The 144,179-nt window shown below is 43.6% G+C and overlaps 3 protein-coding genes across 12 annotated transcripts; 1 reads left to right on the top strand and 2 right to left on the bottom strand.

Moving 5' to 3' along the window:
- Positions 1-1,284: 1,284 nt before the first annotated feature.
- Positions 1,285-37,966, bottom strand: ep400 (E1A binding protein p400). 6 transcript variants are annotated; one of them, XM_046347486.1, is made up of 53 exons: positions 37,788-37,966; positions 35,657-36,988; positions 35,438-35,545; positions 35,222-35,303; positions 34,853-34,966; positions 32,785-33,167; positions 32,398-32,688; positions 32,121-32,306; positions 31,269-31,409; positions 31,090-31,168; positions 30,945-30,994; positions 30,792-30,846; positions 30,582-30,671; positions 30,306-30,419; positions 29,957-30,147; positions 29,589-29,766; positions 29,336-29,472; positions 28,927-29,096; positions 28,554-28,728; positions 26,977-27,113; positions 24,530-24,716; positions 24,199-24,368; positions 23,850-24,025; positions 22,999-23,277; positions 21,657-21,830; positions 20,169-20,318; positions 18,950-19,020; positions 18,521-18,810; positions 18,185-18,381; positions 17,867-18,036; positions 12,073-12,269; positions 11,828-11,939; positions 11,477-11,731; positions 11,289-11,363; positions 11,024-11,158; positions 10,718-10,762; positions 10,444-10,597; positions 10,116-10,351; positions 9,744-9,917; positions 9,595-9,642; positions 9,363-9,499; positions 9,114-9,249; positions 8,798-8,977; positions 8,624-8,666; positions 8,038-8,150; positions 7,655-7,847; positions 7,360-7,493; positions 6,950-7,147; positions 6,560-6,734; positions 6,163-6,362; positions 5,651-5,800; positions 5,449-5,526; positions 1,285-2,750 (listed from the first exon to the last, which is right to left on the bottom strand). In XM_046347486.1, the coding sequence occupies exons 2-53, from the start codon at positions 36,953-36,955 to the stop codon at positions 2,451-2,453; spliced, it is 9,312 nt and encodes a 3,103-aa protein (XP_046203442.1). In that variant the 5' UTR covers positions 36,956-36,988; positions 37,788-37,966; the 3' UTR covers positions 1,285-2,450. The 6 variants fall into 6 exon arrangements, with proteins under 6 accessions (XP_046203442.1, XP_046203445.1, XP_046203443.1 ...); XM_046347489.1 differs by having other exon boundaries at positions 6,223-6,362; XM_046347487.1 differs by having other exon boundaries at positions 10,116-10,348.
- Positions 37,967-63,856: 25,890 nt separating this feature from the next.
- On the bottom strand, positions 63,857-134,746 carry adgrd1 (adhesion G protein-coupled receptor D1). 3 transcript variants are annotated; one of them, XM_046347484.1, is made up of 26 exons: positions 134,537-134,746; positions 133,041-133,083; positions 131,003-131,119; positions 130,139-130,237; positions 129,387-129,509; positions 128,980-129,156; positions 127,163-127,420; positions 125,961-126,028; positions 125,262-125,417; positions 124,914-124,970; positions 113,755-113,884; positions 113,077-113,184; positions 111,138-111,213; positions 109,717-109,858; positions 96,224-96,297; positions 91,390-91,513; positions 69,281-69,384; positions 68,986-69,097; positions 68,668-68,821; positions 67,387-67,453; positions 67,113-67,179; positions 66,888-66,979; positions 66,618-66,744; positions 66,467-66,508; positions 65,464-65,556; positions 63,857-65,357 (listed from the first exon to the last, which is right to left on the bottom strand). In XM_046347484.1, exons 1-26 carry the CDS (start codon positions 134,558-134,560, stop codon positions 65,262-65,264), a joined length of 2,730 nt encoding a protein of 909 aa, XP_046203440.1. In that variant the 5' UTR covers positions 134,561-134,746; the 3' UTR covers positions 63,857-65,261. The 3 variants fall into 3 exon arrangements, with proteins under 3 accessions (XP_046203440.1, XP_046203438.1, XP_046203441.1); XM_046347482.1 differs by lacking the exon at positions 134,537-134,746 and adding an exon at positions 133,176-133,645; XM_046347485.1 differs by lacking the exons at positions 130,139-130,237; positions 134,537-134,746 and adding an exon at positions 133,176-133,644.
- A 176-nt stretch (positions 134,747-134,922) lies between these two features.
- On the top strand, positions 134,923-143,145 carry stx2b (syntaxin 2b). 3 transcript variants are annotated; one of them, XM_046347480.1, is made up of 11 exons: positions 134,923-135,341; positions 135,579-135,653; positions 135,779-135,878; positions 136,827-136,901; positions 137,089-137,162; positions 137,443-137,551; positions 138,615-138,688; positions 139,894-140,031; positions 140,124-140,234; positions 140,566-140,685; positions 141,645-143,145. In XM_046347480.1, the coding sequence occupies exons 1-10, from the start codon at positions 135,312-135,314 to the stop codon at positions 140,659-140,661; spliced, it is 882 nt and encodes a 293-aa protein (XP_046203436.1). In that variant the 5' UTR covers positions 134,923-135,311; the 3' UTR covers positions 140,662-140,685; positions 141,645-143,145. The 3 variants fall into 3 exon arrangements, with proteins under 3 accessions (XP_046203436.1, XP_046203435.1, XP_046203437.1); XM_046347479.1 differs by having other exon boundaries at positions 140,566-143,145; XM_046347481.1 differs by lacking the exon at positions 140,566-140,685 and having other exon boundaries at positions 134,924-135,341.
- The last annotated feature ends 1,034 nt before the right edge of the window (positions 143,146-144,179 follow it).

The following is a 144,179-nucleotide window of genomic DNA, read 5'->3' as shown; positions in this document are numbered from 1 at the left end:
CATTGAAGGTCCCCAAGAACACAGTGGCCTCCATTCTTAAGGAACAAGTTTGGAACCACAAAGACTTCCTAGAGCTGGCTGCCCGGCCAAACTGAGCAATCGGGGGAGAAGGGCCTTGGTCAGGGAGGCGACCAATAACCCAATGGTCACTCTGACCGAGCTCCTGAGTTCCTCCGTGAAGATGGGAGAACCTTCCAGAAGGACAACCATCTCTGCAGCCCTCCACCAACCAGGCCTTTATGGTAGAGTGGCCAGACGGAAGAAACTCAGTAAAAGGTTCGACAGCCCGCTTGGAGTTTGCCAAAAGGCACCTAAAGACATGAGAAACAGACCATGAGAAACAATATTCTCTGATCTGATGATACCGGGATTTAACTCATTGCCTGAATGCCAAGCTTCACGCCTGGAGGAAACCTGGCACCATCCCTACGGTGAAGCATGGTTGTGGCAGCATCATGCAGTAGGAATTATTTTCAGCAGCGGTTACTGGGAGACTAGTCAGGATCCTGGGAAAGATGAACGGAGCAAAGTACAGAGATCCTTGATGAAAACCTGCTCCAGAGGTTCACCTTCCAAAAGGACAATGACCCGATGCACACAGCCAAGACAATGCAGGACTGGATTCGGGACAAGTCTCTAAATGTCCATCAATGGCCCAGTCAGAGCCCGGACCTGAACCCGATCGAACATCTCTAGAGACCTGAAAAAAAACTGTGCAGCGATGCTCCCCATCCAGTCTGACAGAACTTGAGAGGATCTGCAGAGAAAAATGGGAGAAACTCCCCAAATACAGGTGTACCAAGCTTGTAGCGTCATACCCAAGAAGACTCGAGTCTGTAGTCGCTGCCAAAGGTGCTTCAACAAAGTACTGAGTAAAGGGTCTGAATATTTGTAAATGTGATATCAGTATCTTATTTTTAGTACATTTTTTATTTATTTTTTATCTACAAACCTGTTTTTGCTTTCTTATGAGTTATCTGTAGATTGGGGGGGGGGGTGACAATTTAATACATTTTAGAATAAGGCTGTAACGTAACAATGTGGAAAAAGTCAAGGGGTCTGAATACTTTCTGAATGCACTGTATGTAATGAAAATATTAGCTGGTTGCCACTATAGATATCTAGGTTATCCAGTGCAGTGGTAATACTGCCTTTCCTGGGAGATAACGTAGGATGCGTGCTTATCCGGGTGCCAGAGACACAATCACAAGCTTTCTTCAGACTACATAGCTCAAACTTACTACGTAAAGATATGATTATCACTACTTAGGTCAGACCAGATATTGTGTATAAAAACAAAACACTTTATTACAATTAGGCTGAAAAAATCCAATGAAAACACAACTACTTTACAAGTACAAATGTTTTCCTTTTTCATTGTTATTTACAGTTTTTTTTCTTCAACATCAATAAAAAAAATGGCATATTTATGAGAAAACACAATATACTAAAGTACATGTTTACAGTGTATTTGTTACATAAACATAATAGACTGAAAGGAAAATGCATTATTATCAATTAAATATCTGAAGGTTACAAAAAAAACCTAAATGTTACATTCAGATTATTTCATGTATTTTCAGTGGTCGTTATAACTGTGATACAATGACGATTGGGGCAGTTTTGGACCTGGCAAGCTCCCTCTTATGCAAACAATTAAGGAGATAACTTTTAGGGACACTTCTGTCAATGTTAAATTGATACATTGAAAAGAGTTATGTGAATGTGTTTCCACAGGTAAAAATGCATTCACTAATGACTCAGGGCTTTGATGTCTGTGAATAACTTTCACAATGACAATTATCATGAGGACTGAAGTCCTCCCACCTATCGTTCTGGTAGGCAATGCAATGCATCTGTACTACTGAGATGTAGTCTCATTAATATGCATTACTTTATCAAGATACCTTTTTTTATCAAGAAGGGTGTTTTCTATATCTACCAACTATGAAATTACAGACATAAACGGTAAGCATGAGAATAATATCATCAAGGCGGACAGGGACAATGTATGAATACACAAAACATTATTCAAATGGACATTCCCCAAATGAGCTAAGCACCAGCCCATAGTCACAGGATATCTATGGAGTAACATTAATATATTCATTCATTTAAAAAAAAGCCATGAATATTGTTTTTCTGATCTTAAACCTCCCCCTGGATGTTGGTCCAGGGGAGACCTTCTGAAACAGTCGCTAAGGAAACAGCCAACAGTTACTGTGTTGAAGATAGATGATGACACTTAAAATACAGGTCATTCCTTTACATGGAGCAGTTCCTTAAACCAGGTTAGATTCAACACAGCCACCTCAGACTGGACTCCACCACTCCTTCATAACGCTGGATCTCTTCATAATGCTGCTCCTCAGTCACTGAATGCATTTACACTGATGAGATGTTCTGCTTAGCCTAGCTGAAAGGGGAGCTCTAACTAGTCCTGTGGGCACCTAGCTGCTGCCCCCGCTGGGCTTGGCCTGGGTCTTGCCCCTCAAGGCCCCTCTGTGAGCCTGGCCCTTGGCTGGCTGCTGCTGTACTGGGGACTCTGCTGCAGCGGAAACTGGGGCCTGTTGGGCCGGGCTGTGAGGAGGGGGGGTCTGTATCTGAGGCGAGGCAGCTGCAGTCACCACCTGCTGCTGGAGTAGCTTCTGCTGAACCACCTGGGCTGTGGCTGTGCCTGCTGGAATCATCTGGACCTGGGGCTGGGCTGAGGATGTAGTCTGGGTCAGGGCCACCGTCTGGGGCTGGATCTGTTACGAGACAGGAAGAGGGTCACATTAAATCAGACAGAAGACAACATGTTATAAAGTGTAAGTTGATCACTCGTGGTTGTAATCTGTTGGCACCGTCCCTGTCCGGGTGTCACTTCTGTAGCATTATTGTTAGAGTGTATGATTGTTTTTAAAATTTTAAACTTTAGGCAAATCAGTTAAGAACAAATTCTTATTTACAACGACGGCCATAGGAACAGTGGGTTAATTGCCTTGTTCAAGGGCAGAACAACAGATTTTTACCTTGACAGCTCAGGGATTTGATCTAGCAACCTTTCGGTTACTGGCCCTATGCTCTAACCACTAGGCTACCTGCCGCCCCACATGTATGTACGCATGTACGTACATGTGGGGCAGTGAAGCATGTATGTATGCACGTATGCATGTATGTATGCATGTCCTCTCACTGTCAACTGCAATTATTTTCAGCAAACTTAACGTGTAAATATTTATACGAACATAAGATTCAACAACTGAAACAAACTGAACAAGTTCCACAGACATGTGACTAACAGAAATTAAATAAAGTCTCTGAACAAAAAGGGGAAGGGGGGCAAAATTAAAAGTAACAGTCAGTATCTGGTGTGGCCACCAGCAGCATTAAGTACTGCGGTGCATCTCCTCCTCATAGACTGCACCAGACTCGTCAGTTATTCCTGTGAGAGGTTACCCCACTCTTCTACCAAGGCACCTGCAAGATCCCAGACATTTCTAGGGGGTAATGGCCCTGCCCTCACCATCCGATCCAACAGGTCCTAGACATGCTCAATGGGATTGAGATCCGGGCTCTTCACTGGCCATGGCAGAACACTGACATTCCTGTCTTGTAGGAAATCAGCCAAACTGCTCATTCTGTGCGTGGTGGCATTGTCATGCTGCAGGGTCATGTCAGGATGAGCCTGCAGGAAGGGTACCACATGAGGGAGGAGTTTGTCTTCCCTGTAACGCACAGCATTGAGATTGCCTGCAATGACAACAAGCTCAGTCCGATGATGCTGTGACACACCGCCCCAGCCCATGAAGGACCCTCCAACTCCAAATCGATCCCGCTCCAGAGTACAGGCCTCTGTAACGCTCATTCTTTTGACAATAAACGCAAATCCGACCATCACCCCTGGTGAGACAAAACCACGACTCATCAGTGAAGAACACTTTTTGCCAGTCCTGTCTGGTCCAGCGACGGTGGGTTTGTGCCCATAGGCGACATTGTTGCCGGTGATGTCTGGTGAGGACCTGCCTTACAACAGGCCTACAAGCCCCCAGTCCAGCCTCTCTCAGCCTATTATTCAGTCTATTCACTCTGAGCACTGATGGAGGGATTGTGCTTTCCTGGTGTAACTCGGGCAGTTGTTGTTGCCATCCTGTACCTGTCCCGCAGGTGTGATGTTCGCATGTACCGATCCTGTGCAGGTGTTGTTACACGTGGTCTGCCACTGCGAGGACGATCAGCTGTCAGTTCTGTCTCCCTGTAGAGCTGTCTTTGGCGCCTCACAGTACGGACATTGCAATTTATTGCCCTGACCACGTCTGCAGTCCTCAAGCCTCCTTGCAGCATGCCTAAGGCACATTCACGCAGATGAGCAGGGACCCTGGGCATCTTTCTTTTGGTGTTTTCACAGTTTTAGTGTTCGAAGTTTTCATAACTCTGACCTGAATTGCCTACCATCCTTAAGCTGTTAGTGTATTAACGACCGTTCCACAGGTACTGTTCATTAATTGTTTATGGTTCATTGAACAATCATGGGAAACAGTGCTTAGACCCTTTACAATGAAAATGTGAGAAGTTATTTGGATAATTACGAATTATCTTTGAAAGACAGGGTCCTGAAAAAGGGACGTTTCTTTTTTTGCTGTAAATATTATTTATTTTTTCCTCCCAATTTCGTGGTATCCAAATTGGTAGTTACAGTCTTGTCCCTTCGCTGCAACTCCCGTATGGACTTGAGAGAGGCAAAGATCGAGAGCCATGTGTCCTCCGAAACACGACTTTCCACGCCGCAGTACTTCTTGACACACTGCTCGCATAACCCGGAAGCCAGCCGCACCAATGTTTCCAAGGAAACACCGTACAGGAGTCACTAGAGTGCGATGGGACAAGGACATACTAGGCGGTGAAACCCTCCTCTAACCCAGACGACGCTGGGCCAATTGTGCGCTGCCTCATGGGTCTCCCGATCTCGGCACAGCCAGGAATCGAACCAGAATCTGTAGTGCGATGCAGTGCCTTAGACCACTGTGCCACTCGGGAGGCCCAGAGAGGGGTAAAGACAAAGATTTGGCAAAAAGGCACTCTCTTCGGCTGATGTGCGTGTCTGGTAGAGGTACTCAACCCTACTCTTTTCCTATCAGCAGGGTTAATACCAGCCTGGCGCCCCAACAAAGGCTTTATCTTTACCCCCCCTTAACAATACCGCTACAATGTTACCAGACTATGCTGCTACCTCGACACCTCTAATCACTGTCATAACATTTCACAACAATTTATGGGAAATTACCTAAATGTCACAACGCACAAATTATTTGTGTAATTTAACCAAGCTGACTTGCATTCAAGTCATGAAGTGAATAGTCATGGAAGGTTAATAGACACAGGAAGCAGAAACTGTCGTCTTTCATTCCATACGCCTCATAAAAATCCTGCATGATACTGCCCTTCTATGTGGGTTAGCGCTCTTACCTGCTGTGGAGATGATACGATCTGCTGGATGTTGGCCACAGTGGATTGCCCCTGCACTATCTGGGGGAGCTTAGCCACCTAATATACAGGGGAAAGCAGTTAGCATTCCTCACACCTCTGGATAATAGCTCTACACATTTAAGACCCAGTGCCTGAAGGCCAGAGGGTTGGACTATCTGAGTAGGAAGATGCGTGTGTCTACCTGGATTTGCTGGGCCCCAGTGGGTTTCCCAGCCTGGGCGATGGAAGTAGTGAAGAACTGGGTCTTGATGCTAGGCTGTAGCTGGGTGGTGGCAGCATAGGTGACCTTCTGCTGCTGGGTAGTCGGTACGGTCATCTGCTGGGTGCCCAGCTGATGGAGAAGACACAGACCACAACTAGACTGAAGATTGATTCTTCTGACAATAATTTAATTTACATTTTCATAATCAGATTTCCAACTATGGATAGACTTCGTTGTAGTTTCAAGAGCACCACTTTCAGTTAATATAATATAATATATGGCATTTCGCAGATGCTTTTATCCAAAGCGATTTACAGTCATGTGTGCATACATTCTACGTATGGGTGGTCCCGGGAATCGAACCCACTACCCTGGCGTTACAAGCGCCATGCTCTACCAACTGAGCTACAGAAGGACCACAGTTGAGATTTGAAATGCACTTCTGACCAGCCCATACCCTTATAGTAACAAAAAGAGAACAAGCTCTTTACTTGTAAATATGTGTGTGGTTGCGTAGACTGTGGTGGTTCTGTTTTCCCCCAGAGCCCCACCTTCTGCTGCACAGAGGCTTGTCCTGGCTGTACTGCTTTCTGCAGGGCTGCTGCAGCCTGCACGGCTACCTGCTGCTTCTTCATCTGGAGCAGCTGCTGAACCTGCATCTGGGGGAACGGGGGCGTCAACACTGGCCCACCTACAAGACAGGAAGCAAGATCAGGGACAGGACAATCTCAGGACATGTAACCGAACAGAGAGTGTGAAGGTATGTGTGTGTTATCATTGGTAAAGAATACATGTTTGTACTAAGAGGAGCAGATTATGAATGTTTCAGTCTAATTAGTTGCTGAGAATAGGAGGGTTTATAGAATATATAGAATAGGGTTTTCCCACCTGTTTTCTGGGCCTGTCCAATGGCTACACTGATGCCAGCCATAGTGACGGGCAGGGTGGTGACGCCAGCAGAGGAGACCACGGAGGGCACAGAGACCACGGGGGGCTTGGTGAGGGTCACCTGGGCCGTCTGCCCTGGCTGGGCCTGGATCTGACCCTGGGTGGGCAGCCGTGTCTGGACACAGGTAAAGACACACTGTCAAACACTTTCAATGGATCATTAATTATGCTCAAACCGGGTTACCTCTAGTAGATCAGTATTCAAAATGGACACAGCTCAGCAAAGGCCTTTACCAGTCTGAAAGTAGTAAAGATCAGCACAACACAGTGGTGCATAATTCCCTAGGCCAGGCTATATATTATAGAAAAAAACAAGAAGGTGATCCTTACCAGTCTGGCCACCTGCAGATTAGCTACGGTGGTGCCAGCCAGCACGGCTCCGGCTCTGGGACCGGCAGCTATAGCGGCAAGCTGGGGGTTGGCCTGGGCTGCCTGGGGGTTGGCTGGCTGCACCTGGACGGGCTGCTGGCCAGCTCCGGGCTGCTGCTGAGCCATCTGCAGCTTCTGCTTGTGTATCTTCAGAAGCTCCTACAGCCAAGGAGAGAGTTAAAGGGTCAGTTCACTGAATGTCTGTACTGATCATTGGAGGGCTGGCTGAAATGCATGGTTTCTTCATTTTTACTTTACAAGACAAAACAGCTAACTTAGTATTAGTCACAGAGTGTGAGTAGTGGGTGAGTATCAGAAGAAGCTAATTCTAGGAGGCCATACAGTGAATGAAAGGCTTCTCTGTACAGTACCTGGGGTTTTCCCACAGCCTTGATGCCTTGTGGCGAGGCAGCCTGCTGTTGTTGCTGCTGGAGCTGCTGCTGTCGGAGCATGTGGAGGTGGGCCTGGGTGATGGGCTTGCCCTGGGGTAGCTGCATGCCTGTGGCTGGGGACATAGAGCGAGAGAGGAGTTGTATCACAAAACCAGTGGACATGACACTTCATTAACTTCCTATAAAGCACTTAAATGATAAATGTTGCTGTCAAAAGCACTATATCAATACATTTGAATGATTGGGTGTTCAGTGTGAACAATGTGTGCAGTACCTGGTGTGACTAGGGAGCGGGTCTGGGATTGCACTGGGGTCAGAGTGGTGGTCACCACCGCAGAGGCAGTCACCGGGGTAACGGGCCTGACACCCTGACCTGTAGCTATGGCAACCACCTCCCCAGGGGCGGCAGTGGCAGGTACGGCTCTCTGCTGGGAGTGGACCACCTGGGCACCTGCTGCACTGGCAGGCTGAAGGAGGGACAAGAGCACAGGGGCCTCATGATACCTACACCAGACCAACACCTCCTAGGACCATTCACTCTGTCAGCAAGACTTCTGAATACTGTACCCTCAAACAATGGTCATTGTGTGTTATAATACAAAAACGGGGAAAGAGTAGAGTTACGCAATGGCAGAGGTAATAAATAGAGTGACTTACAGACAGGGTTCCTGGTATGACTTGACCTGGTGATACCAGCCGTTTGTTGGCCTGGAACGGACTTGGAGGAACTCCAGCCACTGTGTTCACAATCAGGTTCCCCCCTACGGAGGCTGAAAGGATTTAAGAAATTACTATTACTTACTGACTTTATTGTCCCCATGGGGAAATTTTGTTGCAGTGTCATGTACACATTTAAACTGACAATACAACTTTCGTAACAGTTACATAACATATATATATATATTTTTTTAAAGCCTGCTGATCTTGTTGAGTCAATAGGACCATTAGCCCGAGCTATTTAGGAGGGATATCACACTTGGCACAAATTATTGTCTATTTATGTTTTTCCTGCCGAGGGGTGCCCTTATACCTGCACCCAAGAGGGGATTAGATTAAAGTCCGGGTACAGGGGGTGGGCTGGGTCTAAAATTATTTTGTGAGCCTTGCGGAGGGCCCTGACCGTAAGGTGATAATCCTTCTCAGCATATTTCTCTGGCTGACAGTGGCATTGCCAAAGCAACCAACAAACAGTTACAGAATACATGTTTTTGTAATGATCTATGTGTGTGCCATGAAAACCCACCAGCTTGAATGGTTCCCACAGCAGCATTCTTTATGGCCCCAGCCTGAAAAACACAATATTCTTTAAAAATATACATTTCTAAATTATGCAATTTTACTCATTAGACAGGTCTTTTCTACCACAAAGAACAACTTGGTTTGACATTGAAAATTCCAACATTTTCCCCATTCTCACCAGGACAGCGGTGTTGGGTAAAGCCATAGCTCCTACCGCTGCAGGGGCCTGGAGGACCCCTGGGGCCTGGGCTTGGCCTGCAGCGGGAGCCCCAGCCTGGGGTTGGGCAGCACCGGCCACAGCCTGGGGGGCTCCAGCCTGCTGAGCTAGCTGCTGAGCCCTCTGCTGCTCGGCTAAGGCCTGACAGGACACACACAGACAGATAAGCATGTTGAAGATCAGAGTGCATACCACCATGACAACAGACCTGACTGTCAGACTGCAAACTTAGCCATTAATCAAAATCCAGAGAGAATATACAGTAAACAGTACACACCTTCTTCTCCTTGGCAATCCTCTCAGCACGTTGCGATGCCACCTGAATGGGAGGGAGGGGCTTGTCATAGCCGATCCCACTTTCTGCCAGGACGGAGGCATGTTTGGGGTTCTTCTGGAATGGGTTCATCCCCAGACTGAAGAAGCAAACATTGAATTAATAGTTTAAACACTGAGCATGTTTATCATAAGGCTGATGACAACATGCCTTATTTCAAGGTACAGAGGAAAGATCATGTTGAGTGCTTACAGGGGTTTGATGGGGGGACTCCTCTTGCTGGCGATGATCTTCATGAGCTCAAAGCGACTGTTGTAGAGCTGGATGTGTGTAGCGTTGTCATCCTGGGTGTAGATCTGACAGGTGCGCAGCGGCCGGCTGTTCTTGGACTGGTGGAGGAAAAAGGAGGGACGCTGGTCAATGAAGAGGGCTCTGAGCATCAAACATTACGACCATTGTAAACTGCATGAGTTTGGCAATGTACCTTGTATATGCTCTTGGTTTTCTTCTTAGGATTCGCCTCATACACCAACTACAATGAATAACAAAACCAGTATGGTTGAATTATCTGAATGCTCAAACAACATGAGATCTTGGAGCCACTGAGGACTTTACAAACACATGTCTGCTCACCTTGCCCTCCTCCCGGGGGATGATGACGTTCTCATAGCGGTTGCGACACTGCTTGGGTGAGCGGTAGATACGGCTGCAGGAGTTGACCACGTCGCTGACCAGGTCCCAGTTCGGGGTGTGGGCCGGAGACACGATGGTTAGATTCAGAGGGAGCTCCAGGAGCTGCTTCATAGCCTGCCACGCACAGAGAGAGAGGTCACACTTGCATCACTAACAGAATAAATGACTGGACTATGTTGATTACAAGTAGTTTAGCTTCTAAGTATTCTTCAGTTCACCTCATCTGATCTAAGAGTAACTAGCAAACATACAGTATAACAGACATTTCTTTAGACCAACCACAGTATTGGGTAAAACAAGCCAGCCGAGTACCTGTAGCAGGGCCCAGTCTTCACTGATGAGCCACTCTGGGTTGTCCTGTCCGGCCTCCATGGCAGGTTTGACCAGTGAGGGCAGAGGCTTAGCGAAGGGAGCCTGCTGCTTCAGGGAGAAGTTCTTCTTTTGGTCTTTGCCCTCTCGGCGCACCTTGAGCATGCTGGCCTTCTCGAAGAGGGAGCGAGGAGGAATCACTGTCTCCCCATGACCCTTCTTCTTCTTCCTGCCCGCTGCTGGGCAGAAAACACAGGACAGAACTCACGAGTGCATCACTACACACAATGTACCATACTTTAGTGTTTGTTACAAGAATAAAAAGACTTACCCGAGGGGTCCATCTTGAGTCTCTTGTGCTCCTTGCGGATGTAGACAGGAGGCAGTTTGGACTCAGGCATGGGAGCAGAGTCGTACATCAGACAGATCACAGAGTCGATATAGATGTCGTTGTCATCCTGCGGTGGGGTAGGTGGAGTCCACAGCTGCAACCAGAGCTATAGGTTAACATACAGCTGACAGGCTCATGGAAAATATGGGACTACATTAGGATTTACCTCAGGATAAGTAGATATGATCATGTAGATATTATGTGACTGACTTACCGGCATTATTTCCGATTGGCCATCTTCTCCATCAAACACATACTCCTGTTGAAACAGAGACAAGACCATTGCTCACATCACCACTGATTTACAATGGAAACCCTACTACAGGCTCTGTTCTCTTATTTGAATACTGTGCCCACCAAGGGGGCATTCCTTATGGAAACAGTTTACTGTTTAAGAACCAAACAGAGCAAAACAAGTTTGTATTGGACAAATTCAGTTAGTTTTCTTTGCTTCCATTTAAGAAATATTTTGAAACAGAATCAGCATAATGAATACAGCCCTGAGAGAGTGAAAGCCTACCATATTGTAAGCATCCTCTCTGGTGTAGGTGAACAGATCCTCCTCTTCCTCAATGATCATCCTCTCCTCGTCTTGAGCCTTCAGTTTCTGGAGGTGCTGCATCTCCCAGCCTCTCTTCGCACACAACAGTCGCTCCTGAAAATTACATTAGGTATTATTAAAGTTATAAAACTTTTGTAATTGTGGTCTTGTGCTACTTTGAGAACGCAACGTCTAACAAGCTAGTAGTACCTCCGGATATCTGAGAGGAGAGTTTGAGTCTTACCTTGGCAACAAGTTCGTCTTCACTGACATGAAGATACTCCAGGAATTGCAGGGCATATTTTTCTATTGGCGTTAACTAATGGGAGGAAATGATGAAGACAATCCAGTATTAGTTCAAACTGATGTGCTAGCTCCCTGGTATGTAGTCTACAACATACTGTAAGAAGGCACTTTATGAGTGTTTATCACCTGGTCCATTACAGCATTAAGCTCCTCCAGCTGAGAGGGCTCCTCTTTGACCTGCAACTCCTTCTCCAGGTCATCCTCCTCCTGCTGCTCTGGTGGCGGGGTGTCCAGGCTGATGCTGTGGAGGGCCTGGATGTAGGGCCTAGCCACGCGTGGAGAGATGGCCTCAGAGGGAGACGGCTCCTGGTGCAGAACCACAAACTCCTCAACCTTCTCCCCTGAGCCAGCCTCCACCTCAAAGAGGTCCTGGATGGTCCGCTGGACACAGACACAGCGTATGTAATAACCAAATATAATATGGTTTTCAGTCAGAGGAGTGCTGGGGTCTGGTTGGTTTGTGGGTAAAGATCTTACCTGTGTGAGGAATGCCAGGGTGTAGTCAGTCCCTTGGGCAGCCACCTCTCGGATCAGATCTTTTGTTCCGTTTTTTAGCAGCTTCTCTTCAATTGAGTTCCCGCTCTCCAGTCTGGGATATAAAGACACCAAGTTAACAACCGCACACTGACTTACATTTCAGCAGCAACAACAGTATGCGTTTCTTCATATCCTAATATGGCATGTAGAGATATGGCACAAGATGTATTTTTCTTGTGTTTTACCTGTAGATGTGGATGTCCTTGGATCGTCCGATCTTGTCGCACCACTCCTGGGTGCGGGCGTCCATGCTGGGGTTGAGGTCTGTGTCGTAGAATATGATGGTGTCTGCGTCGAACACAGTCCCCACGGCTGAGCAGCAGCGGTTGGTCAGGATGCTGCAGAACATCTGTCTGTTCCTGTTGAAGGTCTTCATATGTTCCTGAAGGGAGCGGGATATCGTGAGAAACATATTGTAGAGACAGATTAGTCCCAAGGAGAGGGCTTTAGAGTTATCTTATCCCAACCAATTGGTTAACATTTTTAAATGTATTTTTTCCACATAAAGTGCCTTCCAAAAGTAATCAGACCCCTTGACTTTCATTTTGTTAGGTTACAACCTTATTCTAAAATAGATTTTTAATTGCTTCAATCTGCACACAATATCCCGTAAGGACAAAACAAAAACAGAATTTTTATGACGCTACAAGTTTGCTCTGTTAGGTTGGAAGCGTTGCTGCACAGCTATTTTCAGGTCTCTCCAGAGATGTTCGATTGGTTTCAAGTCCAGGCTCTGGCTGGGCCATTCAAAAATGTTCAGAGACTTGTCCCAAAGCAGTGTGCTTAGAGTCGTTGTCCTATTGGAAGGATATCTGTATTTTGCTCCGTTCATCTTTGCCTTGATCCTGACTAGTCTCCCAGTCCCTGCCGCTGAAGAAAATCCCCACAGCATGATACTGCCACCATCGGGATGATGCCAGGTTTCTTCCAGATGTGACACTTGGCATTTTGCCCAAAAAGTTAAATCTTGGTTTCATCAGACCAGAGAATCTTGTTTCTCATGGTCAGAGTCCTTTAGGTGCCTTTTGGCAAACTCCAAGCGGGTTGTCATGTGCCTTTTACTCAGGATTTGCTTCCATCTGTCCACTCTCCTATAAAGGCCTGATTGGTGGAGTGCTATAAAGATGGTTGTCCTTCTGGAAGGTTCTCCCATATACACAGAGGAACGCTAGAGCTCGGTCAGAGTGACCATCTGGTTTCTTGGTCACCTCCTTGACCAAGGCCCTTCTTCACCGATTGCTCAGTTTGGCCAGCCAGCTCTAGAAAGAGTATTGGTGGTTCCAAACATCTTCCATTTAAGAATGATGGAGACCACTGTGTTCTTGGGGACCTTCAATGCTGCAGATGGTACTCTTCCCCAGATCTGTGCCTCGACACAATCCTTTCTCAGAGAGCTACGGACAATTCCTTCGACCTCATGGCTTGTTTTTTTTCTCTGACATGCACTGTCAACTGGGGGACCTTTTATAGACAGGTGTGCCTTTCCAAATCATGTCCAATCAATTGAATTTACCACAGGTGGACTCCAATCAAGTTGTAGAAACATCTCATGGATGATCAATGGAAACAGGATGCACCTGACCCCAATTTTGAGTCTCATAGCAAAGGGTCTGAATACATATGTAAATAAGGTATTAGTTTATTTTGTATGAATTAGCCAACATTTATATTAGGAGGACCCATGTGTAGAATGATGAGGATGATTTATTTATTTAATCCATTTTAAAATACGGCTGTAACATAAAATGTGGAAAAAGTCAAGGGGTCTGAATACTTTCCGAAGGCACTGTGACCAAATCAACCATATTCAATGAGCTTGTCTGGTGGTTTACGCATACTGTTTGATGACATTGCCTAATTAAGACACACAACTGACTAGAGGGAGTTCAACCACAATTGTTTTGATTGTACCGGTCAAGCTCAGATTTTGTGCGCTGTATAATTATCATTTTAAATGACAGCAAGCAACTGCACCCGTTGTCTCCATCTCCTCCCTGCTGCAGAGACCACCACAGTGTTTATCACACTGTCTGTGTTGAAGCTGCAACATAATTACAGCCACTTCTGACTGAAAAGATGCGTTACCAAAATCCCTCATTTGATTAGGAAAAACATTCCCTATTCCCTCAACCATTGCTCTCTTTGTGTCATATGTATGCATTGCATGCACGTCACCAAAAGGGCCTGACCTATAGAATATCATAATCACGTCAATAAATTGGTTATAACAAACTCCAAATACCATAACAGCAAAACGGATGCAGAGGACGTGACCAACTCAAAACGGGGGAATGTTTACTGGTTGCTCAGGAGGTAAAGGGGAAGTCCGATGACATTAATAAATGTCATTAGTTGTGGGAAATACTGGAGATCAAGAAAAAGGAAAGGAGCAGGCACTTTTTGCATATCATGTGTGCCAAAAAGGTGATGTTAGATTACAATAAGACACAGCCTTGTGTAACAATGTAAACACTCAAATTCTAAGCGCACCAGAGAATCTGTTGTAAAGTTTTTTGTTAAGCCTTTATTACAAAAAATACTAAACTGTCACATTCACTCATGATTGCAATTTCCGAAATGGAACGGTTGATTTATTGTTTACGATAATTGCCAGGGTAGTGGGTTCGATCCCCGGGACCACCCATACGTAGAATGTATGCACACATGACTGTAAGTCGCTTTGGATAAAAGCGTCTGCTAAATGGCATATATTATTATGATATATTATTATAATTATTCAAAAAGGTTATTTTAAAACTAAAATGCTTGATTGCATTTAAAATCATGAATGACTGGTATGCTGTGATGACCTGAATGAATGATAGATACAGCAGTCTACAGAAGTATTGAAATATAGATGTAAGTTATGGTATTAAGAATAAACAGGATGTGCTCTTAGGCCTACAGCTCGATGGTGATTATACAAGGCTGCTATTCTAAGCCTAATAAAGATAATGACATTACTTATTATGATAATGATCATAATAATAGTAATTATAACAATAAGGAGCTCAAGAAAAATGTGGGTTACTATATTCTGACAATTTGGAACAGTGTAAACACCAAATTAACTATAAATAATACCAGAGCCTGTTCTAATAAGAAACAAATGTATAAAGCCTTTACTACAGCATAGCAAAGATTAAAAACAGCCGAATATATTAAATTGTTTATCCAACATGTGGTTACGTGAGTCTTGGTGCCCACGGGAATCAGTAGGCTATTAAACAGTCAACAAGCAGGATCTGTCTTATTTCTGTAGATATACACTACATGACCAAAAGTATGTGGACACCTGCTCATCGAACAACTCATTCCAAAATCATGGCCAATAATAAGGAGTTGGTCCCCTCGTTACTGCTATAACAGTCTCCACTCTTCTGGGGAGGCTTTCCACTAGATGTTGGAACATGCTTCCATTTAGCCACAAGAGCATTATAGTGAAGTCGGACACTGAAGTTGAGCGATTAGGCCTGGCTCGCAGTCTGCGTTTCAATTCATCCCAAAGGTGGTCGATGGGGTTAAGGTCAGGGCTCTGTGCAGGCCAGTCAAGTTCTTTTACACCAATCTCGACAGACCATTTCTGTATGGACCTCGCTTAGTGCACAGGGGCATTGTCGAGCAGAAACAGGAAAGGGCCTTCCCCCAAACTGTTGCCACAAAGTTGGAAGCACAGAATCATCTAGAATGTCATTGTATGATGTAGCGTTAAGATTTCCCTTCACTGGAACTAAAGGGCCTTGCCCGAACCATGATAAACAGCCCCAGACCATTATTTCTCCTCTACCAAACTTTAGTTGGCACTATGCTTTCAAGCAGGTAGCAGTAGGTAGCCTAGCAGCCTAGAGGTTAGAGCGTTGGACTAGTAACCAGAAGTTTGCAAGATCGAATCCCTGAGCTGACAAGGTACAAATCTGTTGTTCTGCCCCTGAACAAGGCAGTTAACCCACTGTTCCTAGGCCGTCATTGAAAATAAGAATTTGTTCTTAACTTCTTGGATATAGGGGGCGCTCTTTTAATTTATGGATTTTAAAAAACGTTCCCATTTTAAACAAGATATTTTGTCACGAAAAGATGCTCGACTATGCATATAATTGACAGCTTTGGAAAGAAAACACTCTGACGTTTCCAAAACTGCAAAGATAGTCTGAGTGCCACAGAACTAATGCTACAGGCGAAACCAAGATGAAATTTCATACAGGAAGTGCCCCAGATTTTGAATGCGCTGTGTTCCAATGTCTCCTTATATGGCTGTGTATGGCCCACAAATGAGCTTAGACTTTCTGTCGTTTCCCCAAGGTGTCGACAGCATTGTGACATATTTGTAGGCAAATCATTGGAAGATTGACCTTAAGAGACTACATCTACCAGGTGGCCGCTTGGTGTCCTCCGTTGCAATTATTGCGTAATCTCCAGCTGCGTGTATTTTCCGTTTGCTTCGAGGAGAAACACAGCTACCACGAATGATTTATCATCGAATAGATATGTGAAAAACACCTTGAGGATTGATTCTAAACAATGTTTGCCATGTTTCTGTCGATATTATGGAGTTAATTTGGTAAAAAGTTCGGCGGTGTAGACTGCATTTTCAGATTTTTTTCTTAGCCAAATGTGATGAACAAAACGGAGCGATTTCTTCTACACAAATAATATTTTTGGAAAAAATGAACATTTGCTATCTAACAGAGTCTCCTCATTGAAAACATCCAAAGTTCTTCAAAGGTAAATTATTTTATTTGAATGCTTTTCTTGTTTTTGTGAAAATGTTGCCTGCTGAATGCTAGGCTTAATGCTATGCTAGCTATCAATACTCTTACACAAATGCTTGTGTAGCTATGGTTGAAAAGCATATTTTTAAAATCTGAGATGACAGTGTTGTTAACAAAAGGCTAAGTTTGTGAGTGAATATATATATTTCATTTCATTTGCGATTTTCATGAATAGTTAACGTTGCGTTATGGTAATGAGCTTGAGGCTATAATTACGCTCCAGGATACGGGATTGCTCGACGCTAGAGGTTAACTGACTTGCCTAGTTAAATTAAGGTAATATATATATATATATATATATATATTAAAGGTAGCTTTCTCCTGGCATTCGCCAAACCCAAATTCGTCCTTGGACTGGCAGATGGTGAATCGTGGTTCATCACTCCACAGAACGCATGTCCACTACTCCAGAGTCCAGTGCAATAAAATGCTAATTAATTACTTAAAAATCATACAATGTGATTTTCTGGATTGTTGTTTTAGATTCCATCTCTCACAGTTGAAGTGTACCTATGATAAAAATTACAGACCTCTACATGCTTTGTAAGTAGGAAAACCTGCAAAATCGGCAGTGTATCAAATACTTATATAATACTGCTGCTCGACTAAAGAAATTTTGGTCGACCAGTCAACTAAATGATTCAGAGGGGTTGAGTTAAATGCCCAAGACATTTCAGTTGAATGCAATCAGTTGTACGACTGACTAGATATCCCCCTTTCCCCTAAATGGGGTCAGCCCTAAACCAAACACTTCCGGTATAGTTCACTCAACTCACAGACAAGAGAGAGGGAAGGAGAATTAAAGAGGTCAGTTAGATAAGAGACAGACATGTCTGAATGGACAGACAGAAAATGAAATATCAAGTGTAGAAGAGTAAAAAGTACAGCACCAAAAAAGCCCCAAAGCCCCATAGGTTCTCTAGAGCTGCCACTGTGTGCTTCTTTAAGGCCCTTGGAGGAACAACATCCAGTGGGGAGGGAAGCGAGTGTAGGACTCTGTCCCCCGTAAAGTGCCAGAACACTGCACTGAATCAAGAGGTTCCGGTGTAAGATAGGGCGAAACAGAGAGGCAGGCCTGTCACCGAGTGAGTGAATCACAATTAACTCTAGTAATGAAACACTGACAGAAGTCAGTGTGTCAACTCTCTATAACACAGGTACCATAACATGTGCAGTTGATGACTATTTCCTTGGTACAACAGGGTTTTACCTGGCGTTCCTCTGTGATCAGGCTCTCGTCAACACGGATGTATGTGAGCTGCCGGTGGTCCAGGAAGGCCTCCAGTATGTCCAGCATCTTCACCATCTGTGTGAAGATGAGGACGCGGCGATTCTCCGACCTCAGCTTCTGGAGCAGAATGGCCAGGGCCTCAAGTTTACCTTCGGAGCAAATTGATTTTAATTTCTGTGTAGTTCGAAAGATGTGTGCAGCCCAAGCAGACAATGGACTACCTATGTTTAGCAAGGCTTATAGGAGAGCATAAAGCCCTGGCAGACAGCTAAATATATAATTGTCTGCTGAGCTCACCCGAGTCCATCTGCATGAGCTGCAGGTCAGGGAACTGGAGCCCAGAGGCCATGCTGTGGATCTCTGTGCTGTGGGGGGCGGCGGCCTCCTGGAGCCTGCGACTGATCGACTTCTGCTCCAGGCTGTAGGGAGCTGGGGGATTGGCTGCATACAGGTAAGGGGGACGAGCTACTGCGGCAGGGACAACACATGATAACCTGCAGAGAGAGGAGTGTTTTCAATTACTTGTATTTCTTACTTCTTAAAAGGCTATATGAACTTGTGATTATGTCCGTCATGATATTAAAACGTTTAATCTGACAGTGAGGTGATTGACCACCATGGGTAGTTGGGTACCTGCTGACTAGGCTGCTGCTGGCATCCTGGCGGTTTGTGGAAGAGCGCAGGGCAGACTGGAGGTATGTTGTGGTGGCCACAGGAGTCCTCTGGGCCCTGAGGCAGCTGTCCCTGCCCACCCATCTCCAGCCCCCGGGGCTCAGGGCAGAGCGAGGAGCTCCTGGGGTCACAGAGCAGACCTGGAGCAGGTCAGCCCCGTACAGAACACTGCGGTCACAACGCCTCTCGTTGGCACTGAACAGGCGGCTCAGACGCTCCTTCAGATGACGACCCCTCTCCTCTGACGACACCTGTACACCACACAGAGAACGGCATCATAATAACATTTCATCCCTTTCGGTGAGAATATATGGGTTAGGAGACTACAGAAATATAAGTATGTTTTCATTTCATGTTCTTCTGTGTTCTACCAGTGCCTGTTCTACCCACCTGAGGGACAATAGGAGCAGCAGGAGCAGGCTGGGCGCTCACCCCCAAGGCATTTGATGTCATCCCTGAAGCTTAAAAGTAAAAGGGAGAAAGACTTTAAGACCATTACAACACAATCACTTTATTAGAAAGGTGACTAGAGTAATATTTGACTGTGTTCACAGTGTAAGCCATGACAGCAAAGACTGAGTACATACATGGTCTGAGCACACAAATTGTAGCACGGGAGGGTCAAAGTATGAGTCCAAATCAAAGTATGCGAAATGAAGCACAGATCACTTCTTGAACGCGCTCTCAGTTTGTACATATTTTGAAACATGCATCGATGCAAGCTTCAACGGAAAATATGCAGAGATATGACGCAACTATGTAAAAACGTACGCAAAATTTCCACTTTAAACCTTAATTTCACTCTGTGATAAGAGTCACTGACACAAAGCCACAAGGTAGAACATATTTAAAACGTTGCTTGTTAGGGGGAGGTAGTTGCAGAAACATTGGAATGGTTTAGTCTGCTTCCTCAATAGTTAGACTTCCTTCCATTATTTGAGCTGAAGCGAGAGGAAATACACTGACTTCGGAATTAAATGTTGCTTATTCACATCTCATATGTTGCCTGAATGCAATATTGTATGTCGATACGTTAATAAATACATGCATGTTTACCTGCCTACGTACCGTAGATCGCAAGCCCATAATAAGTCAACAGGGCTAAGCGGCTAGCTACTACTGTTATCCAGCCAGATAGAAACAAAGAATTGTTAGCTAGCTACCCACAAAGAAATGAGACCTATCTTGCATAATACTAGTTTGAAGTCATTTTAGCCTGTTAAAATATCTGGTTAGTTACATTATTATGATTCACACATAGCTGGCTGATAGTTATGAAGGAAAACGTTTGCTTTGTGTATATTTTCGTTGTCCTGGCTGGGAGACAGCTCAGTGAATGGGTAAGTGGCTGGAAGAAGGTTCAGTGAACGGGGAGGTAGAGCATGAGGTAATACAACAGGGGGAGTGCGTGTGCTTCTCAAATGTAATGTTTTATGCGTTCTCCACACTCTCATCCTCACAAGAACGTACTCTAGAGAATGTCATCGGAGAATGCACCCGGAGCATAAGAGTGTAGAGCACGGTAGTATGCAAATTGAAAAAACCCCATAGTGATGTTATTTCTTGAGGCACTATCTGTGCTATTCACAGTTGAAGGTGGCAGGCTTACCTTGTTGGGCGGGGCCGGCTGGGGGTGGGGTGCCAGATCTGGTGGAGGAGTTGGAGACAGGTGCAGCCTGAGGTACCGTCTGCATGACCATGGAGCCCTGGGGCCGGAGGATCTGCTGACCAGGGGCCGACACTATCTGCAGGATGTTGCCTTTACCATCACACAGCCAGGTACACAGACAACACAGAAACCATTAAACAGATATAACCATTTAGTTTTAATCACTCTCGTACTGTGGTCCATGACTTAAACATAAGCCTATGCTAAATTAACCTATTAAAACAGTTCTGTAGCAAAGACATTTGTAGTAGACTATTGGCACAATACAGTATTACTGCATATTGGCTATGCTTGAATTGCCCCGCCAATGTTGTTCTTCTCAGACCATTTTGAAATTATACTTCAAAACTTGAGGTATATGATCACACTGGTAATGTTGTACTACTTGTGAGGCATAGCTGAGTGAGCATAAATGTAAATAATGTGCTTTAAAAAAAAATGCAGGTGGTCAGTCTCAGCGGAGGAAGAGCATCAGAGGGTCTGCCTTTCACCGTGGTCCTGTCCCTCAGCTGAGAGTGAGACTAACCAAAAAAGGGGACACCGTCTTTGAGCAGATGCCCAAAATCGAGTCACACCACATAATCTATGCCTCATGCAGGATTCCTGTTGTTACTCCTATGACCGGAAAAAGTGAAACATTAAAAACACACACAGCCGCTAATAAGAACAACGCAGGCCTATAGATAGACTTTGCTCCTCATTATTGAAGCTGCAGTGCTGGTTGCAGCACGAGCGGAGAAGCGCATTTCATGGCTTATAAAAGTGTTTAAAAAAAACATGTAAAAAGTGTTGACAGCTGAATAAAAACTAAAATGAACTCAAACAGCAGCTCTTTCCTCTATTCCTTAACGGCGTCTTTCTAGTCATGGTTTTAAACGTTTTGAAATCACAGTATCAACTTACTTATACACGGTGATCTGAGCAATTCGATTGGCTATTGGTAGGATTATAGGTGCACTTGATTTGCTCTCCGAGCACGCCGAGAAGGAGAAGTTTGTACCTTCAGACACATGAAACGGTTCAAAATGCGAACACTTCACCTACCCGGTGCGCAGGGCAGTTGAAACAAGTGCACCTTTTGTCAACAGTGCGAGACAGAAGAAAAGTAGGAATACAACACTATTTTTTTATAGAAATGTTTGGTGATATAGACTATAAAATGCCTTGGAGATCGACCAGACGATCGGCCCTTTGGTGACCGACCACTGCTCTAGTAAGAATGTATATACATGTAACATTGGTTATCCAACTCTGTATTTCTATGATGTGGACTCCACCAAATACATGATCGAGTTAAAAGAAGGAGTATCATTTAAAATAGCATCTTTGCTGTAAGTGATTACAATATAGCGAAGGACATTCTGACTAAAAGGGCAGGGACAATCATAGGAGTCATAGGGAGAGTATGAAATGTTGGGTGTACATTACCGAGTGTACCTTGGAGCTGCAAGGGCTGCCCTGTGGTGAGCTGTCGGAGCTGGCTAGGGGACAGGGTGAACTTGTTACCCTGGAACTGCAGAGTGACGGGGGTCTCAGGCTGGGAGATTCGGTTCTGGCTGCCTGCTATGGACGCCAGCTGGGCTATCTTCAACACATCTCCACCTTCAGCAGGGGGAAAGACACACACCTCTAATCAAATAACACTACAGACCAAAAGAGTACTGCTGCATGACTGCGTCACCAAAAATACTAAATAAAGACATTTCAGTTAGTTGAAGGGTGAGAGAGACGAGACATGCAATACCAGGGTGTGTTAATGAGCGGGATGAGCGTAGGTAGCTGCCCTCCACAACATGTGAACCATCGCAGTAGCTAATCTCTAGCCAACCCGGAGCGGGAAAATAAACAACAACAAAAAACTGTCATTTTCAGGTGAGACAGAGAACCTGCAACAAACATGTATTCAGTTAAAGCAGTGGCTTGCACTTAACTGCCCTTTCAACTACTACAACACACCTATTACAGGCATGCAAACAGATAACGCATTCTATCTAGAATTGTTTTATGCGCTATAATGTGTGTGTTGTGTGTTGAGTTGCTATTCAAAAGGTTTCTGTGTTTTCACACTGGGGGTAGGGAGTGGCCTGAGGTCAGCGGTGTGTGGGACCATTTCAACATGCTTAGCAGTACACAAACCCTCAGAAACCATAACACAAAAAACAAGAGGAAACAAAGCTTTGGGATCTCTTCCTGCAGCTGGGCTGTCTAGAAGCAAAAGATTAGTCAAACGGGAGAACCAATATTTAGGTGGAGGAAAATATAGTTTTAAATGGTTAAACCAGTCTTGTGTGGTCTGTCATGGCAGCAGACGTTGGGTTGTGGACATGCAGGTTTCAGACTGAGGAAGATTAAGGCTGTTTGGGGATGCTGCTGACATGGTTCTAGTGGTCATTTATAAAGTGCTATTTTTCTTCACTCAGTGATTCTCTGCAGTAAAATAGGACAATGGAAATGCCATAGCTGTAAACCTGAAGATTGTTTTACCTCAAAATATATCAAAAAGGTAAAAGGTTTTTGTTATATTAGACAACACGGTTAACATAATATTATTCTAATACTATAATTATATAGATTTTACAGATAGTTCACATTCTTTTCTAACTCTGTATTTAGACCAAACAAGTGTTGTTTCCTTAAAAGCAAAGACACTAACACCAAGCAGCAGTGTCCCAGAGAGAGAGAGGCCTGTTGTCAGAGCAGCCCTCTCTGTTGTGCCAAAAGTGGAGGGAGACATTGAAGGGAGGTGAGGGAAGGGGAGGGGGCCACTTACTAGGCAACCGTGCCTGGGCCTGGGACGTTAGAACCAGTCTCTGGGGAACCAGGCTGGGCTGGATGGCATGGGTGGGGCCTAGGGCCAGCCTAGGGACCTGGGCAATACCAGGCAGAGTGGGCTGGGCCGAGCCACACAAAGCCTGGCCCTGGGCCACAGGGGGGGCAGCCCCCACCACATGCTGGCCAGGGGCGGAGCTCCCAGAGGATGCTACAGCAGACCCAGTGGTGCCGGTGGTAGGAGAGGTAGTCTGAGCTTTCTGAATAGCCGTCCCGGCCACTGTGAAGTACAAGGGGGTTTGGGATGGGCTAACGTGTCAGTTAATTCAACAGCACAACATCAGGGGGGTGTGGTCCAGCAGTAAGTTTTGGTTTATACCCGTCTTGGATTGATAGGTTTAGAGTCAAAAGAGGATGTCAATATAATAAAATCTTCACCTTGGACTTCTCCACTTTAGGATAAATTTGGAGTCGTAAAATGCTTTGGATTTTGCTATGAAATGACGTTGATGACCATCTTTTAGTTACACATGCATAACCCACACAATTTGAAAATGTAATGGCGGTAATGACACACCCAGGCTATGCATAGTTAGTCTAATTAACTTCTATGAAAAGCAGTTTTTAGTGTCATGACCAACTCAAATCACACTCATGCTTTACAAAACATTACATGGTAACATCATGAGATTATCTGTGTGATACACACTACACAAACTGTAAATATCAAACTGTAATTATTGTTTGATTTCCTTCATGAAGTTATTCAACTTAAAAACAGCATGGAACACGTGTAAACCCCAGTGCATACCAAAGTGTAGCATTGTCAAGGGGTCTATAGGGAGGTCTTACCCTGTGTGGTGGTGGTGGTGGTGGCCCTGGCTGGCTGAGGGGCAGTAGAAGTAGTAGTGGCGGTGGTGGTGGGGGGGGTGATAGTGGTGGCTGGAGGACGCTGCTGACCCACAGTATTGGTCATGGGCACCAGACGGCCCTCTGGCTTAGTGCCATACTGCACTGGCTGGAACAACCTGTCAATCAAATCATAGACTCAATAAAGATCAAAGGTCATGCAACACAGCCTAGCGCTACTGATGCAACATGATAGAATAGAAATAGTAAATGTGATTTATCTTCCATTTTTGGAATCATCCATGTCATGTTTTTTAAGGTTTCCATGGGATGTGAAGGGTAGAGCACAGACCTCATGGGTTTGATCTTGCAGGGCTTGGGTCTGGCCGGTGGGTCCGGGGCACTGTGGATCTCCTCAATCAGCTGACGGGTGACTTTGAGTTTGGGTAGAACCTCCTCCATCTCGTAGCGCGTCAGTCTGTTCTCATTACTGATCAGGTCGAACAGGGACAGGTCCAGGCTCTAGAAAAAGACAAAGGGAACACAAGTGTGTTTTGATAAACCAATCTAATCCATTTTTATTCCAAGTCACTCACGTGAGCATTGCTAATGAAATAGAATAAACTGGATTAAACCTCCAGGTGTTTTAGCTGTGTGTGGTACTGGTACCCTCCTAGTCCTACCGTGCGTTGGTCCTCCTGCAGGGCTCCCAGCACCAGGGAAGGGGTATTGTACTGCAGAGAGGAACACACGTAGGAGCTGCTGGTCTCCCTGATGTTTACCAGGTCTGGGTGGTTACAGATCCTCTGCAGCTGCATCAGCACCTGCAGCACGCTCACAAAATGACCAGTCTTCAATGCCTCCTGGGCTCTAAGGGCAGACAGAAGACAGAGCAGAGCACAAGACATTCAGAAAGAGGGTAAGTGAATTTAATATTGAGCAACAATGCTCTGATAACAAAATAATAGGGCTGGGAACTTAGGTGCCGATACCGATTCTATATGTATTGCGATTCGATACCGCGATTTTACTGCCGTTTGATGTTCCAAACAAATTGCTCACTATAGGTCTGCTGCACAGGGACAAGAGAGCATGAGAAAACAAGTTCTGATCAGTCAGGGAAATAAGTGTTGAAAACCTGCTGGCTCACTATTTAAAAAGGAGAACGAGCTATAAGATGAAAAATACCAGTTTGACGCAGGTACAGCTGACTACCTCACCTACAGTAGCAATTAATTAATTAATTAATATATATATATATATATATATATATATATATATACACACACACACACACACACACACACACACACAGTTGAAGTCAGAAGTTTGCATCCACCTTAGCCAAATACATTTAAACTCTGTTTTTCACAATTCCTGACATTTAATCCTAGTAAAAGTTCCCCGTCATAGGTCAGTTAGGATCACCACTTTATTTTAAGAATGTGAAATGTCAGAATATTAGTAGAGAATGATTAATTTCAGCTTTTATTTCTTTCATCACATTCCCAGTGGGTCAGAGGTTTACATTCACTCAATTAGTATTTTGTAGCATTGCCTTTAAATTGTTGAACTTGGCTCAAATGTTTCAGGTAGCCTTCCACATGCTTCCCACAATAAGTTGGGTGAATTTTGGCCCATTCCTCCTGACAGAGCTGGTGTAACTGAGTCAGGATTGTAGTCCTCCTTGCTCACACACTTTCAGTTCTGCCCACAAACTTTCTAAAGGATTGAGGTCAGGGCTTTGTGATGGCCACTCCAATACCCTGACTTTGTTGTCCTTAAGCCATTTTGCCACAACTTTGGAAGTATGCTTGGGGTCATTGTCCATTTTGGAAGACACATTTGCGACCAAGCTTGAACTTCCTGATTGATGTCTTGAGATGTTGCTCCAATATATCCACATAATTTTCCTCCCTCATGATATTGTCTATTTTGTGAAGTGCACCAGTCCCTCCTGCAGCAAAGGACCCCCACAACATGATGCTGCCACCCCCGTGCTTCACGGTTGGGATTGTGTTCTTCGGCTTGCAAGCATGCCTCTTACTCCTCCAAACATAACGATGGTCATTATGGCCAACAGTTCTATTTTTGTTTCATCAGAACAGAGGACATTCCTCCAAAAAGTACAGTGCAGTTGTAAACCGTAGTCTGGCTTTTTTATGGCGGTTTTGGAGCAGTGGCTTCTTCCTTGCTGAGCGGCCTTTCAGGTTATGTTGATATAGGACTCGTTTTACTGATGATGTAGATACTTTTGCACTGGTTTCCTCCAGCATCATCCCAAGGTCCTTTGCTGTTGTTCTGGGAATGATTTGCACTTTTCGCACCAAAGTACGTTCATCTCTGGGAGACCGAACGTGTTTCCTTCCCGAGTGGTATGACGGCTGCGTGGTCACATGGTGTTTATACTTGAGTACTATTGTTTGTACAGATGAACGTGGTACCTTCAGGCATTTGGAAATTGCTCCCAAGGATGAACCAGACTTGTGGAGGTCCACGAGGTTTCTGAGGTCATGGCTGATTTCTTTCCCATGATGTCAAGCAGAGGCACTGAGTTTGAAGGTAGGCCTTGAAATACATACAGAGGTACACCTCCAATTGACTCAAATTATGTTAATTAGCCGATCAGAAGCCATGACATCATATTCTGGAATATTCCAAGCTGTTTAAAAGGCACAGTCAACTTAGTGTATGTAAACTTCTGACCCACTGGAATTGTGATACAGTGAATTACAAGTGAAATAATCTGTCTGTAAATATTTGTTGGAAAAATGACTTGTGTCAAGTAGATGTCCTAACCGACCTGCTAAAACTATAGTTTGTTAACAAGAAATTTGTGGAGTGGTTAAAAAAACAAGTTTTAATGACTCCAACCTAAGTGTAAGCAAACTTCCGACTTCAACTGTATGTATATATTTTTTTTTGATTAATACTTGGGCATCAAAAAACAATAAATCTTACCCAAATAATATTGCCATACGCAACTATCGATCCCCCCATCTAACAAATAATCGTGCATTTCCAGGTATAGAACCTGTGCTCAAATATTCAGTCTGAGTATAGAACTAAATACTATACTAATTACCATACATTAGGCAGAGGTTATGTGGTGTCTGGAGGGCTGACTCACCCTGGCTGAGTGAGGATATCTTCATACATGCTCTTCTGTCTGCTAGAAAGACGACACTTGAGGATGTGTTCATACTTCTTAGGAAGCTGCTTCTCCACGTCCCTCTTACAGCGCCTCAGGATGAAGGGTTGGATCATCTGCAGAGGAGAAAGGATGTCAGATTGAATGGTATCTAGGTGTGAACAGCTCTGGTAAATGGGATTCCTACTGATGACCAGTGGCACTGATAAATGCTTAAAATTGGAAAGCAGTGACTGTAGAAATAACATGATATATATATACACACACACACGACGTCAGAGCTCTGGCTCTGCGCTTCGCAGCACTGTATGGGTTTTGACTGATAGCCGTTCTGAACTTAAGCATCTTCGTCGCCCGGTCGATCGCCCGCCCGATCCCTCTCGCTTATTGGGCAACTTTTGCTGACTTTTTGTTTTTCTGGGTGAGGGAAATGCTGTAACTTAAGAGGACTATGTATTTTGAAATATGAGACGTTGAAGATTATAATAAATACCACTTTGATGTCATGCAAGCCAGCAAAACACTCGTGAGTCCAAATGTGCACTTCACATATCTATATCATAAAACTCATGTCACATACAGTGCGGCAATGTTTATGATCACTAGGTTTGGTTGTTCTGAACAGAATAAGCTGGTTTGTCTATTGTGAAGAAAATTTGCTGCAGCACACGTACCAGAACACTCATGACTTCTTTCTATGTTCACCAAAATGATCTGTTTCCATAAATTGCACTGTAAAAGCCCAAAACTATTATATCGTATTTTGTAACTTAGCTTGTCATTTTGGCTATATAACAGTCTGAAATGATGCCCACCTAAGCTAGATTGTGATTTAAAATGGACCGTTTTTGGGTTGCGTAAACAACAGTAATTATGTGAGGGCAGGGACGCAGGTTCCAAAAAGTGTGCCTGCTCTAGTTCTTATAGTTGAAGACTCTTTCAGTCCTAAAAGTGCATTGAAACTGCTTAGGAACTGTACACACTTTGGAAAGGTGTGAGGCTACTTTGAGACACCAGTTAGTCCTCTCACTCAAACCCTTGTAATTTGTTGTCACACCTACCCCACATTTTCCAGGAAGTGTTATGTTACTGAATGTATCCAGAGTATTTTCAGACTTACCAACAAATGCTGTGAAAAGTACATTAAATGTCAAATTTACATTACAATGTTGATTTTATGTTTGGATTTAGTTTTGTGTCAGGTGAACAGTTGTTCACTCACCTTTGATCTAATAATTTCCCCATAATCACCAAACTGTTCCTTTTCAATTGCTACCATGCTTATGCAGATACTTTTCATATTTCATCTATAAGAAACATTTCAATTTAGCCCTATGCAAATAGGACAATCTCCACGAGAGTAAAGGGTTAAGCAAAGACGACATCTTTAATGACCAGAAACACTCACGAGGAATGAAAGAACCTTCAGATACACAATCACTTCATACCACAACTGAAAGCACCATCACATTGATGGATGTCAATGACTACTTACAGACAAACTCTCAACACACAAGCATTAGGAAGAAGAGGGGTTTGGTTGTACCCCAACTGACCCTGTGCAGGCGGATGACCAGTTTGTGGCAGTAGTCCTGGTTCTGGTCTGTGCCTGGCTTGACAGGGAAGTCTGTGTAGGGTCTGGTGATGCCTGGCAGGAGGAAGTGGATCATGGTCCACAACTCCTTCAGTGTGTTCTGGAGTGGAGTGTTGATCAGGAGGATCCTCTGCTGACTGGAATAGAAACCACACCAACACATCATTTGATTTTGTTTCTCTTGCTCTAACAATTTAAAAAGGTCAAACCACATTTAAGAGTTTAGCCTTCTAAACAAACTTTCATTTCATGCCAAGCTGAGACCAAAAAGCCTTCAGCAGACCAGTCTGTGTGGGAGTGTAACCATGGTGCGCCCCTAAAATAAGAGTTGTTACCTCTTGAGCGCAAAGATGGTTTCCCAGTGTTTCTCTGACATGTTCTTAATGAGCTGCACCTCATCCAGGACCAGGTGTTTCCACCTCCTCCTCAGGAAATGGCTCTGGTCCTTCAGCAGCAGCTTGTAGGACGTCACACACACATGGAAGCTGTTGGTCTCCGCCCACCACTGGAGACAGATCAACAACACGAGTTATGGACAGACAAACACAAACTGGTAAACAAGGGCATTTTAAATAACAGCAGAAGCCAAAAAGTGGTTGAGAAGAACATTTCAATCTTTATGGCATTCTATTCATGAGAAGTGTGCATTATTTACTGTCATATTTGGTGCTGCTGTCCTGCTCAAAGTCTCTCTGCTTGAATGGACTCAAAATCGCGGGGCTGAAAGAGATCATTACTAGTTACCATTCTCTTTGTTCTGCGTTCCTGTCTGTTGCCAAGGTAGAGGAGGATCTTGAGGCCGGGACACCAGCGTTTAAACTCCATCTCCCAGCTCAGGATCTTACACGTCCTAACCACAACCAGATGGGGGCCCCAGATGCCTGAAAAATACATATAAATTAAGTCTATATGGATGTTCACATGCATAAAAATACCTACATGTTTATGTAAATAAACAAAAGATAAGCATTGAATATAGTCTTCAACAGTAGATTACCCTCTTGACAGGCCAGATGGGCCAGGTAGGCCACAGTCTGCACAGTCTTGCCCAGCCCGGTCTCGTCTGCTAAGATGCCGTTGAGGTGTTTCTTGTGGAGGCTGGCTAGCCAGTCCACTCCGATCTGCTGGTACTCACGCAGTGATCCATGCAGCAGAAAAGGAGGCTGGCTGCGGCCCTAAGATGCATAGCAAAGTGTCATAATGATTCCCTGTTTGTACATGTTAACCCACTAACTGTCCTCTTAAATATATATTTCATATATTACATCCCCCCCAATTTATCTTTCCAAACTCCTCTCATTGAAAAACTGGTTGAATGACACCAAACAGCGAACAACTGGTTCAGTGAGGGATGTGAGGACTCACAGAAGTGGTGGTCCTGGCACTGCCCTTGGGTAGGATGAGTTCTGTGGAGGCTGCCACCTCTGCTATGTCCTTCTTGGGCTTCCCGTCAGCACCAGGGGGGCTGGTCTTCTCAGAACCTCGATACTGGTCCACACTAAGCAGGGAGTCTATCACTACAGCCTCGTGGGGGGTGTCCAGAGAGGACTCCATCTCTGAGGGAACAATGACTACATCAGCACCACTGAGGGAACACCACCAGTCTACAAATCATTTTGCTTTGAAACTAATAATCTTGGCATAGCAATGAGCATGAGGCACATAGCTAGATTGGTACATAGAGATGAAGTATATATGTAGAGTTTAGGTACACCTTCAGTCTCATCCCTGCCATCCTCATCACTCTGTGGGGAAGGCTGGGGCCAGTCAAAGTTGTCAGCGTAGGCCCCAGCATACTGTTTCATCAAAGCATCCAGCGGCATCTCAGCTAAGAACAATACAAGACACAGAAGAAAGGCTCAATAGACACAAAAGACTAAGGGGCGCTTTTAAACTCTACAAGACTTAATGAGAAATGGAACAAAAACAAAGGTAATCGAGAGAAATCGATCACTAGCTATAGTAAGAGAAAACAGTGCATCATGCTGACCATCTTTAGCCAGATCTCCCAACTCTGCCTTCTGATCAGCTGTCCCCTCCATGGCTTCCTGCTCCTCTATGGTGCTCTCCTCATCATGAACTGAAAGAGAGAACAAAGCCATAGACAAGATACAACATTGTAAACAACTGTTCAATGCAACAATACACCTCAAATGATAAACCAGTAAAAATAGCTGGAGAAATAGTTTTGCACACATACCTTCTTCTGTCAATGAAGCGCTGGACTTTCGCTTCCTTGTTGACATATTGGGCTCCTATGAATGAGATGAATTTTGAATACATGTCCCTGCAAAAACCTGACTATGTGTCTGGACATTCTGGACAACCAGAGTGAGTCTGTACAGCCACCTACCTCTTTTTCAGCTTTCACTGCGGTTGACAGAGCAGGTTTAACATCTTGTCCTGTGGCGCAAAGAATAACCAATATATTCAAAACGACATTATGAAATTTAGATTGTTTTACATTAATTTCAAAAAGCTCTTGAATAAAGTCTCACCTTTACTCGTTGCTCTCTGCAGGCTGAGCGTTTTCAGTCTTTTTTCATAAATCTGGAAACGCAGCTTAATTTCCACAACCTGAGAGAAACCAAATGGAACAGATGAAGAGGGACAGAGTCGATGATACTACAGGTCTAAGGACAACAATGGAAAAGTTCCCACATGAAGAGAAATGTACCTGCTCAATGTTGGACCAGAAGAACTCCACCTCTCTGGAGATGGTGCTAGCAATGTGACGGAGACGCAGTTCTTCCTCTTTCTTGGATCCCTCTTCCATCTTCTTCTGCTCGTCATGGTAACGGGAACAGGTGCGAACCAGCTGTGGAATATGCAATTATGATCAAGTAGTACTGAAACAATGTACAAGTACATAAGAATCACAGACAATTATGATTAAATGACTGAACAATAGTCTTATTTTAAATGAAACTAACTAAGTAAACGTATACTCTGTTTTATTATATCTGATGAAAAATATGAGTTCATAAGAAGGGATTGTGTGACACGGACAAGGAGTAATTAAAGTTTATGAACGCCATTCCAACTAGGAAGAAAGGAATGGTTTGTGGATTAAATAAACAGATAAGGTAGTTAACCTATGGTTGAACTGACGAAACTGAGCTCTGGGGTGTTTTAGATAAGGCAGTGAGTGCATTCCTAGGTTCTCTGTTAATTAGAACTGTCAGTTAAGTGGTGATCGATAATGGTGAGGAGTCAAAAGTTAATTCAGTTGTGTTGTGTGTCTTGTGTATGTGTTAGTGAGTTGGAATAAACTTTTAAAGTTCCCTTTGACCCGGTCGAGAGGAGATTCATTTTAGAAGCAATGAAATGACGTTATGTTATTGTATATAAACTGTTGCTCGTGGTAACGTGGCAGCACGCTCCGAGAATAAATTCTGTTACCTATTATTGAAAAGACTGGTCTCCGTCTATTTTATGCAAACAAGAATCTTACAAATTCTCATAAAATAGATTAAGGGAATTCAATTAATGAAAACATATTGGAATAACTAAATTACAGTAACAATACCTTCTTGGCAGCAGCCATCTTCCACCTCCTCTCCTGGGCAAAGTCAGCTGCCATCCACTGCATCTCCTCCAGTAGGTAGTCCCAGTGGGATTTGGGCCGAGAGGACTCCATGAGCTTGGGCAGCCTGCTGGCTGACCACTGGCCCTCTTTCCTCAGCTCAGAGATACGCTGGTGAACCTGGCTCTCCTGGGGGGGGGTCAGAGATAGGTCACATTATGAGAAGCCGGAAAACAAATGCACTTGCAGAGTGATAGGTTTCTCAGAAGTAACTCCTCACCAGTTTGGCCTGTTCAGCTTGTTTGTCATGTGAACTCCCTTCTGATGACTGCATACCCGAGCCCTGACCAAAGCCTCCCAGTTTGACTGTGGAGGTGCCGTTGGGGCCGGCCAGTTTGGACTGTGTGGCAGGGTTGATGTTGGGGCGGAGGGGGCCAATTGTGTTGAGGGAGGGGAGTGAGTTGGGGGCGTTGAGGGGCGCAGGAGACATTGAGGGGTTGGACAGGGAGTTGGTCATTATTCTTTGGCCAGGTTGGTTGGAGTCTGCTCCAGGACGAGTGAGAGCCACAGTCTGATCAAGGGAGGAGAGAGAGAAGACAAAACGTTGATTAAACCTATGAAAACAAACAAAAACATGAGATGTTAGGAAGCTATCCTCTAGACTCACGGCCTGTGCTGGCTGCAGCATGAGCTGGGGCTGCTGAGGCTGCATTTGGAGGTGAATACCAGACTGCATCTGCTGCTGGAGCTGGGCCTGGAGCTGTGTGTGGGGGTTGACTGGAGCCATGATGGGGCCAGCCCCCTGCACCTTCACCTGGAGCTGATTGGTGGCCTGTGCTGAGCTATCCACAAGTAGGGACTGCTGAGAGAGAGCCATGGGCAGGACTGCCATGGGGAGGGTGCCCTGGGGTAGGCGGCCTGGCAGCTGGGGGGGAGGAGTGTGCAGGCTGGCAGCGTTCTGCACCGGAGGCCCTTTGGACGGGTCATACTGTGGCTGGTTCTGCTTCTGCCCGGGGATCTGGACTGTCTGCGGGTTGGGGGGCATCCCGCCTGGAGCACAGTAACCAAGTCATAGGGAACACAAAGGGACGGAGTGGAAAAAGGATAACATGTGGCTGTGAATTAGTGTTGCTCTGTGGTTCCTCGATCCAAGTGTTGTCATGTCATACCAATCCTGCTCTGAATGAAGTTTGAAGGCCTGTTAAAAGATAAAAGACTATACACGGTGCAGATAGAGGGACTGAGCAGTAGTCAGGCCACTTGTACCTCATAAGTAAGCCATTATTTTTCAGTACTGACTGAACGTGATCAGATTCTAAAAGGAAAGTGTTTACAGCTCCATCTATTGTAGCAGCTACCCAGAACGTATGAATTGGATGTACGTTATGAGTCAACAGTAGTGTAGTTCTTACCGTTGAGGAAGAGTGAAAACTAAAATTATACAGCACAATGATTACAGAAGATACAAATCAATGTGATCATCTACATATATGAAATACTAAGATTGTTAATGCAAAAATAAAAACATTCTCTGTAAAAGTTTAAGAGAATGTGATTAAAACAGCTAAACTAATCATGCATAAACACCTTCAGCAGAGGGACTGAGAAGAAAGGTTTCCAAATCAAATGAAATAGAAAATACAGAAGAAAATAAATAAAAACGCTCAATCACAAAAACACCTGATGTTTAGCATGCATGAAGCAATGTAGTTATTTTGTGGAACACAGAACATAGCAAAGCAGAGAAGTGAGCAGGACACACATGGGATCTTGCAGATAGCAGGCCTGGGCTGAGCATGGCTATGCACCCTGACTAAGCAGCACTTGTCTTACCCCTCCCTGACCTTAACTCACATAACCTAGACCACATCAACACCTGGACCTGACAGACACACCCACGCCAACCTGTGACATATCATGACTGCACCAAACCTCATCTACCCGGCTCCCCTTCTTCCTACTACGACTGAGGGAAAGAGGCCAAGTCAGAACGATATGCCATGGAAACAGATGGGGGAAACCAAAAGGATGAGCATGATGGAACAAGTAAAAAACAGATGCTCTTGATGACTGACAACTGAACATAGGATTAAGATGCATTGTGAATCCACGTTGACAATGCAAGGACAGACAACGGAGTGGGACAGGGGTGTGGGATACGGATGGATGAGAATGATGACGAGTATAAAAAAGGAGGAACGAAAAAGCAATCATTAAAATGAGCAAACATGCCCCACTGAAAATACATGAATTTTTTCCAGGGTTCCTCCTTTCTCACTTTCCGTGATCCGCTTGCGAAATAACCAAAGCTCCAACGGCACAGGAAAGTCCGTCCAAACAGACGATCGAGAAGAACAAAACTTCAGAAAAGAAGAAACGGATGGAGACGGATGATCAATAAAACATAAGTCAAATCATAAGACATGGCATCTTCCCAGTGAGAGGCTACTCCTTTTCTTCAGACTTGTTTTTATTTATTTTATTTTTTATCTTCTTCCCCATTTTAGCCCTTGGTCTAGAGAAAAAGAGCATGCTGGGAGAGCTAAGACTGAACTTCCTGAGGTCTGTTGGGGTGTCTGTCCAGCGGATGGATGAAGATCGCTTTGTTGATGCTGCTTGGAGGTTTTCGTTGGAGACGATGGGACGTTGTTGGAATTCAGTTTGTTTCTTTGGATTAAGGACACGTCCAGCAGCATTGAATAGAACACAGAACGGCCTGGTAGTAGCACTCCTACCTTGCGCTGTTGGCATAAGCTGCTGGAGTGGAACGCCAGGTGATCCTAAAGAACCAGGATGCTGGAAAATCATTCCATGGCGACCAACTTCAATCCGGGACCTCTTAGCCTGATCTGGGATTTAAAACACACAATACCCTCATAACGGAAAAAAGACACTCGGCAAACAGCAATGACCTTCTGTACACCATACAGACCACCTCTCCTTCCTTGCGTTAAGACTTCTACAGACAGCGCTAGTAGAAGATGGCAAATATCTAAAAGCAGAAGCAATTTAAGGGAAGAAAAGAAAGAAATAACAAAAAGAAAGAAAAGTGAGAGTAAACAAACCAACAAAAGAGCCACGGGAGTGGGCTGTCCTTGCCTTACCTGCTTGTGCCATTGCCTGTTGCCTCTTAAAGGGGTCCATGTCCCCTGAGTTTGTCATGCTGCCAACTGCTCCCTGGTGCACCTGAGGAGACATTTCCAAGGGTTAGTAAAAGCTTGGCAATCTAAAAGGAAATATTTAAGAGAGACAAAGGTAATCAGTTCCATCCTGTCTGTGTAGGGTTTGCAGTCATTTGGTGCCCCATCACCATTCTCTACCTGGAACTGCTGCTGGGAAGAGAATGCTGCTGAAACATTGGGTGGAAGCTGTGTAGCTATGGCAACTGGTGTTCCGGCCTGTCCATCCTTTCCAGTTACAACCTTGACCTGGGAGTGGCACAGAGATTTGAACTAAATTCGTATAGCCTATATACAGGATAGGAATTAGAGACATTCTGAATGTATGACATGATAAATCAATCAATAATGTAACAGTACCTCATCATTGATGACCTCAGACTGCTCCTCCTCTTCCTCTTCCTCCTCAAGGTCTAGGTCATTCTGTCTCAGGTAAGTGAAAAGCGGGACACAGGGCTTCTTCTTGAAAGCCAAATAGTCCATCATGTTCCCCTGGAGGTGCTGCAGGAAGAACAGCTCAATCAGGTAGTCTTTGAAGACCTCCTTCAGACCCTCCATCTTCTTAGTGTGGTGCTCCAGACACTGCTTCCTCAGCTGTGCCACTTCTGGGTTTGAGGGTGCAATCTCCTCCAGCTTTTTGGGCATCTGTTTCTTGACGGACCCCAAGCACATGCCGGTAGGGGTGAGCGGGGTATTGGGGATGCCTTGGGGAGGGTTAATGAGGGAAGGGCTGGAGGGAGGAATGGTGGAGGGCATACTGAAAGACACAGTGGCAGCTGTCCCCACTCCAGTTACCATACCCTGTGAAGTCTTCTCAAATATCATGGGACGCGCCAGCTGCCCCTGGATGATACTGCTGATTTGAGGTGGCAAGTTGGAGGTGGTTATGTGGCTCGGGCTCCCCAGTGTGGGCAAAACAGTCCCACTGGCCACAGGACTCTGAGGTCCGAGATGGTGGATGGTGCCTCCCGTCTGTGAGTGGGGCTGGGAGAGACTGCGTTCACGCACTGAGCCTGGCACCCCTGGGGAGGCCAGCTGCACCTGCCCAGCTGTGGTTGGAGTTAGCTGCGTCAGCCCTGTCCCCTCTTGGTAAACAAAGTGCCCACTTCCAGGCGGGCTGCCAAGACTGATTTGTCTCACAAGCATGCCAGCATCAACAAAGCGTGTTGGGCTCTGTCCACACAAACCCAGTCCTGTTACAGGTGCCCCTGGTCGCTGGAGAGGGACTGGGCTGTGCTGAGTGGGACTTTGTGGCAGAGGTGAGGTGACCTGGATATAGGACGGGGCAGGCTCAAATCTCCACTGCGGGGCTGTGTGCTGGAAGCCGGGAGAGCCTGGGTTCTGGAGGGGGAGCGGGGTGAGGGTGATCTGTTGGTTGCCCGTCACCATTTGACTGACATTTTGTAAGGTGATGTTCATGTTCTGGCCTGTGACAGGGCTGCGGCTCATTATTATCTGGTAGTTGGGGGACTGGGGGCCTGAAGGGCTGGCTCCAGATGCAAACGTGGTCACAGTTGATTGTGGGTGGTTGGCTGTTGCCTGCTGTTGAGTAACTGCCATGGTCTGCTGCTTCTGGTGATCTTCTGCTTCAGATCCAGTGGTGGACTTGGATCTCTGAAGTTGCCGTTGCACATTCTGTGGTCCACTCCCATGGTGCATTGCGTAACACTGTTACTGTATGGGAAACAATACCTGTAGAGGATAAACATTCAAATCATGTAACCAATATTGGTGATATTTTATATTCCATCTTAGTCAATCAAACTGACATATTCTTTGTCACAAGGACAGTCACAATTTCGCACATAACTTCATGATACTGAAACATTACTATTTTTAAATTTATTTTGAAAGCCATTAGTGAATGGCTTGGCAAAATGTCATGTTGAGTTTCATCACAAATACGCTAACTAACTAGCTAGACATTCACTGTTAGGCGAGAGACGCAGATAAGCATCTTGAGTGACAGCTATAGAGCCAGTTAGCTAACCATTGTTGTTGGCAGAATTTGACAGGTAATGTAGCAATGCTATTGAGCTAACGTTAACTAGGTAATATTATTAGCTAGCTACCTGTTTTGCTTATTTTGTGTTATGTCATTAACTAGCTAACACCACCGTCATAACCAGCCGCACTGATTAATAAACCATAACGTTAGCGCTGTAACTACAGCTTTTCAAATTAGCTGTAGCCAGCTAGCTACATTATGCTAATTTTGCACGGCCGTGTCCTTCTAGCTAGCTAGCTCAGATATGCTAGCTAGCTAGATAACATTAGGGTTTAGTATGATATTAGCCAATGCAACTCAACGCTGTCCATGTATGGATGAAATGTGAACGGTGCTTAGAATATATTTTTGGAGAAGTCATCTAAACGTCCATATACTTAGCATGCGTAAGGCCGAAATACCGCTCCTTCCCCCCCGATAGTAGCGTGCTAGCTAATATGTTAGCCGCAGGGTAAATAGACATCACCGGATCTTGTTACTTACAGCAAATACAACTCCAGCGGTAGTCTCATCAATCAAAACGTATTCTTTAAAACAAAGACAATAATTATGTAGTGTAAATACTGCTATACAGCAATATTACATTTAATGCATTGGACATATTTAATTCTGAAACATGGCGGTGGCCACCTTATTTTTTTCTATCTATTCCTTGAAGAACCGGAAGCAGTTCCGTTTCAAAGGAAGTGAACAACCCTGGACTCGTGCTGATTGACAAGAATGTAAACCAACCCCTCAACATACAATAGAGTGGAGATGATTTCTAGTATCTCTATGGGCGCATTGCCCTTAACCACAAATAGTTTAGTCTAAGGAACTTGAAATAACCTAGCTATAGCCAATTGATTCTCTCATTAATTGTTTATATATTTTCTTCCCTAAAACCAACTGCAAAACATTTCTTTACACTATAAAGATGCGTCAAACTCAATATATATATAGTCATGAACTAGGACCATTAAAAATGTTGTAGTAGGTTTATCTTCCATCTCCACCTACCAATGTCTCACATCAAAACATGCCTCCTCTGTACTGTAGATCTGGATTTGGTCAAATGTTCTGCTGAGCAGCTGGCAAGTGTAGAGTACAACAGAAACATCCCGCAAAATGTTGTAGAGATTTTATTATAATCACTATTCTCACACAATTTTCTCATATGAAGCTGATTGTGGTAGATTGGTTTTGGTGAACAAGAACAACATCTAACCCTAGGAAGCTCTTTGCCACCTTCTCCTCCCTCCTGAATCCTCCGCCCCCTCCCCCCCCTCCTCCCTCTCTGCAGATGACTTCGTCAACCATTTTGAAAAGAAGGTCGACGACATCCGATCCTCGTTTGCTAAGTCAAACGACACCGCTGGTTCTGCTCACACTGCCCTACCCTGTGCTCTGACCTCTTTCTCCCCTCTCTCTCCAGATGAAATCTCGCGTCTTGTGACGGCCGGCCGCCCAACAACCTGCCCGCTTGACCCTATCACCTCCTCTCTTCTCCAGACCATTTCCGGAGACCTTCTCCCTTACCTCACCTCGCTCATCAACTCATCCCTGACCGCTGGCTACGTCCCTTCCGTCTTCAAGAGAGCGAGAGTTGCACCCCTTCTGAAAAAACCTACACTCGATCCCTCCGATGTCAACAATTACAGACCAGTATCCCTTCTTTCTTTTCTCTCCAAAACTCTTGAACGTGCCGTCCTTGGCCAGCTCTCCCACTATCTCTCTCTGAATGACCTTCTTGATCCAAATCAGTCAGGTTTCAAGACTAGTCATTCAACTGAGACTGCTCTCCTCTGTATCACGGAGGCGCTCCGCACTGCTAAAGCTAACTCTCTCTCCTCTGCTCTCATCCTTCTAGATCTATCGGCTGCCTTCGATACTGTGAACCATCAGATCCTCCTCTCCACCCTCTCCGAGTTGGGCATCTCCGGCGCGGCCCACGCTTGGATTGCGTCCTACCTGACAGGTCGCTCCTACCAGGTGGCGTGGCGAGAATCTGTCTCCTCACCACGCGCTCTCACCACTGGTGTCCCCCAGGGCTCTGTTCTTGGCCCTCTCCTATTCTCGCTATACACCAAGTCACTTGGCTCTGTCATAACCTCACATGGTCTCTCTTATCATTGCTATGCAGACGACACACAATTAATCTTCTCCTTTCCCCCTTCTGATGACCAGGTGGCGAATCGCATCTCTGCATGTCTGGCAGACATATCAATGTGGATGACGGATCACCACCTCAAGCTGAACCTCGGCAAGACGGAGCTGCTCTTCCTCCCGGGGAAGGACTGCCCGTTCCATGATCTCGCCATCACGGTTGACAACTCCATTGTGTCCTCCTCCCAGAGCGCCAAGAACCTTGGCGTGATCCTGGACAACACCCTGTCGTTCTCAACCAACATCAAGGCGGTGGCCCGTTCCTGTAGGTTCATGCTCTACAACATCCGCAGAGTACGACCCTGCCTCACACAGGAAGCGGCGCAGGTCCTAATCCAGGCACTTGTCATCTCCCGTCTGGATTACTGCAACTCGCTGTTGGCTGGGCTCCCTGCCTGTGCCATTAAACCCCTTCAACTCATCCAGAACGCCGCAGCCCGTCTGGTGTTCAACCTTCCCAAGTTCTCTCACGTCACCCCGCTCCTCCGTTCTCTCCACTGGCTTCCAGTTGAAGCTCGCATCCGCTACAAGACCATGGTGCTTGCCTACGGAGCTGTGAGGGGAACGGCACCTCAGTACCTCCAGGCTCTGATCAGGCCCTACACCCAAACAAGGGCAATGCGTTCATCCACCTCTGGCCTGCTCGCCTCCCTACCACTGAGGAAGTACAGCTCCCGCTCAGCCCAGTCAAAACTGTTCGCTGCCCTGGCCCCCCAATGGTGGAACAAACTCCCTCACGACGCCAGGACAGCGGAGTCAATCACCACCTTCCGGAGACACCTGAAACCCCACCTCTTTAAGGAATACCTAGGATAGGATAAGTAATCCCTCTCACCCCCCTAAGTTTTAGATGCACTATTGTTAAGTGACTGTCCCACTGGATGTCATAAGGTGAATGCACCAATTTGTAAGTCGCTCTGGATAAGAGCGTCTGCTAAATGACTTAAATGTAAATGTAAATGTATACAGTCAAAACAATTACTCAATATATTTACGAAGACATTTAAAAGGTACCTCTTTTTTTTCAGAAAGTGGATACCATTGTCTTTCAGAAATAGGTACATTCAAATGTATAGCCACAAGCAGTAATATAAAAACTAAAGATTAAAGCCAACCACAAAAAAAGCCCAGAATTACACAAATCGTACTAAAAATCGTACTAAAAATACAATAATAATTACTCTATCCAGCGATGCCTGATAAATCCAGTAGATAACAGTAGCATACTACTGGACTGGCAGAACATACTGTAGCATGACACACAACCACAACACACAAGGCTCTCAGAGTGGAGTCAGTCAGAACCACCCACAATCCTCGTCTTCTCCCTTGTGGTACTAAACATGTTTGGCGCTAGTCTGTGGGTTGAGAGAAGCTATATCAGTGGTCTTGTCACTGAGCATGTTCCATTCAAAGTCCTTTTTTGTGTCAACAGCGAGGAGCTCCATTTTCACAGAGGACAGAGGGACACCAGAGGGTCTGGAGGTGCTCTAACCAAGCTCAGAAGCTTCAGCTAATTTTGTAGCTATAGTCCAAAAGCTTCAAGCTCAATCACACTATGCAGTCTGCCGAGCAGAGAGGAGGTTATACACCCACTGACTTACAGTCAGGAACTTTTTCAAAACATTGACTTTTCTTGTCAAGCATCACCCAGGTTATAGATAACACTTGTCAAGAGATATTAAGACCTTATCTAATCCATGAAAAGAGTTGGCAGTAGCACAATTACATAATGTCGAAGCCCATGACAAATAACAATGCATTAATAATAATGCTTAAACAATTACAAACAAACAATACATTTCTCCATTTCTCAAAATCAAATCCTCTTGGCTTGCTTATAGTGCCCTTGTACCTGTGGTGTCCATGGGCCTCTCAGCGTAAAGACTCTCATTACTTCCTCCATCAAACAGATGAACTCCAAAAGCAGCCTTCAGCAGCATGTCAGACAGACGGCCTGTACTCAAAGACATGGAGATAGCACACACACACTTACACCCTCCCTCAGAGGAGCTCAGCGGGCACATTTAATTGTTAAATCAGTCATACCTAAAGATAGAGCCTACTATAACATTTATGGATATCAGATGACCAATATCTGTTGAACTGGTTCCCACATTTTGAAGGGGCCCTTCCTCTTCCCTGTGGCCCTGCTGTTGTGGCTCAGGTCTGATACTGTCTGTATGCATGTGGGCATGGTGGATAAGTCCTCAAAGCTGGTGGGCTGGGGGAATTCATGTGGAGGGGTGGCCTAAGTAGGAACCAGAAAGATAACATGATAATTCTGTATTACAAAGTCATTACTTCATGAGCTGGCAGAAGAGACCACTAAATGTGACATTGTTTTACGGCTGACCTGTGGGCTCTGTTGTCCTGTATGGATGCTGAAAGGACCAGTCTGCTCTGGGATAGTGCCCACTGGGAGAAGAGAAGTAAATAAGAACTTGTTATGGTGCAAGGCAAAATAATGTTGGAATGTCAGTATTGTAGTAATGCAGTAATGGAGGTCTGAGGGGATTCCTACTGTACCTTGTGGAGAGGGCTGCTAGGGCCTGGCCCTTTCAGCTGACAGCCTGCGGTGGCTGAGTGCTGCCACCCCCCTGTGCCTGATAGGAGTGGAGGGGAGGCTCTAGTCTTCCTACTCCCTGGGGAACCCCTACTACTACTACCAACACAGCACAGGCGGGCCCTGAAACAGATGAACAACATCAAGGTCCAGAATACATACACCCCCACAGTAGAAGTGACCCACTAAGGGAGAGAAAAAGATAGAGACAGAGAGAGAGGGGGAGAAATGTAGATAGACAGAGAAAAGAGAGAGAAAAGACACAGAGAAGTTATGGAGAGAGATGTACCTGATTGAGCCATGCAGGCCAGCAGGGTGTATTTTCTGCTCCATGTGCTGGTAGTTGGGAATCTGTGTTGGGACAGGAATGGGCACAGACTGGCTGTAGTTACTCCCACTGAACTCTGCAGGCCTGCTGCACAAACAGAGAGGAAAGGTTACACCTCAGTGATTCTGTTAGGGTTTGAAGGGGAAACAAGCACAGCAAATGTCTTTAAAAACACCACTTGTTGCCTCATAAATTGTTATTTCTTTTAGATCAGGACTGATCCCTCTTCCTTTTCCCCATGATGTTTGTAGTATGACAATCATGAGAGGATGTTGTAATTTGATACCCCTCAGTAACACAGAGTGGGTGTTCTATACTAAAGGCTGGTCAGATTAAAGGAGGGTGAGCTAGACAAATGCTGTGAAACTTCTAATAGCCCAGGTTTACTCCCCCTCAGACAGCCCTGCTCTTACCTAAAAGGATTAAGGGGGCAGAGGGTTGGAGAGGAGGGTAGTGTCCTGCCTGGACTTCCAAGACCCCCAGCAGCCAGCAGAGAGCTCCTGTATCATCAAGACAGAGGAACAGGACAGAGTCAGTGAATCTTACCCTCCATCTGTCTACCTGCTATCATAAGGGCTTCTCATAACCATCTCCATTGTACAGGTTTCTACTGTAGGACTATACATTTCCTTGTATTAAATACAACAGAGTCATACAGTACATTTTTTCTCTCACTCCTATTGAAAAAGCTAAAGTCCGGTTTAAATATTATCAATGATATATTGTAAAAACAACCTGAGGATTGATTGTAAAAAACTTGTTTCTACGAACTTTACGGATACTATTTGGAATTTCCGTCTGCCCCGTCGTGACCGCTCGAGCCTGTGGATTTCTGAACATAACGCGCCAAACAAATGGAGGTATTTTGGATATAAAAATAATCTTTATGGAACAAAAGGAACATTTGTGTAACTGGGAGTCTCGGGAGTGCAAACATTCGAAGATCATCAAAGGTAAGCGATTCATTTTATTGCTTTTCTGACTTTCGTGACCAATCTACTTTGCTGCTAGCTGTTTGTAATGTTTTGTCTGCTGAGAGAGATGTCCTTACATAAATGCTTGGTATGCTTTCGCCGAAAAGCTTTTTTGAAATCTGATACACCAGGTGGATTAACAACAAGCTAAGTTGTGTTTTGCTATATTGCACTTTTGATTTCATGAAAATGAAATATTTTTAGTAATTTAATTTGAATTTGGCGCTCTGCAATTCAGCGGATGTTGAAGAAAATGATCCCGCTAACGGGATGGGTGCATTGAGAAGTTTTAACTACACTTGGTTGACGATATTCTAGTTCATCTAGCTTGTCCTGGGTTGTATATAATCGATGCTGTGCCTGTTAATTTCTCATTGAATCATAGCTTACTTCGCCAAACGGTTATTTAACAAGCGCATTCAGGAAGAAAGCACTGACGTTGCACCAATGTGTACCTAACAATAAACATAAACGCCTTTTGTCAGGACCCGGTTACGAACCCGGGTCTCCGGAGTGAGAAACAGTCACTTAACCAACTGAGCCACGAATAGTCGGCAGAACCCAGAAGATGAGGCAGACACAGCAGTACTTGAGACGGTGTATTTAATGAAGTAAAAAGTGAAGTTCTTCAGGAAAACATGTAACTCCACAACCTCAAAAGGTATTCCACAAGAACAAAGGTAATCCTCCAAGACAAAAAGGTAAATCCACAAGGTTGAAGGCACAGCACAAAAAGCTTCAAAAGATACTCAAAAAAAACAAACAAGAACAAAAAACAGAATTCCTCAAGAGAGTCCACCGGGATCAACAAGATTACACAGAGTACTAGGGCTGGGTGCTAACATACAAACACAGAGCACAGAACTGAGGAAAACAAAGGGTTTAAATGCAATCAGGGGAAACGAGGCACAGGTGCAAATAATAATGGGGATCAAGGGAAAACAAAAGGTCAAAAGGCACAATGGGGGCATCTAGTGACCAAAAACCGGAACAACCCTGGCCAAATCCTGACACCTTTCTTAAAATCAATACACAAGTATATATTTTTTAACCTGCATATTTAGTTAATATTGCCTGCTAACATGAATTTCTTTTAACTAGGGAAATTGTGTCACTTCTCTTGTGTTCTGTGCAACAGAGTCAGGGTTTATGCAGCAGTTTGTGTCGCCTGACCCGCGCAACTTCGCCAAACGGGGGATGATTTAACAAAAGCTCATTTGTGAAAAAAACACAATCGTTGCACGAATGTACCTAACCATAAACGTAAATGCCTTTCTTAAATTCAATAGACTGAGGTATATGTTTTTAAACCTGCATATTTAGTTAAAAGAAATCCAGGTTCGCAGGCAATATTTAACTAGGGAAATTGTGTCACTTCTCTTGCGTTCATTGCACACAGAGTCAGGGTATATACAACAGTTTGGGCCGCCTGGCTCGTTGCGAACTAATTTGCCAGAATTCTACGTAATTATGACATAACATTGAATGTTGTACAATGTAACAGGAATATTTAGACTTATGGATGCCCCCGTTAGATAAAATACAGAACGGTTCCGTATTTCACTGAAAGAATAAAGTTTTGTTTTCGAAATGATAGTTTCCGGATTTGACCATATTAATGACATAAGGCTTGTATTTCTGTGTGTTATTATGTTATAGTTAGTCTATGATTTGATATTTGATAAAGCAGTCTGACTGAGCGATGGTAGCCAGCAGCAGGCTCGTAAGCATTCATTCAAACAGCACTTTCGTGCGTTTGCCAGCAGCTCTTCGCAATGCTTCAAGCATTGAGCTGTTTATGACTTCAAGCCTATCAGCTGAACCTCGGCAAGATGGAGCTGCTCTTCCTCCCGGGGAAGGACTGCCCGTTCCATGATCTCGCCATCACGGTTGACAACTCCATTGTGTCCTCCTCCCAAAGCGCTAAGAACCTTGGCGTGATCCTGGACAACACCCTGTCGTTCTCAACTAACATCAAGGCGGTGGCCCGTTCCTGTAGGGTCATGCTCTACAACATCCGCAGAGTACGACCCTGCCTCACACAGGAAGCGGCACAGGTCCTAATCCAGGCACTTGTCATCTCCCGTCTGGATTACTGCAACTCGCTGTTACCTGGGCTCCCTGCCTGTGCCATTAAACCCCTACAACTCATCCAGAACGCCGCAGCCCGTCTGGTGTTCAACCTTCCCAAGTTCTCTCACGTCACCCCGCTCCTCCGCTCTCTCCACTGGCTTCCAGTTGAAGCTCGCATCCGCTACAAGACCATGGTGCTTGCCTACGGAGCTGTGAGGGGAACGGCACCTCAGTACCTCCAGGCTCTGATCAGGCCCTACACCCAAACAAGGGCACTGCGTTCATCCACCTCTGGCCTGCTCGCCTCCCTACCACTGAGGAAGTACAGTTCCCGCTCAGCCCAGTCAAAACTGTTCGCTGCTTTGGCCCCCCAATGGTGGAACAAACTCCCTCACGACGCCAGGACAGCGGAGTCAATCACCACCTTCCGGAGACACCTGAAACCCCACCTCTTTAAGGAATACCTAGGATAGGATAAGTAATCCCTCTCACCCCCCCCCTTTAAGATTTAGATGCACTATTGTAAAGTGACTGTTCCACTGGATGTCATAAGGTGAATGCACCAATTTGTAAGTCGCTCTGGATAAGAGCGTCTGCTAAATGACTTAAATGTAAATGTAAATGTAAACTCCCGAGTTTAGGCTGGTGTAACTGGCTAGCTAGCTAGCGGGGTGCGCGCTAATAGCATTTCAAACGTCACTCGCTCTGAGACTTGGAGTAGTTGTTCCCCTTGCTCTGCAAGGGCTGTGGAGAGATGGGTAACGATGCTTAGAGGGTGGCTGTTGTCGATGTGTTCCTGGTTCGAGCCCAGGTAGGGGCGAGGAGAGGGACAGAAGCTATACTGTTACACTGGCAATACTAAAGTGCCTATAAGAACATCCAATAGTCAAAGGTTTATGAAATACAAATGATATAGAGAGAAATTGTCCTATAATAACTACAACCTAAAACTTCTTACTTTGTGTCACGCCCTGACCTTATAGATCCTTTTTATGTCTCTATTTTGGTTTGGTCAGGGCGTGAGTTGGGGTGAGCATTCTATGTTTTGTGTTTCTATGATTTTCTATTTTTCTATTTCTATGTTTTGGCCGGGGATGGTTCTCAATCAGGGACAGCTGTCTATCGTTGTCTCTGATTGGGAACCATACTTAGGTACCCTTTTCCCACCTGTGTTTGTGGGAGGTTGACTTTGTTTAGGGTACATAGCCTTTGAACTTCACGGTTTCTTTTTTTTTTTTGTAGTGTTTATTGTTTTGTGTCATTTTGATTAATAAAGGAAATGTACGCTCACAACGCTGCACCTTGGTTCTCCTCTTTCAACAGCCGTGACACCTGGGAATATTGAAGACTCAAGTTACAAGAAACCACCAGCTTTCATATTGTATGTACTCATGTTCTGAGCAAGGAACTTAAACGTTAGCTTTTTTAACATGGCACATAAGTGCGTGTGCACTTTTACTTTCTTCTCCAACACTTTGTTTTTGCATTATTTAAACCAAATTGAACATGTTTCATTATTTATTTGAGGTTAAATTGATTTGATTGATTTATTATATTAAGTTAAAATAAAAGTGTTCATTCAGTATTGTTGTAATTGTCATAATAACAAATAAATACATTTAAAAATCGTCCGATTAATCGGTATCGGCCGTTTTTGGTCCTCCAATAATTGGTATCAGTATCGGCGTTGAAAAATCATAATCGGTCGACCTCGAGTTTCAACATTGCTGCGGGGATTTGCTTCCATTCAGCCACAAGAGCATTAGTGAAGTCGGGCACTGATGTTGGGCAATTTGGTCTGGCTCACAGTCGGCAATCCAATTCATCCCAAAGGTGTTCTGGAACTAAAGGGCCTAACCCGAACAATGAAAAACAGCTCCAGACCATTTTACCTCCTCCACCAAACTTTACAGTTGGCACTATGCATTGGGGCAGGTAGTGTTCTCCTGGCATCCACCAAACCCAGATTCATCCGTCGGTCTGCCAGTTGGTGAAGCATGATTCATCACTCCAGAGTCCAATGGCAGCAAGCTTTTTATGCTTGGTATTGTGCATGGTGATCCTAGGCATGTGTGCGGCTTCTCGGCCATAGAAGCTCCCAACGAACAGTTTTTGTGCTTATGTTGCTTCCAATGCAGTTTGAAACTCAGTAGTTAGTGTTGCAACCAATGACAGACGATACAGTGCCAATGACGCGGCCCACTCTCCTTCACTGCAGCAACGTGAGGAAAACATTTAAACGTGTCAACCCTCGCAAGGCTGCAGGCCCAGACGGCATCCCCAGCCGCGCCCTCAGAGCATGCGCAGACCAGCTGGCTGGTGTGTTTACGGACATATTCAATCAATCCCTATCCCAGTCTGTTGTTCCCACATGCTTCAAGAGGGCCAGCATTGTTCCTGTTCCCAAGAAAGCTAAGGTAACTGAACTAAACAACTACCGCCCCGTAGCACTCACTTCCGTCATCATGAAGTGCTTTGAGAGACTAGTCAAGGACCATATCACCTCCACCCTACCTGACACCCTAGACCCACTCCAATTTGCTTACCGCCCAAATAGGTCCACAGACGATGCAATCTCAACCACACTGCACACTGCCCTAACCCATCTGGACAAGAGGAATACCTATGTGAGAATGCTGTTCATCGACTACAGCTCGGCATTTAACACCATAGTGCCCTCCAAGCTCGTCATCAAGCTCGAGACCCTGGGTCTCGACCCCGCCCTGTGTAACTGGGTACTGGACTTCCTGACGGGCCGCTCCCAGGTGGTGAGGGTAGGCAACAATATCTCCACCCCGCTGATCATCAACACTGGGGCCCCACAAGGGTGCGTTCTGAGCCCTCTCCTGTACTCCCTTTCACCCACGACTGCGTGGCCACGCACGCCTACGCCTCCAACTCAATCATCAAGTTTTCGGACGACACAACAGTGGTAGGCTTGATTACCAACAACGACGAGACGGCATACAGGGAGGAGTTGAGGGCCCTCGGAGTGTGGTGTCAGGAAAATAACCTCACACTCAACGTCAACAAAACTAAGGAGATGATTGTGGACTTCAGGAAACAGCAGAGGGAACACCCCCCTATCCACATCGATGGAACAGTAGTGGAGAGGGTAGTAAGTTTTAAGTTCCTCGGCGTACACATCACATACAAACTGAATTGGTCCACCCACACAGACAGCATCGTGAAGAAGGCGCAGTAGCGCCTCTTCAACCTCAGGAGGCTGAAGAAATTTGGCTTGTCACCAAAAGCACTCACAAACTTCTACAGATGCACAATCGAGAGCATCCTGTCAGGCTGTATCACCGCCTGGTACTGCAACTGCTCCGCCCACAACCGTAAGGCTCTCCAGAGGGTAGTGAGGTCTGCACAACGCATCACCAGGGGCAAACTACCTGCCCTCCAGGACACCTACACCACCCGATGTCACAGGAAGGCCATAAAGATCATCAAGGACAACAACCACCCGAGCCACTGCCTGTTCACCCCGCTATCATCCAGAAGGCGAGGTCAGTACAGGTGCATCAAAGCTGGGACCGAGAGACTGAAAAACAGCTTCTATCTCAAGGCCATCAGACTGTTAAACAGCCACCACTAACATTGAGTGGCTGCTGCCACCACTAACATTGAGTGGCTGCTGCCAACACACTGACTCAACTCCAGCAATCTCACTTGTGATCTCAACTGGAGGGAATAAAACAGGAGTCAGTGACATATCAGTCTATTACTATCAAACCCATATCAAGAACACAGTGCTGGTAATGTAAGTCATCTAATGAGAGATAGGGTGAAATAGGGTGTTTACTGGGGAATTGGTCAGGCATAATGACAAAGTTGTCCGTCTCGGAGGATGTATTCCTGCAGTTGTGGAGGGCTGAGCCTTAGCCTGGAATCTCTGCAGCTCTGCATCAGAATGCTGAAGGGGGAAAGAGTGGAAAATATCAAATATTAGACCCTAAGTGACTGGTATTGGTGGCGGATCATTTCCCCTTCATATTGTAAAGCATTGGGCTGAGCACTTGGAAAAGTGCTATATAAATCCTATTCATCATCGTTATCATTCCCCAGAGAAGAGGGGGGATTCACTTGAGGGGAGCAGGCCAGGTGGAAGGTGGAGGAGCTGCGAGAGGAGCTGACAGACCCAGAGCTGGGGTAGGAAGGCATGGGCACCGGAGAGGCTGGAATGATGGACACTGTCAGTGTGGTGCTAATCCCAACTACATACTGGGGGTCATGACATGGCTTTGGTACTCTGTTTAAGTACTAGATAACTTGAGGTACACATTATAACATTCATAATTCACACAAATGTAGCTCTAATCCATTTGCCTGTATGGCCTATAGGTATACTCACATTTCTTTGTGGATGAAGTTGAAAAAACGAATCTGTGTGGGTAGATCATCACAAATAAATAGAAATAAGACTTTGACAATGAATGCACTAGGGGGGGGGGATAGTGAAAAGCAAATAACAAACCTTATAACCGATGCAAACATGCACATCCTTATGACAGACTATCAGAGAGAGAGGTCTAATAGCCTCATCGCAGACCGTGGCAGAAATCAGCTAAAGAGGGGTCGGAACTCGAAACCCGGTGTAAATCAGTGAAGCCTCGCAACACGTCAAAACAATCAAATTCCTTGGGCTGGAGCTCCTAAGATGCTCACCAGATTAGTGCCGTAGTGCGTGAGGACTAAAAATATCAACAAAGCAAGCACTGGTGACAAAACATTTTAGAACTTTTATAGCACACTGATATTCACAGCATTTCTTTGTTATTTTAAGATGATTTAAAGCTGCAGCAATAGGGGAGGAATGGTCTACAATGCTGGCCATATCAATATTTTTAGTTTGGACGTTTCTGAAGTGATATTTGGCTGTAAAGGCTAGCATGAGGGATAAGAAGTAGCAAGGCACAATGTTTGTTTTCAGAAAAGTCAGCTAACCTTGTAAGCTACCAACGACTAACTAATTAGCTACATACCAGCTAGTTACATTTCTCTCACGATTATAAAGCCAATAACATTTGAAAAAACCCCAGCATATTATTGACCTAAAAGGTTAGCTGTATTATCCCAGTCCCTATCACAGCGACTGGGAGAAACATAGACCAACCATGTACTGTCTATCTATGGGAACAACTGCAAATAATTTTGCAAGCAACATTGCCAAATGAATAAAATAAAATAAAAAATAACCTCATCAAATGTTATCTGTAATAATCATCTCCTGTAGCCTAATTGCATCTCTTTATTTTCATACTGTACCTAAATTACAAGGGTTGGATTTGCACTAAACAATTTTTTATGTCAGCACTTAAAAGGCATGACAGATGCCCATAAGTCCAGTAATGCCATCATACGGTAGGCCTATGGCTGCATTGGTTATGCATGTCATATGTTAAGCTGCAAAATGGATTCACATAGCTGATATACTGTGAGAGAGTGACAATAAAATAAAACTGATTGGGGATCTTACAACTACTGTAGGAGAAAATAAAATGTTAGAGAATACAATACAGAGACCCAGACACATTACAGACAGAACCCCTCTTTATTGAAGAATTGATTGTGATGTAAATTCAGCAAAAAAAGAAACGTCCTCTCACTGTCAACTGCGTTTATTTTCAGCAAACTAACGGGTAAATATTTGTATGAAGATAACAAGATTCAACAACTGAACAAGTTCCACAGACATGTGACTAACAGAAATGGAATAATGTGTCCCTGAACAAGGGGGGGGGGGTCAAAATCAAAAGTACAGTCAGTATCTGGTGTGGCCACCAGCTGCATTAGGTACTGCAGTGCATCTCCTCATAGACTGCACAATATTTGCCAGTTCTTGCTGTGAGATGTTACCCCATTCTTCCATCAAGGCACCTGCAAATTCCCGGACATTTCTGTGGGGAATGGCACTAGCCCTCACCCTCCAATCCAACAGGTCCCAGATGTGCTCAATGGGATTGAGATCCGGGCTCTTCGCTGGCCATGGCAGAACACTGACATTCCTGTCTTGCAGTAAATCACGCACAGAACAAGCAATATGGCTGGTGGCATTGTCATGCTGCAGGGTCATGTCAGGATGAGCCTGCAGGAAGGGTACCACATGAGGGAGGAGAATGACTTCCCTGTAATGCACAGCGTTGAGATTGCCTGCAATGACAACAAGCTCAGTCCGATGATGCTGTGACACACCACCCCAGACCATGACGGACCCTCCATCTCCAAATCGATCCTGCTCCAGAGTACAGGCCTCGGTGTAGCTCTCGCCATCCTGTACCTGTCCCGCAGGTGTGATGTTCGGATGTACTGATCCTGTGCAGGTGTTACACGTGGTCTGCCACTGCGAGGATGATCAGCTGTCCGTCCTGTCTCCCTCTAGCGCTGTCTTACGCGTCTCACAGTACGGACATTGCATGCCTAAGGCACGTTCACGCTGATGAGCAGGGATCCTGGTCATATTTCTTTTGGTGTTTTTCAGAGTCAGTAGAAAGGCCTGTCTAGTGTCCTAAGTTTTCATAAATGTGACCTTAAACAGTACTGAAAAGAAATTACTTACAAGAGTGCATCAAACATGATTTAGACCTTGTTTATAGAAAAGTGTTTATTTCTGTTTTTCATGGTTGCATCTTGCTGAAAATTGTCCACAGTGTTCCTATCATATAGTTTAAACAGTACTGCAAAAAAAAAGACTTACAGAGTGCATCAAACATGATTTAGACCTTGTTTATGGAAAAGTGTTTATTTCTGTATTTCAGGGTTGCAGCTTGCTGAAAATTGTCCACAGTGTTCCTATCATCATATTTAATTGCCTACCGTTTGTAAGGTGTTAGTGTCTTAATGACCGTTCCACAGGTGCATGTTCATTAATTGTTTATGGTTCATTGAACAAGCATGGGAAACAGTGTTAAACACTTTACAATGAAGATCTGTGAATATTATTTGGATTTATACAAATTATCTTTGAAAGACTGTTTCTTTTTTTGCTGAGTTTATGATTAATAATCATTGACACTAGTTCATTAAACACAACTTTAAATAATCAACAATGAATCACTTCAAAATGTACAAATAAGCTATCTTGTGTGTAAAGATTAGACATATTAGTCTAAAACAGTGTTTCCTAACCCTGGTCTTCCAGTACCCCAACAGTACACATTTTCATCGTAGCTCTGGACAAACACACCTGACTCAGGGTTACAATAAAAATGTGTACCGTTGGGGGTACTGGAGGACCAGAGTTGGGAAACACTGGTCTAAACAACAATAGATCAGTGAGTAGTAACAAGTAGGATATTATTACTAAAGCATCATTTCAGGTGAACGGAAATACCAGCGGTGGCCAACCATGCGTCGCTGATCTACTGGGTGAGCAGATTTATATTCCAGCCCAGCGATAATACACTTGATTCTGAACTCATTAGATTTTCTTCATTCTATAGCTAGAGGACTGCTGATATCTCTTGGAGTGATAAGTATATATTTTTTGTATTTTTGTTTTGGTCTGGTACTGTCTTTTTGCTAGCTAGGGCCATCTACTTTAACTGCGGACTGCTCATAATTTGACATATCAACCAGGATCCAGGGGCATTACAATTTGTGACTTGTTTTGGTATTCAGTGGCTGTTTTGAGGGGGAGTGGTTTCACCACTCAACAATTTGTACAGGAAGGTGTGCTCTCCATCTCTGCTAGGAAATTAGCAATTAGTGTTAGTTCTTCAGTCTCCCCTGGTTTCTCAGCGGCCGCTGTAAGCGGCGGTTTTGTCTCAAAAATCAAGACAGTCTCTGAAACCAAGATGGTTCTGCCGATTTATTCGAGGAAAGGAAAGAAAGGAAGGCTCCACACCGCTCTCAACTTTGAGTATCTTACATATTTTATACATTTTGATTTACTTACTTGAATAGGTTTTTCCAACTGCCTCAGTTTTTTGGGTCCTTACAAAAAACGAAATAATGGGCAATCTTCACAATATTTTTAGTAGCAGCCATGTGGACAAATGGAGACAAGGAAAATAAGTATGTTTGTCACCAGAGCGGTTTAGAACGTGTTGTGATGTTTGACTTTGCCAGCGTAATCCACTTTCAATTTCAATAAATATCAATTGCAGACTGCCGCCCACACTTGATGACTTGAAAACTAGCACTTGAAGCTAACATTTGTAACAACTACCCGGACGGAAAACAGTGACGGACATAACACACAGCACCCCTTCTACTCTTGAAATGTCACATCCAATCAAAATCTTGCCACTGGCAGCCAGCAGACCATTCAAACTGTTTTTTGCAATACAAAGTTCTCCAGACCTCCAAGGGAGGCATGACAATGATGTGATTTTGGAGGTATGGCAACTCACTTGACAGGAAGGGTAGAATGGAGAGTGGGGGGAGTAATGAGGTGTCCAGAAAGTTCTCAGCTTGGCAATGGCAGTCAAACAGACACCTGTTAGCTGTGTGTGTGTTCTTGCAGATCTGGCACCAAGATAAAGTGACTAAGGGGGCAGTTGAAACTGGCAAGGGGGCACCATTTTTTGGGGGTTATTGCATTGGAATTGTATTGAATTCTGCTTATAGAAGGCTAAACCACAAGAAACCTAAACCTATCATTGAGTGCTTTAAGTGACAACACCATTTTGGTAATGAATAGATAGGCTATTTGTAATAGGTGAATTAGCCTATGTGAATGCAGCCGTACACATAGCCGTCTTACCAAAATCATGCAAACTAAATGCTTAAAGTATTAGCCTAGTTAGAATACAAACACAACTGTGAATGCAAACGAATGAATGCCAACAGAACAAAACAGCGGTACCAAGTAGTAGTCCGAGTGAACAAAATATCAGATCGATAAAGGCATGACACAATCTATACTTAGGCTAGTTACAGTAACAGTAAACAAATGCAGTAAACAAAATGCCATTGGAGAGCCAATTAACCAAAATAGCCTACAGCCTACTACAATGAGATGCAGCCATGCACTGCTGTCTTGCCCAATAAATAAGCCTATAGGCCAGCTTCAAACATGGAAAATCAGGCCGCTCATGAGTTCAAGCAACACATTGTAATATGGCACAATACACTTCAGACCTGCGTAAACAATTAAGCAATGCCAGCCTACCATAAACACGTTTCCAATACGTACAGTTCAATTTACAACCACGAAAACCAATAAGCTACCAAGAACCATAATAGTATGTATCTATTTCTATGATGAAACATACCGATATGTAGCTATACCCAGGGGCTTCATTTGGGTTCTTGCATTGGAATTATATTGAATTCTGCTTATATGACGCTATACCACAATAAACACAAGTTCCATGACGTGACTAGACCCAGCCTCAGCTACATCCACCATCCATAGCATGACTAAACCCAGCCTCAGCTAAAACACCACCCATAGCATGACTAGGCCCAGCCTCAGCTAAACCACCACCCATAGCATGACTAGGCCCAGCCTCTTCTGCCTGCGTCTCATGGCTTCCTGCACTTTGACCTCAATTTCCCCCACTGGCGCTTGTACTCTCACCTTGTCTACGGTCTTTATGTGGGCACGCAAAGCTCTTATGCCCCAAATGTCCACACTCAAAGCACCGTAGACTATCTGTGCTGGCAAACCCTGCGTAGAGCCCGTCCCCATGCCTCACTTTAAAACGCACATTGTGGTGGAAATTATACCTTTAACTAATAATGAGGAGAGTCAAAGTTAATAATCAATCAAGGTATTATTTGTTATTAAAAACGTATTATAATAAGGAGGCTGGTCGCACCACCCACGCAGTGAAATGGAGTGAGAGCCTCCTGTACAAATAGAACCCAAAGCCTTATATAGTCATGCTACCCCATGCAAGCATCTGCAAAACACGTGACCTTATGTGTGTGTGTGTGTGTGTGTGTGTGTGTGTGTGTGTGTGTGTGTGTGTGTGTGTGTGTGTGTGTGAGGGGAGACAACTGGATGAAAAGGTTACCTCTGTCTGTCGCAACTGAGTGAGCACAATAGGGGCCAGAATGACAGGAAGTCACTCTAGACATACTTCCTCTAACAGTAGCTCAACGGTTCCCCCAAGTTGGGCAAGCAAGTGCCTTTGACTGTCGGTCCAGATGATGTATGGTCGTACTGATCACACACACACAAAACATGAATCTTTCACCCAGAAACAGGCTCCAAACAGAATGATAGCTTTATCATTGGTGTGCAGAATATAACCTTTACGTCTCCAGTTAACTTAAGAGGAACCAGTCTGTTTCTGTCAAGTCTTGGCTGAGTTCCCAGACATCATGGGGTCATTCTACACACACAGAACACTAAGAACAGACCTCTATTAATGCACACACACACTTTTCTATCTTATATGCGTTCGTTTATTTAACAAACTCAAGCCCAATGCCTACGCTTAAAGACGGGCATTTTAGTACAAAAGCATTAGTAAGGTTTAACAGAAAATGCCCTCACAACATTTAACTGTTGTTCATTGTTATTCAGAAACACGAACACTTGCCTCCGGAACGAAACAACATGCTTAACAGCATCTGCCTGAAAACCACTAGCAAATTCACCAAACCGACTCTGTTTTATCTGGATTTGATTATCCATAATAAACGGAGGCAAATTTGCAACTACCACTCTAGTCAAAAGACTCAAAAGGGGAGAAATTGGCACCAACACATATTCCGCTAGCAATCAGCCTTCCCACCAAATTCACTCTTTTCATGAACACAACCACAGCTTTATTCATTCTAGATGCTTCATCAGGATTCTGGCAAGTGAAGCTAGATGATGCAAGCACAGACAGGACACATGGAAGTTAATTTCCTTAGGCATTAAAGGCCCAGTGCAGTCAAAATTATTCACTGGCCTTCACACAATACTCCATAATGTCAAAGTGGAATTATGCTTTTTGTTTTATTTTTAATTTTTACAAATGACTTAAATACAAATCTGAAATGTCTTGAGTCAAGTATTCAACCCCTTTCTTATGGCTATATTAATTATGTTCAGGAGTAAAAATTGTGCACACATAAGTTGCATGGACAAACACTGTGTGCAATAATAGTGTTGAACATGAATGACCACTACTATTTATTTACCCCACACATACAATTATCTGTAAGGTCTCTCAGTCGAGCAGTGAATTTCAAACATTGATTCAACCATAAAGACCAGGGAGGTTTTCCAATGCCTCGCAAAGAAGGGCCTATTAGTAGATGGGTAAAATGTTTACAAATCAGACATTGTATATCCCTTTGAGCACGGTGAAGTTATTAATTACACTTTGGATGGTGTATCAATACACCCAGTCACTACAAAGATACAGGAGTCATTCCTAACTCAGAGGAAGAAAAACCTCTCAGGGATTTCACCATCAGGCCAATGGTGACTTTAAAAAAAAGTTGGAGTTTAATGGCTGTGATAGGAAAAAACTGAGGATGGATCAGCAACACTGTAGTTACTCCACAATACTAGCATAATTGACGGAGTGAAAAGAAGGAAGCCTGCACATAATACAATTATTCCAAAACATGCATCCTGTTTGCAAACAATGTGGCAAAAAAATAACTTTTTGTCTTATATACTGTACAAGTGTTATGTTCAGGGCAAATGCAACACATTGCTGAGTATGGGTATGCTTGTAATCATTAAGGATTGGGGAGTTTTTTAGGATAAAAAATGGAATGAAATGGCACAGGCAAAATCCTGGAGGAAAAGCTGGTTTTGATGTTTTCCACATTGACACTGGGAGATGAATTCACCTTTCAGCAGGACAATAACCTAAAACTCAAGGCCAAATATACAAAGTACTGACTCAGGGATGTGAATACACATGTAAATGAGATGTTTTTCATTTTCAATACATTTACAAAAATGTCAAAACATGTATTCATGAAAAAATATGGGGTATTGTGTGTAGATGGGGGGGGGGGGGGGGGTCCGACAGTATCACAACAAAATGTGAAATAAGTGGTATGGGGTATGAATACTTTCTGAAGGCACTGTAGAGTTTAAATATATTCCATTTTGAGTTTTCCATCCCAAAATTACACTTCGTATCCAGTTGAAGTCGGAAGTTTACATACACTTAGGTTGGAGTCATTGAAACTCGTTTTTAAACCCCTCCACAAATTTCTTGTGGATGTATTTCAAGGCCTACCTTCAAACTCAGTGCCTCTTTGCATGACATCATGGGAAAATAAAAATAAATAAAAATTGGTTCACCCTTGGGAGCAATTTCCAAATGCCTGAAGGTATCATGTTCATCTGTACAAACAATAGTACGCAAGAATAAACACCATGGGACCACGCAGCCGTCATACCGCTCAGGAAGGAGACGTGCTCTGTCTCCCAGAGATGAATGTACTTTGGTGCGAAAAGTGCAACTCAATCCCCAGAACAACAGCAAAGGACCTTGTGAAGATGCTGGAGGAAACGGGTACAAAAGTATCTATATCCACAGTAAAACGAGTCCTAAATCGACATAACCTGAAAGGTCGCTCAGCAAGGAAGAAGCCACTGCTCCAAAAAGCCAGACTACAGTTTACAACTGCACATGGGGACAAAGATGGTACTTTTTAGAGAAATGTCCTCTGGTCTGATGAAATAAAAATAGATCTGTTTGGCCATAATGACCATCGTTATGTTTGGAGGAAAAAGGGGCATGCTTGCAAGCCGAAGAACACCATCCCAACCGTGAAACACAGGGGTGGCAGCATCATGTTGTGGGGGTGCTTTGCTGCAGGAGGGACTGGTGCACTTCACAAAATAGATGGCATCATGAGGGAGGAAAATTATGTGGATATATTAAAGCAATATCTCAAGACATTAGTTAGGAAGTGAAAGCTTGGTCGCAAATGGGTCTTCCAAATGACCCCAAGCATACTTCCAAAGTTGTGGCAAAATGGCTTAATGACAACAAAGTCAAGGTATTGGAGTGGCCATCACAAAGCCCTGACCTCAATCCCATAGAAAATGTGTGGGCAGAACTGAAAAAGCGTGTGCGAGCAAGGAGACACATTTCACTGAAACATGGTGAATCCCAAAAATTGCCCTTGCTAGAAGCATGTGTTTCAGACATAAGAAAGTGGATGGCTGCAAACTTTCTATTTTTAAACTCGGACAAAACAGAGATGCTTGTTCTAGGTCCCAAGAAACAAAGAGATCTTCTGTTGAATCTGACAATTAATCTTAATGGTTGTACAGTCGTCTCAAATAAAACTGTGAAGGACCTCAGCGTTACTCTGGACCCTGATCTCTCTTTTGAAGAACATATCAAGACCATTTCAAGGACAGCTTTTTTCCATCTACGTAACATTGCAAAAATCTGAAACTTTCTGTCCAAAAATGATGCAGAAAAATTAATCCATGCTTTTGTCACTTCTAGGTTAGACTACTGCAATGCTCTACTTTCCGGCTACCCGGATAAAGCACCAAATAAACTTCAGTTGGTGCTAAATACGGCTGCTATAATCCTGACTAGAACCAAAACATTTGATCATATTACTCCAGTGCTAGCCTCCCTACACTGGCTTCCTGTCAAAGCAAGGGCTGATTTCAAGGTTTTACTGCTAACCTACAAAGCATTACATGGGCTTGCTCCTACCTATCTCTCTGATTTGGTCCTGACGTACATACCTACACGTACGCTACGGTCACAAGACTAACTCCTAATTGTCCCTAGAATTTCTAAACAAACAGCTGGAGGCAGGGCTTTCTCCTATAGAGCTCCATTTTTATGGAACGGTCTGCCTACCCATGTCAGAGACGCAAACTCGGTCTCAACCTTTAAGTCTTTACTGAAGACTCATCTCTTCAGTGGGTCATATGATTGAGTGTAGTCTGGCCCAGGAGTGGGAAGGTGAACGGAAAGGCTCTGGAGCAACGAACCGCCCTTGCTGTCTCTGCCTGGCCAGTTCCCCTCTTTCTACTGGGATTCTCTGCCTCTAACCCTATTACAGGGGCTGAGTCACTGGCTTACTGGGGCTCTCTCATACTGTCCCTGGGAGGGGTGTGTCACCTGAGTGGGTTGAGTCACTGATATGATCATCCTGTCTGGGTTGCCCCCCCCCCCTTGGGTTGTGCCGTGGCAGGGATCTTTGTGGGCTATACTCAGCCTTGTCTCAGGATGGTAAGTTGGTGGTTGAAGATATCCCTCTAGTGGTGTGGGGGCTGTGCTTTGGCAAAGTGGGTGGGGTTATATCCTTCCTGTTTGGCCCTGTCCGGGGGTGTCCTCGGATGGGGCCACAGTGGCTCCTGACCCCTCCTATCTCAGCCTCCAGTATTTATGCTGCAGTAGTTTATGTGTCGGGGGGCTAGGGTCAGTTTGTTATATCTGGAGTACTTCTCCTGTCCTATTCGGTGTCCTGTGTGAAGTGTGTTCTCTCTAATTCTCTCTTTCTCTCTTTCTTTCTCTCTCTCGGAGGACCTGAGCCCTAGGACCATGCCTCAGGACTACCTGACATGATGACTCCTTGCTGTCCCCAGTCCACCTGGTCATGCTGCTGCTCCAGTTGCAACTGTTCTGCCTCATTATTATTGGACCATGCTGGTCATTTATGAACATTTGAACATCTTGGCCATGTTCTGTTATAATCGCCACCCAGCACAGCCAGAAGAGGACTGGCCACCCCACATAGCCTGGTTCCTCTCTAGGTTTCTTCCTAGGTTTTGGCCTTTCTAGGGAGTTTTTCCTAGTCACTGTGCTTCTACACCTGCATTGCTTGCTGTTTGGGGTTTTAGGCTGGGTTTCTGTACAGCACTTTGAGATATCAGCTGATGTACGAAGGGCCATATAAATACATTTGATTTGATTTGATTTGGAGGCCTACAAAACTGACTCAGTTACACCAGCTCTGTCAGGAGGAATGGGCCAAAATTCACCCAACTTATTTTGGGAAGCATGTGGAAGCCTACCTGAAACGTTTGACCCAAGTTCAACAATTTAAAGGCAATGCTACCAAGTACAAATTGAGTGTATGTAAACTTCTGACCCACTGGGAATGTGATGAAATAAATAAAAGCTCAAATAAATAATTCTCTCTACTATTATTCTTACATTTTACATTCTTAAAATAAAATGGTGAACCGAACTGACCTAAGACTGACCTAAGGGCATTTTTACTTGGATTCAATGTCAGGAATTGTGAAAACTGAGTTTAAATGTATTTGGCTAAGGTGTATGTAAACGTCAGACTTCAAATGTTTATCACAGAAGACTGAAATATGTGACCCGTTTCAAGAAGCTACAGTATGTGTGTGTCGCATGTCACTACTTCACCAGGGAGGCATTCTCCTTTTATGCATTTTGGGGCAGAAATGGCTTCTGGAACATGTGAACTTTCATGTGACATAATAACAAATGTGTGTGCAATCATTTAAATTATGAATACAATTGTTAAGTTTCAAGCCTTGTTGGTTTAGCCACGGAAAAAGACAGGAATCTTCCCCCTATTCATAATTAGCTGAGATAATGGATGGGCTGGACATGCTGAGAGATAAGTTCGGATTGGTCTGCCATGTAGCGCGATTCTGTCTTTAACATGAGCTGCTCAGTATGCGTCGATAATCCTGGTTACCGCTTTAAAAAAATAGACTAAACCTTAGTATGGAGAACTGCAAAAGTGTTGCAACTGCTCTTAACTACATTGCAGCCCAGAATTTAGCAGGCGCTATCGTCAAAGATCAGTATTAAAAAGTTGTGATGGACGATTTTCTGCACAAGGTCAGTGTGAACCGGATTGACTTGACACAACAATGGGCCAAACAAGATGTAGCTAGCAACAAAAAACAAATGGAAAAGGCACGCTGCCGTGAAGCTCATTAGGTAGAGCATGGAGCAAGCACCAGGGTTGTGGGTTCGATTCTAATGGGGGACCAATATGAGAAAAGTACTAAAATATATGCAGTCAGTCGCTCTGTGTAAGAGCGTCTGCTAAATGACAAAGAGTCTAGCTACATTTTCAGATACTATTGATTTCTAATTTTGTCAGTCATTTTCATTGCAAGTTAGTGTACGGTTAGCTAGCAAACGATAGCTTGCTGGCTCACTAGCTAATGTTAAGTGTATGGTCTGTGTATTATTATTATTAGCATCTCAGAAACACATGTGCATTGCTAGTTATAGGTTCATGTTAGCTAGCTAGCCAATGTTGAACCTAGTTGCTTAGCTTTAGCTACCTCCAGATTCATACTCCAGCATTTCATGCATGGTAGCTAACTAGACATGTACACATGCATGGTAGCTAACTACATTTGTACTGTAGCTATGGGTTGGGATTATGGTTAATTATTTATCTAGCTAGCTAGATGTCTACTCCAATTCGCAAGAGAATGATTACATGACCCATCAAGTTAGCCATGTGTATCTGGGGGTGATTACAGCCATCTATTGTATTTCATGAACATGTCTAGACAACAGTGACCCATCCACTTAGCTAGATGTGGTTGGGGCGTTGTTATAGCATTTCCTTCACATGACCCATCAATTTAGACAAGTGTCTGGGTAAGCATCATTTAGTAATTATAAAATATTTATAAAATATTTTTATCTGGACACTTTCAAAGCCAGATTAGCATATAGGCCAAGGACTAGATAAAGTGTAGAGTTTTTCATTATTGTAGGCTACTATTTAAACCCCTTTTAGTGTTGAAATCTTTGGTTGTTTACTACACTACCTTATTCACTCTGTTTAGCACATGGCCTCACATGTAAATCCTTAAAGAGATAGGTGGGGAAAAGCTTAAGAGGATGTGAATGATGCTGAATAGGTGTAGACAAAGAAGAGCTCTCCAGAAGGTGTACCAAAATATTCAAGGGCCCTTTTTCTCAAAAGCGGGGTTGATCAACTTTCAAGGCAGAATGACTTTCCCATTGTTCCTCAACTGCAGTGTATGATATACCATTTTGTAGCTCTGAGTCTACACTTTTTTCCAGTGTTAAAAACACTCTGAAAAATGTTGCTACATATAACCGAATCGAGGCAGTCGGTCACATATATAACAAAACCTTTTGACGTAGAAACACATTATTATTAATATTAATTATGAACCATATAACATTCCACCCATGAGGCCACTAGAGGTGATTTGTTTATTTGACTACAGGAAAGGGCTCAATCATTCAAAAATATTTATAATTATTTTGACAAGGCTTCAGTGAGATTCAAACCTATAATCTTCTGTTCTTTATCCATGGAATTAGTCTACTGCACCACCAGGATGGAGCAGGCATGCCATGTTTGTTTTTCACATTCAGAGCTGTTCATCTCGTCTATTCAAACAGACCCTATTTCAAAGAATACAAGCACTCATTTAGATCAGGTGTGGCCAATTAGTGGGTGAGCCAACACACCTAACAAGCATAGAGTTTTGTTGATGCGAGAACGGAATGTATATGTTTTTAAATAACATTCTTTGAACGTTATTAAAGTTTGTTTTGTTTTTTACGGAAAGTGTTCTTAACGTTCTCGGAACAATTTGAGAACATTCATTTAAATAGAACAGTGAGGAAACCTTTAGGAAGCGTTATGCTGAGGTACATAAATTCTCACAGAATGTTTCTTCACGTTCTTGGTTGAATTTGAGGATGACTTTAAATAGAAACATTAGGAACTCTGTAGGAAACGTTATGTTGAAGTAATGAAATTCCACCAAAAGAATGTTGTTTCTTAATGTCCTCTGAACAATTAGAGAACATTCCCAATGTCAAACCAGTTCGAGAACATTACTAGAACATTAACAAAATTGAAATGAAATATGACCATGTTTGAACTTTTATGAAACGTTCTGTTAAAGTAATGAAATAACCAGGAAAATGTTTTTTTGTTAAGTTCCTTAAGTGTGCTAATGTTCCAAAATCAAGCAACTATCCTGCACCGTTCCCATAAGGTTGTGGGAAGGTAGTATGCAAAGTACCCATGGGAAAACCACGTGCTCATCAAGCTCTATAAAACACATGGTTCTCAGAATGTTATATGCCAGCTGGGTAACTTTTTACTGGAGGTTCTACTTACAGTAGATAGTGCAGGTGTAACAGTACTTTTTATTTGATATTTTACATACATTAGCTACTGAGGACAGTTGACAGAGGAATTACATTCAATCAATTTTTTGTTTGTATTTGTATTCCACAACAGAAATAAGAGAGAAACCTTTAACATGAAGTACTATAGAACAAATGCAGTCCATATGATAGAATGGTCTGTTCTGAAAGACTAGGAAGTGCTTTTAAATGATTTCATAAAGTAAATCCTATTGTAGGAGACTAAGTGTTGGTACAGTGTCTGAACAATCAAGACTTTAAACAAGACATCTCCAATCTCAGTGAAACTGAACAAGAATACACTTTGGACTCGTGTTTGTGAAATACATGTGTATGCAATTACTATGTATCCTCAAAGACAAATCATGAAAAAAAAATCTAATGATCTGTGTAATTTAAAAAGATAAATGAAAACAAATCCAAATCCACAGAACTATGTCTAACGCAATAATTCTCTATTTTATTTTTAAAAAGCATGAAATAATGCAGCTTACAGAGAGACATGAGGTACATTCGGAAATAGCATTGTCACCTCATCTCAACTCATCATTGTCAGAAGAAACAACAAAGAACTTCAAGAGAGGCAGAGTATCAAACATTGTGACTTGCTCTGATGCTTTGCAAAAAAAAAAAATGTAAATGACAAAATCCATAAATAAATACTTTAAACTGTGGGGGTGTTAATTTGATTACACTTTTTACATGAAAGTATTCATCCCTGTATGTATGTATGTACGTGCGTGCTAAGGCACGTTTGTTTGGTGCCAGATTCAATGTTTTGCACTTTCTGGACATTAAATATTTCAGAAAAGAAGAACATTGTTATTTATTCTTTCATTGGTTGGTTCAACACATAATGCTTAATGTACCATCCAGCCAGGACCCTGTAGTAGAATAACCATCCTGCACAAACCCATTACCAGGCTGTTATAGCCTCCAGTGTGACTTGTCAAGACCATAATTCATTCTGAAAGCAACAATAAAACTCTAAGTTAAAGCTAAAGTATGTTTACATATCACAAAATATACCAATGCAAAACATTGGATAGCCTCTGGTCAAATTGATAATGACAAATACTTGGGAAGAAACATTTCAAGACATAATACACTGTTGGACAAAAACAATGTGAAGCAGTTAATGCCATGTTTTAAATTCTCAAGGCCAAGGGCTCTTACAATCTCACAAAGTCCCCTCAGAATTCCCATCCCTACACTTAGAAAGAAAAGGTGCTATCTACAACCTAAAATGGTTCTTCAGCTTTCCCCATAGGTGAACCCTTTGTAGAACCCCTTTTGTTACCAGGTAGAACCCTTTTGGGTTACATGTAGAACCCTTTCCACAGAGTGTTTTACGTAGGAACCAAACAGGGTGCTCCTATGGTGACAGCAGAAGAACCCTTTTTTCTAAGAGTGCATATGCGTCTGGCCAGCTGTCTTTTATTAGAGAAGTTGAAAGGCACAGTCCCTTGAGTCTGTTTTGTCTTCAGGTTGTGCTGATGTCCCTTTGGGGTTACAGCTTTTACATCAAAGCATTGCACAGTGGAGGAGTATGGGAGGGGGAGGCTGTGGGCTATGGAAGCTGTAAGAATGGTTAGTCATTGTGTATAGAGCTCTTTATGAAGACACATGACATCCTGACTATGTAGCTACACCACAACACACCCCCTTATCTAAGGCTTTTCCTTTAGAGTCCATGAGAGTGGATCATACATCACATATAACAGTGGGCAACAACACAATACTTAAGCAAGTGTTTGTCAATGAATCTAGTGAACTAGTGAACCCAAGGTTGGCATGGCATCCTACTTCTGCCATTACTGGAAGTGAAGTCCTGTAGTTTTACACAGCGGACAGGTCGATCCGATTGGCTGAGTAGGTGCTTTTGTCCCATGTGTTCATCTTTGTGGGGCTCACGCCTCCTCTGTTTCCATTAATCTGTGAGAGAAAAAGGAGAGTAAATGATTGATCTCACATTTAAAGTTCTAAGTTGAATTCACGTCTTTCTTCTTACCCAATTAGACCCCTCTACTTTGGTACTCACAACATCAGAGTTGAAGGGTTTCCCATTGATATTGCGAATGGAGCTGCTGGTAAGCGACCACACCTTGGTTTTGTGCTTGAAGGCAGCTCTGACCTACAGCAAACCATAAGAACGCACAATAACAGGTGCAATACTTCATAAACCTCCCCTGACACTAGAAACAAAACAGAAACTATACTGAACAAAAATCTAAACGCAACATGCAATAATTTCAATGATTTTACCGAGTTAAAACTCGTAAGGAATTCAGTAAATTTAAATAAATTCATTAGGCCCTAATCTATGGATTTCACATGACTGGGCAGGGGCGCAGCCATGGGTGGGCCTGGGAGGGTCTAGACCCATCCACTTGGGAGCCAGGCACACCCACTGGGGAGCCAGAATGAGTTTTTCCTCACAAAAGGGCTTTATTACAGGCAGAAATACTCCTCAGTTCCATCAGCTGTCTGGGTGGCTGGTGAAGAAGCTGGATGTGGAGGTCCTGTGCTGGCGTGGATACACTTGGATGTACCCCCAAATTCTCTAAAACAACGTTGGAGGTGGTTTATGGTAGAGAAATTAACATAAAATTATTCTCTGGCAACAGCTCTGGTGGACATTCCTGCAGTCAGCATGCCAATTGCACACTCCCTCAAAAGTTGAGACATCTGTGGCATTATGTTGTGGCATTATGTTGCGTGACAAAACTGCACTTTTTAGTGGCCTTTTCTTGCCCCCCAGCACAAGGTGCACCTGTGTAATGATCATGCTGTTTAATCAACTTCTTGATATGGCACACCTGTCAGGTGGATGGATCATCTTGGCAAAGGAGAAATGCTCATTAACAGGGATGAAAACACATTTGTGCACAAAAGTTGAGAGAAATACGCTTTTCCTGCGTATGGAACATTTCTGGGATATTTTATTTCAGCCCATGAAACATGGAGCCAACACTTTATATGTTGCGTTTTTATTTTTGTTCGGTATATATCAACACTATAACAACATGAAGGGTGTGTCTTACCTCAGAGTTGAGAAGACAGTGGAACAGGAAAATAAAGAATCCCTTTAGAAAGATCCACATATTTGCAGTCAATTACCGTAAATAAAGGCTATTAATAAAGACCAATTTGATGTACCGTATTAGATTGAATAATTTACAGTAGGCGACTGACCTGTAATGAGTTGAACACAGCAAACATGTACTGGAACATCAGTGAGTGATCATTGATGGCCAGTACCCCAAAGATCCAGGAGATGCCCAGAATAGGAAGGAGTACAGCCACTGCCTTTGCAGTCAGCCTATACACACAGAGAGGCACAAACACACTAAGTGTCAACTATCTACAAACGATGTAATAAATACTGTATTCATATCATTCTGACTGAGGGAGTCAGGATAGCATTATCACCATGAAGGTTTTAGGACAGAGATGATGACTCACTTGACTGCGTTGGCATCTCCATGAACCTTGTAATTCTCTGAACTAATACGAGAGATGATCCTCGTCACAGATATAAGAATCACAATATTCACCTGAGTCAGAGAGAAAACAACACACATCAGTTAATATCAAAAAATCACTTTTATGAATAAAAAGCTTGAGCTCAAGCACTTAATTAGTTGTTCAATAAGAACGGAAGTCAACTATAGTGGTGATTTCTCTTACCACAATGACAAACAGTGCTGGTGCCACAAAGGCCCAAACAGCGCCGATCTTCAAAGACAGCCAACAGCTGAGGGAGAGAGGAGAGATAAAACAAGCTTGGTTGACATCCCTCACATTATACTTCCCATTTCTATTTCCCCTGTTGGTGTAAACTACTTATACATAAATGGCTGTTTCATGGCACCAGTATCGATATTTTAACCCTATTCAATGGCACAAAGTGCTGCCACGTGGTTTTGAATGTCCAGGTTAGTGTGTGTTGACAGTGTCTTACTTCCCAACCTCTCCGTAGCTGTCCAAGGCTGATGTCATAGAAACCACACAGATCACCAGTGGAGACCCTGGGTGAAGAGGGGAAATGTTAATCACCAGATATAGAGATATCACACACATCATGACATCTGTAACATTACATTGTCCAGTATGTGCATCCTTATATTGACTTCAGTCTAATGCTGTCCAAATCAAGTTTGGCAAAGAGTATTAGATGAAAGTTAGACAGACCGAGAATAGAGGACACAGGATATTTTTTTTTATGGGGGTTTTCTGTGGTATTTTGTCATTGCTCATTTCCACCAACATGGTTATATTATTGGTAAAGCTTCTTTGTTTAATGTTGTAATGACTTACAGAGTCCACAGAGATTTCCAGACTTCCCCAGCACAGAACAATTCAACTGTTACACCAAAAGAGGAAATTAAGTATAAAGGATCAGAAGCCTTTTTTCACTGCTAATAACAGGAGCTGTAAACGACAAAACTCAGATGTCCTAACAGCTATATTTCCAGCTGCTGGAAACATCTATGCTACTTAATTTGTAGCTGGCCACAAATCGCAGCATTACTTCGGCCAACAACATAGGAAATTATAAAAATGGGATCTTATTTCCAATAATCACTCCAGCATGTGGAGGCTGTTCCCAGACAGCTAAACACACACACACACACACACACACACACACACACACACACACACACACACACACACACACACACACACACACACACACACACACACACACACACACACACACACACACACACACACACACACACACACACACACACACACACACACACACACACACACACACACACACACACACACAATTCTGTCTGTCCACTCTGGCCCACAGAGACCAGGGCAGTCTCAAGGCCAAACCAGAGGTCTGCTAAATCCAGACCCAAAAGGTCATCCTTTTAATTGTGCCAAACATGGTAAAGTATCAATCGTTTGATGCAGAGCAGTAGGGTTGTAAAATTACAATTACTTTCCCAAAATTCCCTGGTATTCCAGAAATCCCAGTTTGAAGATTCCTTGAGTTAGGTGGGGATGAGCAGGTAACCCTGGAATCCTCCAACCGGGATTTCTGGAGAACATGAGAATTTTGGGAAAGTAACTGTTATGTTACAACCCTACAAAGCAGATTGTTGCATATAGCTACAGGTGTAAGTGGAAACACAGATTGAGCCAGTTTGATCCGAATGGGAATCACATCATTGTCAGTAAGACATGTGTGCCTAAAAAGGTCAATTAATACAGTTACAAGATGTACCCCAGCCAATCCCGTAGTAGTAGAAATGCTTGCTGCCCTCGGAGCCGAAAACCTTGATGACCATGCTGTAGAGGTGCAGGCCCTCCACCAGCATCCAGGCAAACACACTCAGGAAGAAGAAGTGGAGCAGCACAGCCATCACCTTACAGGGCAGCTGGGAGAGGAAAGGGGTTAGGGTACGTCATGATCACAGTTGTCATCATGCACGGTCTCATAATCATCATGCTTTGCTTCCTCTTCATCATCATACAGTAGGTACAACATCCCTTCCTGGTTCTAGCCAGTGAGATACTCTGGCTGTGGTGATGAGGTGCTTACCGTGCCCGGATCAAAGCGGAAGCTGATGAGCAGCAGGATCTGGGCAACCAGAATGGCAAAGGACAGGTTGGCATGGATGTGGTAGCGTTGGTTACAGATAGTGCTCACTGTCCTGCAAGGCCACACAAATGATAACAAGTAATATTACAAGAAATGTATCAAATACGTTTGACATAACATTTAATCATAATGGGGTGAATACCACTTATAAAGAGCATGTGTGGCACACAACACATGTGAGATGCTTTGATATGTTTATCAATAAAGTGAACAATAAAGATGGAGGGATACTCACGACAGGATTGCAAACGTCACCAGAGTGATGGTCAGACAAAAGATGGAGATGGCACAGCCAATGTAACTGATGGTTGATAGCGCCACCTGGTGGGTCTTGGAAAGCTGTGCAAAGGTGAGAATCACATCACGATTCAGTAAAACATTCCAGACACAAATTTGATGTTTAGATTCATGTTAGGGCTGATTCATTTCAAACAGATGCAGACCAGAATATGTTGCATTGAACACATTACTATGGGAAATAACATAAAGCTGAAGTGAGAAGAGCATTAAACTAAAATATGATAGCTTCACTATGAACCATCACTGCCCTCTGTGAGATGTTTAAAGTAAGTGCCATTGTTAAATGTCAGACAGACATACTCCTGACCATGCCAAAATATAGGAGGTCATTGTGTTGCTTTTATTGCATGGTTAGCCTCTATGGCAGGAAGTGACTCCAATATGTGTGACCCCCTCGGTGCTTTGAGTCCTGTCCAACATGCCTGGCCAGTGCCAGAGCAAGTGCCAGCAGAGTGGTGTGGTACATCATGATGTGCTGGGCTTTAACAGGGAGCAGTGACCCTCATTACTAGAACTCTGTGCCGGACTGGACGGGCTAACACTCTGTCACCATTGTAAAGCTGCTGTGGCATGAGACAACTACCAGCAAAGTAAAGAAAGAACATGCCCCTGACCTTGTTTCTGAATGACGTCCATTCTCAAACTATGCTGCTGCACATATTTTCTGTCCTTGTATGTCAAGGATGATTCCCAATTTCTCTTTCTGTGTGTGTGTGTCTGTATGTAAATGTGTCTGCCTTTCTGTCTTTTTCAAGTACAGTGCCATGCAACATTATTTGCCCCCTTTCAGATTCTTTCTATTTTTGCATATTTTCGATACTGAATGTTATCAGATCTTCAACCAAAACCTAGTACTAGATAAAGGGAGCCTGAGTTTACAAATAACCCAAAAAATGGATACTTGTTTAATTTAATTAACAAAGTTATGGAACACCCAACTTGTATATTTTTCACCTTTATTTAACCAGGTAGGCCAGTTGAGAACAAATTCTCATTTACAACTGCTACCTGGCCAAGATAAAGCAAAGCCGTGCGACACAGAGTTACAGATGGGACAAACAAATGTACAGTCAATAACACAATAGAGAAGTCTATACACAGTGTGTGCAAACGTAGTAAGATTAGGCAGGTAAGGCAATAAATAGGCCATAGCGGCGAAATAATTACAATTTAGAAATTAAACACTGGAGTGATAGATGTGCAGAAGATGAATGTGCAAGTAGAAATACTGGGGTGCAAAAGAGCAAAAATAAATTACAACATGGGGATGAGGTAGTTGGGTGGGCTACTTACAGATGGGATGTGTACAGGTGCAATGATCGGTAAGCTGTTCTGACAGCTAATGCTTAAAGTTAGTGAAGGAGATATAAGGTTCAGTGATTTTTGCAATTCGTTCCAGTCATTGGCAGCAGAGAACTGGAAGGAAAGGCAGCCAAAGGAAGAGTTGGCTTTGGGGATGACCAGTGAAATATACCTGCTGGAGTGGGTGCTACGGGTGGGTGCTGCTATGGTGACCAGTGAGCTGAGATAAGGTGGGGCTTTACCTAGCCAAGACTTATAGATGACCTGGAGTCAGTGAGTTTGGCGACGAATATGAAGCGAGGGCCAGCCAACGAGCATACAGGTCGCAGTGGTGGGCAGGTGCGGGCAACGATCGGTTGAAGAGCATGCATTTAGTTTTACTTGCATTTAAGAGCAGTTGACTGCCACAGAAGGAGTGTTGTATGTCATTGAAGCTCGTCTGGAGGTTTGTTAACACAGTGTCCAAAGAAGGGCCAGAAGTATACAGAATGGTGTCATCTGCATAGAGGTGGATCAGAGAATCACCAGCAGCAAGAGCGACATAGTTAATGTAAACAGAGAAAAGAGTCGGCCCGAGAATTGAACCCTGTGGCACCCCCATAGAGACTGCCAGAGGTCCGGACAACAGGCCCTCCGATTTGACACACTGTGAACCAGGCGAGGCAGTCATTTGAGAAACCAAGGTTGTTGAGTCTGCCGATAAGAATACGGTGATTGACAGAGTCGAAGGCCTTGGCCAGGTTGATGAAGACGGCTGCACAGTATTGTCTTTTATCGATGGCGGTTATGATATCGTTTAGAACCTTGAGCGTGGTTGAGGTGCACCCATGACCAGCTCGGAAACCAGAGTGCATAGTGGAGAAGGTACTGTGGGATTCTAAATGGTCGGTGATCTGTTTGTTAACTTGGCTTTCAAAGACTTCAGAAAGGCAGGGAAGGATAGATATAGGTCTGTAACAGTTTGGGTCTAGAGTGTCTCCCCTTTGAAGAGGGGGATGACCGTGGCAGCTTTCCAATCTTTAGGGATCTCTGACGATACGAGACAAGAGGTTGAACAGGCTAGTAATAGGGGTTGCATCAATTGTGGCGGATAATTTAAGAAAGAGAGGGTCCAGATTGTCTAGCCCAGCTGATTTGTAGGGGTCGAGATTTTGCAGCTCTTTCAGAACATCAGCTATCTGGATTTGGGTGAAGGAGAACTGGGGGAGGCTTGGGCAATTTGCTGTGCATGGTGCAGAGCTGTTGACCGGGGTAGGGGTAGCCAGATGGAAAGCATGGCCAACTGTAGAAAAATACTTTTTGAAATTCTCGATTATCATAGATTTATCGGTGGTGACAGTGTTTCCTAGCCTTAATGCAGTGGGCAGCCATTCTCCATGGACTTTACAGTGTCCCAGAACATTTTGGAGTTTGTGCTACAGGATGCAAATTTCTCTTTGAAAAAGCGGTTCCTAACTTCCCTGAAAAGTTGCATATTGCGGGGGAAATTCGATGCTAATGCAGTACGGCACAGGATGTTTTTGCGCTGGTCAAGGGCAGTCAAGTCTGGAGTGAACCAAGGGCTATATCTGTTCTTAGTTCTACATGTTTGAATTGGGCATGATTATTTTAGATGGTGAGGAAAGCACATTTAAAGAATAACCAGGCATCCTCTACTGACAGAATGAGGTCAATATCCTTCCAGGATACCTGGACCAGGTCGATTAGAAAAGCCTGCTCGCTGAAGTGTTTTAGGTAGCGTTTGACAGTGATGAGGGGTTGACGTTTGACCGCCGACCCATTACGGACGTAGGCAATGAGGCAGTGGTCGCTGAGAGCCTGGTTGAAGACAGCAGAGGTAGGTTTGTCAGGATGATATCTAAGAGGGTGCCCGTTGTTATGGATTTAGGGTTGTACCTGGTAGGTTCCTTGATCATTTGTGTGAGATTGAGGGCATCTAGCTTCGATTGTAGGAAGGATGGGATGTTAAGGATATCCCAGTTTAGGTCACCTGACAGTACAAACTCTGAAGATAAATGGGGGGCAATTAATTCACATATGGTGTCCAGGGCACAGCTGGGGGATGAGGGGGGTCTATAATAAGCATCAACAGAGAGAGACTTATTTCTGGAAAGGTGGATTTCAAAAAGTAGAAGCTCAAACTGTTTGGGCACAGACCTGGATAGCATGACAGAACTCTGCAGGCTATCTCTGCAGTAGATTGCAACTCCACCCCCTTTGGCAGTTCTATCTTGGCAGAAAATGTTGTAGTTGGGAATGGAAATATCTGACTTTTTGGTGGCCTTCCTAAGCCAGGATTCAGACACGGCAATGACATCAGGGATGGCGGAGTGTGCTAAAGTAGTGAATAAAATAAACTTAGGGATGAGGCTTCTGTTGCTAACATGCATGAAACCAAGGCTTTTACGGTTACAGAAGTCAACAAATGATAGCGCCTGGGGAATAGGAGTGGAACTGGCGGCTACAGGGCCTGGGTTAACCTCTACATCACCAGAGGAACAGAGGAGGAGTAACGGTACGGCTAAATTGCTGTAGGAACTGGTAATCTAGTGCGTTGGGGACAGAGAATAAAAGGAGCAGATTTCTGGGTGTGGTAGAATAGATTCAAGGCTAATGTACAGACAAGGGTATGGTAGGATGTGAGTACAGTGTAGAAAAACCTAGGCGTTGAGTGACGATGAGAGAGGTTTCATCTCTGGAGGCACCAGTTAAGCCAGGTGAGGTCTCCGCGCGTGTGGGGTGGGACAATAGAGCTATCTAAGGCATTTTGAGCAGGACTCTACAGTGAAATAAAACAATAAGAACTAGCCAAGACAGCAGTAGACAATGCATTTTGACATTAGAGAGAGGCATAAAGCAATCAAAGGTGTTGATCAGGAGAGCTAAGACAACAATGGCGATGAATGGACAGAGTGTTAAAGTAATTTCCCTTACACTCAATAACTGGTTGTGCCACATTTAGCTGCAATGATTTCAACCAAATGCTTCCTATAGTTGTTGATCAGTCTCTCACATCGCTGTGGGGGGATTTTAGCCAAGTATTGCATGCAGAACTACTTTAAATAGGGACATTTGTGTTTTTTCAAGCATGAACTGTTGGTTTCAAATCCTGGCACAACATCTCAATTGGGATTAGGTCTGGAGTTCCAAAACTTAATGTGTTGCTTTTTAACCATTTTCATGCAGACTTGCCTATTTTGGATCATTGTCTTGCTGCATGACTAAACTGTGATCAGCTTCAGCTCACAGACAGATGGCCTGACATTCTCCTTCAGAATTCTCTGATATAGAGCATAATTCATAGTTCCTTCTATTAACACCTACTTTAGAAAGCCATTCCAACATGCTATCCGCCCTCGGGTTTTTGACAATCGTCACATTCAGCAGGAGCTTGCCATTGGCATCTCACAGCCCTCGATGAGCCAATGTTTTGGAAATCATAGGCAAAATGAACAGTATCATGCAATTTCCATACACCATTGCACAATAGGTTTAAGTTAAGAGCGTTTTCTTTGCTATCAATGAATTCCCAAATACGAACAGAACAATAGACGGCACCCACAAGGCCATAAAAGCACCATCCCAAAACGAGTTCAACTATGTGAACAAAACATACTTCCACTCTTAATGTGAAGGTAATAGGTTATGCTATGGGTAAAATAATCTGCTGAGTCTGGTGGCAAATTGGCTCGGTGGAATGCACGACTCGTTCATTCTGCAGAACAGCAATGTTGGCCTATACACCTACAAGAGGGAGCTGTTTAGGATGGGTGGCTTATTGGTGAGTGTTAGCTAATCATTTGAAGAATATTTGCCATTGCTAAATCTTATATTTTTGTGGTTGCGTGGTGGTATTTCATGGTACAGCGTTGTATATTCCCCACCGGCTTTAAAGTGATGGGTTTGACCATATGTGGTCAATTTTGTGCGTTTCTAAATGCAACTAGCCAAGGTTATGCACGAGCACAGAACAATCGGTAATGGGATCTACTACTAGTGTGTATATGATTGACGCTAGTATGGGGATTGTTTGATGAATCACACTTTTTTTATGCGTACGAACATTCTAAAGTCCGTTCGTAATTATAGATATTGATAAATGAGGCCCCAGGAATATTCACCCTGTGAGTGTGGCGACCGACCATCCATCTTGAATGGATTGCCAAAATAGAAAAGGAAAACTGTCCTTTCTGCACAGTAATGTAGGCCTATTGCAGCAGTCGTCTCGTTGATGCTACACTTTCCTCCAGTAAATACCTAATTAGTGGGCAGCAGCTTTATCCCTCAGCTGGATGGGAACATCCCACTCATTAATATTCTGGAACGCTGTGACTGCTCCACTGTCCTAATGACAAGGCGCACGCTAAAGTTAATGGAGAATCAAACCTCAATGTCTGTAAATAACATCTGCTAAATAAAACAACAACAAGCCTTACGCCACACACATACATACAGTGCTGTGGAACTACAACAACAAGCCTTACGACACACACATACATACAGTGCTGTGGAACTACAACAACAAGCCTTACGACAGACACATACATACAGTGCTGTGGAACTACAACAACAAGCCTTACGCCACACACATACATACAGTGCTGTGGAACTACAACAACAAGCCTTACGACAGACACATACATACAGTGCTGTGGAACTACAACAACAAGCCTTACGACAGACACATACAGTGCTGTGAAACTACAACAACAAGCCTTACGACAGACACATACATACAGTGCTGTGGAACTACAACAACAAGCCTTACGACACACACATACATACAGTGCTGTGGAACTACAACAACAAGCCTTACGACAGACACATACATACAGTGCTGTGGAACTACAACAACAAGCCTTACGCCACACACATACATACAGTGCTGTGGAACTACAACAACAAGCCTTACGACAGACACATACATACAGTGCTGTGGAACTACAACAACAAGCCTTACGACAGACACATACATACAGTGCTGTGAAACTACAACAACAAGCCTTACGACAGACACATACATACAGTGCTGTGGAACTACAACAACAAGCCTTACGACACACACATACATACAGTGCTGTGGAACTACAACAACAAGCCTTACGACACACACATACATACAGTGCTGTGGAACTACAACAACAAGCCTTACGCCACACACATACATACAGTGCTGTGGAACTACAACAACAAGCCTTACGCCACACACATACATACAGTGCTGTGGAACTACAACAACAAGCCTTACGCCACACACATACATACAGTGCTGTGGAACTACAACAACAAGCCTTACGCCACACACATACATACAGTGCTGTGGAACTACAACAACAAGCCTTACGCCACACACATACATACAGTGCTGTGGAACTACAACAACAAGCCTTACGCCACACACATACATACAGTGCTGTGGAACTACAACAACAAGCCTTACGCCACACACATACATACAGTGCTGTGAAACTACAACAACAAGCCTTACGCCACACACATACATACAGTGCTGTGGAACTACAACAACAAGCCTTACGCCACACACATACATACAGTGCTGTGGAACTACAACAACAAGCCTTACGCCACACACATACATACAGTGCTGTGGAACTACAACAACAAGCCTTACGCCACACACATACATACAGTGCTGTGAAACTACAACAACAAGCCTTACGCCACACACATACATACAGTGCTGTGGAACTACAACAACAAGCCTTACGCCACACACATACATACAGTGCTGTGAAACTACAACAACAAGCCTTACGCCACACACATACATACAGTGCTGTGAAACTACAACAACAAGCCTTACGCCACACACATACATACAGTGCTGTGAAACTACAACAACAAGCCTTACGCCACACACATACATACAGTGCTGTGAAACTACAACAACAAGCCTTACGCCACACACATACATACAGTGCTGTGAAACTACAACAACAAGCCTTTTTAGTTTATTTTATTTTTTATTTCACCTTTATTTAACCAGGTAGGCTAGTTGAGAACAGGTTCTCATTTGCAACTGCGACCTTAACGCCTTAACGCCACACACATACATACAGTGCTGTGAAACTACAACAACAAGCCTTACGCCACACACTTACACACAGTGCTGTGAAACTACAACAACAAGCCTTACGCCACACACATACACACAGTGCTGTGAAACTATAACAACAAGCCTTACGCCACACACATACATACAGTGCTGTGAAACTACAACAACAAGCCTTACGCCACACATATACATACAGTGCTGTGAAACTACAACAACAAGCCTTACGCCACACACATACATACAGTGCTGTGAAACTACAACAACAAGCCTTACGCCACACACATACACACAGTGCTGTGAAACTACAACAACAAGCCTTACGCCACACACATACATACAGTGCTGTGAAACTACAACAACAAGCCTTACGCCACACACAAAAATACAGTGCTGTGAAACTACAACAACAAGACTTACGCCACACACATACATACAGTGCTGTGAAACTACAACAACAAGCCTTACGCCACACACAAAAATACAGTGCTGTGAAACTACAACAACAAGCCTTACGCCACACACATACATACAGTGCTGTGAAACTACAACAACAAGCCTTACGCCACACACATGCATACAGTGCTGTGAAACTACAACAACAAGCCTTACGCCACGACACATACATACAGTGCTGTGAAACCACAACAACAAGCCTTACGCCACACACATACATACAGTGCTGTGAAACTACAACAACAACAAGCCTTACGCCACACACATACATACAGTGCTGTGAAACTACAACAACAAGCCTTACGCCACACACATACATACAGTGCTGTGGAACTACAACAACAAGCCTTACGCCACACACATACATACAGTGCTGTGAAACTACAACAACAAGCCTTACGCCACACACATACATACAGTGCTGTGGAACTACAACAACAAGCCTTACGCCACACACATACATACAGTGCTGTGAAACTACAACAACAAGCCTTACGCCACACACATACATACAGTGCTGTGAAACTAGAACAACAAGCCTTACGCCACACACATACATACAGTGCTGTGAAACTACAACAACAAGCCTTACGCCACACACATACATACAGTGCTGTGAAACTACAACAACAAGCCTTACGCCACACACAAAAATACAGTGCTGTGGAACTACAACAACAAGCCTTACGCCACACACATACATACAGTGCTGTGAAACTACAACAACAAGCCTTACGCCACACACATACATACAGTGCTGTGAAACTACAACAACAAGCCTTACGCCACACACATACATACAGTACTGTGAAACTACAACAACAAGCCTTACGCCACACACATACATACAGTGCTGTGAAACTACAACAACAAGCCTTACGCCACACACATACATACAGTGCTGTGAAACTACAACAACAAGCCTTACGCCACACACATACATACAGTGCTGTGAAACTACAACAACAAGCCTTACGCCACACACATACATACAGTGCTGTGAAACAATAAAAACAAGCCTTACGCCACACACATACATACAGTGCTGTGAAACAACAACAACAAGCCTTACGCCACACACATACATACAGTGCTGTGAAACAACAACAACAAGCCTTACGCCACACACATACACACAGTGCTGTGAAAAAGTATTTGCCCCCTGCTAATGTGTTCAAGACCGAATATCTACTTTTGCATATGTTTTTATACTGAATGTTATCAAATCTTCAACCAAAACCTAATATTAGGGAACCTGAGTGATCAAATAACAACAATTATGTATTTGTTTAATTTATTTAATGAACAGTCATGCAACACACAATGCCCCTGTGTGAAAAAGTAATTCCCCCTCATACTCAATAACTGGTTGTGCCAACTTTAGCTGCAATGACTCAAACAAAGCGCTTCCTGTAGTTGTTGATCAGTCTCTCACATCGCTGTGGAGGAATGTTGTCCCACTCTTCCATGCTGAACTGCTGTAACTCAGCAACATTTGTGGGTTTTCAAGCATTAACTGCTCGTTTCAAGTCCTGCCACATCTCAATTGGGATTAGGTATGGACTTTGACTAGGCTACTCCAAAACTTCAAATGTGTTGCTTTTTAGCCATTTTCATGTAGACTTGATTGTATGTTTTGGATTATTGTCTTGCTGCATGACCCAGCGGTCAACTCAGACAGATAGCCTGCCCTTCCCCTGTAGAATTATCTGATACAGAGCATAATTCATGATTCCTTCTATTAAGGCAAGTCGTCCAGGTCCTGAGGCAGCAAAGCAACCTCAAACCATCACACTACCACCACCATGCTTGACCATTGGTATGAGGTTCTTACTGTGGAATGGAGTGTTTGGTTTACACCAGACATAATGGAACCCATGTCGTCCAAAAGCTCACACTTTTGAATCATCTGTCCATAGAACATTCTTCCTAGAGTCTTGATGAAACTTTTTGGACGACATGGGTCCCATTATGCCTGGTGAAAACAAAACACTGCATTCCACAGTAAGAACCTCATACTAATGGACAAGCATGATGGTGGTAGTGTGATGGTTTGAGGATGCTTTGCTGCCTCGGGTCCTGGACGACTTGCCTTAAAACTTCTTATGGCTGGGGGGCAGTATTGAGTAGCTTGGATGTATAAGATGCCCAGAGTAAACTGCCTGCTACTCAGGCCCAGAAGCTAAGATATGCATATTAGATTTGGATAGAAAACACTCTGAAGTTTATAAAACTGTTTGAATCATGTCTGTGAGTATAACAGAACTCATATGGCAGGCAAAAACCTGAGAAAAAAATCCAACCAGGAAGTGGGAAATCTGAGGTTTGTAGTTTTTCAACTCATTGCCTATCGAATATACAGTGTCTATGGGGTCATATTGCACTTCCTAAGGCTTCCACCAGATGTCAACAGTCTTTAGAACCGTGTTTCAGGCTTCTACTGTGAAGGAGGAGGGAATGAGAGCTCTTTCAATCAGGTGTCTGCCATGAGCTGATCACGCGCTCTCCCGTGAGAGGTAGCTACGTTCCTTTTCCTTTCTAAAGACAAAGGAATTCCCCCGGTTGAAACATTATTGAGGAGTTATGTTAAAAACATCCTAAAGATTGATTCTATACATCGTTTGACATGTTTCTACGAACTGTAATGGAATTTGTTGACATTTCGTCTGACCTGCGCGTCGTGAATTTGGATTTGTGAACTCAAGGCGCGAACAAATAGGAAGTATTTGGACATAAATGATGGTCTTTCGAACAAAACAAACATTTATTGTGGAACTGGCATTCCTGGGAGTGCATTCTGATGAAGATGATCAAAGGTAAGTGAATACTTATAAGCCATAAGAAGTTTTAAAATCCTCGCAAAAATCCAATAAGATTGTTTTTGGGAAACGATATGTGACGAGCCAATCTGTACTTAAAAAAAAAAACTCCCACCTGTAGCTATAAACCTTCTCTCTGTGAAATGCAGCATGTGCCAAAACTTCCAACAGAGCAAGATCAGCCTCTCATGAAATGTTCCATTATCTCTCCCCATTATCTCAATCTTTTACAGTACTTCCACAATGCTTTCACTTACACACGTGCCCCTAATTTAACAAATTACTGTACTTTATATGGGATATTATTGTAACAAATGCACTGATGTGGTCAAATTACTATATATGATATAGCCTGTCGAGATATGTTGCATGAATTCACAATTGAAATACAATGACATCGAAAAAAATATGTAATTATTACTCTCACAATTTCACACATTTTCAACATATTTTCCCCATTCAAAGCTTGACGAGCAGTTCCCTTATTCCACCACATGGCATTGTGTATGAATGGTCATGGCTGTGCATACATTTATGCAAGCTCTCAAGCAAACGCTCATATTGATACATTTAACACTGTGTGGAAATGATCCCACGCATGGTTTACGAACAGATTTGTGCCTACGCATTATTGATAAATGAGGCTCCTGGCCTTTTGATAACAGAGGAGGGTTAAAGACCTTGCTTCTCTTGTATGGAACATGTTAGATTTGTTTCATTTAGGAGAAAACAATGCACTAATGGTGATAAACTGATGTGATCTGAAATGTGCTCCTTTAAAAGTTTGGGGTACAGGTTTACAACAAGAAGGAGACTGTGGCCTTCATGGTATAATATTGACATGTAATTAGTTTGTTTGTATATCTATTACAAAGAGGGTATAGAATGAGAATCCCTGAGCCAGGCTGACTGTGGGAATAGAATGTCTTTTAGAATGTACATTGCCTCATGTACCTGTCATACGTGTCATTTCCGGTCACAACTTGCAGACTTGTGCTACTGTGTGTTTTGTTGCTAACCTTACTTTGCTACCTGACAACTTTACATTTTTTAACTTTTTAATTACCGTTTATATTTTTAGTTTTCCCCCTCACTCAACTTTTTTTTTATTCAACTTTTTCACTCCGGACGCTTTATCTGGACGTGGTTCGTCAGGACCTCCAACAGTAACATTAATATGATGCCTTCTTTTTTAATTTTATTTATTTATTTAATTTACCCCCTTTTTCTCCCCAATTTCGTGGTATCCAATTGTTAGTAGCTACTATCTTGTCTCATCGCAACTCCCGTACGGGCTCGGGAGAGAGTCATGCATCCTCCGATACGCAACCCAACCAAGCCGCACTGCTTCTTGACACAGTGCACATCCAACCTGGAAGCCAGGCGCACCAATGTGTCGGAGGAAACACTGTGCACCTGGCAACCGTGGTTAGCCCGCACTGCGCCCGGCCCGCCGCTAGTGCGCGATGAGACAAGGATTTCCCTACCGGCCAAACCCTCCCTAACCCGGACGACACTAGGCCAATTGTGCGTCGCCCCACGGACCTCCCGGTCACGGCCGGTTACGGCCGGTTACGACAGAGCCTGGGCGCGAACCCAGAGTCTCTGGTAGCACAGCTGCTGCAGTACAGCGCCCTTAACCACTGCGCCACCCAGGAGGCCCCAACATGATGCCTTCTAATTGCAGTCGCTGTACTCATAACATACAGGAGAACGATCGCCTTACGGCGAGGATAGCTGTGCTGCAAGCCCAGCTTCAGACGCAATCGTCAGGCAAGGGTAATTTCAGTATTGGAAAGGATGAAACAGCGTCTGTGTCACCAGTAAGTACAGATAGTAGTATAAATCCCCTCGCACGGTCCCCGCAGCCGGACAACTTTCTCATGTATTCTGGAGGGAAATGCTGTATGTTGTAGGAATGCTCAACCGGTGTCGCTCATTCAGCTGACAGAAACTTTCAACCGGTTCTCCCAATTAAGCAGCCAATTAAGCAGTGAGGAGTCAGAGGCTGAGCCTTCTCCCATTACCGGGTCTGAGAAGCCTCCCACCATTAGCTCTGACAAATTTAAAACCCTAGTCATTGGCGACTCCATTACCCGCAGTATTAGACTTAAAACAAATCATCCAGTGACCAAACACTGTTTAGCCGGGGGCAGGGCTACCGACGTTAAGGCTAATCTGAAGATGGTGCTTGCTAAAGCTAAAACTGGCGAGTGTAGAGAGTATAGGGATATTGTTATCACGTTGGCCCCAACGATGTTAGGATGAAACAGTCAGAGGTCACCAAGCGCAACATAGCTTCAGCATGTAAATCAGCAAGAAAGATGTGTCGGAATCGAGTAATTGTCTCTGGGCCCCTCCCATTTAGGGGGAGTGATGAGCTCTACAGCAGAGTCTCACAACTCAACCGCTGGTTGAAAACTGTTTTCTGCCCCTCCCAAAAGATAGAATTTGTAGATAATTGGCCCTCTTTCTGGGACTCACCCACAAACAGGACCAAGCCTGGCCTGTTGAGGAGTGACGGAGTCCATCCTAGCTGGAGGAGTGCTCTCATCTTATCTACGAACATAGACAGGACTCTAACTCCCCTAGCTCCACAATGAAATAGAGTGCAGGCTAGGCAGCAGGCTGTTAGTCAGCCTGCCAGCTTAGTGGAGTCTGCCACAGCACAGTCAGTGTAGTCAACTCAGCTATCCCCATTGAGACCATGTCTGTGCCTCGATGTTCGCCTTAGCAATCTCACTAGAATAAAGACCTTCATTCCTACCATTATTGAAAGAGATTGTGATACCTCACATCTCAAAATAGGGCTACTTAATGTTAGATCCCTTACTTCAAAGGCAATTATAATGAACTAATCACTGATCATAATCTTGATGTGATTGGCCTGACTGAAACATGGCTTAACCCTGATGAATTTACTGTGTTAAATGAGGCTTTACCTCCTGGTTACACTAGTGACCATATTGCCCGCGCATCCTGCAAAGGAGGAGGTGTTGCTAACGTTTACAATAGCAAATTTCAATTTACAAAAAAAATGAGGTTTTCGTCTTTTGAGCTTCTAGTCATGAAATCTGTGCAGCCTTCTCAATCACTTTTTATAGCTACTGTTTACAGGCCTCCTGGGCCATATACAGCGTTCCTCACTGAGTTCCCTGAATTTCTATCGGACCTTGTAGTCATAGCATATAAATATTCAAATTTTTGGTGACTTCAATATTCACATGGAGAAGTCCACAGACCATCACCAAGATGGCGTAGCAGTAAGTTGTCCTGTCGTATCGTCTCTCTGTAAACATCGTCTCTTTTTCGTTTTAGATATTTTTTCTTCGCATATCTTTAAAAACATTTAGCTAAACCTAAGCTTCCAAATACTCTTCTGCAACCCGCCAATGTAGCTACTTTTCCTAAAGTAATTATATTTACTTCGGGAACCGGACCCCTCAACTGAAGCTAGCCAGCTAACTACCAGCTATGCTAGCGGTCTTCAGCTAACCGGTCATCAACTAACCTTTAGCTCGGAAAGCTCTCGCCAGTTCGAACAATGCGACGCTAACCAGAGCATAACGGACCTATTTAAATTTTTACCCCCGGATTCCCACCACAAACGGAACATTCTTCAGCTGGATCTTCACAACTAGCTATCGAGCTAAACAGCAACCCTGGTTGAATACTCCTGGCTAGCGTTTCCACCCACGTAGCTTGAAGCTAGCCCGGCCAGAGCTCCTAGCATACTCCTGGGCTACAATACCTTGACCTACGACCGGTCTATCGATATCACTGCACGAAGAGGAATAAACAGACTCACCCCATCGCGACGTCCTCCAAAGGCTAACTCTCTAGCCCTCGCTATCTCCTTGCTTGCTAATTTGGCATGCTAACTGCTAGCTTGTTTAGCCCAGGTCCGCTAACTACTACCTTGTTTACCCCGGCCTGCTAATCTGTTAGCTTGTTAGCACAGGCCTGCTAACCGTCTGCATCGCCGCGTCCCAAAAACGCAGTGGCCCATATGTACTCTATCTTATCCCGATTTTTAAAAAAATTGTTTATACCTTCCGGAAACCTGCCTCACCCAATGTGATACGGAATCGCTATTATCTTTATTTTTAGAACACACTCAAGAATCTCCAGAAGCTAACCAGCTAGCTAGCTACAAGCTATTTAGTCATTGTTAGTTTTTTTTAAACCTGGATAACACTCGCCAGCCCCCCCTGCCCCATCCACCGTTGCCCCCTGGACTCTGATCACTTGGCTACATAGCTGATGCACGCTGGACTGTCCATTAATCACGGTACTCCATTCTGCTTGTTTGTTTTGTCTGTCGGCCGAGTTGCCTAGTCAATGCCATCTCACCTGCTGTTGTTATGCTAGCTGATTAGCTGTTGTCTCACCCACTGTTTTAGCTAGCTTTCCCAATTCAACACCTGTGATTACTGTATGCCTCGCTGTATGTCTCTCTCAAATGTCAATATGCCTTGTATACTGTTGCTCAGGTTAGTTATCATTGTTTTAGTTCACAATGGAGCCCCTAGTCCCATTCCTCATACCCCTGATACCTCCTTTGTCCCACCTCCCACATATGCAGTGACCTCACCCATTACAACCAGCATGTCCAGAGATAAAACCTCTCTCATCATCACCCAGTGCCTGGGCTTACCTCCGCCGTACCCGCACCCCACCATACCCCTGTCTGTGCATTGTGCCCTGAATATATTCTACCATGCCCAGAAACCTGCTCCCCTTATTCTCTGTCCCCAACGCTCTAGGCGACCAGTTTTGATAGCCCTTAGCCGCACCCTCATACTACTCCTTCTCTGTTCCGCGGGTGATGTGGAGGTAAACCCAGGCCCTGCATGTCCCCAGGCCCCCTCATTTGTTGACTTCTGTGATCGAAAAGCCTTGGTTTCATGCATGTCAACATCAGAAGCCTCCTCCCTAAGTTTGTTTTACTCACTGCTTTAGCACACTCTGCTAACCCTGATGTCCTTGCCGTGTCTGAATCCTGGCTCAGGAAGGCCACCAAAAATTCAGAGATTTCCATACCCAACTATAACATCTTCCGTCAAGACAGAACTGCCAAAGGGGGAGGAGTCGCAGTCTACTGCAGAGATAGCCTGCAAAGTAATGTCATACTTTCCAGGTCCATACCCAAACAGTTCGAACTACTAATTCTGAAAATTACTCTCTCCAGAAATACGTTTTTCACTGTTGCCGCCTGCTACCGACCCCCCTCAGCTCCCAGCTGTGCCCTTGACACCATTTGTGAATTGATTGCCCCCCATCTAGCTTCAGAGTTTGTTCTGTTAGGTGACCTAAACTGGGATATGCTTAACACCCCGGCAGTCCTACAATCTAAGCTAGATGCCCTCAATCTCACACAAATCATCAAGGAACCCACCAGGTACAACCTTAACTCTGTAAGCAAGGGCACCCTCATAGACGTTATCCTGACCAACTGGCCCTCCAAATACACCTCCGCTGTCTTCAACCAGGATCTCAGCGACCACTGCCTCATTGCCTGTATCCGCTACGGTGCCGCAGTCAAACGACCACCCCTCATCACTGTCAAACGCTCCCTAAAACACTTCTGTGAGCAGGCCTTTGTAATCGACCTGGCCCGGGTATCCTGGAAGGACATTGACCTCATCCCGTCAGTTGAGGATGCCTGGTCATTCTATAAGAGTAACTTCCTCACCATTTTAGATAAGCATGCTCCGTTCAAAAAATGCAGAACTAAGAACAGATACAGCCCTTGGTTCACTCCAGATCTGACTGCCCTCGACCAGCACAAAAACATCCTGTGGCGGACTGCAATAGCATCGAACAGTCCCCGCGATATGCAACTGTTCAGGGAAGTTAGGAACCAATACACGCAGTCAGTCAGGAAAGCTAAGGCCAGCTTCTTCAGGCAGAAGTTTGCATCCTGTAGCTCAAACTCCAAAAAGTTATGGGACACTGTGAAGTCCATGGAGAACAAGAGCACCTCCTCCCAGCTGCCCACTGCACTGAGGCTAGGGAACACGGTCACCACCGACAAATCCATTATTATCGAAAACTTCAACAAGCATTTCTCAACGGCTGGCCATGCCTTCCGCCTGGCTACTCCTACCTCGGCCAACAGCTCCGGCCCCCCCGCAGCTCCTCGCCCAAGCCTCTCCAGGTTCTCCTTTACCCAAATCCAGATAGCAGATGTTCTGAAAGAGCTGCAAAACCTGGACCCCTATAAATCAGCTGGGCTTGACAATCTGGACACTCTATTTCTGAAACTATCCGCCGCCATTGTCGCAACCCCTATTACCAGCCTGTTCAACCTCTCTTTCATATCATCTGAGATCCCCAAGGATTGGAAAGCTGCCGCAGTCATCCCCCTCTTCAAAGGGGGAGACACCCTGGACCCAAACTGTTACAGACCTATATCCATTCTGCCCTGCCTATCTAAGGTCTTCGAAAGCCAAGTCAACAAACAGGTCACTGACCATCTCGAATCCCACCGTACCTTCTCCGCTATGCAATCTGGTTTCCGAGCCGGTCACGGATGCACCTCAGCCACACACTAAGCGACATCATAACCACCATCGATAAAAGACAGTACTGTGCAGCCGTCTTCATCGACCTTGCCAAGGCTTTCGACTCTGTCAATCACCATATTCTTATCGGCAGACTCAGTAGCCTCGGTTTTTCGGATGACTGCCTTGCCTGGTTCACCAATTACTTTGCAGACAGAGTTCAGTGTGTCAAATCGGAGGGCATGTTGTCCGGTCCTCTGGCAGTCTCTATGGGGGTGTCACAGGGTTCAATTCTCGGGCCGACACTTTTCTCTGTGTATATCAATGATGTTGCTCTTGCTGCGGGCGATTCCCTGATCCACCTCTACGCAGACGACACCATTCTATACACTTTCGGCCCGTCATTGGACACTGTGCTATCTAACCTCCAATCGAGCTTCAATGCCATACAACACTCCTTCCGTGGCCTCCAACTGCTCTTAAACGCTAGTAAAACCAAATGCATGCTTTTCAACCGATCGCTGCCTGCACCCGCATGCCCGACTAGCATCACCACACTGGATGGTTCCGACCTTGAATATGTGGACACCTATAAGTACCTAGGTGTCTGGCTAGACTGCAAACTCTCCTTCCAGACCCATATCAAACATCTCCAATCGAAAATCAAATCAAGAGTCGGCTTTCTATTCCGCAACAAAGCCTCATTCACTCACACTGCCAAGCTTACCCTAGTAAAACTGACTATCCTACCGATCCTCGACTTCGGCGATGTCATCTACAAAACTGCTTCCAACACTCTTCTCAGCAAACTGGATGCAGTTTATCACAGTGCCATCCGTTTTGTCACTAAAGCACCTTATACTACCCACCACTGCGACTTGTATGCTCTAGTCGGCTGGCCCTCGCTACATATTCGTCGCCAGACCCACTGGCTCCAGGTCATCTACAAGGCCATGCTAGGCAAAGCTCCGCCTTATCTCAGCTCACTGGTCACGATGGCAACACCCATCTGTAGCACGCGCTCCAGCAGGTGTATCTCATTGATCATCCCTAAAGCCAACACCTCATTCGGCCGCCTTTCGTTCCAGTACTCTGCTGCCTGTGACTGGAACGAATTGCAAAAATCCCTGAAGTTGGAGACTTTTATCTCCCTCACCAACTTCAAACATCAGCTATCTGAGCAGCTAACTGATCGCTGCAGCTGTACACAATCTATTGGTAAATAGCCCACCCATTTTCACCTACCTCATCCCCACAGTTTTTATTTATTTACTTTTCTGCTCTTTTGCACACCAATATATCTACCTGTACATGATCATCTGATCATTTATCACTCCAGTGTTAATCTGCAATATTGTAATTATTTGCCTACCTCCTCATGCCTTTTGCACACATTGTATATAGACTTCCCTTTTTTTCTCTACTGTGTTATTGACTTGTTAATTGTTTACTCCATGTATAACTCTGTGTTGTCTGTTCACACTGCTATGCTTTATCTTGGCCAGGTCGCAGTTGCAAATGAGAACCTGTTCTCAACTAGCCTACCTGGTTAAATAAAGGTGAAATAAAAAATTTAAAAAATAAAAAAGGCTTCCGGAGCCATCATCGACTCAGTTGGTTTTGTCCAACATGTCTCCGGACCTATTCACTGCCACAGTCATACTCTGGACCTAGTTTTGTTCCATGGAATAAATGTTGTGGATCTTAATGTTTTTCCTCATAATCCTGGACTATCGGACCACCATTTTATTACGTTTGCAATCGCAACAAATAATCTGCTCAGACCCCAAGGAGCATCAAAAGTTGCGCTATAAATTCTCAGACAACCCAAAGATTCCTTGATGCCCTTCCAGACTCCCTCTGCCTACTCGAGGACGTCAGAGGACAAAAATCAGTTAACCACCTAACTGAGGAACTCAATTTAACCTTACTCAATACCCTAAATGCAGTTGCACCCCTAAAAACTAAAAACACTTGTCATAAGAAACTTGCTTCCTGGTATACAGAAAATACCCGAGCTCTGAAGCAAGCTTCCAGAAAATTGGAACGGAAATGGCGCCACACTAAACTGGAAGTCTTCCGACTCCTCTTTAAATCTTCGTATTCCTCCAAAGCTCAGTTGTCCTGAGTCTGCACAACTCTGCCAGGACGTAGGATCAAGGGAGACACTCAACTGTTTCTCTTGACACAATGCTGAAAATAATCATGGCCTCTAAAACTTCAAGCTGCATACCGGACCCTATTCCAACTAAACTACTGAAAGAGCTGCTTCCTGTGCTTGGCCCTCCTATGTTGAACATAATAAACGGCTAAAACTCACTAAAAGTGGCAGTAATAAAGCCTCTCTTGAAAAAGCCAAACCTTGACCCAGAAAATATAAAAAACTATCGGCCTGTATCGAATCTCCCATTCTTCTCAAAAATGTTAGAAAAATCTGTTGCGCAGCAACTCACTGCATTCCTGAAGACAAACAATGTATACGAAATGCTTCAGTCTGGTTTGAGACCCCATCATAGCACTGAGACTGCACTTTTGAAGGTGGTACATGACCTTTTAATGGCGTCAGACCGAGGCTCCGCATCTGTCCTCGTGCTCCTAGACCTTAGTGCTGCTTTTGATACCATCGATCACCACATTCTTTTGGAGAGATTGGAAACCCAAATTGGTCTACACGGACAAGTTCTGGCCTGGTTTAGGTCTTATCTGTCAGAAAGATATCAGTATGTCTCTGTGAATGGTTTGTCCTCTGACAATCAACTGTAAATTTCGGTGTTCCTCAAGGTTACGTTTTAGGACCACTATTGTTTTTACTATATATTTTACCTCTTGGGGATGTCATTCGAAAACATAATGTTAACTTTCACTGCTATGCACACAGCTGTACATTTCAATGAAACATGGTGAAGCCCCAAAATTGCCCTCGCTGGAAGCCTGTGTTTCAGTCATAAGGAAGTGGATGGCTGCAAACGTTCTACTTTTAAACTCGGACGAAACAGAGATGCTTGTTCTAGGTCCCAAGAAACAAAGAGATTGTCTGTTGAATCTGACAATTAATCTTGATGGTTGTACAGTCGTCGCAAATAAAAACTGTGAAAGACCTCGGCTTTACTCTGGACTCTGATCTATCTTTTGACAAACATATCAAGACTCTTTCAAGGACAGGTTTTTTCCATTTACGTAACATTGCAAAAATCAGAAATGTTCTGTCCAAAAAGGATGCAGAAAAATGTATCCATGCTTTACTTTACGGCTACCTGGATAAAGAACTAAATACACTTCAGTTAGTGCTAAATACGGCTGCTAGAATCCTGACTAGAACCCCAAAATTTGATCATATTACTCCAGTGCTAGCCTCCCTACACTGGCTTCCTGTCAAGGCAAGGGCTGATTTCAAGGTTTTACTGCTAACCTACAAAACATTACATGAGCTTGCTTCTACCGATCTTTCCGATTTGGTCCTGCCGTACATACCTACACGCACGCTACGTCACAAGACGCAGGCCTCCTAATTGTCCCTAGAATTTCTAAGCAAACAGCTGGAGGCAGGGCTTTCTCCTATAGAGCTCCATTTTTTGGAATGGTCTGCTTACCCATGTGAGTGATGCAGACTCGGTCTTAACCTTTAAGCCTTTATTGAAGACTCATCTCTTCAGTAGGTCCTATGATTGAGTGTAGTCTGGCCCAGAAGTGTGAAGGTGAACGGAAAGGCACTGGAGCAACGAACCGCCCTTGCTGTCTCTGCCTGGCCGGTTCCCCTCTCTCCACTGGGATTCTCTGCCTTTAACCCTATTACAGGGGCTGAGTCAGTGACTTACTGGTGCTCTTCCATGCCGTCCCTAGGAGGGGTGCGTGACTTGAGTGGGTTGAGTCACATTGGGTCTTCCTGTCTGGGTTGGCGTCCCCCCTTGGGTTGTGCCGTGGCAGATATATTTTTGGGCTATACTCGGCCTTGTCTCAGGATGGTAAGTTGGAGTTGAAGATATCCCTCTAGTGGTGTGGGGGCTGTGCTTTGGCAAAGTGGGTGGGGTTATATCCTGCCTATTTGGCCCTGTCCGGGGGTATCATCGGATGGGGCCTAAGTGTCTCTTGACCCCTCCTGTCTCAGCCTCCAGTATTTATGTTGCAGTAGTTTATGTGTCGGGGGGCTAGGGTCAGTCTGTTATATCTGGAGTATTTCTCCTGTCTTATCCAATGTCCTGTGTGAATATAAGTATGCTCTCGCTAATTCTCTCTTTCTTTCTTTCTTTCTCTCTCTCAAAGTACCTAAGCCCTACGACCATGCCTCAGGACAACCTGGCATGATGACTCCTTTTTGTCCCCAGTCCACCTGGCCGTGCAGCTGCTCCAGTTTCAACCCTGACCTGTTCACTGTGATTACTATTATTTGACCATGCTGGTAATTTATGAACATTTTAACATCTTGGCCATGTTCTGTTATAATCTCTACCCGGCACAGCCAGAAGAGGACTGGCCACCCCTCATAGCCTGGTTGCTCTTTAGGTTTCTTCCTAGGTTTTGGCCTTTCTAGGGAGATTGTCCTAGCCACTGTGCTTCTATATAAATCCCTTTGATTTGATGTCAAGGTCCAAAGGACCACACTTCATTATGGTAGTCCGCAGCATTGTCCTATTAAAGCAATAGTGAAACCAACATTGTTAGTCTGGACCCATAAATGACCTACAGGAGAGGAATGCTGAAAACTCTAACAGAACCAGGACCTCTGGAAGGGGAGGGGGAAGTTACTGTGTGGTGAACCACAGACACCTGTCCAAATATACATAAATCACATACTGTGGTGCACTGATGGATAAACAAGAACAAAGAGGGACATACACACAGCGAGCATCTGCATGGGACATGTTGTGGAGGAGAGGAGAGGGGATCTTACCTCCATGGGCACCACCTGCATGAGGATGGCGAAGTTGGTCAGATGATTACACAGACACACTGAGTAGGACATGTTCCCTTCGGACCGCACACAGCCCTCATTGGACCAAACACCCTCCTTTGAACTGACAGAAGATAGACAGTCAGCCAGCCAGTCAGTCAGGTAGAGGACGGAGATACAGGAGACAGCCAGTCAGGTAGAGGACGGAGATACAGGAGACAGACAGACAGGTAGAGGACGGAGATACAGGAGACAGACAGTCAGGTAGAGGACGGAGATAGAGGAGACAGCCAGTCAGGTAAAGGACGGAGATACAGGAGACAGCCAGTCAGGTAGAGGACGGAGACACAGGAGACAGCCAGTCAGGTAGTGGACGGAGACACAGGAGACAGCCAGTCAGGTAAAGGACGGAGATACAGGAGACAGCCAGTCAGGTAGAGGACGGAGATACAGGAGACAGACAGACAGGTAGAGGACGGAGATACAGGAGACAGACAGTCAGGTAAAGGACGGAGATACAGGAGACAGCCAGTCAGGTAGAGGACGGAGATACAGGAGACAGACAGACAGTTAGAGGACGGAGATACAGGAGACAGACAGTCAGGTAGAGGACGGAGATACAGGAGACAGACAGTCAGGTAGAGGACAAAGATACAGGAGACAGACAGTCAGGTAGAGGACGGAGACACAGGAGACAGCCAGTCAGGTAGAGGACGGAGATACAGGAGACAGACAGACAGGTAGAGGACGGAGATACAGGAGACAGCCAGTCAGGTAAAGGACGGAGATACAGGAGACAGACAGTCAGGTAGAGGACGGAGATACAAAAGACAGACAGTCAGGTAGAGGACGGAGATACAGGAGACAGCCAGTCAGGTAGAGGACGGTGATACAGGAGACAGCCAGTCAGGTAGAGGACGGTGATACAGGAGACAGCCAGTCAGGTAGAGGACGGAGACACAGGAGACAGACAGTCAGGTAGAGGACGGAGATACAGGAGACAGCCAGTCAGGTAGAGGACGGAGATACAGGAGACAGACAGTCAGGTAGAGGACGGAGATACAGGAGACAGCCAGTCAGGTAAAGGACGGAGATACAGGAGACAGCCAGTCAGGTAGAGGACGGAGACACAGGAGACAGCCAGTCAGGTAGAGGACGGAGATACAGGAGACAGACAGTCAGGTAGAGGACGGAGACACAGGAGACAGACAGTCAGGTAGAGGACGGAGATACAGGAGACAGACAGTCAGGTAGAGGACGGAGACACAGGAGACAGCCAGTCAGGTAGAGGACGGAGACACAGGAGACAGCCAGTCAGGTAGAGGACGGAGATACAGGAGACAGCCAGTCAGGTAGAGGACGGAGATACAGGAGACAGACAGACAGGTAGAGGACGGAGACACAGGAGACAGACAGTCAGGTAGAGGACGGAGATACAGGAGACAGCCAGTCAGGTAAAGGACGGAGATACAGGAGACAGACAGTCAGGTAGAGGACGGAGATACAGGAGACAGACAGTCAGGTAAAGGATGGAGACACAGGAGACAGACAGTCAGGTAGAGGACGGAGATACAGGAGACAGACAGTCAGGTAAAGGACGGAGATACAGGAGACAGCCAGTCAGGTAGAGGACGGAGATACAGGAGACAGACAGTCAGGTAGAGGACGGAGATACAGGAGACAGACAGTCAGGTAGAGGACGGAGATACAGGAGACAGACAGTCAGGTAAAGGACGGAGATACAGGAGACAGCCAGTCAGGTAGAGGACGGAGATACAGGAGACAGACAGTCAGGTAGAGGACGGAGATACAGGAGACAGACAGTCAGGTAGAGGACGGAGATACAGGAGACAGACAGTCAGGTAGAGGACGGAGATACAGGAGACAGACAGTCAGGTAGAGGACGGAGATACAGGAGACAGACAGTCAGGTAAAGGATGGCAACACAGGAGACAGCCAGTCAGGTAAAGGACGGAGATACAGGATCAGACAGTCAGGTTATAGGACGGAGATACAGGAGACTTACAGTCAGGTAGAGGACGGAAATACAGGAGACAGACAGTCAGGTAGAGGACGGAGATACAGGAGACAGCCAGTCAGGTAGAGGATGGAGATACAGGAGACAGCCAGTCAGGTAGAGGACGGAGATACAGGAGACAGCCAGTCAGGTAAAGGACGGAGATACAGGAGACAGCCAGTCAGGTAGAGGACGGAGATACAGGAGACAGACAGTCAGGTAGAGGACGGAGATACAGGAGACAGACAGTCAGGTAGAGGACGGAGATACAGGAGACAGACAGTCAGGTAAAGGATGGCAACACAGGAGACAGCCAGTCAGATAAAGGACGGAGATACAGGAGACAGACAGTCAGGTAGAGGACGGAGATACAGGAGACAGACAGTCAGGTAGAGGATGGAGATACAGGAGACAGCCAGTCAGGTAGAGGACGGAGATACAGGAGACAGCCAGTCAGGTAGAGGACGGAGATACAGGAGACAGACAGTCAGGTAGAGGACGGAGATACAGGAGACAGACAGTCAGGTAGAGGACGGAGATACAGGAGACAGACACAGGTAGAGGAAGGAGATACAGGAGACAGCCAGTCAGGTAGAGGACGGAGATACAGGAGACAGCCAGTCAGGTAGAGGACGGAGACACAGGAGACAGACAGTCAGGTAGAGGACGGAGATACAGGAGACAGACAGTCAGGTAGAGGACGGAGATACAGGAGACAGACAGTCAGGAAGAGGACGGAGATACAGGAGACAGACAGTCAGGTAAAGGACGGAGATACAGGAGACAGACAGTCAGGTAGAGGACGGAGATACAGGAGACAGACAGTCAGGTAGAGGACGGAGATACAGGAGACAGACAGTCAGGTAGAGGACGGAGATACAGGAGACAGACAGTCAGGTAGAGGACGGAGATACAGGAGACAGACAGTCAGGTAGAAGACGGAGATACAGGAGACAGACAGTCAGGTAGAGGACGGAGATACAGGAGACAGACAGTCAGGTAGAGGACGGAGATACAGGAGACAGACAGTCAGGTAGAGGACGGAGACACAGGAGACAGACAGTCAGGTAGAGGACGGAGATACAGGAGACAGCCAGTCAGGTAGAGGACAGAGATACAGGAGACAGACAGTCAGCTAGAGGACGGAGACACAGGAGACAGACAGTCAGGTAGAGGACGGCGATACAGGAGACAGCCAGTCAGGTAGAGGACGGAGATACAGGAGACAGCCAGTCAGGTAGAGGACGGAGACACAGGAGACAGCCAGTCAGGTAGAGGACGGAGACACAGGAGACAGCCAGTCAGGTAAAGGACGGAGATACAGGAGACAGCCAGTCAGGTAGAGGACGGAGATACAGGAGACAGACAGACAGGTGAAGGACGGAGATACAGGAGACAGACAGTCAGGTAGAGGACGGCGATACAGGAGACAGCCAGTCAGGTAAAGGACGGAGATACAGGAGACAGCCAGTCAGTTAGAGGACGGAGATACAGGAGACAGACAGTCAGGTAGAGGACGGAGATACAGGAGACAGACAGTCAGGTAGAGGACGGAGATACAGGAGACAGCCAGTCAGGTAAAGGATGGCAACACAGGAGACAGCCAGTCAGATAAAGGACGGAGATACAGGAGACAGACAGTCAGGTAAAGGACGGAGATACAGGAGACAGACAGTCAGGTAGAGGACGGAGATACAGGAGACAGACAGTCAGGTAGAGGATGGAGATACAGGAGACAGACAGTCAGGTAGAGGATGGAGATACAGGAGACAGACAGTCAGGTAGAGGACAGAGATACAGGAGACAGACAGTCAGCTAGAGGACGGAGACACAGGAGACAGACAGTCAGGTAGAGGACGGCGATACAGGAGACAGCCAGTCAGGTAGAGGACGGAGATACAGGAGACAGACAGTCAGGTAGAGGACGGAGACACAGGAGACAGCCAGTCAGATAGAGGACGGAGACACAGGAGACAGCCAGTCAGGTAGAGGACGGAGATACAGGAGACAGACAGTCAGGTAGGGGACGGAGATACAGGAGACAGACAGTCAGGTAGAGGACGGAGATACAGGAGACAGACAGTCAGGTAGAGGACGGAGATACAGGAGACAGACAGTCAGGTAGAGGACGGAGATACAGGAGACAGACAGTCAGGTAGAGGACGGAGACACAGGAGACAGACAGTCAGGGAGAGGACGGAGACACAGGAGAGAGCCAGTCAGGTAAAGGACGGCGACACACACAGTGACATATCGACGCACAATAAGCTCCGACAGAGATAGGCACACAAACATGCCTGTCACCATAATAGCAATGATAAATCTACAATCCACACTCCCTAAGCCTGATTATAAAGGTTATGTGGGAGGCCCATTAACACATATGTTTCGCTGAATTTAATTTTTAAAAGGGCTGTTAAGTATTTCAATGTTTTTCATGAAGCACAAGGGGAGAGTAAACATTATAAGTCTAAATAAAACACTAACAATTCACACTGATTTATAGTTTTTAAATCAAATGTCAATGTTTTTAAAGAAGGTTGCTGCACCCCCTTACTCAAGATATACTGTGCCAAATCTATTGATTCTATGCATCATGGATGTAATGTATATGATTATGATTCATACCCAAGACTAGACTATATGTTTTCCTATATATAGGACACATTATAGTAAAGCTCCTTATACATTTAGCCTATGGCAACACACTTGTCTCCTTGGGATTCCTAATTCCCTAATATCCACATACCGTACTGTTACGTCACAATTTCATTAACATAGCTCTAGCCATATCTTAGTGTGAATATGTAAACCAACCTGTAGTCGAGGAAGGCACAGTAGAGATACACTTTGTTGCTCTGGTTTAAGGCTTGACCCTGCTGATCCCTGTTCTGAAAAAAGAAAGCAAGGTCGTCATTTCATGGTTACCGCTCTAGGCTACTTCCCAAACGTCTATTGTGAGATACACTCTTAGAAAAAAGGGTTCTATAAGGGTTATGTGGCTGTCCCCATAGGATAACCCTTTTGGTTCCAGGTAGAACCTTTTTTCCCACTGGGCACAAACGTTGATTCAACATAATTTCATTGGAATGACGTGGAAACCAAGTTCTGCCCAGAAGGTTGTTTCCAGGTAGAATTACTTTGTGTTCCATTTAAACCCCCTGTGGAAAGGGTTCTACATGGAACCAAAGGGGTTCTACATGGAACAAAAAGTGGTTCTTTGTGGACTTTTTGATTCTAGATAGAACCTTTTTCCCCCTAAGAGAGTAGGCATGTGACATTTTGATATCCCTTTGGCATTTTTCTCGTCACAATATACTGCCAAAGAAGGCCATCATCTTATATTTCTAAACAGAAAAAGAACTTGAAGAAACACAATTCCAGGTCTCCCTTGAAAAAGTGGTTATTTTATGAATGGGACAACCGGGTAAAAGAAAGGTTGAATAGAAAAGAATTGACTTGATTGTATTAGTAGTCTGTGTGATGGCCACACTAGTGTTTGTTTACCCCCATAACCCAGAGCAACCTGTTAGGAAAATGCATGTTACTGTAATCATCATGACAGTGGTATGGAACCCTTTGGAAATGAGCAGCTCTCTCCAGCTGGCTTTCTGTGACTCCAGTTGGCTTCCCCTTCATCCATAAGCTTAACAAGACCATTAGAGCTGGCTCAGTGCGCTCCAAAAATAGCAATCTCTTTTTGAATTTGGAAGAATGAACCACCTATTTGCTTTTTGTTTTGTGAAATCAAGTAACAATTCTCTCTCCACTCGTGCTGAGAAACCATGAAACATCTAAAGAAGACATCAGAATAACTCGCTAGAGTGTAACAACGGCTCAGCCGCACAGCAAAGTGGATTGTTGTATTGTGTGAGACTCCTTACTGTCTTAAAGCATTTTATTTTATTATAACTCACTTTTTCCATGTCATTCCTTAAATCAAATTTGGAGTCCCCAGAGACAGTGAGCTAATGGTTGAAGTAGTAGGAATGTGGTAATTAGGGCCTGGCCATGGTTTCAGGTTCAACTTAACACTCCGTCCAATCTTTCCTCAACACAAAGCAAAGCTTTCATAGGCTGGCGTGGTGTAACATCTACAGCAGACCCACCTCTCCTTATTCCCTGGGCCTTAATGGAGAAATTATATCAGAGTATGTTGAGATGGATCTTCTGGAAAAAGTGAGTGAGAGGGAGAGTGAAGGTGACAGTGAGGCTCGATGTCTTGTGCATGTGTCTCTTTCCTGGCCCTAGAATAGGCTGTCTGCTTAATATTATGTTAGATATGGCCCAAATTCAGTGTGTTGCTCACCTAAACATTGTGCTAGGGATATGTACAGATAGGACAGTGTGTTCCATAGAGCAGCACACATGCACCCCATCAGCATGGGCAACGTCTGTCTTTGACAAGGTGCTGAATAACTCACTGGTTCTTGTCAGGAGTAAATAGAAGCAGATGGGAGAGTGAGTTACAACTAGGATCCATTCACAGCCCAGGAAGAGAAATAACAATTACAGACTGCCATCAGGCATCCCTTTAACTCTGGAACATTTGTTCTCTACTATCGCTGAAACTTTATTATGCTATTATGTTACAGATAGGACGGGGGACTCATTTTCCACATTGAGAGAATACAGGGAGGGAAAATGTTACACACTCTGACCAGACACACATTGAAGAGCACACTGACAAAATGGACAGTCACAGATGTGAGAAGTGGTATTATTCAGTGCCCTGCTCCCTCCCCGTCTCTCCCTGGTGCCCTGCTCCCTCCCCGTCTCTCCCTGCTGCCCTGCTCCCTCCCCGTCTCTCCCTGGTGCCCTGCTCCCTCCCCGTCTCTCCCTGGTGCCCTGCTCCCTCCCCTTCTCTCCCTGGTGCCCTGCTCAATCCCCGTCTCTCCCTGGTGCCCTGCTCCCTCCCCGTCTCTCCCTGGTGCCCTGCTCCCTCCCCGTCTCTCCCTGGTGCCCTGCTCAATCCCCGTCTCTCCCTGGTGCCCTGCTCCCTCCCCGTCTCTCCCTGGTGCCCTGCTCCCTCCCCGTCTCTCCATGGTGCCCTGCTCCCTCCCCGTCTCTCCATGGTGCCCTGCTCCCTCCCCGTCTCTCCCTGGTGCCCTGCTCCCTCCCCGTCTCTCCCTGGTGCCCTGCTCCCTCCCCGTCTCTCCCTGGTGCCCTGCTCCCTCCCCGTCTCTCCCTGGTGCCCTGCTCTCTCCCCGTCTCTCCCTGGTGCCCTGCTCCCTCCCCGTCTCTCCCTGGTGCCCTGCTCCCTCCCCGTCTCTCTCTCGTGCCCTGCTCCCTCCCCGTCTCTCCCTGGTGCCCTGCTCCCTCCCCCGTCTCTCCCTGGTGCCCTGCTCCCTCCCCGTCTCTCCATGGTGCCCTGCTCCCTCCCCGTCTCTCCCTGGTGCCCTGCTCCCTCCCCGTCTCTCCCTGGTGCCCTGCTCCCTCCCCGTCTCTCCCTGGTGCCCTGCTCCCTCCCCGTCTCTCCCTGGTGCCCTGCTCTCTCCCCGTCTCTCCCTGGTGCCCTGCTCCCTCCCCGTCTCTCCCTGGTGCCCTGCTCCCTCCCCGTCTCTCTCTCGTGCCCTGCTCCCTCCCCGTCTCTCCCTGGTGCCCTGCTCCCTCCCCGTCTCTCCCTGGTGCCCTGCTCCCTCCCCGTCTCTCCCTGGTGCCCTGCTCCCTCCCCGTCTCTCCCTGGTGCCCTGCTCCCTCCCCGTCTCTCCCTGGTGCCCTGCTCCCTCCCCGTCTCTCCCTGGTGCCCTGCTCCCTCCCCATCTTTCCTTGGTGCCCTGCTCCCTCCCCGTCTCTCCCTGGTGCCCTGCTCCCTCCCCGTCTCTCCCTGGTGCCCTGCTCCCTCCCCGTCTCTCCCTGGTGCCCTGCTCCCTCCCCGTCTCTCCCTGGTGCCCTGCTCCCTCCCCGTCTCTCCCTGGTGCCCTGCTCCCTCCCCATCTCTCCCTGGTGCCCTGCTCCCTCCCCGTCTCTCCCTGGTGCCCTGCTCCCTCCCCGTCTCTCCCTTGTTCCCCACGATCCAGTCCAGCAGGCCAAATGGACCACAGCATAGCAGGTTAGTATCACAGTGACACATCACTGATCTGAGATCTGATATGAGATCCTTTCAGACTGGGACCCACTTTAAAATAATTGGTCTAAGCTAACCCCAGCACAGTTCGGGCTTAATGAACAGGTAATGTTGCTATGAAGGTCCATGGTGACAGACACACCATCTAATTTAGAGCATGTGGAGAAACCATCTGAGCAGCACTGGACAACACAACTGGCCCAGAGCAGAGTGAGGTCATATGATGTCAGGGGAAATGCAAGGCTCGCAGCTGTGGTCTGGGCTGAGCCTCCAAGGTAGACACACAAAACAACTATGTAAGTGTTGATAAGTGTGAAGGGTGTGAAGAAAAGTGAAGTTGCCATTTTATGTTGATGGGGCGGGATACCGAGATCTGGAAGTCTAACAAGATCACTCAAGTTATATTGAAATATCCTTGGTTGAAAAATAGTATGGCACGTTGTTGAATTTCTAGGAAGTGTCTCAAGATACTAGGAATTGTATTCTAACAAGCTTTACTTTAAGAAATGACAAGTTGTATGAATATGGGGGAATGTTACTTAACAGTATGTGCCAAACCATCACTTTCTCTTTTGCACCAGGAAATTGAAAGGAAGTTCCATCTGAGTAACTCTGGGAAAGGGGAACAGAGCAAGGGAGAAAGAAAGGGAGGCGGGGGAGTGAGAGAGACCCTTAATGCAAAGCTCCTGGAAAGAGAAGGATAGCAATCGCCAGACCTCCATCTGCGATTGATCAGCGAGCTGGCCCAAATGTGTAAGTCTGTGTGTGAGGGAGGGAGGGAGGGAGGGAGGGAGGGAGGGAGGGAGGGATAGATAGATAGATAGATAGATAGATAGATAGATAGATAGATAGATAGATAGATAGATAGATAGATAGATAGATAGATAGATAGATAGAGACTCACCCACAGGGTTTGGATTGGGTGTGTACTGAGAGTTATTAAAAGACTCTGGCAATAAAGACTGCTTATTATAGTGGCAAAGACAACTGATACCAGCTTTGGCTTACTTAAAAAAATATTGGGTATCAGGGTTCTTAAAGGTTTTGGTGGGTTTATTTTCCCATTTCTTGATGAACTAATCCACAGTTATTCAGCATTTCAGCCTTAATTGGAAGCTCCTGAAAGTCTACCCGACTTGCAATCACTAGCCTGCTCTCCCCTCCAAAGAAACACTCCCTCATTCTCTCATCCCCTTTTGTTTTAAAAGACATACAGTAGATCGATCAAAGTGTGATCAATTATAATGCACAAGCTAGATATATAAAACGAAGTCAATATGAAACAGAACATTCATTCTAGCCCTTTCCTTTCAGTACCTGCTAAAAGGGCCTGCTGTAGTACACTATGAATGTGTGGGTCAACTCTGGGAGAGACAGCAGCCACCACCGCTCCTACACTACTCCCTCTCCATTCCTCCGCTGCCCACAGTCCCTCTCATGCAGCCACTGCCGCCTCTCCAACACACAGCTTTATTAGCCTATAAACTCAAGTCCTGCCTGTCTAAACCTTTTTTCTATTCTTTCAATTTTGACACTGAACAACACCGGCATTCCTTGTGAAATCACTCTTTCCATTTCTTCACCTCATACCGTCAGTGTGATGCTTGAGTGAAGAGGAGAATGGGGAGAGGGATGGGGAGGGGGTTAGGTTTTTTATGTATGTATTAATGTTTAACTACAGACCCCAGTGCCCCCTCTCCTCTCCGCTGGTCCTCCCACGCCAGACCCACGTCGGACAGGACTAATAAATCACAGCTGGAGCCAGGGCCCAATCAGCACTAGTGCAAAATGGCGTGAGAAAGCTCACAGGCCTCCAAGAGACCCGATAACACTTTCACTCCGTATCGGAGCCGCTCCCCAGAACCCTATTGACTGGCGTGGCGTCACCTCGGACCGGACTGATACGGCACTGCCAGTTAGCTCTGGAAGGAAATGACCTAAGTAGATGTTTGGTGAGGGTCTGAACATACAGGTGCAAGGCCAGATTCACTGACCATCCATTCAGACCTGTTTGGCCTCCCCTGTGAACGATGCTAATAGCCATAAGACAAAGTCATTATGGATCATTACGACTGGTGACAGCGTCAATGAATGACCTATAGTTTTAGTCATTCACAGCAATAGGGTTCATGACATTGTTTTTCTTTTTCTGCTCATAAAACAGGCATCCTCCATGTGAGGTAAATGGTCAAAGGTGTCTACTGTTGTGTTCGAGATCTGACAGTAAGTGACTGCTGTTCTACTACAGTGTTACTAATACACAAGACCTGTTGTTACCATGGCACCATGACCAGGACGGTGAAATGTGGGGGAGCTGACAGTACTATACTGCTGCTGACACAATTCCCCTTCTGAGACTTTAATCAGACTAGATGTCTCTCTCTCTCCTCTTGCTGGCTAAAACCGTTGGGAAAGCAGAAGGGTCAATCACAAATCATTTAGCTACCCCTGAGCAGTGGAGGCACGCCACTGGAGGCCATTTTTGGAGTGGAGTTAGACAGACAGTAAAGAGCAGAGTGAACAATGACGGGAAAGGTCTTCCACATACTGTTTGAGCAGTTTCCCTCTCTCCTAGTTTGGAAGGTGAAGTATCCACCAGCTCCCAAAGACATAAAAATTCCCAAAATAGTCAGTCACTTTTGGGCTGAATCTATCCTCAGGCTCACAACAGACCAGTAATAGCATATTTACCTCTTTTCTGGTAATGGTTACAGACAAAAAGTCATGTGTGAGGTATGCAACTTCTAAATATACAGTGCATTCGGAAAGTATTCAGACCCCTTGACTTTTTCCATATTTTGTTACATTACAGCCTTATTCTAAAATGGATTAACAGTTTTTTCCCCCTCACCAATCTACACACAATACCACATAATGACAAAGCAAAAAAAAAAACATTACATTTACATAAGTATTCAGACCCTTTGCTCAATACTTTGTTGAAGCCTTTTGGGCAGTGATTACAGCCTCAAGTCTTCTTCGGTATGATGCTACAAGCTTGGCACACCGACATTTGGGGATTTTCTCCCATTCTTCTCTGAAGATCAAGCTCTGTCAGGTTGGATGGGGAGTGCTGAGTACCAGGCAGCTGCACAGCTATTTTCAGGTCTCTCCTAGGGCTGTTGCTGGGACCGTATTACCGCCACACCAGCGGTCTCGAGTCATGAAGTCAATCAAATTCCATGTGACCATTTAGTCACGGTAATTAGGCTTCTCCAAGCTCTGATGCTGCTGATGGTCATTAGTAGTCTACCAAACTTGCTAACTGCCTGGTACTCCGCACTCTATTGTCCCTCTAATCACTCTGACATCAATGCAAATGTGATCAAAAGTCGAATCAAACACTTCAAGAGAGCCCATGAGCTCATGTTGCACAACATTTATATAGGCTATGCAATTGCGCAAGAAAACCGAGTGATGACCTCTAATAACTTCTTGCTGACAGGGGGGCAGTATTGAGTAGCTTGGATGAATAAGGTGCCCAAAGTAAACTGCCTTCTACTCTGTCCCAGATGCTAATATATGCATATTATTAGTAGTATTGGATGGAAAACACTCTGTTTGAATGATGTCTGGGTATAACAGAACTCATATGGCAGGCGAAAACCTGAGAGAAATCCAACCAGGAAGTGGGAAATCTGAGGCTTGTAGTTTTTTAACTCAGCCCCTATTATAGATACAGTGGGATATTGGTTATGTTGCACTTCCTAAGGCTTCCACTAGTTGTCAACAGTCTTTAGAACTTTGTTTGAGGATTCTACTGTGAAGGGGGGCTGGATGAGAGAGGAATGAGTCAGGTGTCTGGCAGATTGCCACAGGCTCTGTGGCGCGGTCATGAGAGAGTTAGCTCTCGTTCCATTGCTTTTCTACAGACATAGGAATTCTCAGGTTGGAACATTATTGAAGATTTATGATAAAAACATCCTAAAGATTGATTCTATACTTAGTTTGACAAGTTTCTACGGGCTGTAACTGAACTTTCCGTCCGAAGTTCGGCGAGACCTGAACGCACTTTTGGATTTGTTACCAAACACCCTAACAAAAGAAGCTATTTGGACATAAATTATGGACATTATCGAACAAAACAAACATTTATCAGATGTGGAACTGCGATTCCTGGGAGTGCATTCTGATGAAGATCATCAAAGATAAGTTAATATTTATAATGCTATTTATGACTAATGTTGACTACCCAATATGGCGGATATCTTTTTGGCTGCTGAAAGCTGTACTCAGATTATTGCATGGTTTGCTTTTTCCGTAAAAGTTTTTTGAAATCTGACACAGTGGTTGCATTAACTTCTTGGATATAGGGGGCGCTATTTTAATTTTTGGATGAAAAACGTTCCCGTTTTAAACAAGATATTTTGTCGTGAAAAGATGCTTGACTATGCATATAATTGACAGCTTTGGAAAGAAAACACTGTTTCCAAAACTGCAAAGATATTGTCTGTGAGTGCCACAGAACTGATGTTACAGGCGAAACCCAGATAAAAATCAAATCAGGAAGTGCCACATTTTTTGAAACCGCCTCATGCCAATGACTCCTTATATGGCTGTGAATGGGCCACGAATGAGCTTAGGCTTTCTATCGCTTCCCCAAGGTGTCGACAGCATTGTGACGTATTTGTAGGCATATCATTGGAAGATTGACCATAAGAGACTACATCTACCAGGTGGTCACTTGGTGTCCTCCGTTGCAATTATTGCGTAATCTCCAGCTGCAGTATTTTTCCGTTTGCTTCTGATGAGAAACCAACTGTCAAAACTGATATATTATCGAATAGATATGTGAAAAACACTTTGAGGATTGATTCCAAACAACGTTTGCCATGTTTCTGTCGATATTATGGAGCTAATTTGGAAAAAAGTTTGGCGTTGTAATGACTGCATTTTTCGGTCTTTTTCTTAGCCAAACCTGATGAACAAAACGGAGCTATTTCGCCAACACAAATAATCTTTTTGGAAAAAATGAACATTTGCTATCTAACTGAGAGTCTCGTCATTGAAATCATCCGAAGTACTTCAAAGGTAAATGATTTTATTTGAATGCTTTTCTTGTTTTTGTGAAAATGTTACCTGCTGAATGCTAGGCTTAATGCTGTGCTAGGCTATCAATACTCTTACACAAATGCTTGTGTAGCTTTGGTTGAAAAGCTGAAAAGCATATTTTGAAAATCTGAGATGACAGTGTTGTTAACAAAAGGCTAAGCTTGTGTTTCAATATATTTATTTCATTTCATTTGCGATTTTCATGAATAGGAAACATTGCGTTATGGTAATGCACTTGAGGCTATGATTACGCTCCCGGATACGGGATTGCTCGTCGCTAGAGGTTAAGGAGAAGTATATCTCTAATTCCATGTATAACAGTTGTATTTTCATCAATATTTATAATGAGTATTTCTGTAAATAGATGTGGCTCTCTTCACAATAACTGCATGTTTTAGAACTACTGAACGTAATGTGCCAATGTAAAATGAGATTTTCTTTATATAAATATGCACTTTATCGAACAAAACATACATGTATTGTGTAACGTGAAGTCCTATGAGTGTCATCTGATTAAGATCATCAAAGGTTCATTTTACCTCTTTGTGCTTTTTGTGACTCCTCTCTTTGGCTGGAAAAATGTCTGTGTTTTTCTGTGAGTTGGTGGTGACCTAACATAATCGTTTGTGGTGCTTTCACTGTAAAGCATTTTTTAAATCAGACACTGTGGCTGGATTAATGAGAATGTCACCTTTAAAATGGTGTAAAATACTTGTATGCTTGAGGAATTTTAATTATGAGATTTTTGTTGTTTTGAATTTGGCGTCCTGCACTGGCTGTTGGTGAGGTGGGACGCTACTGTCCCACATATCCCAGTTAAAAAGAGGAGGATCACATCAGCTTTCTATAGGCTAAGCCTACTATATCTATTTCTAGACTTTCCTAATATTAAGCAACTATTAAGCACAATGCTTATCTTTACAACAGGAGTATAGCCTACCTGGCTGGCATGAAAATGAACCTCCATTCACTATTTAAGGGCAGAGACTACATGTTTTTCCCCCTGCTCCTATTTCGAGACAGGTGCATGATAATGGTCCATTCTAAATCAAAATCAACTTCACAGATATATTATTTAGTATATGTAAAGACAAGATAAAATCAAGAATAATCTGATGGGTGACAATATTATCCTATCACTTGTGAAAGATATATTATAACTTGTGAATGATGCCCTGCATAAAGCAAGAAACAATGCCTTTTCTTTGCAACATTTTCTAATCATAGTCGCACACCTCATGTAGCCTAGCCCATAGGCCTTTATGTTTTGATAAGGTTAGTATTACAACTAAAGTGGCCAAATATCTTCTTTAAAGCACATTAATCTGCTTTACAATATCTTCAATATGCGCCTCGGAATTGGATAAGGACGCGCGCAGTTGCGTCGATGTGTCTGTCTTCACTTGTAGCCTGTGAGAAAGACCCGATCCGGTGATGGAGTGCCATGTGAGTGAGAGGTGCTTTCAGAGCATGTAGCACTCTGGGAGAAGGGCCGCACAAGGCATGGATTTTTTTAGGGTACATTACGGCCACACAAAGAGGATGCCACCGTGAAATTCAAGGCATTATCAAGTGCCTCTTGTGAATGAGAAACTGATGAAGTGTTTATAGCCTGCGCAAAAAACAAGCAGTGCACATGCCTTTTATGCAACTTTTCAAATCATCATTAGAGTCACATCATGCTGTCACACCCAGATCTGTTTCACCTGTCTTTGTGCTTGTCTCCACCCCCTTCCAGGTGTCTCCCATTTGCCTCATTATCCCCTGTACATTTATACCTGTGCTCTCTGTTTGTCTGTTGCCAGTTCGTCTTGTCAGGTCTTACCAGCGTGCTTTCCCGTCTTCCTGTTTCGCAAGTTCTGTTTCCTAGTTTTCCCCGGTTCTGACCATTCTGTCTGCCCTGACCCCGAACCTGCCTGCCGCCCTGCCTGACTCTGACCTGATTACAAACCTCTGCCTGCTCTGACCCCGAGCCTGCCTGCCTGACACTGACCTGATTACAAACCTTTGCCTGCCCTGACCCCGAGCCTGCCTGCCTGACTCTGACCTGATCACAAACCTCTGCCTGACCTCGACCTGCCTATTGCCTGCCCCGTGTTTATGTTAAATTATATGAGAACTACAATCACAACTGAAGATATGACCCAGATGCGGATAGTACAGTTCTCAGATAATTTAATATAAACAAGGGGCAGGTCGAGGACCTGACAAGACAAACTGGCAACAGACAAACAGAAAACACAGGTACAAATACACATGGGATAATGGGGCAGATGGGAGACACCTGGAGGGGGGTGGAGACAAGCACAAAGACAGGTGAAGCAGATCAGGTTGTGACACATGCAGCCTTAGAATTTATTAAAAATCACAACATATAGCCCAACGTTTGTAGAACAACCAAAGTTACATTAATAACTCTAAATTAAGCATATAGGAGTAGCTATTTCTTTGTTAACCGCCCGACACAGAATAGCCGCATGTTTGCACTCCCTCAAATCGTTTTGAGAAAATATCCTTTCTATTTAATTCAGCTTTGTTCAATTGTATTCTTCATACTATAAAATAATGCCACGGAAATCTAAGAAAATCTTATCTGCTAAATTAACTAGTGTAGTCCACAGCCATATGGCATAGCCACATCAGTACCTAACATAAGGACAACTCAGAGTATGCTATTCTGTTCTTCATATCATGTTTCTTTAGACCTCTCTAAATTAAATAATGGATTTGTTGTGAATGTGTAGGCTATATTACATGGATATATTAGACTTTTTAAAATGTAGATGTTCCAAAGGTCTGCATCAGTGACTTGCCAGGAGATGCTAAATGTGGAAGCCAGAAGATGCTAAATGTGTTTATGTTAATTAACCGTCAATTACCCTTAGAACACTGCACCACTCGAGAGCAAGTGGCACAGCGGTCTAAGGCAATACATCTCAATACTAGAGGCATCACTACAGACCCTGGTTAGATTCCAGGCTGTGTCACAACCGTCCGTGATTGGGAGTACTATAGGGCGGCGTACAATTGGCCCAGCGTCATCCTGGTTAGGGTTTGGCCGGGGTAGGCTGTCATTGAAAATAAGCTCTGCCAGCTCTGCCAGGCTGACCATTGGGTTCTTGGTCACCTTCTGACCAAGAATAATGATGGAGGCCACTGTGTTCTTGGGGACCTTCAATGCTGCAGTAATTTTTTGGCACCCTTGACATCTGTCTCGGAGCTCTACGGACAATTCCTTTGACCTCATGGCTAGGTTTTGCTCTGACATGCACTGTAAACTGTGGGACCTGATATAGACAGGTATGTGTCTTTCCAAATCATGTCCAATCAAATGAATTTACCACAGGTGGACTCAAGTTGTAGAAACATCTCAAGAATGATCAATGGAAACTGGATGTACCTGAGCTCAATATCCACATAATGTTCCTGGTTAAAAAAAAGGTGAAATAAAATAAAAAATAAAAGTCTGTAAACAATTGTTAGAAAAATTACTTGTGTCATGCACAAAGTAGATGTCCTAACCAACTTGCCAAAACTAACGTTTGTTAACAAGAAATTTGTGGAGTGGTTGATAAACAAGTTTCAATGACTCCAACCTAGGTGTATGGAAACTTCCGACTTCAACTGTATGTAAATAAGGTATTTGCAAAAATGTCTAAAAACCTGTTTTCAATTTGTCATTAATGGGCATTGTGTGTGGATTGATAATAACATTTGTTTTATTTAACACATTGTAGAATAAGGCTGTAACGTAACAAAATGTGGAAAAAGTCAAGGGGTCTGAACACTTTCCGTATCCACTATAAGTCTCAGATACTGTATATTGTCTTATGTTAGGTGTTGACAACAAGTTAAAAACCCAAATCACATACTGTACGGTAATTCGTCATAAAAATGATGAAAGCAGCAGTGGTGCATATTTGTTGTCACTGGAGTTGAGGTCCAAACTATTCCCGACACAAGACCAATGTTGATTGGGGGGGATTTCTGTGAAAACCATTGATTTATCACTATTTTATTTTGGCACCATAACAATGAGCACTAAGGCAGTCTCAGTGACTGTAAATAGAAACACCTTGAATCAAGATGAAAGAGCACTGGAACACATCTCCAGCACTTCATAAGGGAAAGACATTCTCCCCTCTCCCGTAGTGTCTGCTAAAACAAACACAGTAATCATGTCACAGGAACGTGGCCAGATCACTGCAGCATAAACATTTATTTCCAGGGGGAAAATGAAGGCAAACAACACCCATTGCCATGGTTTCACAAAGCCGCTTGGTTTTCATTTGTGCTCTTAAGAAAGATGGAAGAGAAAAAAACACCTTTGATGGCGATTCACTAGCAAGTGAATATTTTCTACTGAGCAGCTCACATGGCAGGAGAAGCACATTCTCTCCAAGTGTAATGGACGGCTGCTTACGTTAGCTGTTGATGGAAAACTATCACATCTCATTTTTGGTTAAAAAAAATATTGGATAATATCTTGTGAGGTCATTTGGTCCTTTTGCAACAATTGAATGTTTATGGAAAAAGTTTTTTTGAATAAGATGGATGGGATGACTCGATTATTCTTACTCTTTCTGTGTGTTGAAGAAGAGTGTTCTATGGATGGACTTTAGAGCTCTCCATTGCATTCCTGCATTTAGAGGGATAACAATTGCCATACACGTCTTCTAAGTTAACTTTCATTATGGGTTTCAAATGTATTTCCCATGGAAAGCTGGCAACACTTTATCCACTAAATCGCTGCCACAAAGCAGAAAGGCAAAAAATATGTTATTCATGAACTCAAATGATCGTTCCTTTAAAAGTACCCAAAGAATCACTTTTGTTTCAATAAAGAGGTCGGGAGAAATGAAAACCCAAATATATTTCCTTTTGCCCATCCTCTTTCCACAAGAAACTCAGATCCTTTCACATACTGTGAGACAAAACATCTGAGAATCATCTAAAAATCACACCCTTATTTCTTCTGATAAAAGGTAAGAATACTTCCCCCAACAACTGTGCTGCTTATTTCAGGAAAACTATTGCTAAGCAGTTTCTCAGCACAATTTCAAGTCCTTCACTAAGAAAGAAATGAAAGGTTTCTTATGGCCAGTAAATTGGTAATCCATTGACATCGCTTGGTAATTCAATACACTGTGGAGTAATAGGTGATGTATTTGTGTTGGTGAAGTACTCTTACCAGGATGTGTGTGAGGACAATCTTGATGAGTGGAGACCCAGACAGGTTGACGGACAGGGCAGGCGATGGCTCCACCTTCAGTGAGATGAGGAAACTGGCCACCTGGATCTTATGGTCTTTGAAATCAGCTGCCTCGTTGATCCTGAGAGAGAGAGAGAGAGAGAGAGAGAGAGAGAGAGAGAGAGAGAGAGAGAGAGAGAGAGAGAGAGAGAGAGAGATGACACAGAATGTCACTCGGACACCAATAAGAGCTCTGCTAGGGTGTTTATCTACACAGTAGTGTCACAGAGGGCTCAGAACAGTATCATGGGAGTGGGACTCTGATACATCTGTCAACGTCATCAATCACAATGAAAACACAGCATCTCGTCAGGAGCTTTTCTAGGTCAACGTAAGTGACGGTAGAGGCAACACCCCCATATCATTGTGCAGACGGACATTCTCACCCACTGGGGAGTGAAACACAACCATTATGAACTAACCTCACCATCAATTGTAAAAGGAGCGTGTTGATCATTACCATCCGCTTTACTGAGAAACTCGTTTAGAACAAAGTATATTGTTCTATATTGTTGCAGAAGCAGATTGATCCGAAGGGCCTTAAAACTTCTACATGTTACATTTAGAGCTGTATTTCTGAAGAGGCAGTCAAAGTTACATGCCGTATTGAGGGCCACAATATAGTCAGTCCAACTTATTGAGCTGAAAAGACACAATTATGCCATTGATAAAGTCTGCCAGTTACTACATGTTTTAAAGCAAACAAGATTGTTTAGGCCAAAACCACTTAATTACTTTAATCAAATTCCAAGTCATGCAAAGACTAAATGTCACCTAATTATCGAAATACGAATCCCCTATTGATGGGGAAAGATGTATGGGGTCAAGTTCCTGTATGAAGTTAATGGCAGGGTGTATCAATCAGTGGAGGTTAAGTGGTGAGATGAGAGACAGCCTGGTGGGAGACTGATAAGGACTGGCCCCAGGCATGATCCGTTCTTGACGACAGGAAACAGGGGCGCCACTCCACCAGGGGAGACACACAGGAAGTGATCCTGGCTGATGCTCAGAGCGCTTAGTGCCATAACATCCCTTAGATTATCTGAGATCACTTCTTCTCAATGGCGGTAATTCATAATTGCGCGGCGTGCAAAGTAAACAATTTTGTTCATTGTGTACTTTTCGGACTAGTCTAATTCCAAACAGATGATTCAACAACCTCAAGCCTTTTCAACTAAATGCTTATAAATGAGAATATGACATTACTTTTTGCAGGCCCTGAATGAAGTTTGCTGTCTACTATACTGTGTTTCGTCAGGATAACTTTATATGATACTAGTAAATGGTTCATAATTCATACACAGAGGGCATTCCTGTTTGGTATGATCATGGCTCTTTATGTGTCCTCACATCCTCCTTACCTGGTCCTGAGGGGGCTGATCCCTGTGTAGTAGTTGTGCATGTTGTGGTAGAACACACCCACAATGGTGGTTTGGGCTAAAAGGGAAAGAGGGAGAGAGAGGGGGGGTGGGGTTAAGGAGGGGGGAGGGAAGGAGAGGAGAGGAGAGAGGGGTCAAAGGTGGAACACAGACCCACAGCATGGCTGAGAATGTGATGAGGCGCTGCTAAAATGCTCACAGGGAGTGGAACTTAATTAACATGGCCTTGCTGCCGCAGGTTGGCATTCCCTGACTAATGGGAGAGCTGTATGCTCACACGGGTGAGACGGAGGGTTACCACGGACCACATGTGTGTTGGGAAATGATGTAAGTCACAGTGCCATGACTGAAACAGTACAGCAGGAGGCCTGTGGCCTACTCCTATGTACTACCCCCTACCACCCAGTCCCACCTACAGTACAACGTGGTAAACAATAACAACTAGAGAGGGATGTGAAGTACTTGAGGGTGAAAGAATCCCTTTTTCATTCAATCAAATCCACCTCACTGAGTAAGAAGGTATTGAAAATACATAGGCCCATATTTGCATTCTAAATAGTAGGCATGCGAAAATATAAAGTTTAATAGTATGTCAAATTTAGAAAATTGAGTATGCTTTAAATGCCAGGATGTTATACTCATTTCAGCTTTTCATGTAGTAGAATTCGCTGCACACTTTTGAAGAAGAGAATTGTCTATCCAGACATGTGTTTGACAACAGCTGATAATCAGCTGATAATGAGACAAGGGGAGGTGCTATAAACAAATGAACGAATGTCGGGAATCAACGCAATTGCACATTAGATGAGGCATTCTCAGAATGGGGGAGCCTAGTATGTTGATATTTTGTACTAAACAGAACATTCTAAATAGTATGTAGTTCGATTAGAACACATATCATTTAATGTTGTAGGCAAGATAGATTTCAGACACGGCCATTGTATATGAAGGTAACCATTAAGTCAAGGTTTTTAATGTAATGCTCTTTGTATGTAATGTGTGTAATGCCCCTTACCAGACCCTTTGAGAGATCAGCTGGTGGCCAGTTTGCCTATAGACATAATACATCTACAACTTGTTATTAATACTTGGAAGTATCTCAGTCCAAGTGGAAAAAAATGTACTTTTTCTGCACTTAATTGGCTTATAAAGGCTCCACTTGGTGTCTTTAATACAGTATACCATGTGTCAGGATGCACAATGTTACATTAACTCAATCAAGGAGCTTAGGTTGTCAGCAGTAACATTTATATTCCATTTCTGATAATGGTACTTTAATAGATTATTTAAATTATTATTTTAAATGTTAGTGGATCTGACCCGAACACAAGTCAAACAAACACAGTTTTAACACTGCCATAATTACTGCCTAACCAGCACTCACAGCACAGATAAGAGTGAGTTAAGCAAATAAATGAGTTCACTGTGAGTTGAGGGATTTCTTTTTAATGGACAGTAAAGTGAATGACAAGTCTCCTTCTCTCTGACTCTCTCTGGTGTGTCTAAGGTAGTCACTGATACATCTAGTCATAAAAGTCACACAGCACTGTAGCTGTACTCCTGTACTTTAAAGCATCACGAGCAGTCCCACGATGGCTCTCTCACACACTATCTTTTGTGTTAAAGATCTTTAATCCTATCATCATAAAAAACTACAGCCCAATAACAAGGGCTTCCCAGCTGGGCAACTTTCTCTTGGCAGAAACAGTGTGCAGATCTAATGAGAAGTATTTATTAAATTCAATCCAAGGAAGCTGTGTGCTGAGGAGGAGTAAGAGCCGGACACAAAAGAAAGATGAGCCTATGCCATATTCTAGCAGTGTAATATGCAAGACAAAATAGCAATTACTTTGAGAGAGTAAGTATGTAAATGTATTGTATGTTCGTAGAAAAATAGTGGAATTGGATGTAGGGAACTCACACTGCATGGTGAATGCCTCGCCAGGCACTGAGATGTAGTTCTTTCCTTGCGTGGGGAAGCGGTAGAGTGGAAGATTGTAGTTCTGTGGGATCTTCATTAGAGAGTAATCTGTTCGGGTCAGAGGTTAGAAACAGAGAGGGACTACTGCGAGTGGTTAACTAACTCCAACACCAGGCCTGGAGGGTTCTGACTGGGAGCCAAAGGCACAGTGTTATCTAGTGGTGATGATGATTTATGTGCAGATCAAAGATATGACTTAGCCCCTGGGAGAGAGACGATGCAAGCTTGTCTACAGGCAAACAAAAATATTGTGCACAAATGGGGTCTGTTGAAAGGACCATGGTTATCTAAGCTTTTGGGGAACCCAGGAAATGCAAACTTGTAGTGTATTCAAGGGTTTAAAATGCTTCTAAAGTTTGTAACTTCCACTTTAAAATGTCAGACTTGATTTGCCCTAAAAAAATGTAACAACCCATACACAAATGTGTAATTAATAATACTCCACAAAACAATTCACATTTCCTGTTGCTACAGGATTATTTTCCTGCTGTAGCATACTGGCTCAAATTAAGATCCTAAAACTGTAGGGTCTCTAACACTCTGTTTACAGTTAGACACTACAGTGTGTCAGTACAGTACTGTCAGAACTGGAGAGAGTTGAGTCACCATGGTACTGACCTGCTACAAAGGACTTTCCTCCCAGTGAGATGAGAGAGTGAGGGCTGGGGCTGGACTCCAGGCTGGACACCATCTGGACCATCACTTTATCCACTGTCTCAATCAGCCCACTGACCACAGGGGTGGACTCCTGCTCCGAACGGTCCAGTAACAACATTCACACTCACAGAGATACACTGACAGCTTACTGTATTTTGTTTTGTTTTTTAGAGTTGGTAAATTACCATTGATATAGACCATAAAACCAAGAAGTTACTGTGCATGCTTTAAGAGTGTTATCAGCTGGGAGTGGGACTATATATACACAGAGGTGGGACCAAGTCAGTATTATTCGAGTCACAAGCAAGTCTCACGTCACAAGGTCTGAGTCTCAAGTCGAGTCCCAAATAGAATGGGTTGAGTGGGTCTGAGTCTCGAGTCAAGTACAAGTCGTGCATTCTAAGAGCAAGACAAGTCAAGCCGAGTCACATATACAGTGTAATAGATCTTTAGATGGTTATTCATATGACTGTGTGTAATGAACACAAGGGAGACAGAGAGCTGGTTTCAAGCGCAGGGCGCAGCAGGTGTTTAATGTAAGAGACCACAGGAGGAGGCAGGTAGCTGGGTCCAGGGGCAGGCTGCAGGTCAAACACAGGGGGTCCAAAAGGGCAACAATACAGGCAGGGAAAAGCCTAGTAACATCGTCCGGGAGATCAGGCAATAGGTGAATAACAGGAAATCCGGTACAGGCAGGGAATAGGCAAAAGGCGTAGTTAGTGAGGTAGGCAAAAACTATCACACACGGGAGACGTAATGACGGGAAAAACAGAGCTTGGAAGAGAAGTGTGTCAAAAGCAAACAACACCTCAAAAAGATGGGGTGCAAAGAACTGAACTAAATAGTGTGTGATAATGACATACAGGTGTGTGAACAGGTGATCAGAATTTGGGTGATTGGGATCTGGAGAGTGAGCTGCATTCAGGAGATTTACGTGTCTGAGAGTGTGAGCTGGAAGCAGACGTTGCACTGGGAAGTTAGATATTTAAAAGAGTTCATTTTAAGTGAAAAACTTTAAAGTTCTATCTGCATAAACACATTTGATGTTGGTGCTATAAGGTTCTCTCTGCAATCCAATCACAAGCCTGAACAATATAGATGGACCAATCAGAACACATCTTTTCCATCTCCCTCTTAGTATGGTCTAGGCTAGTCTAGTCAGCAATAAATAATGGCACTCAGGCAACAACAAAAAACACTGTCAGAAAGCTTAAAGTAAATGATTGTTGTTCAGTAATGACAGTAATTGATGATCTTAATTCATTTCATAATGCATTTGATGATGAGTACTGACTATCTTGGTAGTGATATTTTATAATTGATGTATTCAAATGGCTGCAGTCTTCTTAAAAACGGAACATTTCTAATTTAGAAGTGTCAGATAGAACCTTTCAGAACATTCCAGAGCCATAAGATACAAATGATTTACACATGTCTCAGGATTTTGATACTCTGTACTTTAGATACTTTTAAGGTGAGGACCTCAACGGATTATGAAAGAACAATTCTCTACAAAACAGTTCTGAGATCTGGTATGTGAAATCTTTGATGCTCAATATCTCAGAACTATGCGTTGCGTAGATATAACCTTATAGTCGCAAGGTCACGAAACCTTAGTTTATTTATTAAGGTTATCAGACAGCCCTTTTCATTATTTAGTCTACAACACATTTTGATGATGTAATAATACATTTTAAAAACAAATTCCAAATGCAAGTTTCATGAGTAAATGATATATTTCAAGCAATTTTGACATACCAAAAGACCAGTCGGCCTATGCCAGTAATTGTTGCTTGTTGCCACCAATGTGAAGGAGCCAAAACTTTAACTCTGCTGGAGTATTGAAACACATCATCTTGAGATGTTTTGAAAAATGACATGGTATGTTGTAACACCACTTAATCAAGTGTTCTGCAACACCTTGCCAGGGACCGGGAGCCCTACCAGAAAAGGTTGACAATACAATTTTGGTGGTTCGAGTTCTGTTTAGTGCAGAATTATACACCTTCTCTTTTGGTGTTGTTTCCTCTCGCTAAATCTCCTAAACACCATTATGGTGTTTAAAATCCTGTCTAGTTCAGAATTAGATCATTTCTTATTTTAATGTTCGACAATGATTTATGTATCTGATCATTTGCCAGTTTAACCCATTTTAGCAGGCATTGTTGAGAACAGTGCTCAATCCGTCAGCAGTAATTAGAGGTTTGACAGTAAACATTGCTGGATACTGTATTTACCTCAACCATTAAAAGTTGGAAATGTGGGACTGGGTCGTCTCATTATTGAATGTCATTTTGCCTGATGGTTGAACTGAAAGGTTCTGAAAGGTCGCTGGTTTGAATTCCTGAGCCGACAAGGTGAAACATCTGTTGATGTGCCCTTGAAGGCACTTAACCCTAATTTTCTCCAGGGGTACGAACCTGTAAAACGACACATTTCACTGCAGCTATCCAGGTGTCTGTAACAATAGTATTTTTTTTTACATAGAACTATACATGTTTCTTTCTTCAAACATGCATACAACATTGTGTAAAATAATCATGAAGTCAGAAATGTTTTAATTACTCACAATCCTGTCAAAATTGAGCTATGTGGTAAAATAGGAAGTGCAAGGAGATTAAAACCAGAATTCCAATGAGATCAGTAACAACATTTTCTCAATCGTTGCTTATCCTCATAAAATATATTTACATTTTGAGCTAAATGTTATGTTGGATTTATTCCCCCCCAAAATGGGTCAAATTAAATGAACAAATAATCGAAATGACTTGCATTAATTTATTAGGTTTACAGTATGTTATTTTTTATTTAAAATATATATATTTCAATTCACCACAGAATATTTTTTTACAGTGTGGCTGTGTTGTTGAGTGTAAAATTCCAATGAAATTCCAATGAAATGTCGTCGCACCATCTTACTAAGTCGGGGGTTCAATTCCCGCTTTCGCCTGTCCCACTTCCACTCCTTCTCTGACTCTTCCTGTTTCTAAAAATCAATATTTAGGCAAAAAAACATTTGCAGTTCTCCATTTGAGAACTTCTATTTGAATACTTCTATTCTGTTTTTAAAACTTTCTGTGTATCATAACACTGACATTGGGTTTAAATTCAAACACTCTGCAAACACCAGATCTCAGCTTAGGTGCACTACTTCTCATAGTTTCATTACACAATCATAGTGTTTTGAGACTTTCTTTTTTTACAGTGTATAGCTAGCTGTACAGCAAATCAGCAATTTGTTCGCTAGTTCAGTGGTTCTCAAACATTTTGACCCGCAATTCCAAAAAGGAGTGGTTCAATGCTTGCGACCCTCGCACACGTGCACAATCGCTGAGCAAATGTAGCCTGTCATTACAGCCATAAACAGTGATACATTTTCAAAGTGCAATATAAAGATATAAAGTGTGTTTTACACCTGCATTTTGAGCTGAAAGTCATTCATGTTAGCAGTGAATATCAACTAGGGATATCATCAGACCCAGCTTGAGGATGACATGCCTGAGGGAGCATTTTAAATCAATGGGGAGGGGGAGGGGGCACAACTAGTATTGCTTTGGAGCCCTAATAAAACAAGGTAGATTGGTAATACAGTTGTTCAAATGTATGAAAATGTATCTGAAATGTAGCCGTTCACATCAATAACCATTGTTTTATATAATAACACAAGAAAGATATGTGCCCCACTATGAAATACTGTACAACTGTATCCGAAATGCAGAGTAGCTGCCATAGACCTGCACATCATTTGCCCACAGAACAGCTCGACGCAATGAGCACCACTAGGCTATCAAAGATTCTTACAGGCTTCATAGCTTAAACTTCAATCAGTACAACTATAGGCTACATTTCTGTTGAATTTGTGACATTACGCAATGAGCTTAACCGACAGTAAGCAATATTTTCTGTGGAGTGTTTCAGAAAAGCTAACTAAATCAAACAAAGTGCATATTTTATATTCATAGCTGATGTGAAATGTCCTACATGACAGCACCCAATTTGAATCTGCCACGAATAAGAGTAAATGCCCATTCAGAGGGCAACACACACACTCACACACACACACACACACACACACACACACACACACACACACACACACACACACACACACACACACACACACACACACACACACACACACACACACACACACACACACACACACACACACACACACACACACACACACACACACACACACACACACACACTACAGGAAGAGAGCAGAGCGATAAAGTAGGCTGTGTCGTTTTCATAGTATTGGCATCACTTTCACAGTAACCTATCACACAATGACTGTAATGCAAATGAATGATAGCAGAGTGAACATTTGCCTACTTCTTTTAGTAGGCTACACACGATACTGGCCCTATACTACTGCGACATACAAAATATACAAAAATGTACGCCTATCTGAAATGTCGCCATATACACACCACCTGCCATTTAGCACAGAAGAAAGCATGTGATGTTGAAAAGAAGCCCCATGAAGACTGATAGCCCAAGATGAGCTCATTAAAAAAGCACACACTTTAACCATCGATTCAGGACCATGGACAAAAGGCTACCTACCGCCAGTCAGTGAGATGAAATTATGGAATACCAATTTCAGCATCCCCGAAGTGGACAACAAGGACAATAGCAAAACGCTTTGGAGCACCTTAAATTAAATTTGGGGCAAAAAGGCAAACTCAGCTCCATCAGTCATTGAGCCAGATGGCTCATTCATCACAAAACCCACTGACATTGCCAATTACTTTAATGACTTTTTTCATTGGCAAGATTAGCAAACGCTGACACTACACATCCAAGCATAATTATGAAAGACAAGCATTGTAATTTTGAATTCCATAAAGTGAGTGTGGAAGAGGTGAAAAAACTGTTGTCTATCAACAATGACAAGCCACCGTGGTCTGACACGTCGGATGGAAATTTACTGAGGATAACAGAGGATGATATTGCCACTCCTATTTGACATATGTTCAATCTAAGCCTACTAGAAAGTGTGTGCGCTCAGGCCTGGAGGGAAGCAAAATAAATTCCACTACCCAAGAATAGTAAAGACCCCTTTACTGTTTAAAATATCCGACCAATCACCCTGTTACAACCCTTAGTAAACGTTTGGAAAAAAAATGTGTTTGATCTGAAACAATGGTATTTTACTGTAAACAAATTGACATCAGACTTTCAGCACGCTTATAGGGAAGGACATTCAACAAGCACTGAACTTAAACAAATGACTGATGATTGGATGAGAAAACATTATGATAAAAAGATTGTGGGAGCTGTTTTGTTAGACTTTAGTGCGTCTTTTGACATTATCGATCATAGTTCTGATGGAAAAACATATGTGTTATGGCTTTACACCCCCTGCTATATTGTGGATAAAGAGTTACCAGTCGAATAGAACACAGAGGGTGCTCTTTAATGGAAGCCTCGCCAAAATAATCCAGGTTGAATCAGGAATTCCCCAGGGCAGCTGTGTAGGCCTCTTACATTTTTCAATATTTACTAATGACATGCCACTGGCTTTGAGTAAAGTCAGAGTGCCTATGTTAGCGGATGACTCAACACTATACACATCAGCTACTACAGCGAGTGAAATCACTGTAACACTTAAAGAGCTACAGTTAGTTTCAGAATGGGTGGCAAGGAATAAGTAAGTCCTAAATATTTCAAAAACTAAAAGCATTGTATTTGGGACAAATCATCCACTAAACCCTAAACCTCAACTAAACCTTGTAATAAATAATGTGAAATTGAGCAAGTTGAAATGCTAACTGTCATAGCAAAACACATTGATACAACAGTATGTCCATAATAAAGTGCTGCTCTGCCTTCTTAACAACACTATCAACAAGGCAGATCCTACAGGCCCTAGTTTTGTCACACCTGGACTGTTGTTCAGTCGTGTGGTCAGGTGCCACAAAGAGGGACCTCGGAAAATTACATTTGGCTCAGAATAGGGCAGCCCTTAAATGTACACAGAGAGCTAACATTAATAATATGCATGTAAATCTTCATCATTACTTGTTTTTGTAAGAAGTGTTGACATGCTGAATGCACCGATCTGTCTGTTTAAAAAACTAGCACACAGTTCCGACACCCATGCATACCCCACAAGACACCAATAGTCTCTTCACAATCCCCAAGTCAAGAACAGACTATGGGAGGTGCAGGGTACTACATAGAGCCATGGTTACCTGGAACTCTATTCCCCATCAGGTAACTGATGCAAGCAGTAGAATCAGAAAAATACGTCTTATGAAACAGCAGGGACTGTGAAGAGACACACATACAGGTATAGACAGACAAACACATGATAAGATACGCACTCTACACACACGTACACGTGGATTTTGTATTGCATATATGTGGTAGTAGAGTAGTGGCCTGAGAGAACACAATGTGTTGTGGAAAGTGTTATTCTTTTATTGTATATAACTGCCTTAATGTTGCTGGACCCCAGGATCCTTAATAAATACAAATACAAATAGGAGCACCATGCCAGGGCTCACCTCTGTGCACAACCAATAGGCTACATGGGTCATTGGCCCTATACCCATCAAATAACGCAAAGCTGTATATCTATCAATAGCAATTAGACCCCCAAAAGCAAGTCACAGGTAAATTTAACATGCATTGAAGTAAAAAGTGAAGGCCTAAATTACATTTAAAAAACTGCCAAACAACCAGGCATGAGGGAAAAACAATTAATTTAATATTCTGGCATGGTGTCCAGGGCCATAAAGATTGTAGCTTACCATTTAGAAGAGCTGCAGCTTCCTCAATGATGCGTTGCACCTTATGAGAAGTTTCTGTCTCCCTTCTCCTTCCTGGTCGAAATGTACTTGTCAGGTCCCTCTCAAACGCCAGCTGGACAAGCTGTGCTTTTGGTTGATGTAACATACTGCGTCTGTGTTCACTGAATACGTTCTTCAGAGTGGAGAAGGCCCCAAACGTAGATGCCCCCAAATGTTAATCCATGTTTCAGTGCCAACAGCACAGTCAGCACTGCTGACAAAGGCCCGCCATGTCTTTGAAAAACAATGAGTGGGGTCCATTTGTTGTTGTTGGCTGCAGTTGCGATTTCACTTTGCAAGAATTTCCGATTCACAATAAACTCTGCTTCCACTGGTTCAGTTTTGGTTAGATACAACAATGTCTTGGTATTGCTCACATCCCTAACGTTTGGGCTCTTGAGATCAATGGCACACAGAGATTCCACCCGTTGACTATTTTAATTGTGATGAAATTTCCCCCAGCACGGCATCCTATGAGCTGAAAAACAGCATTTTACCCTCCCTTATTATGCTGGTCCACAGTGCTTTACAACTACTGTACACATTGTACTCTGGCAGAGATTTACTCATGAGTCTCAGTCGTTTACTTGGAGCTGGTGTGCTCGTGCCCTCCAGGCATGCCTCCCAAATTCACATCGCAGGTTTTCAATGCACCCATACGTACAGTGTGGACAAGTTTGGCACCGGTGTGTAGATCAGTAGCTTCAAACTGCAGTAACTTGTTAGGATTGAGGAACCCCAGCTATTTTGTGAGTCATGTTAGAAATAAACTTAAGCTTGGCTCTGTCACTGCTTTGAATAAGCCTGTGGCCTCAAGTCTCACATCTGTGCCATATGTGCAAGTAGATTCGATTTTACTGAGCACAATTTCAAAATGACTGACACTGTGGCGAGATGGCCAGTCCAAGTAATTTCAGTTTTTCCCCAGTGTACTATGCAGTACTATGGGCTCACGAGTGGCACAGCGGTCTAAGGCACTGCATCTCAGTGCTACAGGCGTCACTACAGACCCTGTTTTGAACCTGGACTATTTCACAACTGGCCGTGATTGAGAGTCACATATGGCAACGCACAACTGGCCCAGTGTCGTCCGGGTTAGGGTTTGGCCCGGGTAGGCCGTCACTGAAAATAAGAATTTGTTCTTATTAACTGACTTGCCTAGTTAAAGAAAACAATTAAATAAAAAGCTACTGTGTGTTTCCTAAAGAAGATACACATACTGAAAAAGTCCTCTATCAAATCCTCAGATGACATAAGGTGCACCACAACCAAACGCAGACCTTGAACCAGGCGCTACAAAAGGCCCACTTTCTCCCACTGAAAATGTGTATCGGATAAGTGTCAAGACAAACCTGGCTCCTCATCACTAAGGTTGTCATGTGCTAGTGGCAGGGGTAACGGAGGTGCAGGTGTTTGTTGTGATGTTACCCTTGTGCTGGTGCTAGGCCATTGCTCTTCTCCATCTAGTTGGTCAGCAGGCAGTGTAAGGGATGGGTGGGTACTGCATTTGCTTCTAGGCTCCTCAACCTCGGTGGTTGGGCTAGCAGGCTGCTCGGTGAGCTTGGCATCGTCGACATGGTGGTCCCCAGTTTTTGTTGCTCTTGGCAGTGGCCAGCCATTTTCAGATATATATTCTAACCAAAGCTTAGCGAACTAGCTATAATTATTCTGTGTACCACTACCGAAACTTAATGAAGCTAGCTGTAGTTGTCTGTAATAGTGAACCACCTTTTTCCCTCCGTGAGAAAAGACACTGTCAATTTGACCCTGCCCTGTGATCCATGAGCTTCCTAAACAAGGTAATTAAGGTGGTACCTTATGACATTGTATGGCTATATAGGTGCCCAATCGGAATGCCTTTTTGGATTTTAACTACAAAATATTACATGATAAAATGTCCCATTCCTCCCCCTTCATCAGATCATGAGCACACATCGGCATATGGCCTTCATAACCACGGGAAGTAGGGGTACTAACGATGCTGCAGCAACCCCTGATAAAATACAAATGGTAGGCTATATGTAGCCTATTAAAATAATATTTTTCCCATTCATTTTCACATTGGCGAACCCCCCAAAACCTTCTCACTGGGCTTGCTCACCTGACCTGCAATGATTGACCGCTTTCTGATCCAATCAGAGAGCCGAGTGTGTGTTTCACTAGCCAATCTATTTTCTTGCAAGTGCCATACCGTCTCTGGCTGCGTGGAGAATAGCCTAAGCCAAGGAGACTCTGTGCCACAAAATTAGTGACAAAATGTTACAAACGCTGTCCAGATAATTTCACGTCATCAGTCTCAAGTCAAAGTTGAGCCTCAAATCTTGAGGCTGCAAGTCAAAGTCAAGTCTCAAGTTATTTTATTTTCTATCAAGTCGAGTCTCAATTCATCAAATGTTTGACTCGGAGTCAAACTGAGTCCAAGTCATGTGACTTAAGTCCACACCTCCAGCTTGGTCTCATAGTTAATGTATCTGACACTCAAATTAGTATGCTATGCTGTGTTTGGTACGGTTACATAAAACTGAAAGTTACTTAAGACAAAAAATTAAAGGAGGGAGACTGGACGGCGTGGATGGGTAGCATATAATGCAAACGTCTAGTAACCCAATGGTTGCATGTTCAAAACTCATCACGGACAACGTTATCATTTTCGCTAATTTGAAATTCTTCTACTAAACTCAGCAAAAAACAAAACGTCCTCTCACTGTCAACTGCGTTTATTTTCCGCAAATTTAGCATGTGTAAATGTTTGTATGAACAAAACAAGATTCAAGAACTGAGACATAAACTAAAGAAGTTCCACAGACATGTGACTAACAGAAATGGAATAATGTGTCCCTGAACAAAGGGGGGGTCAAAATCAAAAGTAACAGTCAGTATCTGGTGTGGCCACCAGCTGCATTATGTACTGCAGTGCATCTCCTCCTCATAGACTGCACCAGATTTGCCAGTTCTTGCTGTGAGATGTTACCCCACTCTTCCACCAAGGCACCTGCAAGTTCCCAGAAATTTATGTGGGGAATGGCCCTAGCCCTCACCCTCCAGTCCAACAGGTCCCAGACATGCTCAATGGGATTGAGATCTGGACTCTGCGCTGGCCATGGCAGAACACTGACATTCCTGTCTTGCAGGAAATCATGCACAGAACGAGCAATATGGCTGGTGGCATTGTCATGCCTGAGGGTCATGTCAGGATGAGCCTGCAGGAAGGGTACCATGAGGGAGGAGGATGACTTCCCGGTAACGCACAGTGTTGAGATTGCCTGCAATGTCAACAAGCTGTGCCGATCCTGTGCAGGTGTTGTGTACACGTGGTCTGCCACTGCGAGGATGATCAGCTGTCCGTCCTGTCTCCCAGTAGTACGGTCTTAGGCATCTCACAGTACGGACATTACAATTTATTGCCCTGGCCACATGTGCAGTCTTCATGCCTTCTTGCAGCATTGCTAATGCATGTTCAAGCAGATGAGCAGGGACCCTGGGCATCTTTCTTTTGGTGTTTTTCAGAGTCATTAGAAAGGCCTCTTTAGTGTCCTAAATTTCAGAACTGTGACCTGAATTGCCTACCGTCTGTAAGATGTTAGTGTCTTAACGACCGTTCCACAGGTGCATGTTCATGAATTGTTTATGGTTCATTGAACAAGAATGGGAAACAGTGTTTAAACCCTTTACAATGAAAATCTGTGAAGTTATTTGGATTTTTACAAATTATCTTTGAAAGACAGGGTCCTGAAAAAGGGACGTTTCTTTATTTGCTGAGTTGACTTACTATCTTTTAGCTACTTTGCATGTTACCTAATCCTTCCCCTAACCTTAACCCTTTAACCTAGCTCCTAACCGTAATATATCCTAGCTAACTCTAGCCACCTAGGTATTGTTAGCATTAGCCACCTAACCACCTAGCTAAAATTTTAAATTTCATAACATATTGTACATTTACTATGTTACATATACCCCTGGGTCCAGGTTGCAGCTAGTAAACCTCTGATATACACTGTATTAACTGGCGTCTGACTTACTTATGATGCTCTACCACATCCAAGTCTATTGTTTTCATGCACTAAGACCATCTGGTTCAGCCTGCTTATATGAAAACAAGCGTGTTTGTTCAGTGTCTACAGAACATTGAAATCACAAACTCGCTCATTCCTGTGTTCGTACATGTTAGTGTTGAAAGATTTAGAGCCAGAATGAATGTGATCATATTCACAATTTAGTATCATATAGCTGGTTTACTGTAAACCCGTATTTGCCTTTATCCTGTCAAATATTGACTTTCACAAAGTGATTTCACAGAGATATCATGAACTCATTTACCTCATCCTCTCGAGCCACTTCAGAAGACAGCACTTCCCCCACACTCTTCAGAAAGGCCTGGGTGGGACACAACATCATGGGTCTGTGACCTGATACAAACTATTACAATATACTTTGGGTGTGTGTGTGTGTGTGTGTGTGTGTGTGCGTGTGCGTGTGCGTGTGCGTATGTATGTGTGTGTGTGTGTGTGTGTGTGTGTGTGTGTGTGTGTGTGTGTGTGTGTGTGTGTGTGTGTGTGTGTGTGTGTGTGTGTGCGTGCGTGCGTGCGTGCGTGCGTGCGTGCGTGCGTGCGTGCGTGCGTGCGTGTGTGTGTATGACTGTATATACTTCTATCCTTGTTAAAGTACCTGTGTGAGGTTGTTGGCAGTGTCTTGGGGGATGGTCTTGTTGGGCAGGCTGAATGGCAGAAACTCCAGGAAGCCTTGCATGGGCAGAGAGTCCTGGGAGCTGTGGATCTCCTCACTCAGCCTGGTGTTGACAGGATAGGACACATCTGTGACTCCCTGGGGGGAAAAAAGCACCATGCATTAAAACAGATCTTATTCTCTAAAGATACTCTCCCAAGACCAGAATGGGACCAATATACACAGGGCACGTTACTTAACCATTACCCTATCCAGTTAGACCTCTTTCTGGCTAATGTCTGCTGTAAAAGTATGCTGCGTATTCTCCAACTTCATGCCCTACAGGGACCCATTTTGTGCTGTTTTGAACAGCTGTCTCTGCTTTCGCCAGTCTACGTCCACAACTGCCATTTAATAAACAGAAGAGGTTCATTCACATGTGCTCTTAATATCCCCTTTTCCATGCAATTCCTGTCTTAAAGGAAAACAATAGTTCCATAAGGAATGAAATGTTTGTTTGTGTTGGTGGCAGTTCAACCACCAGGCTTCTACCTCATTTCCTGTGAGGCTGCCGTGTGTCTGTTCTAGTTGTAAACCCTGAAAACCATTTCAAATATCCAAGACATGCACATTCCTATGGTGAGAGGTCTAGATGGGCACCAAATGTATTATCTGTATAAATCTCCAAAGTTGAGAACTCACCGGTGTTTGTGTCGTAGAGGAGACTTCTTTAGGAACACTTGCTGTGGTAGGATAAGTCCAAGCATCACCTAGTTGGAGAAATATATGAGACCCATTCGCCCCTTCCACCTGTCATCTATGGGAACACTATCTACATGCCAAATGGATTGCTGAGAGAAGAGCTGGATTTTTTCAAACCCCAAAGATAGATGATTCCTTGCTATGTGTCTGATGATGGTTGGACTTCCCCCAGCCAGGGAATGATGAAAAGAAGTGCTGTGTGATGGTACCTGCTCTTCATATAATCAACCACCTAATACATCATATAGGTACTGTACAAGCCAAAGCTATGTTGGAAGGAAGTCATGAAATCATGCTGTCTGTAAATATCACTAGGTGCACTCAGCAACACTAAATGACCATATATGGTTTTACATTAGAACCATCCCTTCCAACAGTCAGCTCTTCTTTAGTCCCATTCATTCTCTACAGGTGTAAAATTATAAAATGCCTTCTATTACCATGACAACTTTGTTGTTTATGTCTGTTATGTCTGGGGGGAAAAACAGCACTGAGACCACCTGAATCCTTCACAATGGGTCTAGTTATTAGACAAAGCCTCAGGGAATTGGTGCCCACACTCACATTATTACTATTTTCCATAAGCATGACTAGTGATTCATCCATTTTTACCAGCAGACACAGTTCACCATGATCTGAATAACACTTCTAGGACTATACAGAGGTCATTGTCCATTTCTTTTGAGTTTTTAGAACCACCCAAGATGAATCGAAGCAGCAATGAAAAAGGCCATGTAATTATTTATATTTTTACATCAGTTTTGTCCCCTAATCTAAAACCCACATGTTTGGCCTATATCCCCACTGGACACTTAGTAACAGTACAGGGCCCTTATCAGATGAAATGCTTATATATGGTAAAAATATGTGAGACCCTTATAAGGTGGAAAATTGTGAAACAATTTTATGGTAGACGTAAGTGAGATGATTTTAAGATGGGGAGGATTTGTACAGTTGAATATGTTGTCCTGTCTTCCATGCGTCAGTACTGTGGATGGAATGTCTATGACCAAGATGGAAATTGCTTTTGAACCCCTTTCTCCTCACATCCGACCAGGGGAAATTGTGAACATAGCGAACATTTCACATCACAGAAAAAAAGAGTGGAAGAAATTCAGACTGACAGTGACATGTGATCTTACCTATGGCAGCCTTGTAGTACATAAGGATCTCCTGTGGTGACAGAGCCCTCTCCCAGATGATAAACTCATCAAAGGCTCCTGTCAAATGGTGTCCATAGGACTGGTCATTTCCTGTCCCAATGACCAGGTCAGGGTAAGGGTCTCCATAGTTCATAGACACATTGCCAGTGGGGTCACTGGTGTTGAATGTCCCATTGATGTAGATGTTGAGACCATCCTTCAGGGTCCAAGTGAACAGAATGTGGGTCCAGAAGGGCCCTGAAAGGGAAGAGAGAAGCAGAGAAATCATAATCATGACAAGGTCAGACAACAGTGCTTTTCCACTAATATCCGCCCAAAATGTCCCTATGTTCCACCTCACACTCTTAGAAAAAAAGAAAAAGATGCTATCTAGAACCTAAAAAGGGTTCTTCGGCTGTCCCCATAGGAAAACCCCTTGAAGGCTCCTTTTTAGTTCCATGTAGAACCATTTACACAGAGGGTTCTACATGGATCCCAAAAGAGTGCTACCTGGAGCCAAAAATGGTTATTCTATGGGGACAGATGAAAAACCTATTTGGAAGCCTTTTTTCTAAGAGTGCAGGCATTCAGTCAGCACCTCCATTCTATCCCTCCAAATGGTTTCAATAGACTCCTCCAAGGAGGATTTAACATATCCAGTACTTTGAAAGGTAAACGGACAATAAAGAGAATCCCAAAATATATTCACTGTGAACAGTTCCACCAGTGGAGGCTGGCTCAGAGTGCCAACACCCAGCTATCCCTTTGAGATTGGTTTAAACACTAACCATATGTCCCACCAAGAAGTTCCCCATTCACTTGTTCAATCTCTCTTTCCTTTTGGTCTCTCCCTCTATTTTAGATAGAGATGTTTCTGTTGAACACAGGTTAGGCTCGAACACATTGTGACAAGGTCTACCAAACCAGTCATGTCTCCTGGTACTGGAAGAGGTCTCAAAACAGCTGGTTGAGTCATAGATCTAAGGCTTTACCTCTGTTATGAATCAAAGGCTAAACAACTGCATGGTAAAATGGTGAGATATCGTCATGGCACATTATAAGAGCCAGATGATGTTTGATCTTCTGTAACTAATAATCAAATAAATCAAAAGTGCACATGAAGTCCTGTAATATAAACAAGATTGACGGAAGACATTTGAGAATTTGTTCATTTTTCTCCTCTAATAAAGAATGGCTGGGAAATGTTCCTGCACCTGCAGTGCAGAGAGCGACATGATGTGCTTTTCTCCAGAATAGCAGACCAAGATTGAGATGGTAGGGGATGGAGAAATAGTTTTGCTATAGTAGAATATTTATGCTATTTAAATTACTTAATTTAGAGTCCACTTGGGCCTTCAAGTTTGAAATATATGACATTTTTAAGGATATGACTTTCATACATACTATGCACTATTTAGCATGTCGTTCAGTATTTACTATAGTCACGCATAGTATAGTTACTATATATATATATATATATATATATATAGTATAGTTACTATAGTCAACTATATGGAAACAGGCTTGCCAGTAAAATGTGACACATTTATAGTTTGAGATAAAGAATACATTTAATCCATCATTGAATCCATAAAATAATTCTGTGACCAACAGAACAGAACAGTCTGCTAATGATTGTAGCTCCATCTGCTTACAATCAGTCATATTCAAGGCAAAAAAATCTAAAATGATTGAAAACCACAATACATTCCTCATGTAGTAATATAAGAATGTATTTTTTAACCCACCATCTACATCCAAAGACTGCTTTATAACGTTATTTTAAATAATTATTTTGAATCTTTTTTTTTTTTTACCTAGTATATTGATGTTAGCCCTCCACCTCTTGAAGTTTCCTCGTGTGTAGAACTCCACATATCCAATGTAGGCATTGGCATAGACAGAGAAGCCATTGGAGATGACTTTCCCTCCAGAGACTATTGCAAAACGGGACTCTGCCTCCTGGTTCTTCCAAAAGAAGGAAAATGTAATCCCTGAAGAACATGAACATATATTTATCACAGATTAAAAAATAGGGAAATGGTTTCAGAACACAAATCATGCTAATTGTAATACATTTAGATCTACATGCAACGCCATCAACAAGATTTTGGAGTCTTACCCCAATAGATAATTACTTCAATTCACTTCAATTATTATACATTGTCAGTACTGTGCAGCTGTAGAATGTTGGTGAGAGGAGATCGAGACAGGCAGAACTCACCCTCAGGGCCACACAGAGTGGGGTCACTAATGCAGGTGTTCTGGTAGTTCCCAAAGTGGAGAAATGTGCCTCCATTATCTCCATTCAGATAGATCCCCTTGTTGACCATCCCTTCAACTATGTCTACAGGAGGATGAAAGGCCAACAACATTATTTTGCCTGATAAGAAAAGGAGGCAGTTTTTCCTCTGAACTAGGCTTTTCACAGACAAACTAATAGGCAAGCAGTTGTCATAGATTTATGAACAAATTCTCTGTACTGCACCAAATATGGAATGTTCCCCACTGCATAATGACCTACCATGGTAGTCAGCTATGACCAAAGTGCTTCCCTTTGTGTTTCTCCCCCTTTAAATCATGTAAGCAGACGAAACTAAATAGGCCCACCACGTTGAGGTTAAAAAGCAAAGCTCCACTTTACAGCACTCTAGATACAGATCTCTATACCTCTAGTCTCCAAGCTTGTGTAATCCCGATTTACACACTCCAGTCTCGGCTCTTTTACCAGTAAAGAAAACAATTGTCTCTCCCTGACTACACACACCGTCTCACACACACAGACAAATCCAACATCCTCAGGTAACAGTGTGTGTGACACACTCATGTCAACTACTGGCTGAGCTGGTAGCCCATGCAAAAGACGATGGAGACTGAATAGCATTAACATGACAGATAGCACCACAGTAACACCAACAGACCAGGGTGACTGACTATACACACAAATGAATTTCGGTGAGCAGTGATGTTCCTCACCTACTGTTGCAGAAACATTAGTGTAGGCAGAGTCATTGGTATACACAGAGGAAGAGTTATGGGAGGAAGGGAGCACAGTGTGCTTGTGGATTTGAAGAGCTAGGTGAAACATAGAAAACAAACAGACAAAGGAGAAACAGGTGATTTACATATATACACACAAATAACACAAAACAGCCAGACAACACAACAGAACAGTGAGAGACAAGCACAGACACAGTAGGCATCGTGAGGGATGTGGTGCGTGAGCGGGGTTGAGATTAAGTGTGATAATGGGCTCAGTACACGGTGCTCAAGCAGGAACAGATCACTAATTTCCCCTTAGGATCAAAGTACATTTCGTAAGGAAATATTTGAAATGCCGTTTTCAAGTCTAGATCTCATCGCTCACGATTGATATAATTGATTGTGAGCCCAAGGTATTCCATTCCGAATCACCTTGATGTTTCAAACTAGCTTAAACTTATTCAAATGATCAATATGTACAACTGTGGATGCATTTGGGAAAGTTCTTGCTGCTTCCATAAGTTGGAAATCAGTTTTGCAAACAATAGTCTTAGCATTAATCTGGAAAGTCTGCATAAAATGTACCAGGGGATGAAGGATAACTTCTTATCCCATTTTGTTTATTGAAACACAGTGCTTTGATGTACATTAGCAAGGAGCCTTTAGACATTTCATTTTGACTCTCTACTTTGAAAGTTATTATAGCAAATTTGAGTGTAATCTTATTTGAACAATGCACAAAGCAGGGTATTGGTGATTGTAAGACAGACAAAAGGTGAATTGAGCTATAGACCATGCGGACAGAGAATGGAAAAGACTGGGTATTCTATTCCTAAGAATATAGGTCAATGCACATACTTATATTACTTCCATTAACATGACCTGGTCTGTTTCCAATCTGGTCCCACAATCCATGGATCCCGTCCACCTTATCCAGCGGCCAATAGTGTGAGGCCGTGCCTAACACCTGGAGGCCTGGACAGAAAGTTATGTGTAAACAAAGCACCAGATGGGACCTTTCTCTAATCACACTCAATCGTGCTATTTCAATGGGTTATTTTCCTGGCATTCCTCCATGTGTATTTTAGGATTACAATTATTGACAACTCTAAACAATACAGCTAATTTGTTGATGTTTGGGTATCTCATTCAATAAACACAGTTTGCATTGCTTAATTAACCACTATTACTGAGTATTACACTTATGGTCAGTCACAAACTATAATTCATCATCCAGTACCAGTCAAATGTTTGGACACACCTACTCATTCAGGGGTTTTTCTTTATTTTTTACTATTTTCATGAGGCAGCTTCATGAGGTAGTCACCTGCAATTCATTTCAATCAACAGGTGTTCCTTGTTAAAAGTTAATTTGTGGAATTTCTTTCTTTCTTAATGCGTTTGAGCCAATCAGTTGTGTTGTCACAAGGAAAGGGGAAAGGGGGATACCTAGTCAGTTGTACAACTGAATGCCTTCAATGGAAATGTGTCTCTGTGTTTAAGGTAGAGGTGGTAAACAGAAGATGGCCCTATTTGGTAAAAAAACAAGTCCATATTATGGCAAGATCAGCTCAAATAAGGAAAGAGAAATTACAGTCCATCATTATTTTAAGACATGAAGCTCAGTCAATACGGAACATTTCAAGAACTTTTCAAAGTTTCTTCAAGTGCAGTTGCAAAACCCATCAAGCACTATGATAAAACTGGCTTTCATGAGGACCACCACAGGAAAGGAAAACCCAGAGTTACGTCTGCTGCAGAGGATAAGTTCATTAGAGTTAACTGCACCTCACAGAGTTCAATTAACAGACACATCTCAACATCAACTGTTCAGAGGACACTGCGTGAAGCCAAGCCATCACGGTCAAATTGCTGCAAAGAAATCACTACTAAAGGACACCAATTATAAGAACAGACATGATTGGGCTAAGAAACACGAGCAAAGGACATTAGACTGGTGGAAATCTGTCCTTTGGTCTGATGAGTCTAATTTGAGATATTTGGTTCCAACCGCTGTGTCTTTGTAAGACGCAAAGGAGTGGGTTCGATCCCCGGGACCACCCATACGAGAATGTATGATGACTGTAAGTCTCTGCAAATGGCATATATTATTATTATTATTATTATTATGATCTCTGCATGTGTGGTTCCCATGATGAAGCATGGAGGAGGAGGTGTGGGGGTGCATTGCTGGTGACACTGTCTGTGATTTATTTAGAATTCAAGGCACACTTAACCTGCATGGCTACCACAGCATTCTGCAGCAATACACCATCACATCTGGTTTGAGATTAGTGGGACTATCATTTGCTTTTCAACAGGACAATGACCCAACACACCTCCAGGCTGTCTAAGGGCTATTTGACCAAGAAGGAGAGTGATGGAGTGCTGCATCAGAAGACCTGGACTCCACAATAATTCAACCTCAAACTAATTGAGATTGTTTGGAATGAGTTGGACCGCAGAGTGAAGGAAAAGCAGCCAACAAGTGCTCAGCATATGTGGGAACTCCTTCAAGACTGTTGGGAAAGCATTACAGGTGAAGCTGGTCGAGAGAATGCCAAGAGTGTGCAAAGCTGTCATCAAGGCAAAGGGTGGCTACTTTGAAGAATCTAAAACTTTTTGGGTTACTACATGATTCCATCTGTGTTATTTTCATAGTTTTGATGTATTCACTTACATTATTCTACAATGTAGAAAATAGTCAAAATAAAGAAAAATCCTGGAATGAGTAGGTGTGTCCAAACTTTTGACTGGTACTGTATATATATTTTTCTCCATAATTTACCAGTAATATTCATTATAAACTGTAGGCTAATTTCAGACACAACATGGAAAATCTCAAGAATTCAAGGAAAATGAATCGATATTCAAAATGAAGAATAATTAGATTTACCTGGATGCTTGGATGGCTTTGGCTTTACTACTTCGCCATTAACCTGTAAAGAAATCAAATAATCTCAACATTGCAACGTTGCAGTAGCCTACACATAATGGTGAAGGTCATATAAACAATAACTGCTGAAATTACCTGAATCAAAGTGACAAAAGCAGTTACAAACAGAATTTCGAATAATAGTTCCATGACTTGGTACTTGATTAAAACTACAAATACAAATAGACTACTACAAAAATACTGGTTAATTTAGTTTAAATCCCCAATACACGTTCAATCTCGGAATAAATCATTATTCCAAGACACTGAAAAAAATCACTCTTCTCTGCGTATTAGTCCATGTTTCCAATAAAAACAATTGTCACACAAAACTTAATTCCCTGACATTTTGTAAAACTGCATTAAAATTTAGCAGTGAAATTGGCACATCATAATATACTGCCAATGTGCGTATCCATTCAGAACTTCCCCAAAATTGGTAATCCTCGTCTCTCAATACAGAATAAGAAATACTGGACGATTCCAGCGACGGATTTAGCTCTTTCTTGCTTGATGTGGTCTGCTCTGTCTGTCCTAGTATTGCACTGAGTGGAGGAATTCTCTGGGCTGTTCGATTGGACGTGGTAATACAAAACGTGATGTCATTTTTGGAGCATCGGAACTCAAGGTGGGGCCTGCGTAAATAACGTATATCAAGTGAGTATTTGGTGATTATGACCACCGCCCGCCCGCCCTCAGAACAGGCTCAATTCGTCGGGCATAGACTCTAAAAGCTGTCGAAAGCGTTCCACAGGGACACTGGCCCATGTTGACTCCAATGCTTCCCACGGTTGTGTCAAATTGGCTGGATGTCCTTTGGGTGGTGGACCATTCTTGATACACACGGGAAACTGTTGAGAGTGAAAAACCCAGCAGCGTTGCAGTTCTTGACACAAACCGGTGCGCCTGGAACTTAGTACCATATCCCGTTCAAAGGCACTTACATCTTCACTCGCTGAATGGCACACATACACAATCCATGCCGCAATTATCTTAAGGCTTAAAAATCCTTCTTTAACCTGTCTCCCCTTCATCTACACTGATCGAAGTGGATTTACCAAGTGACATCAATAAGGGATCAAAGCATTCACCTGAAAGTCTATGTCATGGAAAGAGCAGGTGTTCATTATGTTTCGTGCAATCAGTGTATATTGCAATACAAATGTTTTTTTAAACAAAAATATATGAAATCTTCAAAATGACAATGTTGGTGTGTCCTTTTGACGTGTCGGAACAACACGGAGCATTGATGCCGATGGAGGGCGGTGGATGCTGATTTCTGACTGTTTTGCCAAAAGAGAGATTTGCATTTGAGCCTTTTTATTTGGACAGTCAACTTTATGAAGGGGATATAAAAGTCACATTATTAAGGTGCACCGATGTAAGCGGATATGAAGCCCGATTGAATTCGTTAGATATGCCTACATTTGATTTAGTTAACTCATAGGCCGACATACCTGAACTGAAACCCATGGCTGCATGATGCTTCCTCATTCTCAACGTGACTTCCACTCCAGTTTCATGTTCTTCATCTGTAGGCCGGCTACTGTAAACTAATGGGCTGGCCACATACATTGAATTACTAGTACTAAAACCTAGAAACCTAGCCTGAAAATAAACTGTTCTGTGGAAATTGGAAGCCTAGAGATTTTGGAATGACCTGCTTCCACGTGAATCATGGGGGGAAAGGACACGAGAGGAGATTATGCAGCCACTCACAAACGCACGGGAGGCTGTACGGTCAACAGCGCCGTTGTGTGGCTAATATCCAGAACGACAACTGTGGTCACAGGAGTAGTTCTAGGTGCGGGGCTACGAGCTTCTTCCGCGGAGGACTACCATGAGGCGTATCCCATTTCCCAACAAGCTCGTAGATAGACGTAACGTTAGAAGGTGATGTGAAGTAACTTATGTTGTCTGCCACAACCAGATAGCTAGCAGACTAACGGTGCATTTTGGTTGATACCTAATTTTAAGGAGTTGGACAACGCTTTCCTAGCTAATATTAATGATTGAAAGAGAAAACATCTCACCTATTGCCTGACTATAGAAATTGATGTTGATTGTCAACAAACTCAGTATAACAGTTACCTAGTTAGCGTAGCTACTAGCTAGAAAAAGTTAGCTAGACACCTGTAGAGCTAATTTAGCTACTCGAGCTAGTTGCAATGGAGTTGAGAAGTGGTTGTTTAATTTATTATTAGCCAGTCAAAAACGCATCAAACGTGAGTGATGAAGGACCGATTGGGTGAATTAACCGAAGTAAGTAGCCTACTATGATGTTACTGATCTCACCAGTCATAAATCCATGGCTGCAGGCTGAATAAATTATTATATTCTTTAGTAGCTATTTCCTAGGACCTAAGGAATGCAGCTCTGGTCTTATAGCATTTTGTTGTCATGATAATAATATGGTAAATGTAGGCCTGTTATTCACGCGGTATTTGAGCCTCAGATCTTACTCTCTAATAAATGACTGTACGATTGTCTTATTAACAGAGCAGGACACAAGCAGAGGAGGATGTCAGAGTCACAGTTGACAGTGATGGATTTATGGAAGGGTTTTTCAGAAGGGTAAGAACAGTGTTTCAGTCAGTACTGTTTGTTTTCAGATAAGCTAGATGGTTACTGCAAAATACTGTGTATTTTGTGTCTGTGTATTTAAATTATATTGAAAATACTGTATGTGCGTGACTCAGGTGGAAGAGGTTAGGGGGCTCATTGATAAGATATCTTCTGAAGTGGAGGAGGTGAGGAAGAACCACAGCATGATCCTGTCTGCACCCAATACAGATGAGAGTAAGTTGATGCCCATCAATCAAACCCTCTGTCATAAAGATAGTGTAATAACATTAGCCATACTGGTGACTATACCTCCACTAAGAAAAATATGCAATTTCAAGTCTTGAATTCAAAACTTTTGCATGACTAAATATAGGCTTGGTATTTGCGTTGTGACTTCTGAAGTTGTAATAACAATAATATAACAAACGCTCTTACTTCCTCTAACATCACTGTCCAGCGTCACAAACAACACACGACACAATACAAATAGATGGCTGGGTGTCCGGAAACCTGTGTAGGAAACCATGTCATGGCCCTGTGGGTGGGCTCTGACTAAACCTTCTAGAATGGTCATTTTATTGGGGGATAGGTTGTCTACCGCTGGGAGGTTATGCATTGGTAGGTAGCATGTATGTATGTGGCGTACAGTGACCGCCTTAACTTCAGCGCCTATGCCGAACCACCGGTTTTATACAAAATAGAATTTGGAAGCGTGAAAAGAGAGTGTGTGTGCGAGTGCATGTGGGTATGCTTCTCACACTGACGCTGTGTTGCTGCAGCTGTGCTTGTTCAGAGTTGATCCACTGTGGAGACTGAATAGGCACAAGGAGCTAATCAAGACCTGCATGGACAAAGGCCCTCAGTTGACTCTATAATGCCACAGAGCAGCATCAAGTATTACCAGCAGAGTAACACAGTATCAACCATCTGCTATATAATAATACTAACTGGGAATGGCCCAAGAGTTTGGTGCAAATACTTGTTGGCCCACAAATCCACTGATACGGTTGGTTACTACGGACAAAGGTAGGTGTAGGGTTTCTTACCGGAATAAATATGAAGAATAGTTTATTGTTATAGAAGAGTTGCCAAGTGATATGATTAATGCTAATATTTGTCCAGGTCAATGTTGGGGAAATTTGCAATAATACATTTATTTTCTGTCACTGTTATTTCCTGAAGAGATGAAAGAAGAACTTGACCGGTTGACCAATGAGATCAAAAGCGATGCCAACTCTGTGCGAGTTAAGCTTAAATGTAAGTTTAACACCACAACGTACATTACATTTAAAAACATATTTGTGGTTGTCAATTTGTCATTGATATGACTGGATCAAATGCCTCATCCCAAATACTGCTAGATGTAGTAGAGAGGTAGATGTGGGGTATTTGTCAGATGTGATGTTATAGCTACGGTAATCACTGTTCTTCCTGTTCTCTGTAGCTATGGAGCAGAGCCTGCCCAAGGATGATGTTTCTAACAGGGCCTCGGTTGATTTCCGCATTCAGAAAACCCAGGTCAGGAAACAGCCTTCCCGGGACTCATTCCTCACGTTTGCGACTGCTGACATGTTCTTACAGGTTGTGGTTAAGAACAGAGCTTGACAAGAGATACTCGGAGTCTAACTTAGAAGCCTGTATACAAAGTTGACCATGTTTTGTTGTGATGTTTGCTGCTATGTTTTGATGCAGCTGTTTGACATCTTAACCATTTCAAAAGTTTATCCACTTGACTTTTTTCCAGTGGTTGGAACTCTCATTCGTCTCTCCTCAGCTTATGTTTTCTCTAACCCCACAGCACACGGTGCTCTCCAGGAAGTTTGTGGAAGTCATGAGTCAGTACAACAAGACTCAAGTGTCGTTTAGGGACAGAAGCAAAGGAAGGATCCAGAGACAGCTGGAGATAAGTGAGTGACAAACTGGGCCAGCAGCAGAGCAGACAGGAACATGGAAAGGAGTCCGACCACACCTAGGAGCTTTTCTCTCCCACCATGATAACACATAGGCTACACTGCTCACAATTACCAACAACAACAAAACATCCTCATTATTGCCTATTTTCATTGTGGATAAGTCAGGTTGTTTTCCGGCTTCTTGACTTGGCACTGTATGTTATTATCTATTGTCGTGGCATGGACAATGTGGCCATTAGACCTATTAGACTACGGCTACGGAAAATACGGGATAACAGTTAAGTGTTTGGCTTGAGATACCAAAGAAACTTGCTATAACAAAACCAAATGGCAGACACACATATATTGTTCGTATAGAGTATTTGTTTGGAATGAGAATAATTGATGATGACAGAAATAGCCGTAGCCCCTCCAGTCCCTTAGGATAGTATTAATGAGGCTCTCTACTACAGCACACTCCAGAAGGAAGAGAGGAGTCTTACACAGGACACATACACCTCTCTGTGTTAGTGTTGCCAAGGAAACAGGGCTCAGAAGCCTGCGACACTCCTTTACAACTGTCTTTAGAAGAGCTGGTCACATGACCAGTTGTGGGCTCATGGCTGTGCTGTATAGTCATTTTTATTTGACCTTTATTTAACTAGGCAAGTCAGTTAAGAACAAATTCTTATTTTCAATGACGGCCTAGGGACAGTGGGTTAACTGCCTTGTTCAGGGGCAGAACGACAGATTTAATCGGGGATTTAATCTTGCAACCTTTCGGTTACTAGTTCAACTCTCTACCCACTAGGCTACCTGACACTGTTAATCATGGGTAATCATAGGTTATATACATTCACTGGGGTGGAAAGGCTAATGTACATGATCCCAGGTTTGTAAGTTACAGTGGGTTTGATCATGTTAGGCAGTGAGGGTTGAGTCTCTCTAAGGAATAGCCTAGATCATAACACTGTGGTTGTGGCTACAGAGACTATTCTCCCCACGGAATGTAGGAGAGAGAACACATTTATTCGTTTCAGCACCTGTTTGGTAAAAGTATTTTCTTTCCTGGTTCTAGCTGGGAGAGTGACTAGCAACGAGGAACTGGAGGACATGCTGGAGAGTGGCAACCCATCCATTTTCACATCTGATGTAAGTTATCATAATAATAGTAAAGCTGGTTGAGCTGGTTGAGAGAATGCCAAGATTTCACATTTATTTAACCAGGTAGGCCAGTTGAGAACAAGTTCTCATTTACAACTGCAACCTGGCCAAGATAAAGCAAAGCAGTGCGACAAAAACAACAACACAGAGTTACACATAAACGTACAGTCAATAACACAATATAAAAAATATATAAAAAATATATGTACAGCATGTGCAAATGTAAAAGAGTAGAGAGATAAGGCAATGAAAAGGTCATAGAGGCGAAATAATGACAATTTAGCATTAACACTGGAGTGATAGATGTGCAGATGAAGATGTGCATGTAGAGATACTGGGGTGCAAAGGAGCAAGAGAGTAAGTAATAATATGGGGATGAGGTAGTTGGGTGTGCTATTTACAGATTGGCTGTGTACAGGTACAGTGACCGGTAAGCTGCTCTGACAGCTGATGCTTAAAGTTAGAGAGGGAGATATAAGACTCCAGCTTCAGTGATTTTTGAAATTCTTTAAAGGCATTGGCAGCAGAGAACTGGAAGGAAAGGTGGCCAAAGGAGGTGTTGGCTTTGGGGATGACCAGTGAAATATACCTTCTGGAGCGCGTGCTATACGGGTGGGTGTTGCTGTGGTGACCAGTGAGCTGAGATAAGGCGGGGCTTTACCTAGCAAAGACTTATAGATGACCTGGAGCCAGTGATTTTGGCGACTGATATGTAGTGAGGGCCAGCCAACGAGAGCATACAGGTCGCAGTGGTGGGTAGTATATGGGGCTTTGGAGACAAAACGGATGGCACTGTGATAGACTACATCCAGTTTGCTGAGTAGAGTGTTGGGGGCTATTTTGTAAATGACGTCGCTGAAGTCAAGGATCGGTAGGGTAGTCAGTTTTACGAGGGTATGTTTGGCAGCATGAATGAAGGAGGCTTTGCTGTGAATCAAGGCAAAGGGTGGCTACATTGAAGAATCTCAAATATAAAATATATTTTGATTTGTTTAACACTTTTTTGGTTACTACATGATTCCATATGTTATTTCATAGTTTTGATTATTATTCTACAATGTAGAAAATAGTCAAAAATAAAGAAAAACCCTTGAATGAGTAGGTGTGTCCAAACTTTTGACTGGTACTGTATGTATTTGAATGAAATAGACTGTCTTACTGGCTGTCTTCCTGTCGTCCACTTCCTCTCTCAGATCATCTCTGACTCTCAGGTCACGCGGCAGGCCTTAAATGAGATTGTGTCACGGCACCAGGATATCATCCGCCTGGAGTCCAGCATCAAGGAGCTCCATGCCATGTTTATGGACATGGCCATGCTGGTGGAGAATCAGGTACTGTAGTGCAGTACTGTAATGCTGTCTTGAATATAATTAGTTCTGTTTTTAGTCAAACCCTATGGAACTCATGTGGTGCTGTTTAAAAGGGGGATATGGTCAACAACATAGAGAACAACGTCTCCAATGCAGCTGAATACATAGGCCGTGCCAAAGAGGAGACCAAAAAAGCTGTGAGATACCAGAAAAAATCCCGGAGGGTAAGTCTCTTCTTCCCCAAACGAAAAGTCACATGGTGCATCTGCTAATAATACTGGATAATACTGGTCAAGTTCGACTCTTTTAACTACTGCAACAGCTCTGAATGTTTTGGTCGTAAGAATAATATTATTTCAGTATCATATACTGATACCATTCTAAATGCCAGACAGAATGTTTAAATGCCATATCAAATGTCTAAATTGAATGTCAAAATGCCTCACTATCGCTAATGGGCAGTCATTTACATTGTCCGTTACCTGACTAAAATCACTGTAGTGTGTTTTGGGTCACGCATTATTAACCTAACCACTTTGTTTCTGTTCTTGGCAGAAACTCATCCTCCTTGCCTTTGCTCTATTGATCCTGCTTGCTGTCATTGCACTAATTGTTGGCCTGTCTGTTGGACTAACCAAATCCCCTGTATGAGCCCTGTCCTGCTATCTGTCTGGGGTAACTACTACTGTGCATTTTATCATGATCAACATAACATTCAACACCAATTCCTTTCATTCACATTCCAACGCTGGTGGGTTTTTGACTTCTAACCCTTTTTAAACATTGTGTGTTTGAGCTACAGACTTCTGCGTCGTACCATTGCATGTGTCTATTTCTTCTCCATCTGTTGGTTAACGGGGGCTGAGCTAGAGCGGTGTTTGTGAGATAAGGGCGGATCACGAATGGGCCCGGGGCTGGGTGTTTTTACAAAAACGTCTGTAGACTGAATTGTTTGAGTTACAAACTATGAAAATCTGCTCTACGATGCTCACTAGCTACACAAGAGTCGTTAGAAGGTAAGGGGTTCTTCTGCATAGAAGATCACAGGAAATCCAAGGACATAGTGTCTATAATACTATAAGATCACATAGTTGCTGTCACAATCTCCAAACTCCACACGGGTGTCACTGAATAGTTGGATATTCATTTACCACTAAAAAAGCTATTTCTGTACTTACAGCATTCATATACATTTCATTTTTATCGGGGGTTTTGCTTTGGCATACTTTTAAAAAATTGACATTTGTCAATAAAACCCATGAATTGAACTGTTTATGTCAAGTTGATTTGTTGTCCTGGTAAAACACTTCATTGTGAGGCTAAATATAAGGGCTGGACATGCAGATAAATAAAAGTCAGATAGATGAAAAGCTGATTTTTGCTGGGATCTTGGGAGTAATAGGGTTAACACATTGAGGTACTGTTCTTGATAGTGGTTGATATAGCAGTCCAGTTTTGATTTAGAGAATCTCAGAATTTGAGAATCACAGTAATGGATAAATTGCCAAGTTAGGTTCATAGTAACTACATTCAAATAGATGAACACAGACGCAATTATGTCGGTTAAAATGGGTCATTTTGGTTTGTTATGTACTAAATGAACAGTGAACCAAATGTATCTTCCTCTCTCACAGAAATGGTTCTGGCTTGCCATTTGTGTGGCACTGGCTCTCCTCATAGTCATCATTATAGCAACAATATTTGACTGACCATTGAGAGGCCCTACTGTTCAGAACAGCAGATGAGTCTACAGCAGTTTCTCACACCTTTGGGGCCAAGTTCCAGTCATCATACCCTGCTCAATGTTCAACTCCTCCTTCAACACCAAGACGGGCATTTCACTTCTCAGAGGACAATAGATCCAGCTGTATCCACCATGTTATTACAATATTACACCTCTTGACTCCATAATGGCTGAGTCAGTGGCCTTGGCTTACACAACTTCACAGAAGCCCCAGGGCTCCTAGGAAAACACTCCCTCTTGCTGCAATAATACAGGGTAGCCTTTTTTACTGTCTGTGCAAGTAACTACAATGAAGTCTCTACAGGACTGCCATAGGCTACATGTCAACAATGACTACCATTGCAAACTACATAGACACACAGGCTCACCTCTACTGCTGCCATAAAGGCTAATAGCACGTTACATGGTAAGTAGAGAGATGTCACTTTCAAACTTTACTGAGCAGAATGATTTTTATCTACACCATAATTTAGACGCTTTAAAGCAATTCATTTCTAACTGTTAAAATATAACTTCAGTTTATGTGATTTTGTTCAATTTAGTGTAACGACCAGAACAAGATGATTTCATACAGCTTAGGTGTAATGTTTTTTTCCTTGTGATGATCATGACTAAATGTGCCTTAAGAGAACCGAACACTATAATACTTATTAAGTGTACTAATTAATACACTCCCAATGAAATTGGGATGCAATTTGTGTGTCTTGTTTTGACTACACCTATTAATTTGGTCTGCACTTAGATTTTGTATTTATTTATATGATTTATTTAAGTGTCATACACCTACTGGTGCCCAGCCCACATGGCCTTACAAGACACAACAGAACCAAATAATATTTGACAATTTATACATATCATCTGCATACAATAATCCTGGCCAGTATAGCTACCATCTAGCCACTCTACACAAAAAGTTGAAATCTCCTTTCCTGGCATCGTGAACAAACTGAGCAATCTCAAACACCATGTCTGAAACAGAATTCAAGCCTCTGACTCTATAGCCAGAGGGAGGGTTTTGAGTTGTGCACAAACTGACCTTTGGCTTTTTGTTAGGTTTAGGCGAACAAATGATTCAGGGGTGTAGTTCTCTTTGATGAGAGTATGTTTAAACCAATCATCAACTGCCCATTTTTCCGTGTGGATCAGCAAAAGCTTGTCCTTGATTTGGTTAACACCACATGGTCATTTGTTCCTGATTTGTTCCTTTGTATGAACAGATTGTTTGTAATACACACTCCTGAGATCTTTGTCTCCTGAGTGTGGCGCTTTTGATACATAGGTCATTTTGTTGTAGTATCATTGAGTCAGATCAACATTGAGTCAGATCTTTCTGCAGTTGATACAGCTTGAATATTGTGTAGATAAACAATAAATATGTAAGTGAATTATCATCCGGATTCTTAGTGTTTCATTTCAGTTTGGGGTGCTCTGTTTGAGTACACGGTTAGGCAGTGCAATCAGATGCATCCCTCCTTAGATTTCTTCACATTGTAGTGTGTTATAAAGTGGGATTAAAATGTATTTTATTGTATTTTATTTGTCAACGATCTACACAAAACACTGTAATGTCAAAAGTGGAAGAAAAAATCTAACCTTTTTTAAAGATGAATGAAAAATGAAACAATGTAACTTGATTAGGTAAGTATTCACCCCAGAGTCAATACATGTTAGAAAGGGAAACGGGATACCTAGCCAGCTGCACAACTGAATACATTCAACCGAAATGTGTCTTCTGCATTTAACCCAACCCCTCTGAATCAGAGAGGTGCGGGGAGAGCTGCCTTAATGGAAGTCCACGTCATCGGCACCCAGGAGGAGTTGGGTTTAACTGACTTGCTCAAGGGCAGAACTGCAGAGTTTTCTACTTTGCCGGCTTGGGGATTAGAACCAGCAACCTTTTGGTTACGGGCCCAACGCTTTTAACTGTGTGTGTTTGAGTGCGTGTGAGATAGAGAGGGAGATTGCTGCATTGGACCTTTAAATCTTTCTTGCCAAGGATTCAAGAGGGCGAGCATGAAAAGCTCAACATTAAAAATGTCATGGCAAGAACCAAAGGGGAAAGTTATATAATGCAGAAGTCCATTGTGCCAGGAGGAGCAGATCAGAAACAGGAAGAAACCACATGGAATTGAAAATGATACAGAGGCAATGGGCATTTCACTGTAAGTCACTGAAAGTCCTTATTATGAGATAGTGAGTAATAATGAGATAGTAAGTCAAAATTATGAGATAATAAGTAGCTAGCGACCCACGAAGTTACCCATTCGTTTTAGGTCATTTTTTAAAAACTATCTGGTTAGTTATGTTATTATGATTCACATGTACAGTGCCTTCGGAAAGTATTCAGACCCCTTGACTTTTTCCACATATTGTTAGGTTACAGACTTATTCTAAAATGGATAAGAAAAAAAAATCCTCAGCAATC

This window comes from Oncorhynchus gorbuscha, linkage group LG04 (assembly GCF_021184085.1).
Source record: "Oncorhynchus gorbuscha isolate QuinsamMale2020 ecotype Even-year linkage group LG04, OgorEven_v1.0, whole genome shotgun sequence".
NCBI classification, from domain to species: domain Eukaryota; kingdom Metazoa; phylum Chordata; class Actinopteri; order Salmoniformes; family Salmonidae; genus Oncorhynchus; species Oncorhynchus gorbuscha.
Note: the sequence above shows the minus strand (reverse complement) of the source record. Positions and strands in the feature narration are given on the sequence as shown.

Bases quoted from the DNA above. Each gene is read 5' to 3' on its own strand.
- ep400 (XM_046347486.1), bottom strand. From the start codon at position 36,955: ATGCACCATGGGAGTGGACCACAGAATGTGCAACGGCAACTTCAGAGA. The intron at 31,169-31,268 runs GTACATTTCTCT...GGTTTCTCTCAG, and splicing joins TCTGGTCCAACATTGAGCAG to GTTGTGGAAATTAAGCTGCG. The intron at 8,978-9,113 runs GTGTGTACTGTT...GTGTCCTGTCAG, and splicing joins GGATTGCCAAGGAGAAGAAG to GCCTTAGCCGAGCAGCAGAG.
- adgrd1 (XM_046347482.1), bottom strand. From the start codon at position 133,229: ATGGAACTATTATTCGAAATTCTGTTTGTAACTGCTTTTGTCACTTTG. The intron at 130,238-131,002 runs GTATGTGCATTG...TGTTTCACCTAG, and splicing joins TGTTAATGGAAGTAATATAA to CTCTTCAAATCCACAAGCAC. The intron at 66,509-66,617 runs GTCAGTCGCCTA...ATCTTTCTAAAG, and splicing joins CTGTGTTCAACTCATTACAG to GGATTCTTTATTTTCCTGTT.
- stx2b (XM_046347480.1), top strand. From the start codon at position 135,312: ATGAAGGACCGATTGGGTGAATTAACCGAA. The intron at 137,552-138,614 runs GTGAGTGACAAA...TCCTGGTTCTAG, and splicing joins CCAGAGACAGCTGGAGATAA to CTGGGAGAGTGACTAGCAAC. The intron at 140,032-140,123 runs GTACTGTAGTGC...GCTGTTTAAAAG, and splicing joins CCATGCTGGTGGAGAATCAG to GGGGATATGGTCAACAACAT.